Source organism: Fistularia commersonii, chromosome 14 (assembly GCF_037954325.1).
Source record: "Fistularia commersonii isolate RoL2024-O1a breed Wild chromosome 14, RoL_Fcom_v1.0, whole genome shotgun sequence".
NCBI classification, from domain to species: domain Eukaryota; kingdom Metazoa; phylum Chordata; class Actinopteri; order Syngnathiformes; family Fistulariidae; genus Fistularia; species Fistularia commersonii.
This window is the reverse complement of record NC_141297.1, coordinates 9,032,557-9,176,735: the sequence shown is the minus strand read 5'-3', so window position 1 is coordinate 9,176,735 and position 144,179 is coordinate 9,032,557. Positions and strand designations below refer to the sequence as shown.

Below are 144,179 nucleotides of genomic sequence, written 5' to 3'. Positions count from 1 at the left end.
CACCCAAATTTTAATATCTGTCTCTGACAACATCCAACAGATGGGTGGTTTTGTTCAAGTTTGTATTTGTATGAATCTTCCTACTGCCTTAGGGTCGTAAGACTTGTCAACAAAGCATTCGAAACCGCTGTCCTGAAACCGCTTATTAACCTCCCCTACTTTGATAGAAATTTTCACTGTGCCAAATCCCTGACTCACATCCATACTGTTAACTCCCTAGTGCCCCCTCACTATCTTGTCTGCCATAATAGACATTTTGACATTATTTCAGAAAGTATCTCTATGCAGTCTTATAAATTAGAGAAACACAACAATTTTTGCAACAGTAGCATACACAGCAGTAGCTGCTCTTAGTTCTAGATTGTGTCATGAAAAAGACCACAGGATTTCTTCCCATATTCAACTGTCAGTCAATGTCTTCTCTCAAATGGCTGCTGATCTCTTCAACCTAGAAGCTGAAGGTTTTATGTACGTGTGGACAACATACTTGCAACACATTTAGTGTGTCTCCATCCATTCATTCATTCATTATCTATATCACTTATCCTGCACACACGGTAATAGTAGGGTTATAGCCTATCCCAGGTGTCATTGGGCAAGAGGCAGGGTTCATCCTGGACTGGTCCCCAGTCAATCACAGGACTATCACTCTTTCATCCACACGTCATGCAGAGACAGACAACCATTCACTCTCTTATTCACATGAGTCATGTCTAGACATACATCCATTCAGCCCCTAAATTAAGATTGTGAATGCATCAAAAACTACTGCAAATAATCCCTGCTGCTATTTTTTTTTTTTTTTTCTCAAATATTTTATTTTAATTTTTTTTTTTTAATTTTCATCCATTGTCTGCCGCTTATCATGCACTCGGGGGATGCTGGAGCCTATCCTAGCTGTCATCGGCCAGGAGGCGAGGTACATCCTGGACTGGTTGCCAGTCTATCACAGAGACATTTATACAAACCGAATTCACTCCCTCACGCAGACACAGGGAAAACATGCAAACTCCACACAGAAAGGTTCCCTTGTCAGAATTGACAAGAGCTCCTTCGTGTAGTGAGGTCAAAGCGCGAACCATGCCATTTTTTTCTGGGCTGACCTGGAAGCCTTGTTGTTCTTTTGATGTATTCCATGTTCAGATATTCATTAAACTGTAAAGTCTGTGGGTGTTGAAAGATTGGTTTGTCTTATCGAGAACCCAGACGCTGACAACTTTGTTAAACTGTTCTTGTCACACTCTGATTTGTTAGTTACATAACAATATCACTTCAGAACCCTCAAATGAGCCAATCTGTGACTGGAACACTGCGGGTATTTACTATATATACCTTTTATCTATTAATACACGTCACACTGTAGAACCTGATCTGACACAAGGTATATTGGGATCAGAATAATTATAGGAATCTGCTGCATAAATCCTGATATTCCATCTTAACTGAGTGAGCATTTCAAGACTCATAATGGGAGAAGCAGCAAAATACCAAGAGACCTCTTGTAAAATCTCTCTGGCTGGGAATGGCCATGAGAGATATTTTTGGGTAATAAAGTTTCAAAGAAAAACAATTAGTGTTCTGAGCTTCAGTGTTCACCACAATGGATTATTGTGTTGCTCTAATGATGCCACCTAAAATCATAATCTGCACCTGGAGGATTTAGAGTGCGGATTGAGTTTCTGTTGATCTGCTGTATCACCAGAAGGAAAATACCATTCAGATTAGAAAGGAGTTGAGCGTAAGATGAATTAGAGCCTCTGCAAAATAAACACAAAAAAAAAAAAAACATCACTGCGCAGCACATGATTTTAGTGAACCCATTTGCACTTAATATGTGTGAATCTTATGTGTTGTGTACACGCATATGTGTTTGTGTATCCATTCGCGTGCACATGCGTGTGTGTCTGTGTGTGTTTGTGTGTGTGTGTGTGTGTGTGTGTGCATGCACACTTGAATGAATGCATGCACGCGAGTAGATGAGAAATGAAATGAGGGGAATAAATAATATCACTGCCAGCTGATAACAGAAAAAAAGTCTGTGTCACTTCTGCTAACTAAAGCCCTAACGGGAAGCTAGGAGCCCCAGCAGATGCAAAAAGCCACTCGGCTCATGCCCTTGCTCCCCCTCAAGTGACAAATGACAGATCCTGAATTTACATGAGCTTTACATATTAATAAAGCTGCCCTGAAGAGAAATATGCCTTCTCCATCAGTGTGTCTGGCATGGTTGCAAGGCCTCATCAAGTGATTGTTTCTTTCTTTCTTCTGTTTGAGACTCTTCCAATCTTGTTATTGCTCAGAAAGATTAGTGAGCTAACTTGAGAAATAGTGTTCATCTTATCAGCTGTTCCTGCTGCAAAACTGAAATGGAGCAGCAATCAAACAGGAGGAGTCCCTGTAGCCAAACATCACGCAAAGGTTTTATCTTGTGGTATTTGCAATGTGCGACCTGGAGCTCCTCCAGCGACTGAATTGGTTTGATTAATAGTTCTCACTTGATTGTCTGCTTGTTAGTTTGTTTTTCTTCTTTATAACAAATAAGCATTATCTCATACGGAGAAAATAGACCCATTATCCCCAGACCTCTCCAGTGGTGTTGTGAGAATTTCCTTTTCCATTTGTACTTTTTCACACTGACTGGAAGATCACCACTGGACCTTTTGTCTGCCATCATTACAGGTGGAGAGAGACATTTTTTCCCATAAATGTGCTTCAATCAAGCTTTCAAAAATCGCAGTACTGGGGGGATTTTTTAAATCACTCCTGGATCAATAGGTACTCAATAATCACATAGGCATATCAAACATACCATGAAATCAAGTTAGGCTGTTTTCCACAGCTCAGCATTTATCTGATTGAGAATTAGCACCTTGACATGCTCCAGTATGAATCAGTCACAAAACTGATTTTGATGGAATGAAGATTTTATTTATTATTTCTTTCTAAAAACTGCAATTATTGTTCAAATAGCAACTTACTGATTCCCGAATCTGAAGCATGGCAGTTCAGTCTCCAAATACCAGTGTACAAGACCATTAAGCACCATGTACCGAAACATCTCAATATAAAACATCTTTATTGTTATCAGTTTTGTTATGCGTTGACTGGACTCTAGTTTTCTTTCTAGTTTTCAAGCTTTCAAATTTTCTTTCCTGTTTAATTTGATCTTTTATATTCTCTTTTTATTCCTCAGCCTCTTGTTTGTTTCAGTCTATTTTTGCAACCTGTACAACACTGTGGGGTGTCCATTGCAGTAAAATGTGATTTATAAATACATTCACCTTATTTAACTCTGTTACTGAATCCATCCACTGATTCTTCCTACCAGCGATGTGCAGAAACATCAGAGGTCAATGTGACCTATTTGGCACCTCTCATTGTATCTTAGTGATTTTCTAAATGCAGCTTTGTGATCCACAAAGTCGATATTTTTTTTTTTGTCAGTGGCCCTGTCAATACACTTCTTATATAGAGCTTGGTGATAACAGGTGGATCAGTGCATGATGAATGCTAAGATGAATGAGATTTGAGTGAACAAGCACAATTACCAATACCCCTATTTGTGTCTCGCTGAACATTAAACAATGTCAAACTCTCCTGTAGAACATTGATTGCTAATGTATAAATGGTTGTTGGAAGGCCACTCAAACATTTTTTTTATTTTTTGTTTACAACAGACAACCAAGTCATTCATTAGACTATAGCTATGGTTTGGATTGATATCCCCTGCAGAATAATTAATGCTTGGGACGCTTTTAATGCAGGCTCGCCACAAATCATGTCACCCTTATCAAAAATATGAAGAAACCTGACAACAGTAAGTAATTTCAAAGCTAAGAAAGACTCTGATTATAGTTTTGAAAATGTAGATCAGACAACTAGATCAACTCTATAAATGGAGCAGAAAATGCAATGTATTTTTTCACACACTGGAGCAATGACCTGTATGATATCTTTGTGAGAAAGTAATTGTTTGGAATAACTTTTTGCATCAAGCGGGGAAGCGGTTTGCACTCTAGCCAGTTAAGAAAAGAGTGCGAGATATTCATAATCCATGTGGCTATTAAATGTAATGCACCTTGTCATGAACAGATGGGATTAATCGATTTCAAACGTATGGGTTTCATTACGACTTTTAAACTACATCTTCTGGTTGTTTGCACATACATACTGTATGTATGAATGTATGTATGTGTGTATGGATGGATGGATGGATGGATGGATGTACTGTGTGTATGCATGTGCACATATGTATGTTTGTAAGTATGTTTGTATTTGTTTTAAGGTGAATTGTTACTGTTGTTATAATCATGTCCACTTGGTCGTTATAAGATTATTGTGGTATTTATCACACAAACCTTGCACAGTAGAAAGTGCAAAATCCCACAAAACTGTAGAAAATGTGAGATGCTTGAAATGGAGTGTTAAAGATCCTCCGTCAACACACAACAGTCACAGAAGACCAACTACAGTGTAGTGGTCATTAAGCCAAATCTACTGAGCAAAAGGGCCATTCGACCTAACATCTTCACAGTACCATTGTTTAACCAATTAAAAAAAGGGACTTGAGATATTGTGGTGTTTGTAGCATCTCACATTGAAGCAGTTGATCATATTTAGAGAGAAAGCACAAAGAATATTTTATGTATAAAACTTTGATCAAAGAAGGAGAGGAGGAAGGCATGTTCGGAAGCAAAGAGAGAAGGGGAAAGGCAAGAGTCTGAGACTGAGAGTAGGGACTTTAAATATTGGGACTACGACAGGAAAAGGTAGAGTTGGTCGACATGATGGAGAGGAGGAAGGTGGATATACTGTGTGTCCAGAAGACCTGGTGGTAAGGTAATAAGGCGAGAAGCTTAGGAGCAGGCTTTAAGTTGTACTATCATGGTAGTGACAGAAAGAGAAATGGAGTAGGAGTTATCTTGAAGGAGAAGTTTTTTTAGGAATGTTCTAGATGTGAAAAGAATGTCAAATGGACTCATGAGTCTGAAACTGGAAATTGAAGGGGTGATTGTTGGCGGCTATGCCCCGCAGGTGGGATTTGGGTTTGAGGACAAGGACAAGTTCTGGCATCAGCTAGATGAAGTGATGCAGAATATTCCCAGACACTTTTTTCCAGAAAAGACAGGAACATGGGGTAACTTATGAAAGCAGAGGTACCAGGATGAACAGGATCAGCAATGAGTCTATCAGAGGAACAGCACGCTAGATGTTTTGGAGAGAGGGTCAGGGAAGCCAGACTGAGATAGTTTGGTCATGTACAGCGGAGGGATAGAGAATATATTGGTAGACGGATGCTGGAATTGGAGCTGCCAGGCAGGAGGTCTCAAGGAAGAAGGGCAGATGATTTATGGACGTAGTGAGAGAGGATATGAAGGTAGTTGGTGTGACAGAGGAGGATGCAGAGAAGAGGGTTAGATGGAGAAGGTTGATTCGTTGTGGCGACCCCTGAAGGGAAAAGCCAAAAGGAGAAGCAAAAGAAGGAGGCTTATTATCATTCAATTTTACATAGTATTCCACCAGGTATAGAGTAATCCTATTTCTATTTGTATTGATATTCATTATATTTGATTTTGGTATTTCCGAAAAGAACGGATGAATGCCGGCCTAATTATGTCACGCTGGTACTGTTCACATTTTTTATGATTATAGATTTTGCTTCCTGTTGTTACTTTCACAAGAATTGTTTGCGCTTTGTCTCAGTTCAACTCAGTTGGAGAAGTCCTGCTGGGAAAGGTAAGAATTAGAAAGAGAAAAACCATATTAATGTGAAATTTAGGTAATCTCACACTAGAATTTTATAGTCCTCTGAAGTCCTCAGTGACTGTTTAAGTAGAAGGAACTACAGTAAGACAAATTGTCCTCAACCTACAATCTGTTTGAGCGGCTATATTTGGTTTCTTCGCATCAGCACTTGCCATAATGGCAGACTAGAAATGCAGGATTCCAGCTGAAGTCTAAGCCTTTTTCTAGCAGCTGTCCAGTGATGCTGAAGCACACTGTGTAACACAATCCCCTCTACACATTTGGGCCTCATCTCTTTGCTAGGTTGGGGAGTAAAATTTTGGATGCAAGCCTATATTTAAAATGACTGTGCATAGTTGACTACACTCTTTAGGCAGCTGGGAGCACTGGTGTGTAGGCGGGCTAAAATCAAACAGAAATGTCCTACTGGGAAAAAAACAATGTCGACAATTACACGCATTTCATCACATGCTTTATAAGATTTTAATGGGTTACTATAAACTGCTTTTCATCTTCAGAAATATAGCAATTCCTTAATCTTAAGCATCCGAATCATAATGTAGGGTTTGTCAGTTGATCACTTCATGACTCCAGTCCAAAAAAAGGGATCATACAATCAGATGTAGATGAGACTTAATCGTCAGATTCATTTTCATTTCCTCAACCAGTTCAATTTAAATGTCAAGTTGTTCAGGATGGTGGCACTGTAGTTAGCCCTTCAACCACACAGCAAGAAGGTCTTTGGTTCCATTCCAACAGGGAGCCTTTCTTTGTGGAGTTTGCATGTTCTCCCCCATGTCTGCTTGGGTTTTCTGGTTTCCTCAAACAGTCCAAAAACATGCTGTACATTCATTGGAGACTCTAGATTTGGCCAGATGTGTGAATGACAAGGTGAATGGTTGCCTTCGTGGCCCTGTGATCAACAGTATCTGTATCAGAGCCCTGAGATCAACAGTATCAATAGAGTGATCTGTATTCAAACGTCCCAATAAAAAAAAATTACAAATAAATAAAGATTGAACATTTGATGTCTGACAAATTGTTTTCACTGTATGAAAATAGCCTTAACAAGTTTATCGTGATTCCCTCACCCCTTGTAATTACTAGTCGAATCTGTCATGTTTATATTTTTTGGTATAAGTTATGTTGATCTTGATGGTGGAGGGGAATGGACCCCCAGGCCTGTTTCAGCCCTGGCGCTGAAAGTGTCAAAAAGCCATGTCATCTTTCACAAGACAAACTGGTCAATTCATTTAGAGTGCAACAGATTCCGTCTGCAACTTGTGAAAGGCTGCTAACGGACCCATAATTCTCTTGCAAAATGACACCCCCATTCTTTAAGACCACAGAAATTTGGTGTGGAGGAATATCTCCCACTCTTGTATTTTATTCTGTTGCAGCAAATTCCAAAGCTATTTGTTTATGGCTTTGAAATTGTGTTGTGCTGGGAACAAACCCATTATGTGCTACCGTTACATAATCCGATATTAAGTATTTAGAATCTAAAAGAAATATGAGAAAACAGGGAATAAAAAGTGTCTGTTCTCTCCAGTTTTTAATCTTGCCTTTTCTTAAGTAGAGCTCTGAGAAAATTGAATGCAGTTTAGCTTTAGCATTTTAGAAGATCAACTTTTTATCGAAAGACACTGAACATTTCTTTGAAGCGAGAGGTCAGATGATCAAGTGTAAAAATTAAAGACAGGGTAAAAAGATGGCTTTATGTGTTTTTGAAAATTATCTTTCGTTACTGCGTGCATGCGTTATGGTAGACTTTCTTAGCATAGACTCAATGGTCTCAGGACTTGCACGGTCAGATGATCGGGGCTGGTGGTGGTGAGGATTAGCAGTAGGATGGCACTGTGGCTGGCCCTCCAGGCCCCACACTGTCTCAGCAGGGGAGGGATGGCACTCAAGCAAAAAGCCATTTATCTGTTAAACACGCCCTTTGGATAATTTATCTCTGTTGTACACAGCACCCATTCATTGGAATCTCGATGTCCTCCTCGTTGTCTGCACCACTCAGGTAAATCAAAGTGACTGTTTCACTGAATGGGGTATGTAAAGCCATTAGGACCAATCGCAGGAAGCAATAGGGCTTGTTGCTTCCTCACTTTCTGCCACAAAAGCTCTGGGTGCTGTGTATCACACAAGGTACATCAGCTTTGAAGGGGGGAGTTCATGCCGCTGAGGTCGCTTGTCACATAGCCAGCTTCATATATAAGTGAGAATTCTCCAGAGAGGCCTGACTAATGGCTCTATATTGATGTGCATCCACATGTCTCTTGTCTCTGTGCCCTTTAAGTGTTAATGCTATATGCCATGGTGGCTGATGCATCATGAATACTTAACTGCATTTATCTAAGGTGGACAGTCTTTCCGTGGGTGCGTTTTAGAGGAGTTTTCATCATAACGCCTGCCTCGAGCTTTACCTGCCCCGGTGTTGCTCCCTGAGCAGGTTGTTTCTGTTTTGAAGTTAAAAAAAATATTTAATACCCCAGTCAGACATGCCCGGTGAGGTGAGGCAGCGGTTTATCAGAATGAATCAAACCCTCCCTCAAACCCTTCTTCTCACCAGGGATGGATGCAGGTGAGATACTGCCTGTCTTTGCCAAGGGTGAAAGTCAGAGATAAGCCTGTGACAGATGTCATATATGACTGTTTCAAACACTGGTTAGTTGGACTGATGTGTGTATTCCTTGCACAAAAAAGGTACGGTATATGAAAGAGTGATATTGTTGTATTGTTGGTTTTAACAAAGGGGATATTGTCTTATGGTATCAAGTCTGAGCCGCAGGTGGAATTCTTGGTTTACCTGCACAGAGCACAAGTCACACTAACATTATCTCTGCATAGCCCACTCATAAAATGAAGCTGTTAATGCACTCAGGGTGTTAGCGCAGGGAAATGCAAAATTTCTGAAAAACTGTAATCTTGCAGTAACCTTTGCTGCCGAGCACCAAAACATCAACGCAAAACCTTTTATTTACAAGCTTAAGGCTGATATGTTCCAGTATAATATGAGAAAAAAGGAAATGTTTCGCCATTCTTGGCACATAGCATGGGAAAACATTATTTTTGGTGATTCACTTAATGGTCCAGAAGGAATCATTTTGTTTAGATAATGCCAAAAATGGACTAATTTCCTAATTTTCTTGATTTTATAGATCTAATAGCATTAAATATTATACAGCCAAATGCAAGAGGATATAGTAGGTGTAAAAGGCCATAATGGAAGCCTGTCATGGTAGACAACTCATGTTTGGGTTAGGTGGGCTTTTCTTTTCATCTTTTATTTTCTAGACCTAAACTTTAACCAACATATTTGGCCATTTAAGCTTAAATCTAAGTTTTGTCCTCACAATGCAAATATTGTTTTACATTATCAGCAGTTATCATTGCATGGACAGTAATTATTTCAAATACCACTAATTGATGTTGTTTTTTTCTGTCAGCCTCTTGGCATGTAACTAGATAAGGCATGTAACTAAATGTAGACTAATTTGACTTGTATTGATGGAGGTGAGATATATGTATGTTTGCCATGAAGAGTAAAAATTATGTGAGTTATGATGATGATAGTGGAAACTAAATGAATATCTGCAGAAAGACTGTAACTGTGAAACTCGATCTAAATGTCAGAGAAGGACAAGCGAGTAACCTTACTGAACTGTAAGAGTTGTACTGTTAAATTTAATATGTGCTACTTTCCAGTGTTAAGAAGTATTTGTGACAGATTTTACCCAGAAAAGTCAATTTTGATGCAAACCGCATCCGGCGGCCCTGAGAGTTAACATTGGGCTTTTGACAGGATGATAATGATGCATTGCTCCTGCAGGCCTCTCTTCTCTCCTCCACTCTCATCATCTTGAAGCACAGTATTTTTTTTGTTTTGTTTGTTTTGTTTTGTTTTCTGGAATACAAACAACAGTCTGGGATCACATCCATTGCCCAGCACACCTTGCAACCCTTTATAACATTCAAAGCTGCACCACGCAGGCCATTGAGCAGGATACCAGGGTAAGACCTGGTCTTAAAAAAATGGTCTTATGAAAATCATTTCATTGTTAGTGTAAGAATTTACAGTCTACTGCTTTATATCCGATTATACACATGATCTGAATGAAAGATGTGCTGGAAGTCACTCCACAAATATTGATGAAGGTTAAGAAGATTTAATACCATCCTATTGTGTAAATCTATATTATTACTTGCACTGAAACCAGTCAATACCATATAAACTATAATACTAGTTATATGTCAATTTTGATATTCCAAGTGATTCTACAGATCTATTGTATCGAGCAAATGTCTTTCTTCATTCTCTTCACTCACAGAGACTGTTTTGCTCAGTCAGGGTCAATGTTGGATATTACATTTACTTTTTGTCAGCCCATGTGGCTGCTTTTAACTGCTCCAGTTGCGTTGAGCAACACTCTTGACAAACAGTGTGGCTCTGTCCTATAAATGACCTCTCCTCTGAGAATCCTGTCTTCCTGTCACATCAGCTGATCTGCTCAAGTGAAAGTTAAAAGATCTAGATGAAGGAGTTTTAAAAGCAGCATATGGTATGGCGTTGGCAGCTAGGTGCTCATTGCCATGGTGAGGACATTAACTCATGACCAGATTAAGAATTTTTAAACGATGCAGTGTTACCTGTTCATGTCTTCAATTGTCTGAGCTTGTTTTTTTTTTTTTTCTGTTTTTTTTTTCCCACTTATTCTTATTCAAGCCTCATTTGGTCAAATAAGCAGAAGTAGGTTAATGAATAAGCCTTCAATAATTTACTCCATCATTTCTTCCTGCTTGTTCTTAACACCATTGTGAAATATCAGTGATATTGATGTCAAAAGGATGTGTTTACAAGGTTCATCCCACTCCAACTTGATAATTCACTTCGCTTCCTGGATCTACCAAAAAGAAATTACTCAATTACTCCTCCTTCCTGTTGGCTGAGCTCCAAAAAATAAATTAATTAATTAAGGCCGGGCAGAGGATTTCATTTCTGTAATTTCTGTTGTGCTTTGTTGCTTTTTTTTCTCATGACTACCTGTCACATTCACTTTAGTTGAAGCAAGGTGGGGTTGCATTCTGAACCAAAGTGCCCTTCAGTCTGTTTCAAGCAAGCTCTCCCTGGGAATAAAACCAAAACCACAGATTTCCACTCCATGAAACAATTCTCTCAGCCACTCCTTGGAGATCTGCCACTACAATCTATTGAATTTCAAAAAAGACTGGCAGTGAGACAGAACCTCAGGCCCTGATGCAATGCGTTCATTCTGTATAATAAAATCTAGATTGTGGAGAGGTCTTTGGCCATTTCATTAATCTTATAAGTGACCGTGTGAAGCTGTCTGCGCTTTGGGGTTCCTGTCATCGGTGTACAAACCCAGGGCAAGTGCTGACAATTAGAGAGCATGAGAGAACTGTTCTCATCTTGTTTAGTGCATTTAAGCCTTCTTGAGCTAACCTGGAAAGGAAAAATATGCAGAAATATGTGATGTGCCACAATCTAACAATGTAGATAAATGAGTCCCACATTATCTTACATTCACCTCTCCCTTTTTTGGACAAACTCCAAACACAAGGCTGCCGCTGTAAATGATATACTGGAGTACCCATGCATATCAGATCAGGTTAATTCACAATTATGAATGAGACATGAAGCTCTCTAACGAACATGGCATGAGCTGGCGGGCTGCAGAAGCCAAATCTAACCGGAGGAGATGATGGGATGAGTCCATACTGTGGTTTTCAGCGCTGCAGTGTGTCTCTGACTGCCTAATGAGGCCTTATTAATTCAGATCAGTGTGAATGATTACCTCATCATTTCCATTCTCCAGAGAGCTTCCTCTCCCTCTGTAGTCTGCACAGTAAATTTACAGCACGGTACGAGATTTAATATACTGCGTTTGGTGCAGGTGTTGAATGGACCTCTTATATGAATAAGTCGTGTACATCCTCCCGTGGGATTGAGTGATTACTCACAATTGTTTTAAGTCTGCATAAATGACTGGGATCTGTTTTATTGATCATGGAGAAAATAATTTCTATTCTATTTTGGAGGAGCTGCACTCCCCACTAGCAGCCTATCTCTGTCAGTAAACAGTGAACAACCCTCCCCATCTCCATGCAGAGACTAGTTGCCTAGCAATGAAGTCTGTGATTTTATGGTCTGTGAAGCTTACATATGGAAGAAAATACTGAAAAGAATCCATGAGGATTTGATTTTGTGTCTTGTAACAAACAGATAATGACTTTAATTTGCATATTTTTGCGTACAGAAGCAGGTAGGTGGTCCGCGGATATTAAGTGCCCACCAAGATCAGGTAAACAATGCTTCATGACTAAAGTTAGCGCTTGATCTTCAGTCAGTGTTGCAGCTCTCATTGATTCAGCTTCATGGGCGATACTGCCCTCTCTGTCGTTTGATAGAGTGGATAAAATATTAAACCTTTCTTTTTTTTTTTATCTCCAAGGCCAGTACAGGGTTTGCTGTTAATCACATTTGAATTGATTGAATTGAGAGCTTCAGTGAGATAAAAGAAAGCACGACTCTGTCTGCTATTCCCCCACCAGGATTTCATTTCCCACACCTATCAGAAGATGTTGAAATTTTTATGGTGCAGTTGTTAACAATAACAGCTGAATGTGTGATTCATTCAGTGGTTGATTGCAATGCCTTAGTATACTTCTACTTCTGAAAATCAATTATTAGCCGCTGCAAGACTCCATAAATGCCTGAAATATATTTATGTAATCTTACCTGTGAAAATAATTGTTGATAGTTTTGTTACCGGGAGGTGCAGGTAGACAGTGTAACAGCTGCTATCCTTAATTTCCCTTTATATACTGTATATCATATCAAGATTAGTTATTAGAAAAAATTTAACCTCAATTTAGTACCCATAAGCATGATATTTTGAACTTAATGGAAGCCTCCCTCTCAGTCAAAAGAAAGTTGTTACCGTCTCCATGGCAACATTGAAATGAAATTGAAGTCAGCCAAATAATTCTGATCAGCTGCTTAGACAGCTCATTTTGCTGTTCATGACATTTCTGCCATACTTGCGGTTTTCTCAAGTGAAAATTTATTTTCACTCATTTTTACATTTTGAACATATTGTTACATCATGTATTTATCTTAGTAGTGTGCAGGGGTACCTCATGTCTTGTTCACCTCACCAATGTACCTTAAGCATGGAATCATTACTGCACATGTCGGTCAATTGTAACATGTTTTTTTTTAATTGAAGCATTATTACACACACACACACACACACACACACACACACATATATATATATATATATATATATGTGTGTGTATAGGAATACAGTCAAAGGTTCTTAAAGTTTATCAAACACATGGTCTAGTCATGTATTTGAAGAATTACAAAAGAATTACAACATTTAAATGTTCTAGCTGCTGCTGCTTCTGCTGCTGCTGCTATTGTTCTGGTTGCTTCTTATTGTTGCTTTTTTTTTTTTTTTTTCCTTTGGGTGTTTTTGTGTTTTTGGAGGGGGGGCATTGTTTATGATATGGATGTCTGATTGCAAAAAATGGTTTTGACCAAGACATGTGTTTGTTAATTTGTTTTGGGACTGTAACCAATCACTAACTGGTTGATAAACCATTCATGTGAATGTTTGTCTAAGGAAATGACAAAGTTGAGTTCCAGAGCGATTCTACATCTCCATATCTAAAATGGAAAACATGGCTTGATAATGAGGTTGACAGAGATATAGATTACAATATAAGTCAGGCAACAGAGGTCCGTACTTTCATCAACAGTTAAATAGATAAAAAGGCACATTTCACATCTTGCTGTCAAGGAACATTACAAATATCTCTTTCTTCGTTCAATAAACCCCTTCCACCTTTCATCCATCACAAAACACAGATAAATGGAGAAAGATCTCTATTCTGATAGATGTGAAGATTCTTGGTCGCCCAGGTCATAGTCATCAAAGAGGGTTGAAACAAGGGGAACGAATGGCCTTTGATTCAACACTTTATGGATTTCTCTCCTGTTAACTGATATGACTTAATCTTTATTCAAATTAGAAATTAGAGTGACACTCCAAACCTAAATAAGGACTGTTAACATTAAGTGCATCACTGAAATGCATTTGATCAATTTAGCACTTAAATGGAATGATAAGCCTGTCTAAAAATGATTTACATTGCAGCATGCTCCCCTGCTTTGGAAGATGCCTATTTTCTTCAAAACAAACTATGCAAACAATTGGATTAAAAAATTAAATGCAGGGGTAAGGCATCTTTTCAGAATGATTATTCCCCTTAGTGCTATAGCTAAACTTAGCTAATAGCAGCTGTCATCTTATGTCAAATCAGACGTCTGCAACTGGTAGCCTTGATGCTCGAGGGAATGTGAGCTCAGCATAAAACAGAGAGAGAAACATTTTTAACTGCTTAATTTAAGCACAAAATGAAGACTCCTATCTTAGATTGTTCATGTGAGTGAGACATATGAACATGTAAGTAAATTTGGCTGTCCAACCATATCAGATAGCCCAAGTACATACATGGGTGAATATGAAAGGGGCATTTTTGCATGCCTAATGTGTCCATCTCAATAAAATTGGAGTTTGTTTCCCCTCCTGTTGCTTTGCATTAGAGTTGGGCTGAACAGTGATATCTTGGATTTGGACAAAAAAAACAAACAAACCAAGCAGGAAACATGAAGAAGTCCTGGACCAAAATCCAGGCTTCATCATGTTTCTTGTCATGTCCAACAGCCGGACTACTAAATCAAATTGCTTCAATGTGAACAATTGCAGCAGAGGTTACTTTTTCTTTGTGAGACATCAAAACCCTCCATGCACATAAGAATAAAAAAAATAGCTCATTCATGTAGAAGCAAGCAAAGATTATTCTGAAATTACTACATGTACTCAATCAAATGCATGTGAGGCAACACAACAGTTACCTAGGTTGTATGTTTCTTTATGGATCAATCCACTCAATATTATCATTAAAATGATCGATAAGTGCTGTCCAGATGCTTACAATGTTTGTGAAGAATTTGTGCCTGCAGGATTTTCCTGCTTATTACCTCATCTGGAAAATGCCACCTTGGCTAGATTGTCAAATACATCAAAACAAGGAATAAAAGGCCTCATTTCACTACCGGCTTAACTCACACATGTGACCAATGCACAGAGCACGGCTTTCACATGCCTTTTGTTAATATGTTTTGCTTCTCTTGAAACTATGCCTTTGTGAAACCGGACCAAACCAAAAGAGGCCACCCATTCTTTCACACTGCCATAAAAAAACACAATGAGGTCGACCTATATGTTGGTTTCAGAATGTCACAGAAACTGAGGATACTGACCTTGTGCTTTTATTCAACCAGTGGCAGTACATACATACACCAGTATGTAGATACAGTATAGATTAATATGATGGGATCTGTTAGCCTGTCAGCATTAATCTAATATTATTGTATAAATGGATTTGGGTCACTCCCAAGTGCTGGGAGAATTACACAAAATACTTAAGTGTTTTACAGCAAAGGGGAGGACATGTGGATGATATGCTCCCAAGCTTTGGAGTTTTGCTCCACAGAAGTGACGAGGTAGGAGTATTGCTCAGTCAGCTCTTTATATTGAACATACACGACGCTGAACAATGGCCGAAGCCCATTGAACTAGCTGTCAACTTCACTCTCTTCAACTCCGGTTTGACCAATCACATCCCAGACATAAGATGTATTGTGAGGATTTATCGAGGGGGAAACAAAATTGATGCATGGAAACGTATTTATTATTTCTATGTCTTTGAGATACTTGTCATTATGTATCAAGGGAAGGAGAGGATTCCAATATGTTTTCTTGAGCCACACTCAGTGACAGGACAGAACAGCATGACCTTCCCTCAAACATACAGAATCACAGTATATTATATTCATACTAAAAATAGGTAGCATTTGAGCAAATATACTGCTGAGGCTGACCTTTTAAAACCAATATGGTAATGGCAAGAGCATTAGCTTCATAGCGCCACAAAAGGGAAAAAAAATCCTTCTTAATGTGCACCTATAAAGTAAATAGCAATAGCTTAAACTTTAACTATTAAGAATGATGAAAAGTCAGGTCAAGTCAAATTTCATTCATAGAGCATCAAATTACAACAGAGTTGTCTCATGACACTTTTTCAGTGTAACATGTAGAGCAGGTCTGGGCCACACTGTTTAATATTACTTACAGAAACTGAACATTCCCCTATTAACAAACACTTGCAGTTTTCCCCTTGCAACAGAAAACCTTTTACCAGGCAGAGTCCTTGAACCAAGCTCAATGTAGGCAGCCTTCTGTCTTGTCTGGTTGGGGTAGACAGAGAAAGAGAGTGAGAAAATGTGATAGAAGGCAAGACTGTGATAGAGATAGTGAGGGTATTCAGCTTGGGAGTGTCAGGCACAAGTGATCTCAGACAAACAATTACAGAAATGTATGGGTTATATGGTATTAGATGACATGATACAGTAACTTTAATATTCATATAGGAAATAACAATTTTTGGTACCCAGCAAGTCTGTTGCAATAGATCTGGGGACTTGCAAAATGACAGTATTGACAAAATGACAATTATGTACCTCATAAGGAGGTTAAGAATTCGTAATTCATCAAATAAATAACGTACGAAAATATGATTAAATATTTGGGGGTAATCATAATTGCATGTAATTTGAAACCTCCTTTTTGGAAAAAAAAAAACAGAATTTGATGATTTAACTGGAAACCACAATGTGGTGTCATTTCAGGTCCAAATTATGTCTTGCTTTGTTTGTTTGCAGTTCTTGAAATAAAATGTTAAAATAATTGGATTCTTTTGTTTGACCATATCCAGTCAATACTTCTCCAAGGTGATTAAAAACACAGTTTTTTTTGTATTCCTCCAGCAGACTGTTGAGAAAATCATGATGTTACCTCAGCCTTATCTATCAGTGTGCCCTCCCTGACCCAGCTCTGGAGCTCTTTTAAAGTCAGCAGGGTGAAGCAACGCAGCTTGAGCCTGCAGCATTGTGGGATGCATGCCCCCAGAAAGTTGGTAGTGAACTCTCGGTCCCATCGTACAGCTGCAGACAGACCCCGCTGCACTTTTTGTTTTCTCTCTCCATCAGGTGATGTAGTTGATGTAAAGCGGCGTCTGGCGCAGCAGCGGTGCAAAGCTCGCCCTGCAAGCTGGCAAATGAAACAACAGCAACCCTCCGCAATCGGTGGAGGTTGGGACTGCAAGGTGAAGGCAGCAAGAAGACTTGATTTAGTTTTTTTTTTTTTTCCGTGGCTTGGTTATATTCAACTATTTGTGAAATGAAAGCTCTGTAGTTTTTGCAGCAGCCCTGCAATTGACTGGCGACCAGTCCAGGGTGTGCCCTGCCTTTCGCGCGATGACAGCAGGGATATGCTCCAGTATCCCCCGCGGCCCTGAGTGCAGGATAAGCGGCAGTAGATGGATGGATGGATACTTTTGCAGCGTAGTTGTACAGTCCAAAGGAGTAATATTATATTATAATGATATAAAACAAATATCCGTGAGATATCTTGATAGACCAGATGTCATACCTACCTCACAAAGCAAAAATCAAGGGTTAGTATTTTAAATTAGGATCCCAAGGGTGTTCTTAGTACCCTCAGATAAATCATTTTAAAACACATGAATACAAAATACCACCATTTGAAGTTGTAGGGCCGCCCACCAAGTTAGCATTAAAAGACAAATCCCTTCTTTAGTGAACAATAAACGATTTGATGTGCCTCCCCCAATTTTGCGCCACTGTCACCTCCACCCTCTTGTTTATACATCAAAAACAGGGTCTTAAACGTGACTACGGGACCAATTTTATTTTTAACCCAATACAATCCTTCTCAGGAAAAAAAAATTAGATGAAAATAGTCAAGAATATGAGTAAAGAGAGGTTATTCCTCAGGAGCTCAATTCAGAAGTTTTAAATAGATAAAAGCTCACACTGATGTTAAAAGGAGCTCACTGATGTCTCTTGAATTTCCATTCTCCTGGGTGATGGCGAGTAGTCCGCACTGGAGCCCACAGCTCACCAGAGGAATACCACAAACTTAGCTGGCAATCCTTAAGAAAAAGGCCTCTGAAGTTTTTTCCGACAACTTCTCATCTACATGCTTGCTGCTGCTGCGTCAGACGCAAAGCACAATGGGAAGAGTGGTCAACTTGTAATACCACAGGAACGCAGCGGTGATTTATTTGAAAATGCACTTTATATGACACGTACCAGAAGAGAGCGTGAGAGCGCCTTCTCAGAGAAAAGAGTCTGCTGATGTTCTCCTGCATTTTTAATTAATTTCATCCGTACACCTCACCCCCGCTGCATCTCCCAGTTGCCAAAGCTCTTTAACAAGGGAAGCTCTGGGAGAGATAGTCTACATCACATGGCTTCTAAAAAAGCTGCAGGATGACATATCCTCTTTTAACTTTTCCCTTTGAGGACCAAACTGATTCTCTTTTACAAAATTATGTTTGGGTGGTCTAAAATCCTGATAATCACTGACATTGTCTTAACACCTGGGTTTTTGTTTTGTTGATGTCGTTTGTTTGCTCATTTGCTCATCGCCCCACAGATATGTTTCATTTGCCCTTCAGAGCAATCCAAGGACCTCACGAGCAGTCATAGTTACTCATGAGATACAGCAGAACATCAACTGAAAGACAAATTGAATAAATTGAGTCAATGCCTTCACCAATGACATTAAAATGATACAAAAAATTGTTTATAAGGTTCTCAACATTGTAATGTAATGCTCATACTAAGTAGATCTACAGTATTAAAAGATATAAACTTGAGAACCTTTGTATGGACTGAGAAGTGCCCCAAAAAATGGTTTATCTAATATTTTCCTGTTTCATTTTGTCAGTACACCAGCTCTTAGCTTTGGATTAATTTCACAAAACTCCAGTAATAATCTGTCTAGAGAGAGGAACCTTATCTAGTCACAGCAAAACAAAACAACTCACATTAGCTGTCCATTCTATCGTGACTAATTTACAAAGGTAAACAAGCCCCACAACTTAACAATTTGGAAGAGCTGTGAAACAAAGATAAAATTTGGAAAATGTGCACTTGTTCCTAAGTTCTGCATCAATATCAGTTCAGGGTCTTGTGTCAGTGCAAGATGCTAGTATTCCAGACTCTCATGACAACTAACTGTAATGCACACGAAAGCTGACTTCTTCTTGCTGTCAATCAAATACAGACGCCCACACTCTCCAGCTGACACAATAAAGCTTTCTGCAGATACAATTTTCTGTTATTTGAACAAAAAGTGTTATTAACTGCTCATTTTATCATCACAGACCATTTCTACCAGAAAAAGGGTTTCTGCTGGACTTTTAAATGAGCAGTTTAAATGAGTATTTATGCCAAAAAGATTGAGATCATATCATGGTTGTTTCAAAAAAATGTAGAGATCTTCTCTTAGAACTTAACCATAGCCTTGGAAGGTCAAAAATCCATCAACTGCAAACTGTGAGTATGCTCAACACCACTGACCATTTACCAGAGCAATAAAATGAATGTCTAATGTCCTGGTAACAGTATGTTTACTAACAGAAAGATAGCCTATTTCTGTGCAAATTTGTAACTGCTACTTATTTTCCAAAGCCATCATTTTAGTATGCATTTTGTTCCTGCCTTCCTGATTTGAGACATCAGCACTTCACCCATCACCCTGTGATTCGGTTTTATGTTGTACACTGCCTATGTCAGTTCTCAGGGGAAAAAAACAGTTTGTAATTTTATCTTCTCTCCTGCTGGCGGCATCCCATCTTCAAAGGTATGTCCGTGCAGTCCATCTGGACTTTGGAGTTTGTGCTGAGTCTCTATCTCAAGCTGCACGTTAGGTCCCCTGCCACAGCCTATTAGCCGAGATCTCCAACCGTACTGTGAAAACGAGTCATTTGTTCAATTTTGAGTCTAAAATGAAATTTATTAAAACATTAAAATGAAGACAGAATGTCACTTCAAGAAATGTAATCTCAGGTCACAGAATTAGCAAGTCCTTTGACAACACATATTATACACGGAAAATGGGAGAGCTTCATCAAGACTTCTCTTGATAGAGCTTTTTTATTTTGCTATGCAGGCTATGAAAGACAGTCTGTTGTTCATTGTCTTAAAGGCATGTGTCCTTTATGCAGACACCCACACACACGCACAGGCATACACACAATCGCACACACACATACACAGACACACACACACACGCATAAAAAGCATTCTGGTTTCAAAGCAACTCTTCTACAACTCTCCTAAAACACTGACCCAAATCTTGTGAATAAATATCATACAGCTGCACTAGGATAACATTGCCTGCTTTTGCTGGATAACACTGTTGTCAGTGACAACCACAGATTGACAGCTTCAGAAAAATGGATGATGAAAATTAAGGATGAAAAATATCATATTTGACACAAATAACAAACAACTGGAAGAGCGGCTGTCCCTCTAATGGGAAGGCTGGCAGTTTGATCCCAGACTCCAATTGAACCACCAGCTGCTCCCAATGGCCTGGTTAGCCTCATGCACGGCAGGTCTGCCACAATCGTTGGTTTGTGTGTGTGTGTGTATGAATGGGTGAATTAAAATCTAGAGCAAAGTGCTTAGAAAAACGCAAGGTGTGAAAGGGTTATATGCATTGAGATCATTTACAAAAGATGACTTAAATTGAAATTCTTTATCAGCCTACAGCAAAAAAATTTGTTCTGGCGTCCTTTCACTTTTTAGAAGACGATAACCATTCATTTTTTGGTGCAACGATTGAGGCAATGATCAGTTTTGGAGTTGGTGTTCCTTATCTTATATTCATAGTTCATGATCAAAATTGTTCCAGAATTTTAGGCAAATGACAGTGAAGGAGACCGACCCAGAATCCTCTTCCACTCTTTGCCGATATTACCTGGCAGAGAGCATGCATTTACAGCACTTAGAGTGAACGTCAAGTTTGAAGAAGTTTGAGATTATCCTTGTCTCCACTGTGACAAGACGATTTTTGTTTGAGGAGTTGAAAAACAGGAGAAGGTAAGCCTGCAACTTTTTTTTTCCTCATTATCTTGAAGTTTCTGACACAAGAGACATGAACAAAAGTCCATTCCTTTTGACAAAAGGTACAAGGTACTTTTTGTCTCTGATGACAACTGATTGGCGGTTTACAGACTGTACACAGAAATGAAAGCAAGCCAATGCGCACTCTTGAATTTCTAGTTAAATTGGTGAGGAACCACTGCATTTTTGCTTTTGTGATCTTTGCTTTATATATATCACTAGTCTGACAATTCATTATAGGAACAAAATTAAAACGCTGAATGACCGACAACATCAACATGACCTGTAATAGATCACTGCCCTTTTCATCTTGCAATCCGTTTACTTAGCAGTTTCTTTTGTTTGTTTCGTTCTTTCTCTTTTCGTGCATTTCATTTTCATCAGCAACCTTGCCTCCTGCAGTTTACATTTATAGACCGCATCCCAATCATGTTGAGTGGAAACATAATTTTTTTCTGGGTGTATTTTTCAGTTAAATAAAGTGTTGTAATTATGTACCACAGCAGAGTCAAGGGGAGGAGGGGGATCAGGATAGATTGTGGCTGCTCAAAGCAGTGTCTTGTGCTTCAAGACACTGCAGACATTTTGTATATTAAACAAAGAGTCTGTGCTCTTCCCTAATCAAGCAAATGTGAAAATATGCCATGTTTCCAAGTTAATGAAGGAGCTTTACTTTCCGCAGGACTTACCACCGTGCTGGTAAGTTGCGCTGTAGACCTAACCTGATTGAGATCGAGATAACAGATAAAAACACAGGAAAACACTGCGTTCGGAGGGACGGATTTTCTCAGAAAAATCACTGCTATTGCCAGATAACAGTGCATGAATAGATCCAATTCGATCTCGCTTCCTGTAATCCTTGAATGTTTTTGTTTTTGTACATTTATTGCTATTTCCTTACTCTACATTTGCAGCAGAGAATGTATCATATAAAGCTTCCCAAAATATGGATATGATTAGATTCTTTATGTAGTCAGTGATACATTAAATACAACTGAAATCCATGAGGTGGTTGTTCACTTATTCATTCATTCATTCACTAACTATCAATAGTTAGTTGGCAATATTGGCAATAGCAGTCAAAAAGCTGTGTAACTATTTCCACCACCCTCTAATGGGAGTTTATAGTTTACTCAAATTAAAGCATATCTACAGTGAAATGGTCACAGAGGATTCCTCCCTTAAACATCTATACAGCTTATCCTGCAGCCAGAATAATAGTGGTGCTGTAGCCTATCCCAGCTATTATTGTCCGGGATACTGGGTATACCGTGGTTGCCAGGAGACTACAAGTCAACATACAGAGACCCACAACCATTTCCTGTCATTCATACATCTGCTGTGTTGATACTATGTCATTTTGTCATTTGTGTTTCACACCATGTATTATTAATTGATATTACGAAAGTTATGGGGGGATGATGTGTTTTTCGATGCTGTGATGTATCTAATTCTACATATTAATGTCATCTGGTTGAAAGTTCTGCCCCAAATCCAAACCATGCAGGTTAATTTTTTTTGATCTGGGATTTGGGAAAATATATTCTTGTACACTAAAGTTAATCAATCACAGTTCCAAGGCAATGAGGTGCAAGGCCATCTATCATTACATAAAAGTTTGTGCATCCATGTGCGTTCAAGAGACAATACTATTCCGTGTGAAAGAGGGTGGAAGTGCGTATCTGTTCTTCGCAATGGCGAAGATCTTCAAGTGAAGAAAGAATCTCATTTCCTCTAAGCAAAAAGGCTTAGGGTGAATTGCTGCCTGAACTAGCGGCCCGTGTAAAATTGACCATGAAAGTCGCTCAATTCAGATCAAAGTCAATACAGCCCCTCTTGCCTGTTCAATAGTTTCAGTGCATTAGAGGTTGCAAGACAGCTTAGATGGCTTCCCCCCACTCCCGACTCTAACCAGTGACACGTATAAGAGGACTCCTGTGTGTCTATAAATACAAATGAGGTGATGGATGGATGGTGAGGCAGTGTATGATCATAGATACATGTACATAGAACATAATCCCGATCCATTAGTCTGAATTTGTGAATATATTATTCAGCATGAGATATCATACACCATGTCTCTGTAAGGGGGATGGAGTGGGGAGTTACATCAAAAGAGCAGCATGTGGCCCACCCAATATATTAGAAAAGGATCCAGAGGGAATTCATCAATTCAACATCCAACATCCTTTAGTCCTCCTGTGTTTTCTCTCAACAAAATGCTTGTCTTTTCTTCCTCCTTTCCTGCAGCTTTACCAAGCCTTGATTATTTTTCAGAACAGAGTATGTTTCAGCTGCCATTCAACGATAAGAGAACCACCCTTTTACATGTTTTATCTTGAGGTGCTGTGATGCAAACAATAATCTCCTTTGAGTCAAGTGATATTTGTGTGGATTTCCGAACACATTTTTCATGTTAACTTTAGAAACACTTCTTTTTTTTTTTCAAAGAATAATGGTTTTAAGTGCAATAAGGGAATGGGAATATGCGTGAGGGGAATAAAGGGAAGTCATTTTCAAACAGAAGGCACTCTGGCCGAAAGGGCTATTAACAGGCATTTGGCAAATTGAGTTTTGCAACCTTCTCTTGTTGTTTACAATAATTAACAAGAAAATTGACTGGGAGTGAATTGAAGAATAGCAAAAGCAATACAAAACTAATATCCGCAGAGTATGTTTTATTGTGCAATAAAACAACATGTACTGAACAACATACTTCTCTGAAGCAATGCAAAATTTTTTTACAACAAAAACAAATAGTTTGGAAATTCACCTACTTGCAGTTTGTCTATAGTAAGCTTGAAAGAAAACTGTTTTCCCTTGCTTTGGGCAGAAGCACCCCCCTTTCCCAGCCTGTCTACTTTATCCGCCATTTAAAGGTCGATAATATTCTGTAGCCTAACAAAAAGTCATAAAATACAAATTTTAAAGACTTGTAGACCCATGTTATTATTTGTGAGTTCCCACATTAGAAGACAACAATGTAAAATTAGGAGTCACTTTAATGTTTAGACCAAAAATTTAGCCAAAACTGCTTTATCTGCAAAAGACCAGGGAGCAGAGATTCAACACTTTGGTGAGTAGACTCTTTGCTCATAAAAAACGTCAGTTTAATAGGGTTATATAAAGCCCCTCCAGACAGATTTAAAAATCAAAATTACCCTGTTATTGGATCCTCTATTTTAATCTTTCTCACAAAATTCTGCTTCCTGTGTAGTGTTCAAGTCGACAGGCTTTTTGGCTCTTATGGCTTAAGTGTGATGTTTCTTATTCAATCATTCCACAGCCGACGTGTTCCAATCACCTCAGCGAGGGAACAACAGAGCATTCAGGACTATTAAGTTTAACTGTTTACTTGAACAACATTGGTAAGTCAGACCCAGAGGAGCAGTAAAGACAACTGGTTTCAGAAAGAAAAAAGACAAAAAAAAAAGAGGAAAAAAAAAAAAACCAAGAAGTTGCTCTCTATTCATGATGGAGCTGAATGCCTTAGCCCACCTGTCATGCAGGTGATATGGATGCTTACAGTGTCTGCGATGAGCCAATGAGGTGGATGCAGTTAGTTGGCATTTGGCTTTCAGATGTTTAAAACACAGTGAAGTTTGCCGAGGCTTGGTTTCAGTCTAAGATTGTTAGAAAACGGTAAAAAAAAGTGTTGGAAAAGGGGAAACTAAAAGGACTTGGTGTGACTGATGGGTAAATTAGATTTATCCACCACACTGCACCTCATATGACTTTTGGAATAAGCACTAGATTGTACCTTTGAACTTAATGAAAGAGGCTTCAGTGAACTTGTGATTCTTTGGGTTCATTTGATAGCACTCTCACTTCAGGATGCATAAAAAAGGAATCTGTTTTACATGAATTATTCTTTTCTGTCTGTCTTGATGCTTTTGACATACCTGGAGGTCCTATGGCACCAGAGACAATTTAAATTCTAAGTAATGTGATCGAGTGGAAAACTTTAATGTCTCAAAAGGGTTTGGAACGTCCTAAAAGTTGAGGCTGAATGACATATTGAATAATTATGGTGAAACAAAGTAACTGCAATCAATTAAGAATTATTTGGAAGTCACATTTTTCTATATCAATATATTCTTTAAAATAGTGGGCTCCCGATTAAACTTAAGAGGGGGCATTTGCCTTTTAGTGTCAGATGGATGACAAAAATTTGAATTGAAATAAGAAAATAAAAGTATTTAAAAGGCTCCCTAACTGCATTATTTACCTTTATCTTTGGAAAATGGCATGGAAGTAGTCATGATAAATGAATGTCCTAACCGCTGAGTGGGAGCCGATGGTGTCATTTTTGAAAAAAGAATCATCAAGTTTGGTAATCTAGTGAATCCAAACTAAATCTTACCCCCTTTTAGTAGAATGAGGACCCTTCCAAGTGATACCAGAACAATGAAAATAAGTATTTTTCTCCTTTCAGCTTTTCTCTTCAGGGGTCAACCTTCAGCGAATCAACCCTCTCCATCTAAACCTATTCTCTATATCCTCCTCTCACACCAACTACCTTCATATCCTCTATCACTACATCCATAAATCTTTTCTTTGGTCTTCCTCTAGACCTCCTGCCTGGCAGCTCCAATTCCAGCATCTGTCCATCAATATATTCACTATCCCTCCTCTGTACATGACCGAATCACCTCAGTCTAGCTTCTCTGACCTTCTATCTAAAACATCTAACATGACATGTCCCTCTCATAGACTCATTCCTGATCCTATCTGTCCTGGTCACTCCCAAAGAGAACATTAGCATCTTCATCTCTGCGACCTCTAGCTCTGCCTCGCGTCTTTTCTTCATTGTTAGTGTTTCTAGGCCATACAGCATTGCTGGTCTCACCACTGTCTTGTACACCTTTCCTTTCATTCCGACTGAGGGTCTTCTATCGCATACTGCCTCTTCGGTACTCTTTCCATCTTCCCATCACTCTTCTACCACCTGTCAATACATTTCCCTCTCTATCCTTAATCACCCAGATCTGCTGTACATCCTTTCCATCTCTATCTCTCTGTTTCGCCAACCTGTGTAGATCATTCTCTCCTTTCTCACTGTCCAACAAAGCATACAAGTCATCATATGCCCTTTGTTTTGCCTTTGCTACCTCTATCTTTACCTTATGCTGTAGCTCCCTGTATTCCTGTCTGTTCTCTTCAGTCCCCTCAGTGTTAATCGCTTTTGTATATATTCCTGTACATTCCACCACCAAGTCTCCTTATCTACTTTCCTTACAGATGATACATCAAGTACTAGCCTACCTGTCTCCTGTTAACACTATCTCTAGCCGTTCAGTCATCAGAAAGCTCTCCCTGACCACCTAGAGCCTTTCTCAGCTCCTCCCTGAAAACCATACAGCACTCCTCCTTTTACAGCTTCCACCTGTCTGTCATCTGCTCTGCCTTTGTCCTCTTGATCTTCTTTGTCACCAGTCATCCTAAAAACCAACATCCTATGCTGTCTGGCTACACTCACACCTACAACTACTTTGCAGTCACTGATCTCTTTCAGGTTACCCCGTCTATACAAGATGTAGTCTACCTGGGTGCTCCTACCTCCGCTCTTAAAAGTTACCCTATGTGCCTGTCTTTTCTGGAAAAAAGTGTTCACGACAGCCATTTCCATCCTTTTTGCAAAGTCTTTTGCTGTCATAGTCCCAATATCCCAAAGTCCCTACTCTCAATCGCAGACTCTTGCCTTTCCTCTTCTCTCTTTGCTTCTGAACACGCCTTCCTCCTGTCCTTCTTTGACCCGCGGTAGCCCAATTTCCACTGGTACCCTTTAGGTCAGCAGTACCAATGGTGGCCGTTGTTAACCAGGGCCTCAATCAATCCGGTATGAGATTATTAGGTTTGATTCGCATTGTTTTGCATTGGCAAAAGTTTTACGCCAAATTCCCCTCCTGATGCAACCCTCTGCATTTATCAGGGCTTGGGACCGGCTCATGGAGACACTGGCCCGTGCTGTCCTGAGGCTGCATTTTAATATTTAAATCCATTACGAAGCAAAATTCACTCTCTAATCTCAATATAGAGAAAAAAGTATTTTATAGCGATACAACAAACTGAGCTTTGTGTCAGATTTTTATTACTTTCCATATAAGCAACACAACTACAACACAAGTATGTATCAATTATAGTGGTATGTGCAAACTTAATTTCTGCATCATTGACTCAATCAGCATTCATTTTGTTTCGGTTGTCCAGAACACTATACATGAGGCCAGATTGATTAATGGCATTTAATTTTTCCCAGCATGCAATGTGGGAAACCCTAGAGTCTTCTGATATATGTCCTCTAATTAGACTGAGCCAGCTAATGAGCCTCATTTGGGCTCGGAAAACTAATAAAGGAAATGTAACACAGAGGTGATGCCCTGTAGCAATTAGATAAGTTACAAGACAAGCATAATTTTTCTGAGCATTTCAGTGGGTGCTCAAACATCAGTTAGGTATCATCTCATTACCTGAGATAAATTTGCCCATTACAATCATCAATTGATTAAGTGAGTTTTCCCTGGGGATGAATGAAGCATCTATCTATCTATCTATCTATCTATCTATCTATCTATCTATCTATCTATCTATCTATCTATCTATCTATCTATCTATCTATCTATCTATCTATCTATCTATCTATCTATCTATTCATCTATTCATCTATTCATTCAATTATCTCTCCGATCAACAAGTTAACAGCACTGCTTAAATGTAAAAACAGTACTTTATCACAGTAGTTAAAATGTTTTTAGAAAAATCAACTCAATAAAAGTAAAAGTGATTGTTTCTGGCATTTAGAATTTAGGATATTTGCTTCACAGCAATGCAGCCATCTCACACCACCGGTTAATAGCTGCCACTAATAGTTTTTAAGTCTGAATATATTCTCCCTGGCATCACAATTGTACTGAAGCACCTTTAAGGTGATGATGCCTTTGCAAGGTGATGGCGACAGACTCGCTGATGTTTCACTTTGCTTTCAAATCCCAAACTTAATGTCACTTAAAGGTTATCATGTATATGCTTGGACTGTCTACCATGCATGCCGCATGGCAGACAGTCCTAATTAGTGTTTATGGTGAATGGTCTCCACTTATATAGCACTTTCACACCTTGCAGTTTCAAAGCACTTTACACTGGATGAGGTTCAACCATTCATGTACACATCGATGCAAGCAGAGCTGCCAGGCAAGGCACTAACCAGACAATTGGGAGCAACTCGAGATTCTGTGTCTTGCCTAAGTGCATTTGGAGACAGAGGGAGCACGGAATCAAATAGCAAACCTTGGGACTGGTAGAATACCCACTCTATCAACCAAGCCACAGCCGCCCCTTGTAAAAAAGCGAGTTACTCATTGGTTGTCAGACATGTGAATACATCAATATTGATTAATTCTCAATACTAGCTATTTTCACATGTAATAACCATGCATACAATGTAACATTTCCTTGTTGCATCAGTAAACTGGATTGCACCAAAGCTTTCCCACTTTTGTTGTTTTAGCATCACCGGCACATATATTTTCTGTGGCACATGTACTTTTTTTACCAATTCTATCACAGCTGAATATATTTTCCGAGGTCTTGGGTAATGTTATGGCTGTTGATAATTAATGGTTAAGTATTCCCATATCTAAGTAATCGCTTGTATTTCATTGTGGTGAAAAAGTTGGTGAAATTGAATATTTATACTTTGTGCCTTTAAACAGGGCTTACATTCAAAGTAAAGGTTGATTTGACAATAAAGCGGTCAAATTCTGCCTTTTGTTTCTGCTTGACCTATGTGGAGAAAACACTGCTGGTATGTCCATCACATAGTTTATATTTTCCTCCCCGATGCACATCTTGGTTGGATGGATTGTTTAGATGATTCAGCGGTGGCCAATGTTGATGCCTCACAGCAAGGTTCTCAGTTCCAAGCATTGTCTCTGCATTAAGTTTCTCTGGCTTCCTCTCCCGGAACAAAAGTGACCATTGCTCTTACGTATTCAAAGAGTTGTATGATTTATTGGTTCATACATTTTCTTTCATGTATCTTGTATTACTAAGAGCTCAAAAATTAATGATACATAGACAATCTTTACAACAAAGTAAGTGAATATCTGAGTCTCACAGTGCTTTTTTCATCTGTCTGTTTACCTCTCCACCGGCTAGGAAACTCAAACAATTCCTATGCATATTAAAGAACAGGTATGTTTTTTTTTTTCCTTTTGTGGCCAGTGTAATTATAAGACTGGACAGGGTAATTTGTCTTAGATTGATGTATTCCCTATTTGCTATCAGGGTCTTGCGTGACCTTCTGGAGGATATGAGGCTGTCTGAGCCGGTGTCTTCTCTCCACTTTATTGAAAACTTACTTTAAATTTGAAAGCCTCGACAAATTTGATCTTAGCTGCTGTTTATTCAAGTTCTTTAATTATCTTGATTGCTTTGGTTTTGCATTGCACTTGTTTATGGTTTTGGAAACCTACCTTATTCATTATATTTCTGTTTGAAACATGGTATATAAAGATTAGTGCTGTCAATATTATCAGACCTGTTTGCTCATCTGTAAGGATATTTAATGAGACACGGGGAGATCAGTAACCAACTCCATTTAATCCTGCCCATTGATTCATTTTCAAGGCTGAATTTGGCTAATAAATCTGTTCAATTGCAACCGGACCAAGATTCTGATCATGGTTTTGTAGCCCTTGGAGCACTTGTAATTGTCCATTCATGGCGTAAATGTAAACACAGATTGTTTTGAGTGCCTGACCTCATAATTAAAGGTGTCACCCCTCTGATATAACCAAATTCAGCAAACACAAGAGAAATGGAGGTGACATAAGCTGGCATGACCTGTAAATCTTTGAACGATCACTGTCACGGGATAGGCAGGTCTCTTTACGCTTTGCAGCAACCGCAGAAAGTCCAAGACGTCTTGCATTGAACCGGTGGCTGCAGGGCACACAGCCAACGGAAGCAAGGGAAAATATAATCCTGTTGAATGACTCAGTACATACTTCTAAATGTGTTTGAGTCATAAAAAATAATGGATTCAATGCACAGTCTTCTGTGGTGTTCCATTTCTATTGCTCCAGGGCACAATATTCTGAAGAAATGCTGACTTCTCCCAACACCATTTTGTTTTGTTCCTCCTCTGAGCAATCACAATAGTTTCATAATTTCTCCACATCTGTTCCTCGTGCTTCAAAACATTATGTATGAGGTTGGGGTGGGGGCTGCTTTCATGTTAGTGGTTATTAAAGAAGTATCTCACATTCAGAAAGATTGTCTTTTTATCACAGTGGTTAAATGTGCAGTGGAAAGTGAGATATAAGCTAAAAAGGTTAAAAACGCTACTGCTGACAGAATCCACCTTGTTCGCTGACCAGAAGGCTATTTTAAAGCTTATGCAGTATTAACAACAATGCTACAGAGCCTTGTTTAATGTAACAGTGCTTATTATCGCCACAGTTCCAATAATCGCACTTGGTTCATCCAAGATTAACCAATCCAACAGTATTTCATGCATGTATTTCATGTATTTCATGCTTTTTTCAATGTCAGCCCTACATTACAATGGGAGTTCTTCATATAGCTTACTCACTGACAATATAAACCATCATGATACTAGTAAGAAATGTGGTGGGGAAAAGTGACACTAAAACCATCAAACTGATCACAGGGCAGCAGATGAAGTGTTACTTGATTAACAAAAAAGCCTAATTTATATCCTTGAAAAACAGAGAATATAAATATTTGTAATTCCTGTACTCGTAATATACCCTGAGCATAAAATTAGATTTAAAAACATACAAACTAATTAAACAAGCGGGATGTTCATTGCTTCGAATGACATCAATATTAACATGTAATGTATTCATGTTTTACTAATAATGAGTTTCATTATAATTTAATAATGATGGCATTAGAGTGATTAGGGGTAATTACCATTAAAAGTAATCACTAAGGGTCTGGTGAATTCCCTCGTAAATCGCCCAAGATGTCATTGAATCTCAGTGACAGTCGCAATGTCAACAGATCAGGCACTGTGAGACATGCCAACCACTAAATGAAGCCAAAGAAAAAGGAATGATTAATGCAGTACTGCCTTTTTTGTTAAAAAAGGACAGAAAAAACTACTTTACCATCTATTGTCTGTGGAAAAAAAACCCTTCAATGTACAAATGTCGTGTTTTCATTTCCCTGTTGCCTGGCAACTGCATTGTGGCTTACAATCTGCTGTCAGTCAGACAGCATTTTTTTCAAATTTTCTTTTTAAATCATAGTGAGTTGATTTGATCAACACGAATGTTGCATAAAATGAGAGACTGCATAAAGAACCGCATTTATTCATTTGGTATAAATTTGGGCTGCGACCAGAAAAAAGACAAACAAAAACAACATGCTGAACTTGTTTCGACTCTCAGCGCTTAAGGCGCTCTTTCAAAAAATGCAAAGTGCCTAAAGCAGAGGGAGGCAACATGCCGCGCAGCCAGTAGCAAACACAGGATATTTGGGGCCAAAGGCACATATATATACACAAGGCCCTCCATATGCTTGGGTCTCACGCTTCAATTATGAGACCTTATTTGGATGCAAGTTTTTATCCAAGTCTGCTGTGCAGCAAAATCCTCCATTTTGACAAAAGGAATATGCTTTCAGTAAAACAGCATGATGAAAGTGTCCTCCACTGTCAGCAAGTGCAACGAATGCCAGTGTTTATCTTGTTTACCTCCATATTGACTTTAAATGCAGACGATGCAAAATGTGTTTTGAAAGGAGATCCACCATTGTCAGTATCTGCATTGTAGATAAAATGTGAATTTTAATTTTGTGCCGGCTGACTTTTTGTGCCCCTTTATCACGTTGGATGGCTGATTGGTCTAATCGTCTGTTGTTTCGAAAAAACATTTGTGATGAAGGCAAATGACACTGTATATCAGAGAAAATGTGGTTTGAGAATGCCTCTCAGAGCAAAGTGGCAGGTTTGAAAAGCAAGCTGCCCATATAAACCCAAGGTTGAGCAACAATACCCACCTTGAACGGTACATTATTTACTGTGCCTTGCAATTTATGGTATAACAAGTGTGAACAAATAGATGTTGTTTTCAACCTTTATTTCTAGCTTGGGATAATTCGAAAACTTTGTGTAACAATGTTGGGACTAAATAAGCAATGGCAAGCAATTATCTCATATCCTTGAACTTCTGCTTGGTACCGGCCTTTATGCTCTCTTGATATGAGAGAAAATATGGGTTAAACTTTTCATTTAAATTGGTGTTGGGAAGTGGTTTTTTTTTTTCTGAAGGGAGACTGTCAATAAATTTCATGGAAGCAATATGACAACAAAATGCATTGTTTATAACTTCTAACATAGTGAAGACACATGGAGATCTGATGGGTCATCGCATTTACATACAGTGTTGACGCCTTGCTCCGAACCTTGTATCCACTGGTAATGTGTGTACTTAGTTGTTCATCCTATGAGCTTCTTTTCCGACCATGATTTCAGTATACTTTACAATGGTTGTCTCGTTCTTTGTCCGAATGTCCACATGATATACGATTTACCTGCAGTTTAAACAGAAATTATACATTTTTGGTAATGCCATGACCATTACAAAATCAACCATTTTTCCTTTAATGTTACCTTTTTGTTACTATTCAAAATAAAGAAAATTTACACAATTTTCAGTTGAAGCCTCATTGATTGATCATTGGTAGTAATAGAGGGGTGGCTCATATTGAAAGGACAAGCCTCCAGAATATCATCCAACTCTCCAGTTTCCATCGGTTCTGCAAAGAATTTTTTTATCTTTCATCTCAATGTTTCAATGTCACTCCACATTTCACAGCCTGTAGCTGCGTCGGTTCCATCTCAGCTCTCTCATCCCAGCAGCAGCTGTTTTCGTGCAAAAAAAAAGTAAAACAACTCAAACTTCAGCACGCTACCTGCCTGGGTTGACAAGGTTAGGTACTAACTGATGAGCAAAGTGAAGCATTTAGCTTCACTTTGTCTTTTCATTAACTATAAAGAAACTGAATCCTGAGTGAAGCAAATGTGGAGAAATGACAGCCTTGTGTATGTTATTTTTTCATTCTATTTTTCTTTTCACGAGGGCATAAATTTAAATGAAAATGACATTTCTCTGAGCCTCCAGGCAGTTGTCCCTAAGTCTGCCTGTGTGTCACTCACATGATATACCAAAATGTCAGTCTCACTGGAAACAGCAGCTCCGTTGCCAGAAATGTCTTATATTATCAATCCACGCTGAGAACCTGCAGGCGAATACAAAGTAATGGCTATGAACTAAAAGGCTCCAGACCATTAGTGCCCAAAGAGGCACTTATCTGTTACTGCACACAAGCCTACATTGGGAAACTTTCACCTCGGCTCCAGGATGCATTGTAACACGCTGTACAATTTCACATTAAGCCATTAGTGCATGACAAAATGGTGCGAGTGTGGAGGCGTATCTTGCTGTGTCTTCTGTGAAAAAAAAACAACTTCACTCACACACTCCTGAAAAGGTTAACACATTTGCAAAATTCTTTTAAAAATTAGTTATCTTGATGTGAATTTTTTTTCCACCAATGACCTCAAAATTATAATGACCTACAGAAATAAGGTTAGCACCCAGTAGGAGGTGCTCCGTCTCTCAAATTGCCATTCATTTTACACTATTTTAAACCCGGGTTGTCAGCAGAAATATGCCGGAATATATCTGCTTTAGATATTGCTTGATGAATAATTAAAAGCCCAAGTTTCACATGTCAGGAGAGGGTGATGTGTACATCTCTTTGAACAAGCTGGGAAGGAAATGAATGAATACACAAATTGTGGTGAGAAAGTTTATGTGTATGTAAGTGTGTTGGCTGTGTGCCTGCATGTGCCTGCAAAACACACAAGCAAGAAAGCCACTGAATTGAAATTACACGGGGGGATGAAAGCGAGAAGTAATTTTAACATAAAGCATGAACTGTCAGAGAAGCTTTTTTAACTCTTCCGCAGCACGGCCTGCTTCGGTGGTGCATTTGTGAGAGATCCGGCCTTTCGCAGCAGAAAGCCCCACAGACAACTCTGGAGTTTGCTGATTTGCTTTGACAGCAACTCATATTACGCTTGCTGTTACATCACTAGCTGCATTAAGAGCACTATTTAAGATGATCATCAAAATATCTGCAAGTAGATACAATAGACTCAGTGGAGTGATTTTATTTTCCCCTCGCACGGTCAGTCTTTTTCAAGTTACTATTGTGTTGAGTTTTTATAGTCTGAATCGAAAAAAGAACTCTCTCCTCATGGATATCAAGGAAACAAGAGCTTTTGTCACACACTTTCAACCAGAATATGTGACGGTGTGCGTAAAACATGACTGCCGGTGTTTGGGAGTTGATGCATTTTATAGTAGTCATTAAACTGTGCGGCAGATAGCTCTGTTTGATTCTTCATGACAACATTACCTCTCTAATTGGTCACTTTACAATTTTATTATAGAATCCAGTCTGTTCACTCCATCAGCCGGTCAAAGTTCTACTGTTTCACAACAAAACTATAATGACAAAAGAAAAAGATTGCTTTCTTTCAACAGGGAAGCAAATTAAATCCACTTTCCCCACTCAATTTCTACACAAGCATCAAGACTGAAGCCTAAAGATAACCTAGAGGAGTTGATGTGTTTTGTATTCTGTATGAACACTTTCATTATAAATATTAGTTTCATCAACTGCCAGACGTCCAAATCAGCTCAGCGGTTCAATATCATCCGTTTTTGTTTTTTGAGTTCGCATTTCATTTCTTCATCCCACCTGAATTTGAATTAATTTTAATAGCGTGATTAATTTTAGTCACAGTGCATACATTTGAATGAAAAGATGTGCTGAATGACATCTAAGAGACAGTAGCCTCTGCTTCCAGAACAGAAACCAATAACAGAAGGTCATAGTGTTTATTCAACCACAATTTATACACATGGATTTGAAGCACCAAAAGGTACACAGAAAACTGATGAACATCGATCTATCCCTACTGACTTTGATGATTTATAATGCACGGGTGGTTAGCTTAACAATTGAATGTAACATTATTAATCTCATAATAAATCAACTTAGCTGCGAAAAGAGCAGAATAGCATCATACAATATGACCACAAACAGGTAAAACTGCTTTGTTTGGCTTATTCGTGTCATGACTGAAGCATGGGGTGTCACATTTGGTGAAAGATGCATATATTCATATATGAGTATGTGAAATATTTTATTTTTAAAAATCATTCTTTTTTTTTAATTTTCCTGCATTTTGCCATGAGTATTACACTCAAAATGATGGACATACATAGCTAGGTAGTCATATGTTCATAATAGAGTAAGATAAAATAATTGATCCCCATAGGGGAAATTCCTATGTCACAGCAGAATAACAATTATAATGTCAAAAAAGAGGGGGGACCTCTGGATAGATTGTTTGCATACTGCATTGCTTTGAAGGGCTGGAGCAGTGCTGAAGTCGTACTGTGGTCTGGGAAAAAATAGGATAAAAATCCCCAGCCCACCCAAATCTCTCCGATGAAGGATACGGTCTGAAATCATGTACATTGTGTATCCTATGAATAAATGATGCAAGTATCTAAGAGAACCAAACTAGGTGATTTTAACTAATATTGGAGAGCTGTTGTTTTTTAATGTTATTTGATATTTTACAAACTTTGTAGTAAAAAATGAGATGATTCAAAAACTAGCCCTTGGGTATCAGGGTGTGCTTACAATGTGCTAAACTCAACTATGGAACCATTTAAAGACATCAACAAACTGTAAACATCATGCAGTGCAAAGTAGCAGTGAGTCAGCAAGCCATAAAACACAACTGGATTTACAGGGAAGTTCACCAACATAAATGCTATTAACCTGAGCAGAAAGATGTAATAAACGGAGAGTAATCTTGTAAGCGTGTTGCTGACTTTATGGGTGGCTGCTCTACAACTATGGATCTTTTCCAGTTGAGAGGCTAAGATATCCCATTGAAATCATTAAATATGTGTGTGTGTGTGTGTGTGTGTGTGTGTGTGTGTGTGTGTGTGAGTGAGTGAGTGTACTTGATACACTTTTTGCTGCCCTAAGGACATTAACAAATACATTGGTCTCAGAGTACAAGGGTTCTAAGTATAATAGTTTTTGTTGGGTGATTGATTTGAATACATAGATGCTAAATACAGAGTCTTGGTGTGTAGAGTTATTGTTATCTTGGCTAACCAGCAGGGGGGGTTGAAACATGCTGATCAGTTGATTGAGTTCCTTATCCTAATTTCTTTTCTAGTTGTTGCCAAGTAACAAATGGACATGAAAGGAGTATTGCAGAGTGAAGTTATATTCAAAAATTAATGATTCATTTAATTAAAGTGCAGCTATAGCTATACCAAAAAAAAAAACAATCACAGGCTGGTATGGGTATTGCATTCCCAGGGTGTCCAGTGTGCTCAGTGGAGCTAAAGAAAACCAAAATAATTTGTTCTGCTTTTGTAACTCTTCCTGCAATGATAAACCTGCTAAACCAGATACACATCCACAAATTGATATACAGATGGATGCAACACACTTTTAGACTGTATTTGACAAAGTCACCTCATTTCAGTATCCTTATTTCAAAAGAAGAAGAAAAAAGAAAAAACTAGGAGAATATATGACCTCATAAAAAAACAACTTCTGCAAGAGACCAGCTGTTACTTTTGATTATTTTTATTCCACCTTGTTTAAGCTGCATCTCATGTACAGAAAAGTCAAGGCCAAGGGACTGCCACCGACAGCGTAGTAGGCCTGTCACTCACGGAGCATCTTTGTGGTTCCCTTCACCTCCTTTCATTAGGTGGGGTAAATGAGGTGCCAATCAGGCAGTTGGGGTTTTGGCTCCACACAGAGTGCAATAAGCACCCGTGTCTGTTGTCTGGTTATGGTGAAATGTTTTTGAAGGGAGGCAAGGGAAATACTTCACTCTTCACACATTGTCGAAGCAACAAACTTAAAACTCACACTGGTTGCAGGCTGGGATTTTGGCATGTCAGAATTTCAAGGTTGGAGGACTACAACACTGAGCGAGGAAGATAAAAATGAACAGTGAAAAAAGGGATTGCAACAACCATAGAGATCCTACACAAAGGATAGAGTACCCCTCAGGGTGTGCTTTTGTACAATAAATGCGTAGCATGCTTCTTTTGGATGTATATCTTGAGCTTGTGATGTGTGTTGCCCCAAACTCCTCAGTCTGATGTCACCATGCGTGTTTGTCTCTGCCGTCACGTGTCACATATATCTCTGCTCTGTTCAATACATTTATCACAAACTCTCGAAAGAAAGTAACACATTAATGAAATTGTTAATATACTGTATTCTGCTCTGCTCCATAACATGCAGCAAGTAGAATTGATTTCTATTTGATTTTCTATAGATTTCTATTTGATTTCTACTTCTGTTTTCTTTCTTGATTTTAAATTGATTTCTGGCAAAAGTACTCCAACATGTCAAAAACAGGAACCAAACTGGTTTTCTTGTGCCAAAGTTTCTATACTAGATTTCACATGATAAAAGTCCATATTGTTGATGATTTGGTCAAGCCCTCTCCTCTCCATTGAGAAACAAAAAGAAGAAGAGTTATTTTACACTTATACAAGATCATTAGGTCAAATGACCAAAGAAAATTATAAGGGATTACCTCTATCACTGAGGCGTATTATTGCAAGTAACTTAAATATCCTCAGTCTTCATATGAAGAATGGTATGGCCAACCCTTGTTAGACTGCAAGGCAAAACATTATAGCATGGTGACAGAAGGAAATCATGCAACACATTGTGGATGTGCTATTCGCCTCTGGCCTGTGTGGGTCTTAACTATGGAAAGCCCTTCTGAGCTCTTCCTCTCCACAAGTGATTGGGTCTGCTAGCCAAGCATACAGGAGCCAAAATGATTAATGTGGTTATAAAACCAGCTGGCCAACTTTTAAGTGTTACAGTAGATCATCAACTAAGGGAGCTCCAACATGAGCGCTGGAGCGACACGAGCCGTGGCACGTCGGAAACAAAACTCTCATGGAACTCTTATGCACTGTTACAAAAACCCTATTCTGTCATCCGACCTAACCCTGAAAATCTTTTTTTGGTTTATATTTCCCATTCATCATTCAATTGCACCGCAATATATTTGGTTTCCCGCTTAAGTTAAATCGATATTATCACTTTGAATTTACAGCGGTGGGACACAAATGGCCTTGTTATATTTTTCAGGGGGAGGAGTCTCTCTCTGAGTGAGTGATTATGGCAACCAAGACTGCCGGCCTTTACCTATCAATAGAAAAAAAGACACTCATGCAAGCAGGGTAAAATTGCAGATTATGAAACCAATAAAGCAAACACCTAAATTATTGAACACTTTATTGCAAATCTACATCATCTCTTCTTCTTTTCCTTTCGGCTTTTCCCTTCAGGGGTTGCCACAGCGAATCAATCTCCTCCAACTAACCCTATTCTCTGTATCCTCTTCTCTCACACCAACCGAGTTCATGTCGTCTTTTATGACCAACTAACCCCGTGTACTCTTACATAAGCTCTGCTTCCCTGAATTTGGCATCAACGATAATAGTGCCTGCTATCAAAGGTTGTCTTGGAATGGCCATATTTTTTTTATAATCATCTTGGATCTGACTCCTGTGACTCCCAGCCCTGAACAATTTCTCCCTCTCCCTTGCTAGTTTCTCCCTCTGGGCCCTCACAGGAAGACTCCAAGGAGGAGGATTCAGCTCCCCTTGCTGACCACCTGATTAACATATACAGTACACTGCTGGTAGTCAGCCAGCCTTTGTCTGTCCTCCAGTTTCGTGCTAAACTTTTAATATATAGTTTTGACTTCATTGAGTTTAATCTCCTTTCAAGTTCCATAAAGGAATCCTATTCCTTCCATTTTTGAGCCAGGTGTCTGTAACAATTAGTCAGCATAGACATTTAGCCATATTTTTCGTACACAATGATAATATATGCCAATTTGTATGCTGGGAGCAGTAAAATGAATTCAGCAGCTGAGAGGCTGACAAAAAGTCATGATATTCATCTCACCAACCACGTTGTCTGTATTTACATGGCATAATATTATATCAGAAGGCACACGTATAGTAAAGTCTATTATTATTGCCTAGATTTATAATTGAAAGTCAAATATCCCTTTGAAGTTGTAGGGCCACTAGTAATCAATATAAGCTGTTTATAGCCACATAAAGTTCACTGTGGAGATACATATTTAGGACTTCCAGTCACAGAGATGGGGATTATGCTTGGAAGTTAGTCCCTTCTGTGTTTTAGTGCAACAGCAGTGAATTAAAAGCAACAGGAAGTTGCTGCCTGTCCATACAGATCACAGCAGGTCCACAGGTTCCAATTAGTAGACACTGCATGGGAGCTATTGAGAAATACACAGAATGCTTAATAGCTGTTACAAACAAAACAAATTATTCTAGGCCACAGAGATTAATATATAGATTTTAAAGAGTAGTCTCATGGCATTATACATTTCCCATATTTTAAGGATAATGTTGGGGTAGTTGCTGTGTCTCCAAAACTGGGTCTCCCAAAGGTTGTAGCCAATGGAAATGGGTCTTGGGATATAGCTAAAAGCCAGACATAGTTTGTGTCTCCTCTCCAAATGAGAGGTTCAACTATGGAACATTTGTAGACTCTCCAGCAAAAACGTAATATAATATGATGTTACATTCACCGGGGATATGTGCCTGCAAATAATAGTAAAACAAATGAAAAGAAACCCAGTTGACTTACAACAGGATTTATGTGAGATTCTTGCAGTATTTGTTTCACATCATCTCAGAATAGAAAAGAACAGGAATTGATGAAGGCTCAGTGTGTCTGCATGGGTTCCCTCGAGGTCCTTCAGCTTTTTCCCACAGACCAAATACATAAAGGCCAGTTTAAGAGGAGACTCCTATTTTTCAATAGAATTTTAGAGCTCAGGGTCATCTGGCTCCATATTTAAATCCTGTGAGTGACTGAAAAAATGCTCAGGATGACCCCGTCTCTGTCCAATATCAGCCCGACTGGCTCAATTTTCATGCGCCTTTGCAGTGGGTAAGTGGAATTAATAATGTGGACACTGAGGCACAAGCATGTGCATATAGATATAGATATAGATATAGATATATTTGTTGTCTATACCACTTATCCTGCACTCTGGGTAGCAGTGGGGCTTGAGCAAATGTTAGTTCTCATGGGCTGAGAGGCAGGATTCACCCTGGTTGAATCCTGGTTGATCATGAACAGTATATGTTTTATTCTGACATATTTATCAAAATCAAATGTACTAAAGAAATCAGAAATATGTCATTCTAAAATCTGCTAAAAAATGCTGACCAAAACCCTTGGCAGCCCAATTGAAGACAATTAACCTTGGTGTCTATCTTAAACAATTCTTCTTCTCCTTTTGGCTTTCCCTTCAGGGGTCGCCACAGCAAATCAACCTTCTCCATCTAACCCTATTCTTTGTATCCTCCTCTCTCACACCAACTACCGTCATATCCCCTCTTACTACGTCCATAAATCTCCTCTTTGGTCTTCCTCTAGACCTCCTGCCCGGCAGCTCCAATTTCAGCATCCGTCTACCAATATATTCACTATCCCTCCTCTGTACATGAACGAATCATCTCAGTCTAGCTTCTCTGACCTTCTATCTAAAGCATCTAACATGACTTGTCCCTCTGATAGACTCATTCCTGATCCTATCTGTCCTGGTCACTCCCAAAGAGAACGTTAGCATCTTCATCTCTGCGACCTCTAGCTCTGCCTCCCGTCTTTTCTTCATTGTTAGTGTTTCTAGGCCATACAGCATTGTTGGTCTCACCACTGTCTTGTACACCTTTCCTTTCGTTCTGACTGATAGTCTTCTATCGCATACTGCCTCTTCAGTACTCTTTCCATCTTCCCATCACTCTTCTACCACCAGTCAATACATTTCCCTCTATCCTTAATCACCCAGATCTGCTGTACATCCTTTCTATCTCTATCTCTCTGTTTCGCCAACCTGTATAGATCATTCTCTCCTTTCTCACTGTCCAACCAAGCATACAAGTCATCATATGCCCTTTGTTTTGCCTTTGCTACCTCTATCTTTACCTTATGCTGTAGCTCTCTATATTCCTGTCTGTTCTCTTCAGTCCTCTCAGTGTCCCACTTCTTTGCTAATCACTTTTGTAGATATTCCTGTACATTCCATCACCAGGTCTCCTTATCTACTTTCCTTACAGATGATACATCAAGTACTAGCCTACCTGTCTCCTGTTAACACTATCTCTAGCCGTTCAGTCATCAGAAAGCTCTCCCTGACCACCCAGAGCCTTTCTCAGCTCCTCCCTGAAAACCATACAACACTCCTCCTTTTACAGCTTCCACCTCTCTGTCCTCTGCTCTGCCTTTGTCCTCTTGATCTTCCTTGTCACCAGAGTCATCCTACAAACCAACTTCCTATGCTGTCTGGCTACACTCACACCTACAACTACTTTGCAGTCACTGATCTCTCTCAGGTTACCCCGCTATACAAGATGTAGTCTACCTGGGTGCTCCTACCTCCGCTCTTATAAGTTACCCTACAATCCTGTCTTTTCTGGAATAAAGTGTTCACTACAACCTTTTCCATCCTTTTTGCAAAATCTACTACCATCTGTCCCTCTGCGTCCCTATCCTGTATACCAAATCAGACCACAACTTACCACCAATTACCACTCTCTCATGTCTGGGGATATTCTGCATCACTTCATCTAGCTCATTCCAGAATTTCTCCTTCTCCTCAGACTTACATCCCACCTGCGGGGCATAGCCTCTAACAACATTGAGCATCACACCTTCAATTTCCAATTTCAGACTCATAAATCTATCTGGCATTCTTTTCACCTCCAGAACATTCTTAACAAATTCCTCCTTCAAGATAACTCCTACTCCATTTCTCTTCTTGTCAGTATCATGATAGTGCAACTTAAAGCCTGCTCATAAGCTTCTAGTCTTTCCACCTGGTCTCCTGGACACGCATCATATCCACCTTCCTTCCCTGCGTCATGTCAAACAACTCTCTACCTTTTCCTGTCATAGTCCAAATATTCAAAGTCCCTTCTCTCAGTCCCAAACTCTAGCCTTTCCTCTTCTCTCTCTGCTTCTGAACACGCCTTCCTCTTCTCCTTCTTTGACTATCTTGAACACAAAATGATCAATTATATGCAAATAAATTAGGTAAAATGAGTGGGATGGACAATGAATACACTCAAGGATGAGCAATTGATTTTATACTAAGGATGTGACCTGAAGTCATTACTTTATTTCAGATCCATTGTGCTCAGTCAAGACAATGAGAAACACCCTGCACTGTAGATATTGAATTTAGAGCTCCAGTTGAGTTTTATGTAACTTGGCGTTCCTGATTAGAATGAGATTCCATTAATGAAAAGCTAATCCGTGCTCATTTCTTTTGTATGTCTATCCTCATGTGTGCGCTTCCGACTGAAAGTCTGTCTGAGACAAAACTAGCAGTGATGGTGATTTTGCTGTATCCTTTTATAGTCCCAATTATACTGATGTGGCTCCCCGTCTTCCTCGTCTCTCTTTCTTCTCTTTATCCCTGAGGCATGAGGTAAGTGAATGCAATTATTTGTTCAAAAACAACGGATCAGCAAAAAGGATTCTACTCCGGATTAAGCAATCTTTAAGTTAGCTGTGGGCGACACATTGCTTCTTTGAGGAAATTATTTACTTTGTTGGTCAGGATGCTGTCTCTCTGATCCATATCGTACAGACCGTATATTCTCATGATCGTTGCATGTTGTGTGATTGATTCTTCACGCAAAAGAGCAGTGACGACACCTGTTTGCACACATAGTACATTCTAAGCCTCGTTGCTTGTTATCCAGTGCCAAATAATGTATTTGAAGAAAGTCTCATTGCTGGCGATATGCCGGATTCACATAGGTCAGTAGTGAGAACTGTTTAGTTTTGTGGAGGGCCACTGCTGAAGCAGGGGTTGATGGGAGGTGATTTTTGATCTATGCCACTACCTCACTCTGTGCTTCTCTCAGCAAATACAATGGGAGAATACTGCAGAATCTACCTTCAAAGGTTTGTTTTAGTATCTACCTGCAACTCAGAGTGAAAGCCCATTAATTATAATTCCAATAACAGATTTGAATCTGTGGTAACCATAGCAGAGCAGTAAGCCCTAATGGTTTACAATGGATTTGTGTACACCTGCATGTGATGTCATGTTAAAGAAATATGGGCATGGAACCAGAGTCCCTCAAATCCATTAGCTTGTCAAATTGTTTTTGACTGGCTTTCATTTTTCTTTTATCCTGGTCTGTCGCTCAGTAAGAGTGAAGCAAAGCTGTTATTATGCAATGGAAATGGAAATCAGGTCTTAGCCCAGGGTACAAATGCACGGAGGCCCCTTTGAGTGGGGCATAAAAAAGAATATGCTTTATCACTTCACAGTAAGTGGGTTTCAAGGACACGTCCAATAATACTTCAGTGGCACATTAAGAATGCTATGATTAAATTAATGCAGACAGATTATTTCCATTTTACATCATAAGAACTTCAATCTAGATGTAATTATAGTTCACTTTGATGATTACTTGATTCAACTATTTGCCAAGTTTTCTAAATTTTAGCATAAGAGAACACATCCTGTACAGATAATATTCTTTATTCATGTTTATTGTAAGTTGTCAGTGGTTTATCCTTGGTGTGGCACTGAAACTCTTAGTCAACTCACCTTCGAGTCCATCCCAGCTGTGCATTTGTGTTTGTGGTGCTAGGCAGACCAACTGGGATGTAAACTAGCTTCCCCTTTTATACCAATAGCTTGAATAAGGGCATAGTTTGATCAGATTTGTTTTCAAAAAATTGTATTGAAACCTCATAAAGACTAAAAGTTTAGCCTTGCAGGAAGAGTTATTAAAGGTGCATTGCAGGTGAAGACTTGGAACTGAAAATTTCAATTACATTTTCCATTGCCAATGGTCATCTGCTGCTAAGGGATTAACACAATAGTTAGTATTCTGTGTCACCACTAATAAATTACAAACCTACCAAATTAATGAAAGAGTCATTCAAAATTGTTAATTCTCAATTTCAGCATTAGCTTGCTCAGTTGCAATCTACTGTTATGCTTTGGATGGATGGACTACACAATGTTTTCACAAAAATGAGCCCAGGGCAGGGCAAGATAACTCATAAACTTTTTATTAAACTCTTTGTGCCCGTCTTTTCTATGCTTCAGGAAAAGTCACAGATCATTGGAAAAGATTGATACGAAATTTGAATAGGACTACATATCCAGCTTTCTATAGCCCCTGGTTTTGATGCACTCCAGTGTAATATGGGCTGGTCATATCTGAAAAGACTTATCCCAGACAGTTTCCAAGAAGGAAATTCACTCATCTGCAATCATTTTCTCATCCTCTTCATAGTAAAGTATGTATTCTTTTTTTTTTTCACTGCAGCTTGAATATGTTTTTATGTCAGTTTACTTTGTTGACTCTCCTGTCTGACAGATAGTGAAGAGGCAGGTTCATCCAAATGTTTTACCATTGTGAATTCCTTCAATGTGGCAAGAATCCTGTGGACTTGTAAAACTGAAGAAAACTTATTGTGGTGGTAAATTCATATTTTCATAAATTTCATATTTGTCTTATAAATTACGCAATGTTTTTCTTTCAGCTTTTAAGTTTTCAGTGCCATATAATGGATGAGCCCTTCAGCAATAGCCATGGCAGTCTAAATTAGTCTGAAGGATAGTGTTAAAATTTTATAAAATGCATTTATTTGCTTTCTTTGAGAGAAAATTATCAAAATACAAATGTAATCTCTTTTTTGGGCAAGATCTTTCTAGACAACCACAAGTAACACTATTATTTCTGTTTTCTTGTACATCTTTTAACATGAATCCACTGTTTACACCAAAGTAACCCCAGAGAACACAACATAGGTACAGATAATTCTATACAAATAGGAATTAAATTGAATTGCTGGTCCATTTTGAAGTATTAAATGTGTCTTTTCTATATCTAGTGCTGTAATTTTCCCAATAATTCCGCCCATAGTCATAGGTCTTGTCAGCAGTAGTTTCATTATGTAAAGCATTATTCAATATCTATCAGCTTCAACTCCAACGCAGTTGTCTCAGTTTCAGCTGTCATAGTTTGAACTACAATAAGCTGGTATTTCCGTTGCAGAATTGCAGAATGACTCTGCCGCCCCACCACACAACTACAAAACCCACAACCCTTGCAATAGCTACAGTGTTGAGGTTGCATTGAACCGGCATGGGGGTATAAATCGAGCTTAACTCCTACATGAGTTGTTATATGGTTTAACATTATGCACATCCGTTAACAGTCTTATCCAAGCTGAAATGCGCCTGATATGGCTAATCTCACCATCTGACATGAGAAGACCAGGGGGTGTATGGTTCAATAACAAATATCATAATGTGTAAAATATGTGTTTATTCTCTGAATTAAGCCTCTTCCCCTCACCACTAACCCACTTCCTGAAATAGATCTGCGCCATTCACTCTCTGAAGTGTTCCAAAGAGAAAAAGTGCTTCTGGCTGCCCATGTCCTACATAATGTAATTATTTAAACCAAACCAAGAGAAAGAACTCGAACACCATACAATCTACCACGCAGTCAATGGCTGCTAAGACTGCACATCACTGCACTGAAGCATATCATGGTTATGGTTGAATATGGTGCCGTTGAGCTTATCCGAAGGCCACTTGAGTGTTTTACAAACCGCTTCACCATTTATAGTTTATCCATATTGGGGTTTCAACACACTAAAATTTTTAAAGGCACATTCACATTAAAGTTATCTGGTCACAGCAGGACTTTTGTTAAAAAAAATTCTGGATGTTTGACAAAATCACTTGTCAACTTCCTTTTAAAAGATTGTGTGTATGGCTGGCTTTAAACGTGCCACTTATATGCTAAAACATATGCATACATATACACACACAGACACACAGATAAATATGCACACACACACACTCTTCACAGGTAGCCTACTAATGCTTTTATAGTAAAATGTGCATGTGAATTTTCAAATGTAAAAGCTTATGAAAATCAAAAGTTGGGACGAAGATGACAGACACTGGAAAACACTGAACGAGAGGAACCAACAATACTTTGGCTTGAGAGAGAAGCTCTGCAAATCTTATCTATATTGCAGCATGTTTGTAACACAGCTCATTGGTCAAGCCATTAAGAGGAAAAGCCTCTCCTCTCTCCATCTGGGGTGCATCCATTGATTATATTGGCTCATTGAAGACAACTTGTGCCATTACTGTGTCTCAATCTGCAAATGGTTACCACTGTTGTTCAATGTACTAGGTGACACACGATCGAAAAAACATGCACACTCTGAGAAGAACCACAGCATTTAACCATAATCAAAGCCTAGGAGAGTTTCTTCAGTGCCCTTGGTTTCTGACACCAGTCTAGCAAGTGCATTAAGGACACACATTAAGTAAAGCAGTGGGCAAATATTGAATTCTAACATTCAACGTCCACCAGACAAATAATGTCAGCACAAGAGCCGTAGCAATAAATGTTACTCCATTAAGTTTGTTTGTTTTTCACAGGATGTCAACCTAAGGATGAAGGAATGAATCCAAATGTTGTTTATGACTGAGATGAGTAAAACTAAGAGGAAAAAATGAGACTTAAAACAAGGCAGCTCAAAAGTCAGCAAGTTTCTCTAAAACATAGTGATAGTATTTGACCACACTACTTTCTAAAGGATGATTCTTTCAAGAACAACTTAATAACTGCAGAGATTTATAACACCACAAGCTGAACTTTCATTGACATCAACATCACCCAGCAGACAGCAGACACATTAGGGCCTAATGTTGGGGTACAGATGCAGCCCAAATGGAAAGACATGGGCGTTACTTAAGCCACGTATTGGTCTAATAGTGTAGCTCCTTGGCTCTTTAACTGCCAGACACCTTCTCTCAAGGCCAGATGGATCTCTTGAGAATAGTTGGATGACACATTTTAAAAGAGAATGTTCTTCATGTTGTGCCTTTGCAATAAATTTGGCTATGGGGCCCCTGGTTGAAAAACCCTGGAAGAACTCACTGTTCCTGTTTATGTAAATAAAGTACTTTTTGTTTTATCTTTGTGATCGGTCTCTGATAATTTAGATACCTTGGTAAAAAAACATAATTTTATTTCACCAAACTTCTTTTTAATAGGAAAATGTTTCATGTTTTTTACGAAAATTTGAATTCATTACTTTATTTTGACTGATTGATAACTTGGTTTTCGTGATTTTTAACTTTTTTTTTTTCTCATATTCCAGCCCAGAGAGCCCCACTGGAGGGGGACAGATTTGGGATGTCAGCATTCACTGTGGGGATATTGCAAGGCATACGGCTCAAACAAAACATGAACTAAATTCTAAAACGTGTTTGTACATCGAGTTCTCTCAACTGTCCTAATTATGTCGTCCAGTCAGACTGCCGACCATATTTCCTCATTAGAGCTTGTGTCCCGACGTGGCCTTGGCCTCTATGACCAGAGGCCATGTTGTAGGAAATGAGTAAAGTGGCAGCTCTCCCAGCTCGGAGGAACTGGGGGATGGCAAAATATATTAATATTTCAACAATACATCCTCTGCGGCCTGAGATTGACTGACTAAACTGCTGGCTGTTAGAGCGGTTATCTCCAAAACTGCCATGTGGGTCAGAATTCAGAACGCTCTGTTTGGAACGGGATTTCATATTAGTCTCTCACTTTTGCATTCTGTGCAAAATTGGTTACAGTGGCAATTAACACTGGAGAAAAATGAAATGAATATAATAAGCCTGGGATGCGACAAGGCAAATTTATCAAAAACCTGAGGAGCTGATAGTCTTCTATGAGTTTGGCTTTTCTTGCGATCACGTTTTGACGGGAAGTTAAAACAAGAATTAAGCATTACAACAATTACGTCTCAGCGAGAAAAATGGGCGGATAAAAGCACACAAAAGTTAAGTTGGGTACTACTGAGACATAATATTGAGGGTGACAGAGTGTATATGAAAATGATATATAGTTGAGTATATGACCTGACATTCTGGATGTGTGGAATGAATGTTAGAGTACCTTCTGTAAATATTTATTCAATACTGCTTATCTTGCAGTCTGGGTCACAGTGGGCCATTAGCAAATCCCCCCAATGATAAGCATTAATATTAAAATTCCTCTTTGCAGTGAAATATACCATGTATAACCGTAGAATAAAGCATCTATGCAAACACGTTGGAGACAGCAGTGTATTTGCCTATATAGAGACCAACAGAGTTAGTAGAGTCAATCTCCGACAAGTTTGCAGCAGAGCTGAAGTTGTCACCTGAAACAAGAAAGAAGTGAACAAGATACCTCCTGTGCACATTGTTCACAAAAAATGTGGCAAGCAGTCATAAAGAAAAGAAGAAAAGTAGAACAACAGAGCAATAAATTAACCTTTTCTGCATCATGAGCACATGTTTTGGACCACCTTGATAACACAGAGACATTAATTTGTTGCCATGGCCTACTGGGTTTGTCAACCTTAAAAGTCAAAATCAGAATTTTCTTTGGCAAGTCTTGACTAAACTTAAAAAGCAGTGGTTCCCAACCTTTTTGTAACCGCGTACTGGTCAACGCTTGATAATTTTACTGCGGACTGGGGGGGTGGGGGTCCATTGTTATAACATGATAATAAACATGAATCAACTGTGTACTTGTATGGAACTTTATTAGCAGCTTCCTCGTAACATTGCGCCAACAACATAGCATGAGTATAACATCAAAGTCTCTGGTAACATCATCTCTGCCCATTAAATAAATAATAAAAAAAAAAAAAAAAAAAAACTCAGGTGGAAAAATAAATAAATGACAAGAACCAGCAATTCCACATTTCTTTCTCAATTTAAATATACTTGCACACCACTTTTATTATTATTATTAAACACTGGTCTCTAAGTGGCGAAGCACTTTTGAAGGCTTCATTGCCTCATTAGAGAGCCGGTCACCGCATATTATGCAGAGCGGGCTTGGTGCGTGGGAATCACCTGTCGCGATAAATCCATATTTCAAATAGGACTCCTGGTATTGTCTGTTAAAAGCCTTCTTTTTCTTCGAAGTCGTAGGTTGTTCTTCTCTTCAATGTTCCTCTTTCCCTTCGCAAATAACGTTCCATAGATGTCTGTTTCTTACTCATATTGCTAGCTGGGTTAAGTTTTCCCGCTCAAGTGACCGAGATGTAACTGAGAGAATCCGATCATTTTTCAAAATAAAAAGATTTTTCAAAAAAATATTTTTCGGATTCAGATAATAAATAAAACGGAAAAAATTAATTGTTTTTTGTGCAGCCCGGTACCAATTGATTGCGGCCCACGGGTTGGGGACCACTGCTTTAAAGCATTCTGGTTTGCCTTGTAGGCAGCTGAAGCCTTGACTGCACCTGAAATAAACTCATCATAAATTAGCATTTCCCTCCTTCCTTCATGTCCTGCCAGTCAAAGGCCTGTTTTTCCATGTCTAAAAATAACAGGAAAATAATCTACACATTTTGGAGCGAGAGCTACCATTTAACCATCAAATCATTTCACTACTTGTTTATTTTGTGCATTGTATTTACAGTGGCTGCTAACATTGTACACAAAGAAAACACAGCACAAAGGGATACCTCCAGAGTGAGATTCCATATGTCTCAGGGCTTTCACGGTGATTTTACTTTCCTATCAGGATTTCTGGGCTTTGCTATGGTTGAAATGTTTCGATAATATTTTTTTTCATCATTTGGAACTTGTGCCATTTGAAGATATGATATACAAGGACATTCAAACCAGTCTATAAATGCATTGGGTGAACATTAGCCTGAACTGATGCAGATAAGCATCTAATTATATGCACTGCACATAATGTTAAGAGATAAAATAATAGATTAAAAAATACAATATCCATGAAGATATGGTCAAAATACATAGTCATATTTAATGGTAACTTAAATCTAATCATGAAAACTAATTATTTCATGAATTTTTGTCTTGACTGTCCGACCCCTTGCAGCACCTGGACTGGAATAAATGGTGCACTGTTATAAGAAGCCTACAGATTTTAGCATTGAGGAGCAAATATTTAAGATGATTTGAACACATTCTAATGTGGTGAGCTTCTCAAAACTTTGATTACTCAGTCCACCTTCCACCAGTGATGCTGTTAGAAGAACTTCACAGGCTGCACACCCATATTACCTCCTCAGAAGGAAACGTGTCAGATAATATGGCTTGTTATGCATTACCAAGGAGCAAGTCATGAGTTGCTAGATCTTTAATTTTAAAGCAATAGAGAAATAAACAAATGATATAGGAAAATAGAGTTAAAATTCCAATAACATAAAAAGAGCACATTTCCTAAGTCAACAGCATGTTAAACACATTTAACAATTTCGTGCACAAAGGCGCTGAGGAGGATCATATTTTGTTTCTTTGATCCAATAAAATCATAAAATAAGATTTAATATACCGTATTTTTTGACCTATAAGACGCACCTTCAATGTATGGCCTGTTTTAAAACGGTTTTCATATATAGGCCCCACCACATTAGAAGTCAGTCAAACTTCATTAACAGACTACAAATCAACGTTCTGACAACTCCGTTCACTCTCATAACAAGTTAGTGTATTTACAATACGGTACTCTACGTACCGGTGGTTCTTACCGGTATTTGCGCCGCCTTCGTTGAAAACAATGTTTTTCCAACTCCATTTGTCACAGTTCAATTATGTCGCTAGCTGGCGCTGTTGCCTTCATTCGAATAGCGACTATAGAGACGCTTCTACTTGCTGCTCTCTGTTCAACAAGTCACTGTTCGAGTTTGTCCTCCAACTGTAGCCATCTCGCTTTGTTTCCTCGGAAACTCTGTTTAGTCTTCTTTACTTGGCGCAGGTGATCTTGTCGCTCCTCCACTTCCGTACCATTGCATCATTAATGTTGAATTCTCTCGCCGCTGCCCTATTCCCGTGTTCTACTGCGTGACTGATCGCCTTGAGTTCAAACTCTGGGTTGTAAGCTTGTCTCTTGAAAGGTGCCGTTTTGGGGTCTTTAAACACATACAAGTGGTGTGGGACTGTAATTTCCCTTTACCGTTTTTACCGCTGCTACTTGGGCAACACCACCTGACTACGGTAGCCATGATTAACCAATATTGATCCATATATGAAGTGCATCGGATTATGAGGCGCAATGTCGGTTTTTGAGAGAATTAAAGGCTTTTAAGTGCGCCCTATAGTGTGGAAAATACGGTACTTTGAATGAAGACAACTGTGACATAATCACCTTTAAGCAACTGTTGACTGCGACAAATTAGGAAATTATATCTATGTATTTGATAGTGCTTTTTCCATATGATTCAGAATAGAACTCACTCTTCTTACTGTATTTTTTGTCCCACATATCCAATTACCAATTGAGTGGTGATCTAAATCACTGTAAACTGTAGTCAATGTCATCAAGGTCTTGCCCTCTCGGTGAAGATAACCTTTTCCCAGCACTCAACCCTGAACCCAACCATTTCTAAATGTCTGGTACCGTATACTAACAAGCACCCCTGCCTCATCATGCCAGTTCCACAGATTAAGCAAAAAAAAAATAATGACCAAAGTCATCTCTTTTAGTATAACGCTCTGTCAGTATATCCCTGGATAACTGGTGACTGAAAATAAAAAGGGAAAATAATGATGACTTTTGTTTATGAAACAGAAAACTGGGCTTTAGATTGTAATATGTGCAAGTGAAGTTAAACCATGATAAATGTGTTAAAAAGTTATTTTAAACAAAGATTATGCATTTTACTATTTGCACATTCATATGCAATGTTCACATTAGAATATTTATGGCAAGGTTAGAAAACAGCTGAAATAATTTAGCGCATCTGCCTTTGTGATTTTCACACTTGTTTCCCTTGGTGTGAGCGCTTCTACTTCTGACTGGTCAGTTGATGGATATGTGTTTTGTAACAAGCAAGTAAGGGTTGTTGTAAAGCTGTGGAAACGTGAACCTTCAAATGAAGTACTGCTTAAGAAATGGACCCGCCTTCTGTCTCTCCAACATAAGAGAAGTCTAACAACCACACATGAACTTTTATTTACATGTATTTGCATACTATATTTATAAAATTTTGAAGACAGTGGAGGATACAATCAGATCTTATACACGGAAGTTTTGGAATGACTGGCATAACAGCGTTTAAAAGTTTTTATTTTTATTTTTATTTTTATTTTTATTTTTATTTTTATTTTTTATTTTTTATTTATTTATTTATTTATTTTAATTTTAAATTTAAAGTTTTATTTTTCCGACCTGGAAAAATGCATAATGTGACAAGCCTGCAGAAAAATTCCAACATAAAATGTCAAAAATGTTAAGCATATCATAAACTTTGCTTTGAGATTAATTTTATTTTGAACTTAAATAGGTCCAGATCCATGATATTCTAAAATAAACCTGACTTTACATTTTGACTCATACATTCCAGCCAGTTCAGGCTTAAAATGGAAGTCTGTATGAGGTGCAGTTACTTACCCCCTGAGATCTCTCAGATTTTGTATTCTCAACATTTCGATTCCGATGTCATATTGTGACCTTGACCACGGTATTGTGATTACCAAAGCCCAATCTGCATTTATTTTTATATCCAAGTGGAGTTTCCTACTAAATTGGAAGAAATGTTCCGATTGGCATTTATGTGATTTTTTGTTTTTGTGAAATACCTGAATATACAATGGCAAGGGTCATGGCCTTCTCCTGCAGTGGTATAAAAATTCCTCTTCTCCATTTCTCCATGTCGCCAGTTGAGAGGCAAGGATATATTAAAATTCAATATTTAAAGATTGTTGAATTTATCAAGCTCTGATCCGTCTGTTACTGGGAGTGAATTATATTAGGATTTCATGAATGACACATGAACCCTTCCACTGAATAATTTTCACAATGAACATTTGACATAAGAATGAGGGTCAGTTTGACCTGAAATGGTCCTGCAAAGTCATATTGTTTTAAACCATATATTTGACCAAAATCAGAACAATTTTTCTCAATTTTAGGGCGCACAGATCAATCGTGATTCTCCCTGATTCAACAGACACGTTCTGCCCAAAGGCACATATATATTTAACACAGTACCACTCAAGTTGCTACGGCATCAGTAGCACTCCGCTCTTCTCTCGTGTGCATTATTGCAGGCAACAAAATAACGTTAAATGGCCTCCACTAATTTAGTACTCTCACACCTTGCAATTTTCAAGCGCTTTACGCAAGGTTGTGTTCCCCTATTCATGTAATGCACTAACCTGAACGTCCGTAACAGCTTGGGGTTCTTGCAAAAGGACACTTCTGCATGCAGGCAGGAGGAGCCAGGAATCTTTCTGAATGGAGGGATGCCCACTCAACCAACTGAGCAGCAGCCGCCCCAAAGTGTGACAACATCAGAACAAATTGACCAGCTGGAAAGTGTGTTACTACGACTAGATTCTTGGCCAAAGAGCTTTCCCTCGCGCATGAATTGCACAACTGGTTTAGTGGCATTTCTTCCGACTTAGAGGAGACCACATGGCAGACGAGACCACGGCATCACTTGGCTTCATCAACTTGAACATCCAGCCCTCCCTCTCTCTCTCTCTCTCTCTCTCTCTCTATCTGCCATTTGAAAATAAAACAACCACACAGTATCCTCAATCCACAGTCAGCAAGTGAAGCTCATTATTTTGCCATACACACTGTATCCTCAGCTGGTTGTCAGAAAATTTCATTGTCCAGCTGAGCACCTTTGTTCACTCTAGCGCTCTTGCTGTAACAATTCAGTGGCATGTTGACAGTTCATCTGAAGGGCTGGACGCTGATGAGACAAACCTCAGGGTGTTTGGAGTTTCTGATTAGTTGACACAAAATAGGGAAATTGTGGCATGTAGAGAAAACACCCCATGCTGTCACGGGGAAATGCACCTGCATGGGTTGAGTGCTTTTCACTCACTCTCTGCTTCTCACTAATTGTGTATATCTTTCTTACCTGATTACAACTTCACCCAGCCTCAGGTTCTGTTTTAACAACAACACATTGTAGTGATTTATGGGGTTATGCTCTTTAGTAATGGCAAGACAGGAATAATGCTCAGTCAGCTTTTTATTTTGAGCACAACACCAATGGACGACAGCTGAACTTGTCTTGTAGTTTCAACTGGGGTTTTCAAGGACGTCCCAGAGGACCCCCTCCCATAATATATTATTATATTATAATTTGCCATAATATATCAAGAGATGATGAACAAACCCCTTTTTCCAGATAGCTGTTTTGTTTGTTTTTTTGTTTTGTTTTGTTTTGTTTTGTTTTGTTTTGTTTTGTTTTGTTTTGTTTTGCATTTTTTCTTGTCTTTTCGTTTCTTTTCTGTCCTTTTCGTTTATTTTCTTTTGTTTTCTGTTGCTTTAGCAGCTTATTTCCCTCCCAGTGGGGAAGTTGATTCTATCTGACACTTTGTTCCACTAAAAGACTGAGAAGTAGGACACAGAGAAGGGGACAAAACCTGCCTGCTGAAGCCCCTCTGTCAAAATGCCAAGGCATGGCATGTGGAGAGCACATAGGGGCACCACAGGAGCATGGATACAGGTTGCTAAAATGAATAAAAAGAAGAAAGAGAGAAACATGTCCGCCTGCCCACTGTTAATATTAGATATTTCATGAGGAATATATATTACTCAACTGAATAAGAAATGTCAGCAGCAAAGTGAAAACTTTTCTAGTGAGAACAAATTAATTTATCTGTAATGTCAGATTTGTCAGAAATGCAGACTACTTATTGATTTCTCTTTTTTTGCCCCCTCTGTTGTGTCAGTTATTGGAGTAACTGAAAATTATTAACACGCTTTATTAACACTTGCAGCTACACTTTAATTTGGTGACTTGTGCAACGGATTTATGCGGGTTGACTGTCGGTAAAATGCGTTCGTTGGTGTTTGAGCCCCACAACGCTGGATGTCAACTTGTGTTCAGATGAACTGAAGAAGCCTCTTGGATGAGAGGTGAAACGTGTTCAAGGGAAGAAATGCGAGTCAAAAAATTTCAACAAGAATTATATATAATATGTTTTTACCAAGGACGACATGGTGGCACAGCAGATAGCTCTGGCATCATAGCATAAAGGGTCCATTTCCAGTGAGAACCTTTCTGTTTTGAGTTCGCATGTTGTCTGTTTTTTCGGTTTCCTCCCACACTCCAAAAACATGCAGCAGGTTATGAGGCACTATGATTGTCCAGTCCAGAGTGTACCCCACCTTTCAATAGCAGTTGGGATAGGCTCCAGCACCCCCCTCAGCCTCGCGTAAGATAAACAGGAAAAATGGATGGATGCTTTCACCATAATTGATTTCCCCTGATGCCTTATGGGTTCCGATTCTGTTATTTCGGCCATGTCTAATATTAATCGTTTCAAATTCACTTTATTCATTCATTGTCTATACCACTTATCCTGCACACAGAGTCGCAGGTGGGTTCAACCCTGTCTTGGCTGTCATTGGAAGAGAGGTGGGATTCACCCTGGGCTGGTTTCCAGCTGATCACAGGGCCACATATAGAGACATACAATAACTTACTCTCTCATTCACACACCGGGGCAGTTTAGGGTCAAATGAACCTGCTGCATGTTTTTGAACTGGGTGGGTGGAGACCGGAGAACCCGGAGGAAACCTACGCAGACATGGGGAGGATATGGAAACTCCACACAGAAAAGAGCAATCAAACCATGGTCCACCATGCTGTGCGGCGGAAGCACTTACCCCGGCGCCTAAATTCACTATAATCATCACTTGATTTCACACTTGATGTGGCTCAAAATTACCCTGAGATGTTTTTGCTGTTTCTGTCATTAGAAGACTTCTCAGTTCTGAATCCACAACTGTACAGTGCTAGTTCTCCTTCCCAACGGTCTCCATCAACCCCAAGACAGACGCTCTGTGCTCAATCATGCCCCACTTGGTTTGCACCTGAATATTTGTCCTCTTTTCTGGAAAACAGATGCAAAATTCACTACAGAAGAAAGAGTCCTACTTTCATCACAACCTTATGACCTTTTATCCGGCCTCTAGATGAAAATGTGGGCCTGTAAATTTCACTTGCAGAAAAAACTGTCATTATCAAATCCCCCCCTCACCCGAAGAAATATCAGCTTCATATACCATCTTGTTGTTCACTGCTCTCAGGGGTTTCGAGAGATCGCTCTCGCCATCAATATCGCACTGGCCACCCCATGCCTGAAATCACTACATAATTTCAACAATATTACCAAACATTACTCATGACTTTTTATTAGAGTGGAATTGGACTTGTTAGTAACTCTCCTGACATCTCACTCAGCCAGAGACTTAAAGCTTTCTTCCAGCGTTTGTTGCTAAACCAAGTTGAAAATAATTACAGTTTACAAAAAAAATAGATGCGTTTTAGAACCCCAACCTAAAGGGCAGCTCTTTGTTCTGAGGTGGCGACATGACATGTTTTTCAAGATTAAGGATAGACATTTTAAAAAAGCGCTTTCTCTCTCTTTCTCCCTGTCACAAAGTGGTTCACTCTGCTTCCAGTTTGTTTCACTCAAAGAACCTAAAGGGAGGTTTCACTTCAGAGGAGAAAAGCTTTGCATCTGATAAGGCATGTACTGTGGCAGGAGAAAGTAGGAAACATACCTTTGATCTCCGATCATCTGGTATCGCAAGAATACAGTGAAATGACACGGCATGAATAAACATTCATAACCTTAACATGAATACAACTTTGATTATTACCCTATCCGTGAGTGTTTTCTCTGGCGATTCCTTTCAAATGTATCATCAGGGAGGGTTGCTTAACTGTGAAAACAAAAAACTCTGGGCCTCTTTCTGACACTATCAAACTACATCTACATCATATTTATTGTTCTAATCCAGAGAGTGCTCGTGGCGGAAATGAGATCCTGTGCATTTAAATTCTTGATCGTCCTCATCCTGCTTTGCAGAAGTGTTTCTCTGTCATTTGGGGGAAGGCTCATTACTTGAGTTGACTTCTTTCTTTCCTCCTTTTTAGTTTTTATTTTGGGCAGGGGTAAATTGAGATGGGAAATGGGGAAAGTGTGTGTCAAATGTGTTTTTCTGTGCTGTGTTTACTAAAATGGGGCCGATATCCACAATATATTTTGTGAACCAGCAGAGCACGAATGTGGCTGTTTATTGAAAAAACGTGAAAATGGCCTGATGGTATATAAACCTGGAAATGGGAGTTTGATGAGGAATTACCGGCATTTGTTGCCCGTCTGCATGTTTTTAGACCGTTGGGGGAAAACCGGAGAACCTTGAAATAATACATACAGACATAAGGAAAACACGCAAATTCCTCACAGTCACAGACAGGTCCCCTGCTGGGATCAAACCGGAGTTGCCTTGCTTTGAGGCAGAAGCGTTAATTACTGGACCAGTATATTTCATATTATATTCAATTTCAACACAGATTAATCTGCTACAAATTGCATGATTTTTTCATCTGCTACAGGAAGTTGCTCAAATTGACTGAAATAGTATTGTCAAAGTACATCATTTGATGCAGCGGGTTGGGAAAGCGTACTTGTCTCCAGGTTTCATTTTTTTACCAAACTATATTGCACAAGATGCTGTGTTTCATTATAAACATGTCGACAATTTTCACTGAGCTGCTTTATTTTAAATAGAATTCCTCTGAATTTAATTACACCAAATGAAATTCAAACAAATACTTAGTGGACTGAATCAAGCTGAAATGACTGCTGGTTTGGTATATTTTATGTACAACAGCATCAGTACTTCAAGAGAAAAATAGTCTTGGAAGCTTTTGAAAGATATATTGGGTATAAGTATATGATATGCAAAAGCTTGTGAGTCTGTGGGGTTTAATTAATTGATGTGATCAGAGATGTACATGTAGGAGCTTTTAGGAAGCAAGTGACAGCGGCATCACTCTTCATGTGAACAGACAGTCAAGGGCTGGCAAGGGTGTATTTTTGTTTCATCTATGTGCACTTTAGTTGCAGGGTTTCAGTTTCCATACTCTCTTCCTCTCACTTGCTCTATGTAGGGCAGCCCATGGATCAGCTGACATCCCCATCTTCCCACATGCCCACACAATCTTGTTAAAGCATGCAGTTAATCTGAAGAGGAAAAGGACTCTCTTCACAAGCAAGCGGCTCTTTCATCAATTGTATTGCCTACATCACGTTGTCACACAAATGTTGGATTGTGCCCGAACTCAGGTGCTGAGAAGAAGCCGTGCCTCCACATTGGCTATGTGATGTCATATTCTTGGGAGTGACTGTGAGGATTGGATATATTCAAGCACTTTCAAAATACAAGCAGCCTCCCGTTTCTGGTGGAATTAAAACATTGGTGTAGACCATCTGCTATTCCATTATCTTCTTTGTCTTAAAGTTGGCTGATACATCAATAAGTTCGACCTAGCGAACAGGAAAGAGGCGTACACTCCAGAAAACCCTCTGAATGCAGCCTGCAGTCATCGATTCTTATACTTTGTAAATCACACAAAACAAAAGAAGGGACACAGTCTCCTCTCTGGCCCCCCTTTCCCTTTCATGGAGAACTTATTGAAAACAAAGTTTTCCACCTCATTCAAAATATCAGTAGCAATGCTATACCAAGTGCCAAGTGAAGAGCACCAATTTGCTCCTTGTAGCACACCAAAGGCCTCTGATTGGATCACTCCTTACTGCCGATGCGGTTCTTCTCTCCCAACTTATCCAATGTAGTGTCAGAGACACGGGGCAAGAGTGTCGTCAATGAGTGCGTGAGGGCTGCATCCCAGTCGTCATTTGACTGGAGAGGTATTGCCTGAACTGAGAGGTGATTGTGCTCTAACCATTTGTATGGACACTGAAGTGGCTCAAAGCCCTTTAGGCCCCCCGGCCTCAGCTCAAACACTTATCTGTTCTTGTAGACTCTCAAAGCTTCTTTCTCTTTTACAGGCTGTGGAGGATTCTCTTCGAAGCGCCTTCTACCCCTCTAAGGACAAACACAGAGAGCAAATCATGTTGAACTTGAAACTCCCACGTATTCACAATTGAGCTTCTCCAGACAAAATTTAAAAAAAGTGCACCCGGCTCTGAAACAGTCGTCTATAGGCTGATTGTACTCAAAAGGAAAATTAACCTTGAAAATGTAGCAAACCACTCTACTCTCCTCCTACTTGTTCCCGACTAAAATTTCTCTAGATATCTGAGAATTGATTATACATACCCATACCCTGAAATGAATTTGTCACGCGAATCTCTTCACTTGGGTCTTTACTGGGAAACCCAGTGGCAGATTTTCATATCAAAACACTCAAGTTTAATGACGCCAATGTGCCACAGTCTTGCAGTCTCGGTTTTATTTTCACATATCTGCCGTGCATGTTCTAGACAAATAAACACAGTAGACTGTGTTTATGTGTCGCTTTGGTTGACTTGGCAACACTGCCATCTCATGGTGATCAGAATAAGAAAACCGTGCAATAGCTCTCCCATGCATCTTTATTAAAAAAAAAAATTGTTAACGTGATTGCCATTTTGTACTGGTTCAGTTTATACGCTTTCATCAAAGCCGTCGTCATCTTCATATCATGGTAACACATGAGAAAGAACACAACATATTTTATCAAAAGTTATTTGTGATTAAAAGGAAACATGTTGATATGATTTACATAGCATTGCTAGTTCACGCACATGTGAAATTAAAAGCTACTGGATGCATTTTCTTCATAGGAGGAATCCCTATTTGATGGAAATCCTGTTTTTTGTTATTTTTTTTCCAAAGATTTTTATCAAACAAGCTACATGAATTCCCTCATCTTTTCAGTGGGGACCTCCTCTTCTCTCTTGTGGTCTATTTCTAGTCCCTGAGCACCCCAGAGAGCTGAGAATTTCTCTGAACCAAGTTAAATGCGAGAGACGGCAGATAGATCCCGTTTTACTCTTGCTGTGTAAAATCCCTCCCCCGCATGGGCTCAGGTCAAGCCTCGTAGCATTTTAAGCCTTTCTATAGCTGGACACATTTCTCAACCCGCTCCCTCTCTGCATCTGTATGACAGGTCCGGTCTGCACGATGTTCCTTGCTGTCCACATGCTCCTGATTTTCCTTCTTTTCGTTGCCTCTGTGGGTTCCGCACCGGGACACCAGGGCAGCATATTTTTCAAGCTCCAGGTCCCCTACCTGCTGATCACACTGCACAACAACAATTCGATAGAGCTCCAAGAGCACAATTACAATGTTCTTGCAGGTGAAGAAAATCATCAGCTGGTTGAGCACACGCTCTTGCACCATGAGATAAAGTCGGTAAATAAGAAATGGGCCGTCTTGGAGTCCCACTGTGAGAAGCAAACTCCAGACTTCACTGGAACAGCAGTAGACCAAAGAGGAGGGGGCGGTGGGACAACAGAGGAGACTTCCTGCTCCCCTCCGAGGTGGCTCACATTTTAGGGGCCGAGTCTGGGTGAGCACCAGAGGGAACTGCATGAGTGCCCAAGAGAAGAGGGTCAAGCCAGTGATGACAACGACAGAGTTAGTTTTGACCTCAGGTTCTCTGAATGTGTCGAAGATGTCCAGAATGTCGGCCCCCAGTCCCACGTAGACCATGAGGAGCTGGGAGAGCTGGTCGCGGGACATGTCCCCCTTAGGCATTAGCCAGCGACCCAGAACTAACACTATAAGCATAGTCTGCTCTAGGCCAACCACCCAATTCTCTGGGTCCAGCTCCACAATGCCCTAGGTGAAGGAGACAGCGTTGCTTGTTCAAAGCACACAATGAAAGCATAAAACACACTTTGGTTTTATTGCAGTGATCCCTTGATTCTCTCGCTATTTCAAATTTTAGAACATATGTGCACAAAGGACATTCATAGCCATTACGCTGCAAAAAAAAAATATGTCTTTATTCTCAAGAGGTAACTGTTATAAAAGCCACTTAATTCTGATGTCTTGTGAGTCAGTGGTTTATTGTGTCAGGGTTCATCGAGTTTATCCTCACAACACCCCTTGACATTTCACAATGTTCCAGAAAACACTACGTCTTCACGTTTCAAAAGCTGCCACCCAGCCTCAAGCACAGCCACGGGCAAAAAAGTTCCTAAATCCTACATGAAAGAAACTGTACTAAAACCACCCCAGCAGGGGAGAGATCAGAGGTTTTTTTTTTTGTTTGTTTGTTTGTTTTTTTCTTTTTTAAACAAGAGTCTGTCTCTACTTGATTTCAATGTGACAGATTTCGTGCGAATAATATCTACCTCCTTGCTCGATTTAAAATCGTATCGGATATCAGGTGCTGCTCTAATGTGGCTGTGTGGAGGCTGAGGCAGGGAGGACAGTTTTGTGGTGGGATGCCTACCGCTGTGATTGGGATGTGAGCCAACAAATGCAGCTCAGGACCTGAGGAATTGTTGACGGGCAGCTTGGACTGCAGCAGGCTCAACTCCAGAAACCAAATGGATGGGATGACAGTACTGAGGTAAAGGAAAACCATGGGGGAGAACCTGAAAGAGTACCGCCAAAGGAGAGGGAGGGGTGGGTGGTTATTTTTAGATGCAAGCTTTCCATTTTTTTTTGCCACCAACTACACAAGAAAGAGGCCCCTGTTTTGTTTAGGTTTTTTTTTTTTTTTTTTTTTTGTTTTAGGTTGTTGTTTTTTTTTCTCTCCAAAAGAAGCGTCGAATTTCAGTAGCGCAATTATTCTCATCATAAATGCAAATCCCACTTGACAGTGCAAAGCCTTCTCCATGAGGAGAGAACTTCAAAGTAAGGCTCTGAGAGACAGAGAGAGGCCTGGAGAAAGCGTGCGTCTGTGAGTGTTCTATGTGAATGTGCTAGAGAGACACAGCATGGAGTTGAATTAGGTGTGCGACTAAATGCTTATGTCCTTTTGAAGCTTGCATAATGGAGGTCGACCTCAGTTTATCTTTACTCAAGACAAATACGCCACTCAAACACACACAAAAAAAACCTAGCCGGTCAGAGTTGACTTAAGTGAGGAGAGTAAATTTTCTGCCAGACAGGATGGAGGGGGCTGTGGCAGAGACATGATAGAAGGCTCAAAACATCAGCTCAGTGAAAGACACAGCAATAATGCTGTGGAGGAATAGATTTGTTTTTGATAGACAGCGAACGAGAGAAGGAGCTGCTGAGGAATGGCAGGGAATTTAGTGGCAGAGAATATTATGGGCCATATACAAGCTGCCTCTCAATGCCTTGGGCAGATGGATCATAAAGTTTTCACAGTTACAATTTCAGGAGTTTTATCCTCTGCTAAAAACTGTTGTTACAAGCAGGTTTTGCATTTTGTTTTGCATGTCTTCTATGTGAGAATCTGGGTAACTGCAAATCTATCCAATTACAATGTATATTATTGTCTAACCATCCCATAACACATTTAATCTTTAAAATGTTACCATTTCCACTCTGCGTTGAGGGTGCATTTCAGAGTGACAGCCATTTCCAAACCCAGCAGAGCCACACCCGCCAATAGCAGCCAGTACAGTGGTTCTTCTTTGACAGCCACCACACGCCACACAGTCACCACCCCGTGGACTGCGAACAGGAAGCGACTCAGCAACGCCAGCAGAATGTTCAGTAGACGACACATTCTTTACTTATACTAAACCTGCAAAGAAGGTCATTTTATTTAAGATGGTGAAAATACTCGGTTTAATTTTTGTCTAGCGGAGAGCAACACCGAAGTGATTCCTTCCTACAACCGACAAGACTGACATTAGAATTTAAGCGGAAAAAAAAAAAAAATTATTTGCTGCTTTGAGTGAAAGTTGCTTTTTAAATGATTTAATGTTATCCTTCAGGAAACAGTTCTGTTCAAACAGCATACATGACCTAAATTCTGTGTCCAAGAACTCAATCTTATTTAAAGAGTGAAATAAATTTTTCAGTTTATACCAGAAATGAAGCCTATTTTGGTCAAAGAAAAACAGTAAGGTATTTTTCCAAGCAATCTCTACTTGGATTTTTCTTCTAAACAAATTAGTTTGTATGCAGCAAATTGACTTGTCTGATGTTCCCTGAAAGACAAGTGAGTGACTCCATTGAATATCAAGGAAAATAATATTTCTGGAGCTGAATCAGAGTTTTGACAGATGTAATCCAAACTTTGAAAAAAAGTATCAAATCAAATTGAAATTCATTTATCAAGCTGCTTTCATGCAAAACTGCAATTCAAGCTTTGAAGTTAAATAAAACCACACCAATACAAAAAAACATTAAGGGAAATATACAGGGACCTATACATGTCACTAAAAAAATCTAAAACATAAATGGAACCACTGGAATAGTGCTAACCTGAAAATATATCTTTTAATATTACCTACTAAGATAGAGATTTCTGGGGCTCCCTTGGTAACCACTCGTAGATACTAATTGCTTCTTCCTTGAATTTCAAAAGAAAGTAGCGGTCTGAGTTGCCAAGTCAATTACCAAGGATACATTGATCTTTGGACCATGAGTGGTAATTACCTCTGAGCCGGCCCACTGACATGTTGAAAAAAATCTATAGAGCTCATAATAATAAGAAACCGAGTTGCTCTGGAGTGGACCGTATTGTTCACATATAGATTAACTGTACGTCGTAACTCACTACGCGTAACCATAATGAGAGCAGGAAAAACAACATGTCAGTGGATCAAGAGTTTGAGTCTGGGGTCTACAGTATATTTTCAACGAGCAGGGGATTTGAAATCTAAAAGTGTACCATTTTCTGGCAAAGATGTTCAAAAGAAGATAAATAATCCAAAGTAATAATTTCATGATATCACAGGAATTAATATAAATCTGTATCTTTTAAAAAAGGGGGGTAGCAATAAAAAAAAAAAAATGATGCTGAACATTTTAAAGAAAATGTCATTTAGATTCGAAAGAGAAAGTAACTGAAACTGATTGTTCTGAATTTGCCGGAATAAAGGGCTTTGCAGAGTACTAGCCATTACAATTTTCCAATTTAACTTCTGCACTGAACTTAATGTCCTCCAGTAAAATCCCTCATGCAGTGAAGAACGGACACATGCCAATGGCTGCTTCCATTTGACTAAGTTTTGTAGTGCATTTAAGGACCAAACAGAGTGATCAGCCACAGACAGGCAAAAGTTAACCAAAGCTGAAAAATCAAACAAAAAAAAAAAACATACTCACTATCTTACCAATGGCCTCGTCACCAATTGCTGGTGTACGATGGCAGTGCACAAGCAGCACTTGGTGTTAAATATAGAACAGGATTAGTGCCTGTGAGCTTTGGGGGAAATTCAAAATGAGCAGTGATTAGAAAGCAAAATTGGGAGGAACTGATCTGTAGTCAATATTTATAAAGGACTCTAGAAAGCTTTAAATTAAATTGCTTACGATTCTCGGTGGATATTTATGTCTTCATTAAGAGAGCGCCAATAAGATATCAATGTAAATGAACTACAAGTAACTATAAGTATGGTGGAAGGCCAATCACAAAAACAGGTCATCACAGTATGTTCTAGCAAAAAATACCACCTGGATTTATTAATCCCATATCAAAGAATGCAACGAGATATTGGCAGGCTACTCCATGAGAGCTTTTGTTAAACTGTGTCCTCATCATTATTTTTCAAATGATCCATAAAGCTTGAGCAAAATATTTGTTACCCCTTAAACTCTCTCTGAAAATTGTAATTATCTGTTTTTAAAATGGAATTAGACATTAATTCCTTGTATCTCCCAAACTGTTTTTTCTCTCTCAAAAGCCCTGGTTTTGTTGAAATGCCAATGCTTGAACAAAGCCTTGAAAGGGATCCATGCAATATGAATGGCGCAGTGGCATGCTGTACAAACCTACGGAGCAAATCAGACCTCACGCTGAGATCGCCTCAGATCGGTTTCTTCAGTGTATTTCCAAAAGGTCCTTTAAATCTGTGCTGCCAAAAGTTGCAAAATCAAAGCATTTAGAAGGAAAGACTCAGCCTGCATCTGCCCGATTTTCCCTTTTAAATGACAGGAGCCTCCTAAAATACAATTGATGACAAGGCATATCAGCCTTGAGAGTACTTCCCATTTGTGCATGCATATGTTCAGTAAGGACTGATTACACTTTAACTGCACTGGAGGAGAGTATCAGTGAACCATATTGTGTTTTACATGTGGGTGTCCCCATCCCCTCGGAACCCGATATGGCTTCCTGGCCCCTGCGCCTACATCTTCATTGTCATCTGTCATGATGTCATCTCTCCTGGTGTAGAACAAAGTTATCTCCCTGGGAGAAGCCGGCTTGTCACGCTTCCTGTCAAGGAAGCAACCAGTACTGCCCTTCTTTCAGCCATGTCTGCACTGTCTTCACACCGCTGGCTCTGATAACGGCCCTTGTGCCTGGTCAGGGGACGAGTATAAACACATCCAATCCATACCTTCCTGTGAGGATATTATGTCATCTAGCTACAGCAAAATAAGGATCCTAACTTGGAAAGAAAAATATACGAAAACTGTTCACCGAAGACAATGATAAAATGTATTATATGTTTCCTTAAAACTTTGAAAAATGTTTTAAAGCAATGAGACTATGGCAATCTGAAAGAAAATGGGTTGGGAACCAACAAAAGGATAGTGTAACACAGAGTATCAACAGCAGAGGAAAAAGTTGAGTGAGTTATCAGCCATGCTGAATAGCAGTTCGCCTCATCTTTCTCTACTCTTTGGGTAAAGCCAAGCATTCTTTGCTTTTGTGTGTGTGTGTGTGTGTGTGTGCGTGTGTGTGTGTGTTGGTTCGCTTGATATGAGTTTGAGGTCAGGACAACCTATGGTAGGCCTGTAAACAGGATTAATTTTTTTGATTTGCTGTAGTTTGCTGTGTTTATTTGCTGTCAATTACAAATAAATCCAAAAGTATTATCATGTGAGTTTAAACCATTTTTTGTCCTTCCTGGGTGCATACGCCTCACCACCTCAAGACCTTTTCTAAAAACTCCACAAGGTGTTGACTTTTTTAAGAGACTGATCTACTGTCAGTTGACTTCCAGTAGATACTGGAAGTCTTATGTTGATACAAATAACAGAGGCAATGCACAGTATAGCCTCTGTTATTTGTCTCAGTGTCATAGAAGGGATGAGCCTTTCATTCCCAATGCACTGAAACCTAGAATGATCAGACTCGGTTCTTTGGGAAAAGCCACTGAAGACTATCCCTCCAGATAGTTTTCCAGCGCTTTTATCACGGTCAAGTGGTCAGGCAATGCCTCATTTTCTTCTGCGAGTGTTTACCGGCATTACTGCTCCTCAATAAATTCTCAGCTGTGACATAAAAATGGTGCGGTGGCATGAAAAAGTGATATGACTCTCAAGTCTCAGCTCAAATGGCTCTGTGCCGTTGTACCTCTGCAAATAAGTCTGCATCTATATACACTGGATGCTTTATATCCCATAAGCTTTGTTTGGCTCCAGTCTGCTGAATGTGTTTGACTCACTCGCCTGGCTTCTTGAAATGTACAGATAACTGCAAAGCCACTGTTCTCACTACCTCTCACACCTTTCATATTCTTGGGGTTGTTTACAAAAGTCAAAATCATAAAACTTACAACAAAAAATACTAATCATAGATCAATGTACAAGGGCATTTGGGGGGGGGTTATCTGAATTTGTGCTCCAATGCGTAGTAATCTGCTGCAGATTGAGAGACTTGCAGTTTCAGGACTAAGAACCTAAGGACACATTTCACAGATCATGATTTTCCTTCATTCTTCTTTCATCACTGGTTGGCAATGCCTTGAGAAATAAAACTGCGCTGTGGAAATTTGATGTTCCAAAGAGTTGTGCGGTGAGCCACAAACTGTGGAAGTGGCTCCGGCTCAATCCGGGCACAACATCTGAGGTCTCTGTCCAGAACTGTCCAGCTGCTGAGAACCATAACTCGATCTCTATCTGCTTAACTGTCCTGTGTGATCACCATCTTATTTGACAGCATTCATGTGACTCAAGTCCTTCTGCTGCAAGATTCACAATATAATAGCATTCTTCAGCCATTTCCAGAGCCACCTTTAATTTGTTTTGTGTTTTTCACAAAACTATAAAATTGAGGATGTTAAGACTATGCAAACCAAGTATATCAGACCTACTGTTTTTTGAAGATGATACCACTTTTTAGATAGGAAATATTTTGTCTTTCAACTTGAATGTGGATTTGCAGCAAATTCGTATATCTGACATTAAAGTGGTTTGTAGAAGACCGGCATTTTAACATTAAGTGAACATATCTGTGTTCTCTGGAGGATTCATCTTTGGTATTTTAGCAGTGCTCCTGTTCATGGTTGTGTAATTATTTGGTTTTCTTGCCCGCTGTCAAAGTGGCTATGAGGAGTCATGACTCTTGTACATTTTTATCACACTTGTTTCCATTAAACAAAACTTATCTTTCTTTATTTAAAGATACTGGATATCTGTTGGTTTACTCCAATATGTTGACAATCATTTCAGTGTCAGTGGTGGTTTTATTGTTGGTCTGTTCTGGGTTTTTTGCATTCAATCCAATAGCTGTTTGGATTTTACTTTCTAGTGACAATTTGAAGTTAGGCAACTGACACACATACACACACCAGTAGTGGGAGAAGTCTTTTAATGGTGAGGAAACAGGCAGAACTGGAGGAGGAAGATAAGACACCCCAGACAGTGTCTAAGACGAAAATGGGTTGAAAGAAAATGGGTGGGGGACCAAAAGAGAGGGGACGGCAGCGGCAGAGAGGAAGAGGTTGAGTGAGTTATCAGCCATGCAGAATAGTATTTCACCCCTTGCACTGCTTTTGTTAGGTGGTGCCTTTGCTTCTTAAGATAATGGACGATTTTCTCCAGATTGCGGCTTTCAGTTTCGTACATATAGAATTTTTTTGGAGGGCTGACAATATCTTTTCACACAATATAATTTCTCTTGTGTTGAGCTAGTTGAACTATCAGGGTGAGTTATAGATTTCTTGATTGACGGTTAAATGGATTTCATATAGGTGAACCTCAAACATTCTCTGATCTTTATACAATGAATTAGTGCATCGGTATATGAAGATAAAAAGTCCAGCTCACACCTTTGAAACTCATGACCTCCTCTATTGATAATCAAATTTCCATATTAACAGGCCAAAACATTTGTCTTTATTATTTTCTGTATCTAATGAGTTCTGCAGTACTTTCTGCAGCACCAGTCTGCCAGCATTCAGGTGGCGCAGCTCCAGCAGTTTCTTATATACAGCCCTGGATAGAAGCCTTGCACACAAACATGCTGCCTCCTTCTCACATGGTATACGCCACCCAATAGATCACATTCACCACGGCGAAAGTGAACGGGAACACGGCCCTGGCATAGATGTCGATGGTGTCGGCATCAATGGGCTTGCAGACACACTTGGAACAGCATTTCTTCTCTTCCTCACTGTCTTCTACCTGCCTGGACCTTCTCCTTCTGGGCTCCGTCTCCTGGGAGCCCCCCTCCCCCGGGATTTCACTGCTTGAGCGTTGGGTCCGGCCATGGCGGTTTGAAATCATTACTCCCTGATTCATGCCAGTGACAGAGAGGGAAAACAGAACCATAGCCTGTTTGCCATTCTTCACAATGGACTGCAGGGAAACACAGAAAGTAGCTTATAAACATTTTCTACAGCTTTTATCAGAGGGAGATGATTATCAAGCTGGATAGGCAAAAATGACAGCCTTTTTCTGCTTCAAAAATGTATATAAAAAAATAGCTGTCACAATGACCTCTGATAATTTCATTTTCAATTTTTGCGATTGTCTCGCTTATCAGAATGTGGCCTTTTTTGCGTATTTCTCTTAAAGAAACGCTTGGCATTTTAATTGCTATCATTTTCCAATAAAAACAGTCACGAGTGCTTATATATTGACAGGAACACATTACTCTTGCATAGAGGCAGCCCATGATGACTGTGTGATATCCTATATTACTGTAGATCATATTAAAATAAATGAAGGCTGCAGTTTATGATGAGTTTTATGTTGAAACATTTTCTTTTTTGATAATGCTGTCATCACACAGAAAATGCAAGATTTCAGATTGGGAAGAGAATGTAATACGGTAAAGTCATTGCAGTTTCTCATCAGAAAAATGTGTTTGTGATTTTTCTTACCAGTTATTTACCACTTCACAAAGCCACTGAAACAATTTATCTTATTGTGAACGTATAAATCAGTAAGATGTGCCTCACCAGCAAATTGAACAGACAGTAAGATAAGATCGCTACAACTCCCTGAAGGGAAATTCATAGTCTCACTGAAGGTCAATGGTATGAACGCTTGTCAGACGCAGGATATGAAGCCCACCCAGGTCCATGTTTGAAAGACATGCTCATTACTCAGAATAACCCCTGAAGCTCAACGTGGTTATCAGTTGATAGGAGGACATAATGGTAATGAAGGTCTCACCTCTGAGCTGAGCTTGTTGGCCTTGACCTTGGCCTTCTCTTTGAGTCTGTAGTCTGCATTGTAATGAGCAAAGGCATACTCAATGAGTGCTGCGAAAACAAAAACATAACAGATCCAGAAGTAGACGTCCAAAGCCTTAATTGCAGAGGCGCGCGGCAGGGAGGAGCGGGCGCTCACCATCAGCGTGGTCATGGTGAGAACAGTTGTGATCCCTGTTGAGAGAAAATATGAAGGGTTGTTCCCTAATGTGGAAACGTTGCAGGGAATACACCGAAATACAGCTTCATGTAAGAACTATGAAGGGTGTGAGAAATCTTGATCTTCTCCTTTCTTAAATCAGGTGGAAGCAACCCAGCTAATTATATTTTGGCGACCAAATGTCAAAGTTGCTCTGGCCTCACATCTATCTTATTTGCTTGAATGGCATCCTTTTTAAATGCTCTAAGTCATTTCTTTAAAATTGACAAAACCACTAACTTGGATGACATTGCTCTTTTTCTAGTTATGTTGACAGGATATTAATCTCTGAAATATAACTTATCACTGTAGTATCTTTTGCAAGTGAAACTACATCATACAATAGGTGTTTTTATCTATTTCCTGCTGGAGGCCTATATGAAAATCAGTTCTACAACAACGGTAAGCTTCAAAGCAAAAAGAAAAATCAACGTCTTTACACAAATCAACATTGGTATGGTGATAGTAATGATTTGATTTTTATTCAACAGATTGGATGGCAACCTCTTTACAGATTCGATCGGGTTGTTTTTTTGTATCAGGTTGTCACAAAACGAGGGACAATATTTTTAATCAATATTTAAATCAATTTCGGTAATTTGAGATAGTGTATGTCGTGCAGTGCAATTGGGAGAAATTCCAGTACATTATACTGTGCAGTGATTAGCGCTTCCGCCTCTTAGCAAGAAAGTTCCTGGTTCGATTTCCACAGGGACTCTTTCTGTGTTGAGTTTGCATGTTCTCCCTTTGTTTGCATGGGTTTCCTCCAGATATTTCGGTCTCCCAACACATTGCGAAAACACATTGTAGATTGATTGTAAGCTTCTAGCCCCATCATGTCCCCCACTCCAGGATAGGCGGAATAAATGAATGGATGTAAGATTTTTTTTTCATGTGCATCCTACTCTTATCTCTTCTCATTTGTACAGCACTTTGACAGAAATTTAATACAAACCTAAGGATACACGGGCAGGTACTGCTGATTGGCTGATCCAAAAGGACACCCAGGACATGGCAACGAGTAATATTGAAGGCATGTAAGACTGAATGATGTAGACACCTCTGTTGCGTCTCAGCTGGAAGCGAAGACTTAGCCTTGGAAATCGTCCCGCTGTCCAAAATAATAAATAATTTAAAAAAATAATAAAAGATAATTATCAGTCACTTTTTATATATTGTGCACAACAATTCCCATGTTTTGTCCAAAAGCACTAACAGATGCAAATGTCTGTCTATTTGCCTTTAGAGAAATAGGCTTTGATATATAAGGCATAAAGCAGGGTATCAGTCTATATTTTAGTTTCCAGCTCCTACCCCTATCATCTTCTAATCCCCCAGACTTCATCCATTCTTTCTATGCATAGAATATAACCGCAGAAGTAACTGGAGTTAAAAGACTATGTGGCTTCAAAAAGATACTGAGTTTTCCAACACGAGACGCAAAGCCAGCCCCAAAAAATGTAAATACACAATGCATAAAACACTCAAGACTCAAGCTTTCATGCAGCTGTGCAGGCACCCAGCCTTGACAAGAGAAAAAAAAGATAGGAAAACAAGATGGATGTTCACCAGATTTGAAATTCATCATCTCAGTGACAAAGCGATAGTCTGTGATGGTGAACTGAGAAAGCTCCAGTTTGTCTAGGCCGTGGATGTGCCTCTGACTCTCCGACCAGTGGTATACTATATCTTCTGAGGAGTAACCATCTATAAAATAGTCAGACACAAAGAGAATGAGAGCCATGCCAAGATTGTGAGCTATTTGTCTTAAAACTGAAACATGGAAAAAGACAGTGTGTTGTAACCATTTCACGCTGTTCATGCATATCGTTTTACTTATGAGTACTCTCGATTTTGGGGGAAATTCACCCATTTGCCTTCTTCTGTGTAACAAGACAAGAAGATAGATGAACTATTTTTGGTGTGCATTGCAGGGAGCAAGAAACACATCTCATGCTAATTAGCTTAGCAAAATGAACGTTGGCCTCTAATATAGACTTTTCCTGGCAGACAGACGAAACCGTCAAGTTCAAGCGTCATTTCACTCTGCAAATCCCTCTGGAATAAAAAAGCAGCCATGGAAAAATAGAAATTCCTATAAAAATTGGCATCACTAGTGCGGTATATTTCTCATCAATTTACCTTAAGATCTGGTATAGTCAGGAAGGTATTGCTGTTTAATGGATTACTTTAAAATACATACATACATTCTACATATATTATGAATTATACTTTCATAATGAATTCAATGAATTAGTCCCAGCATAAATGTTTTTTAGAGATGTTGTAATGTAAAATGTATTTGATGTATTGAGGTCTATTGATACCTTCATCCATCATTTATTGTGCTAATTTAACTAGCAAGAGTCTGCGCAAGGAGGACACGCAAATTTGTGAAGCGTTCCTTATTAAAAAAAAAAAAAAAACGGCAAGAGTTGTGCTTTCTAGCTCCCTTCCGCACATGCACAATCTAAATTCTAATTCTAATCTTTGTTTCAGAATAGGTGCATCCCAATAAATACATCTTAATACTCACAGCTCTCCAGATCAAGCATACACTCCTGTTCATCCATGGGGTACTTGGTCAGGTCCATGTCACAAGCCACTGTCGAAGTAATTCTGGCAACAGAACAGCCCAATTCATCAAATTTTAGACACTTTTAGAGATTTTTATGATTCCTCACTTTCCAACAAAATACATGATAAAAATATATGAAAATAATCTCATCCTCTTTCACAATTCAAATTGGTCTTCCCACACCTGAAATTATCTCAATGGCTGATAAATGTCTGAAAAGGTAGGTTTAATAGGGGTCAGATAATTGATGTACAAACACCTGTTTCACTTCATGTTATCATTTATATATCAAAATCAGCTTTATGGTTTGTTCACACAAACAAGAAATATAGCTCTGGTTCATTAATTTATGTGTTTGATTGTTTAGTTATTTTTTCATTAGAATCTGTTTTTTATTTATTTATTTATTTATCAGCTTTATTTATCAGCTTTATTGACCAAGATTGTTCACACATACAAAGTATTTGGCTCCTTTTAATTAATTCATTTATTTAACCGTTTATTTTGTATTAATTTATTTATGTCACAAAGGCATCATATACAACATATGACAGAACAAGGCAAAGAAAAATTCAAGGCTGCCTGTTTATCGCTCACACATTTCCCTTGGTCTTTTGTTCTTTACGAGCTGAAGTCATTCTCCTGTGATCACCAGCTGGTCGCTTACTTCGTCTGTGAGCTGTTTGGTGGTGGGTAACGCCAAAAACAGCCTGTCTTGTCTAGAAACTATGCTAATGAGAGCGGCAAGACCAAACCAAAACAGTAAAGTTGCAAGCCATAAAAGCACAACTGTGAGTGCAACGAGGCTATGAGACTCAGCGGAACCGAGACGCTATCTTCCTCTCAAGGAGCGCTTCCTGTGTTACCCATAGTCACCTAATCATAGTCACCTAATCATGAAATTAATAAATTATATGAAATTATTGACAAGACCATCTTTAAGGAAATTGTAAAACGCCAATGTTGGACCACAAAAGTACAGGTTCTCTCTTCATTCAGCCTCACTGGGAATCCCAGAACTTTTACAAATAAACAGCTAAAATCAAATGGATCTCTCCTTGAAGTTTTATTTAATTTCCCTCTGGATATTATTTAATCAGCTTATGCTCTACTTTAAAAAAGATAGCCTGTCAACACCTGAATATCCCCTATGCCACACCTGAATTTCCCCTACGGGGATTAATAAAGTAGTATCTTATTTTATCTTATCGTATAGAAACTATATTTATAGTAGAAAAGAAAAACACATTACTGACACAGTAAACACAATTACTCTGCTGACAAAAAGTGTCCTTCCTCGGTAGAAACATAAAATGATTTATAGAGTGTTCTAAAATCTTTCCAAATACAGGTTTATTTGTCTTAATATAGACATCATTCCGTCCAGGATGAAAATTGAAAATATCTGTTTTATGCTGTAAAGGGTATTTGGCTGGGATTAAGGTGCAGTATTTTAGAAAAACAGATCCATTAATATTCTCTCATTTTCATGATAAACACATCTCGCGGGACATGAACCATTTTAGACTTATGAATAATGAAGACTTTTATTGGAATTGCTTTTGAGGAAAACATCTCATATTTCGGTCCGACATCCTTCCCCACAATACATTTTCTGCACAAGCAAACTAAAAAAAAAATAGATAAAAAAATGTCACCAAATTGCATTTGCCAGTAATGCAGTATGGGACCACTCTTCATATTATAGATACTGATAAAACAATCAGGTCATGAATTTTCTTTTAGCCTCTATAATGGATAGTCATTATTTAGCAATCGTATCCTGCTAATAATCTCTCTTGCCCGCCTCATTCTAACCATTTTCTTGAATTAACTTTATTTCACCGACCGTGTTTTTACTTTAAACATCTAGTGGGTGTCCTCCTTATCAGACTGAGGCTCAATTGTTTTCCCGATTTTTTGCAGAGCAATCCAAATCTAATTTGATTGAATTCGTAATTAATTGCTTTTCACAGATATTACTTTTAGAAAAGTGTAAATAAATCACCCCAAAGGATCTTTCTGGTCAGGGTGTTAAGAGTCTGAGTGTGGCAGAAAACAATCTGTTAGTTCGTACCGGCTGCTGTACAAAATGACTCCATTGGGCTGCAGGCGGATCAGTTTGTTCTCCACAGTAACGTCGTGGAACCAAGCAGATTTGGCATTGACAATGAAGGTGTCAGGCAGCCACAGTTTGTCCACAAATCTACTGTCCAATCCCAATGTCTTGTTGGTGTGGTTGTAGGACAAGCGATCGTCGTGCCAGCTCTGCCGCAGGAACACAGTCATGGTGTACTCCTGCCAGGAACAACACAACACAACACACACACACACACACACAAAGGAGTGAGTCATGTTCATGCTAGGAGACAAAAATAACACCAGTAAAAACATAAAGAAAATGGGATCAGATTTTTTTTTTTACCCTATATTGTGTCAGAAATATAAAAAAACTGAAAAAAATGGAAAATCTGTGGGAATTATTTACCGCATACAAATGAGTGCTGAATGCATTCTGTATTTGAAGGAAGCAAAAATACGTCAAATGTAAATGTTACCGCCAGATTTGGTTGACACCATACAGAGTCCATGAATGTTTCAAATTGCCTAACAACTCAGCCAGTGTGTCAAACATGTTCATACTGAGTGCTTTCAAATCTTCGACTGGGATAAATCAGAATTATGCAAATCTTAAATCTTTGATCATTGCTGCACAAGTGAATTTATGGGATCATGGAAGGCCTCATTTGAGATTGTGACAGCAAAGTACCATGTTGGCTTCAGAGATGTGGTCAATGCTTGCAACTTCAATCGCCATGGCCACGTTTACCGGTGGACCTGCAGGAAAATTGGGGAAAAGACAGCAAACATGCGCACTCAACACACACACACACACACACCAGAGGCACGCACCATCTCCCTTCACTCTGAATCCATCAGTTCCTTCCACCTCACTCCATCACCCATCTGTTTCCCTCCCACCTACCACGTTCCCACATTTCAGACAATCCTACAGTGCAAAGAGATTAGGCATCATCCAGTTTAACCATGGAAAGTGGCGCGTCACGCTGCGGGCCCTCATAAACTGCACTGGGCTTCCATGGATTCACACACGGAGAGCTTCTGCCAAAATTTATACACACACTGTAGCCTCTCACTCTACAGATTGCCATATGATTAGTATGGAGTGTGTCTGTGTGCTCAGATGCTAGATAGCAGGAAGTGCGGGAGAGCTCACTGATGCAGAACAGAAAGGCTATTTGTGCTGAACATTAAGGAACCGTACACAACCATTTCCCCACCATTCAACAACTTTCCATAATCATTTATGGCAAATCATGGTCTATTGGCAATACACTGGATGTATTGTGCAAGATGATTTTCAATGGCATGTTTATTGTATAGCAAGGTCAGACAAACAGGTAGAGGTGATGCAACATAAAGCAAGGATTTCATATCATATTTTCCAGTAAAGCCGCAAGGTTCAATATAACAGATATATTTTGTTCTTTGTTAGCTTGTCTGGATTTAAATGTACTAATAGTATTTTACTATGATTCTGATAGCAGATAGTGAATTTACAAAATATAAAATAATTAGCAAATTAGTAGAGAAAAAAACTGAAAATGAATATCAAATTTAAAAAATTGTAAATTAAGAAAAATGAATGCATGATATAAAACCAGTTTGCCCAGTCCTATAATCAAACACCAAAATGAACAACACCAATTACACACAAATGTCATCACATTCACCAAAATTAAGTGCACTGTAAAAGTGCAATAATATTCTTTAAAATGACACTCATAAATATGTTAGGGATCACACTACAACTGGGGTCCAGAAAACCACAATTTGGCAGCATTAGTACTATGGTAGATTCTTTCTGCATCATGTTGGGTCTATGTTTTGGCATACTATCAGTGACATCAAGCATTTATGAATGTCATTTTATGTTCAATTGGCAAAACATATTAATGCATCTAATTTTGTATTAATTGGATATTTTCTTACAGAGACTCCATTTTAATGGTTATGGTGCATGAGTTGAAAATGGGGAATTACTCACATTAATAGATGTGATTCCTGAATGGTCACAACAGCCATTCAATTTAACTTTCATTTTTTCAGAGAGCAATAATGATCCATAAAGGGGGATGAGGATGGCGTGTGTGTGTGTGTGTGTGTGTGTGTGTGTGTGTGTGTGTGTGTGTGTGTGTGTGTGTGTGTGTGTGTGTGTGTGTGTGTGTGTGTGTGTGCATGAGGGCGGGCAGGTGGTCGGGCATGTGTGCTTGCATGCGTGCGTGCTTGCTTGCTTGCGTGCGTGTCAAAGCAACACCCTTGTTTCACATTTTCACCTTTGCTCAGCTGAGTTAAGCTGTGAGATTGAGAAATCTATTGCTGTGGTCATTGGATGTTTCACATCTTGCAGCCATGCTTAGCACAGTTTCCACCAGTGATTATTGTTTGCACACCCCCCCATTATCTCCCTGTCCTTAAAGGGCAGCATCTCCAATAATCCCTTCAGCAAAGCTTCTCTTTGTCCTTAGAAAGTACTTGCGAGGTAAATACCAATGTTGTTATGTCTAACAAAAAAACAGATATCCTCCTCAGTAATGAAACTGAAAAATGAAATGTAAACAACTGCGGGACCTGAGCTGGATTATACTAAGAATGGCTGTAAATGTGAGGAGGTGAAATGCAACCCAATGTCACGAGCAGTAGATCTCATACTCACCTCCTATCCCAGGGCGAAAATTTCTTGCATAGCCCTTCATTAAATCATCCAGATTAGGTAACCAGGATATTTCAATGTCTGTACCTACATAGTCCCCAATGTCACTCAGCATGGCCCTAAAGGAGACAACAAACACAGCAGCCTTTAGTGTCAAAACTTCATCGTGAAAGAGATAAACCTGGGTATGGAAAGTGGTGGTCAAACAAAGTTTCTCACATCTTTGAGAATATTCTAACAACTAAACCTTTTAAGATTGGGACCTCTTGTAGTACCTAAAGAATTTATCACAACCCTTATCAGTTGTCCTTTAAGCTGTAAAAAAGTGAGAGAGAAAAAAAGGAAAAACAATCACCAGATAGTCACAACCTCCATTTGTCAAATGTTCCTTACAGGTGAGTGTTTTTTGAAGATGCAGATTCCTTGATTTATGCAAGCAATCTAATTAAAAGCTTCCTTTTTTAAGAGAAACCCCTGAAAATATAAGGTATTCAATAAAACGGACAGCTAAACAGTCATCAGCATATATTGTGTCAAAGTCTGGATTTTATGTGCAATGTTTATGAACTTCAATTTGTTTCATTTATCCTATAAATTATGTATATTGTAGATTCTCTGGTCCTGCAGTACATTAGCAAAGCACAACGTACATTCAGCTTTGTGGTTATTTCGGTCCAGTATCCTACCATCAACGTAACACAATTCTTTATTTCATGTCTTCTCATTGTCTTCAGGAGCCATCGCTTCTTTATGTTTCCCTCTTATCTGCCCTAATTGTGAAACATTTCTTCTCAAAAGTAATTTGTTGCAGATGTGCTTCTCTTTTTTTCTATAAATTCCCTCAATCCTCAAGTCCTGTCACAACAACGGGCAGCGAAGCACTTCATTCAGTTTGGACAAATGTAGATAATTTTCAAAAAATGCAAATTGTCTGAGAACACCTAAAAAGGTAACGACACTTCGAATGAGATGCAACATTCCTCCAATGGGATAAAAGAGGGGAATCTTGGAGAGGGCACTAAAACACTGAAACATAAATAAGAAACTGAAAGTATAATCAACTTATAAATATTTTGGGATTTTTGTTTAGAAAAGAAAAGAAAAAATACACACATTACATTGGGTTTTCTAAACTGTTCATCCATCTTTTTATTCATTTCTAAAATCGTTATTTATAAGTGATTGAATTAAATTAAATATTTAAAGGCATTTTCTTTTTGACCTCATTGTTTCCATTAACATATTCGATGGAAGATGAGTTTCTCATTCAAGGCAGGATATTTAGTCGGGTGTGTCTAAATCGTATTTAATTTGCACCATTTCAAATGTATTCCTCATAAATCCATGTGGCAAAGCCAACAGCACACTGCCTGAAACTTCAAAGAATTAGTAGATTTATATTTACCGTTTTATTCAGAAATACATGCATGTAAAGGTAAGAAACTCCCTAAATCTTGCGGGTTGCAGGAGATTTTTTTTAATAAAAATGATTATAAATTCCAAGTTATCAGCTGCACACTTAAAAAAAAAGAAAAGGAAGCCTATTCTGACTGGCATGTTCTTTAGTAGTAGCTTCAAGGGGAGGCTGACAGCAGATCCTGCATATCATACAGCCACCACACCTTTTTAACAGTCATAATTATTCTTTGTTAGACTACAAAGGTCATTTTGATTGAGATCAGTTAAGCATCATTTCACAGTTTCCAGTTTTGGCTGGAGTGACAACTCAGGTCAGATAATTCCCATGCCTTTTCTGCTCTGCTAACCTCATCTGAGAGTAATTGAAATCAAAGATATTCCTCAGTAGGAAAGGAGATGCCTGCAGCTCTCAGGGAAGCTGCCGGAGCAAAACCATGACAACCTGCTGCCGCGCCGTTGGATCTCAAGAGCAGCATGGTTCAGATACCACAAGGTGGCAGCTTTGCATTTTCAAACAGGGAGGCTGTAAACAGATGCCATCTCCCCCTCCATACACACATAATCCGAGTCTTACTGTGTTCGCGGAAATGTCAGTGTCACGCTCCGTCACGACAGGGATACTCTTAATACTGTGCTTTCATTTTTGCACAGAGACCCTTATCGATACAACGACTGTGACACAGGCCCACATTTAAGAGGCATCTCTCTCATCCAGTGTCTGAGCGATGAATGGCCTGCAAGAAAAATACAAATTGGCTGGAATAAAAGGTTTCACTGACATTCAGAGTCACAACAGCCGGCAGAGGCATTGACAGGGGAATAGATACATGAGAGCTTAGTCAAAGGCGTTGTAATTGGCCGGCAATGAAAAGCTACTGAGTGACCTTTGAAATACAGCTGACATTTGACGACAGTTGATTTTGTCGAGAGCAAACAATCTCAGCCACAGTTACATGAAAATCATCCACAACAAAACCACAGTAATAGTAGCTCTGTAAAATAAAATGTATATCTTGCGTATATGAATCTACTGTATGTATAGGCAACATCTGTCTTTTTAAATTGTGGGCAAAGGCAGCATTTTACCACAGCATTAACATTTCCTCAGCAAATCCATTTTGTCGTGGAGTGGTATTTTTAGTCTGGCAATCACTATCATGTCAGAAACAAATGGGACCACTGAGCGAATTAATTAATCACTATGTGACTCCTGGATTTTCTTCCCTAATTGGCAGTTTCTAAAAGTGGTAGCGAGGAGCTTCTTCTGCCAGGAAATGGTCAAACAGGATTCCTGACAGAGTGTAAGGAAAATCCAAGCATGTAATCACTCCATATTCTTCATTCCCCTGGTATTATTATTCCTCCGATTTATGAGCTGACTTTTAGGCAAGCCACCGAATCAATATGAACTGAGAATTGTTTTTTTCTGTAACGTTATATGATTAATTTCAACTGAACTATAAGGAACTAAAATCTATCTGTTGAGGAAAGGCATATCAGTGCTGTGATGTATGAATGTATTGATGCTTTTACTAAACACTGCAATCTAAAGCAAAGCTTGCCCAACATCCGCACCCAAAACTCAAGATTAACCGGCCAGATGTTTGCAGTCCCTGTTCATCTGAAGACATTTGATCTTTGCAAATGAGAAGCCAAACGTCTTCAAAAAATGTAACCAGTAATTTTTTCAAGCACCATGACCTGGATGTCTTCTTTCTTTTTTTCGCTTCCCATTATACTTATATATCTATATATCTATATATATAGATATAAATATATCTATATATATACATATATCATCCACTGATCCACACATTTTAAGGTATTTTTACATTTGTTTAATGTTAGCTCATAAATATCTTTTGCAATTTATCATTTTAAATCTTTCCTGAACATGCCATTTATTTTGATAACAATCAGGAAAAGACATAGGTAATTGGAAAATAAGCAGATGTGTCTTGATTACTGATTATTTGTACGCTTTGTTTTCTGATGATTGTTGTAGTTAAATTCTTTTGATTTGATTCAATTTCTGATAATTGTCTTGTGACCTCTTGTTATTAAGGTTCTGAAAATGATTATTTCACGATTTACTCAAGTGAATTAGTACATTAAAGACTACAAACCTGCCAGCAAAAGCCAGGTCAAATGCATCGCTCAGAGGAAAAGGCAATTTTGCCGTACGCTGTTAAAAGACATGCACAGGGTTGAACATCTGATTGCTCCTCTGGGAGATTCATTTAACATTCGCACCCTTCCATCCATGACAAACAGTTCAGAGTGGATTTCCAGACACTTCTCTTCCCTCTATATTTCACTTTCATTAAATGTCTCTCTCGAGACCTGGATCAACACCCGACTGTTTATGAGCTAACATTAAACAGATGGGGAGAAGAGACTGAGGAAAGATAAAGAGCAGCAGCCTCTCTCAAATTTATGACATCTTTTTGTGAACACGATGTGCTACGCACACTTACAAGCCTAATTAGTTTTATATAGAAACACTGCGAGTTACATGAACATGAACAGAGAATTGGTGCCCGGATCCTCACTATGAGACTTTAACATGTTTTATTGGCAACAGGGTGACTTGAGCGGCATGGCGAAAGCATTAAAATCCAATTGAATCACTCGTAATAAAGCATAAACGAGAAGTGCATGTTATTGAAAGGCTATTTTCGTGTGCGTATGTGTGTGTGTGTGCGAGCCTGCATGACAGCATGTGTTGGCTGGTAGGTAAGCGACATACAGGATTTCAGTATTTGGACTTCTTTAAATTGTTTATCCATGTTTCTCACATGGATATATTTCTCTTTTTCACAGATATTAAAAAAAAAAATTTAGTGGGCAGCATAGCGGTTAGCGTTCGGCCTCACAACCAGGACAATGGTTCGATTCTGACAGGGCCCTTTCTATGTGGAGTTTGCATGTTCTCGCCGTGTTTGTTTGCGCTCATGCAACAGTTAAATTGGGAAAATTACCCAGATGTGTGAATGAGAGACTGAATGGCCGGCTGTATATACAGTATATGTGGCCCTGCGATTGACTGGTGACCTCTTGCCTGATGGCAGCTGGGAAACGCTCCAGCAGCCCCGGCAACCCTGAGTAGGATAAGCGGCAGAAAATGGATGAACGGATGAAAAATTAGCTATTACTCCCAATTGCTTTTGGTCCTTTTGAGTTTTTTTTCCTCGAAGCATTACTGTATATGCAGAAAATGTATACATTTATATACAAAATATATATTTGTGTATTTATGTATACAAATTTACTTGTAGGTCGAGCAATCGCTTTGGAACCGAACATTCCTGGTTAGATTCCTGACTCCTCCTTGTGTGTTGTTAAGCAAGACACTGAACCCCTAAACACTCCCCTGATACAGATGGACAGCTCCAACTGCTCATGATTCATCCATGGGTTAAATGCAGAGAAGGAATTTCCCCATGAGGGATTAATAAAGTATAAAAAAGATTATAAAAAACTGAACTGCTTTTTTGCACTTTACCTGATGCTGGATAGCAAATGATCCCCCTGCAATCATTGCTTACTTTTACCAGTTAGTTGTGCAGCTTAAAATGTATATTATATTTCTGATTATTAACTTATGACTATGATAAAAAGCCCTCAACATCCCTCAACTCGTAATAAGTCCAAAGTTATCCAATAAAGCTTTTGCTTTTTGGGACCCCGAGCCCTCAGGAAGGTGAGTCTAATGCCTTCTTTTCAATATTTTCTCATTTCCTTTTCAAGTGATAATTTCTCAAACAATTTAGCCATTTTGCTGATTTTAAATATGATAATATTACATTGGTTAATTTTTCAGGTTTTCAGTCTCAGAATACTAACCTCCCAAAACTGCCAGATCCTCTGTTGCCCACATTTGTTTCAAAGCAACAATAAATGATAAAATGTTTAAACAGAATAATGATAATAATGTTGTTAGATTGGTATTTGGGAGCTTCCACTTTTGGAATAATAAAACTGACAAAATAAGCAGATATTGGTGTACTTCAAAATAAGGGTATGCAGTGATTTGGATTAAAATGTTCACTCAATTATCTGTTCTATCTATTTCAAACTCCTTTCAAACCTTGCTGAAGTAAATGATATGTTTTTGCAGTTTACCTGTTGTGTGTCACCTTGAATTCAATACAAGAGGCTTTTAGTGTAAAAGCACTAAAATGTCCCTGCAGCACCTCTTTCTGCAGCCACAGCAGAGTCATGCTTTTGGGCCAGTTCATGTCAGCTAAAGGAACATGATAAAATCCCAGTGCTATTGAGAGTATGTACTCTTTCGACATTGAAAGGGATTTATCCGCTGACTCAGCCTTTCATGGAGGTTAGTTTACAGCTCTGTGTTAACTGAGTGTATTTAAGGACAAATACAGCGCACCGGAAAGACCATGAAATATTTGTATTACAATGCTTGTGCAGTTTCAGTCTAAATTTTGATAAACTACAATGCGGAATACAAACTAAATGTCGAGAGATGAAGATTTTTTCAGACTCTTGTTAAAGTGCATTTTCCACCTTAATTGATATTGTGAGAATAACTGTTATTTGCTTGTAGTCTTTTTGGGTTAAATATTACGGAATCAATTACATCGTCAAACCTCCCATGAATGATTAATATAGCTGGATTTTTCAATATCATAAGGATATTTTTGCCTGCATCCACAACTTAAAATATCTTGTATGCATTTGATGTCTATTCAAATATCTGGCTCTATGGCTATTTGAAAATCAAAGGATCAAAGCCTTAAGTTTTAGACTTAAAAAAATGATATTACAGGGAGCTTTAGGTTATAGGAAAAGATGTCATTTTCTATTCTGAGCAAGATAAAAAAAGGAAATATATACACAAGTCTAATTTTCATATTGCGCACGTCCTCAATACCCTGCAGTTTTCAAAAGGACTGCAGCTGCAATGCTGACTGATCTTCCGCATATACCTGTATATGTATAGTTCAATACAATACTGATGTTAGTGACAGAAACTGGCTACATTTTAAAAAGATGATGATAGTCGTTAAAGGTTGTGTAATCTACCCTAAATCTATCCAGAGTCTACAGGAGGTGAGTTCTGAAAGGTCACACTTCTTATTCCTTGACCGACGGGAAAAAATTGTTTTGAGTAAAGTAATTTGCCCTTGCTCAATATTAAGGACTATAGCACCCTTGGGCAAAGACTTTAACTGCTCCCCGGTCTGCGGCACCTGCTCACTACTGCAATGTGTCTACTTAGTAATGGGCAAAGTGGCCAACATTGCCCTCAAGGATTCATTAAGTGTCATAGTCTCTTTCTCTCTCTCTCTCTCTCTCTCTCTCTCTCTCTCACTTACTCCCTCTCTCTTTTTCTCTTTGGATGTGTGTGTGTGGGTGTTTTTACCTTGATTATGCTCACATATGGTAACATGAGGTGACATGGTATGTCAGTACATTATCCTCTGCTAAGAATAAAATGGTTGTTGATGTCAAAGCTGCTAAATATGTCAGTGTTGAAGTAAAATGGTTATTATCAGGTGTTCTCAAATCTCCAATTGTTTTCAACTTGAGAGTAAAATTATTATGAGGAAAGGGATTTATGGAGTGAAGAGATAATCTTTGCACAACAAAAATCAAACAATTCAAATTGAGCCTTTCAAAATGTTGTTTGATTGCATAATTTTCATGTTGGTCCAAAGTAACATGATTACAAATCAGATATTTGGGGGTAGCCTCTTAAAAACCAAGACATTCTTCAACACACCCATTAAAATGAGTTATTAGCATCTTGAGTAGGTGTTTTGATCACCTGCTCAGGGTGTTCAGGGGTTTGAATGGGGGTCATTATGGTGATCTGTGTGTCACCAACCCTCATCAAGCAAGTCATACAGTCATGTAATTCTAAGGTTAAGTCCCTGTTAACTTGCCTCAGTAGTGAACTCACAACTGGACTGCATCTGGCTGAAATCTTAGGTTAGAGATCACCCCCTCTGTTGAGTGATGATATTTTCATTTTGAAAACGATGTCATGTTTTTAACCCCAAATGGTCCCTCAAATGGTCTGCCTTTCCTGACAGGGGAGAAAACTTCAAGAAGTTAAGCAAATCCATTTAATTCTTTCAGTGATGTTATAATCTGTTAGGATTTGTTAGGAATGCAGCCTAAGAGCGGCAGGGGCCAGTGTCACCCTGAGCAAGCCTTTTGGGGGGGTGGGGTGTCACAGGCCAATGTCACCCTGAGCCAGTTCCTAGCCCTGACAAATGCAGATGGTTGCATCAGGAAGGGCATCCAGCGTAAAACTTTTGCCAAAGCCAAACATGCAAATCAAACCTAATAATCTCATACTGGATTGGTCGTGGCCCAGGCTAACAATAACTCCAATAGGTACTGATAAGTTACTGGGTACCAGGGGATTTTGGGCCACTGTGGGTCAAAGGAGAGGAGAAAGGCATGTTTGGAAGCAGAAAGAGCCAAGAGTCTGGGACTGAGATTAGGGACTTTGAATATCGGGATGATAACAGGAACAGGTCGGGAGTTGGTTGACATGATGCAGAGAAGGAGGGTGGATAAACTGTGTGTCTTAGAAGCTTAGGAGCAGGCTTTAAGTTGTACTATTATCATACTGACAGGAAGAGAAATGGAGTAGGAATTATCTTGAATTATCTTGAAGGAGTTTGTTAAGAATGTTCTGGAGGTGAAAAGAATGTCAGATAGACTTATGAATCTGAAACTGGAAATTGAATGTGTGATGCTAAATATTGTTAGTGGCTATATGCCCTGCAGGTGGGATGTGCGTTAGAGGGGAAGGAGAAGTTCTGAATGAGTTAGATGAAGTAATGCAGAATAGCCCAAGAGATGAGAGTGGAAATGAGTGCAGGCAATAGGGGGGATGAAGACGTGATGGGCAGATTTGGTATACAGGATAGCAACGCAGAGGGACAGATGGTGGTAGACTTTGCAAAAAGGATGGAAATGGCTGTAGTGAAAACTTTTTTCCAGAAAAGACTGTAACATAGGGTAACTTTTAAGAGCGGAAGTAGGAGCACGCAGTTAGACTACGTCTTGTATAGACGAGGTAACCTGAAAGAGATCAGTAACTGCAAAGGAGTTGCAGGTGAGAGTGTTGCCAGACAGCATAGGCTTGTGGTTTGTAGGATGATTCTGGTGACAAGGAAGATCAAGAGGACAGAGGCAGCGAAGAGGACAAAGTGATGGAAGCCGAAAAGGGAGGAATGTTGTATCGTTTTCAGAGAGAACTTGAGAAGACTCTGGGTGGTCAGGGAGAGCTTCCAGATGACTGGACAAGTACAACTAATGTTATCAGGGAGACAGGTAGGAAAGTACTTGGTGTATCATCTGGAAGGGAAGTAGATAAGGAGACTTGGTGGTGGAATGAGGAAACACAGGAGTATATGCAAAGAAAGCGATTAGCAGAGATGTGGGACACTGAGGGGACTGAAGAGAACAGACAGGAGTACAAGGAGATACAGTGTGACAGGGAGATACAGTGTAACACCAGTCTAACTTCTTGTTAGACTGGTGCAGGACATGTACGCTAGCAGTGAGACAGTGTTGAGGAGTGCTTTGGGGGTAACAGAGAAGTTCAAGGTGGAGGTGGGACTCCATCAGGGATCAGCTCTGAGCCCCTTCTTGTTTGCAGTGGTGATGGGCAGGCTGACAGATGAGGTTAGACAGGAATCTCCATGGACCATGATGCTTGCAGATGGCATTGTGATCTATACTCTATAGTCGCAGCAAGACAGAGTATATGTGTGTGAATGAGAGGAACCCTGGAGGAATGGTGAGGCTACATGGAGTGGAGATCAAGAATTTGGAGGATTTCAGGAACTTGGGGTCAACAGTCCAGAGCAGCGGAGAGTGTGGAAAAGAGGTGAAGAGATGGGTTCAAGCAGGTTGGAATGGGTGGAGAAAAGTGTCAGGCGTACTATGCGATAGAAGACAATCTGTCAGAATGAAAGGACAGGTGTACAAGACAGTGGTGAGACCAATGATGCTGTGAGGCCCAGAAATGATCAAAAGACAGGAGGCAGAGCTAGAGGTCGCAGAGATGAAGATGCTAAGTCTCTCTTTGGGAGTGACCAAAAGGACCAGGAATGAGTCTATCAGAGGAACAACACATGTTAGATGTTTTGGAGAGAAAGTCAGAGAAGCCAGACTGAGATGGTTCGTTCATGTACAGAAGAGGTAGTAAATATTAAATATGAATATTTATATATAATTGAAGTCTGTTTATCATGAGGCGATATGTCATGGCTTGCCATTAACCTACCTTGTCATCAACAGTTTAAGTGCTCACACACACACACGCGCGCGTAGATAGATAGATAGATAGATAGATAGATAGATAGATAGATAGATAGATAGATAGATAGATAGATAGATAGATAGATAGATAGATAGATAGATAGATAGATAGATAGATAGATAGATAGATAGATAGATAGATAGATAGATAGATAGATAGATAGATAGATAGATAGATAGATAGATAGACATCAAGACAGAGATAAAGAGATGTATAAGACCTTTAAAAATTCATGCATAATTAATTGGGTAAAGAATTTTAATCCAATTAACGCATCCACAGAGCCGACAACTCAAATCCCACAATCCCACCCACTGTTGCAGATTGTTGCGCCAACGCTAACCAACTCGAACCAAGTTGATCAAGAGGGACCGCCATAAGCAACACATCGGCCCTCTCTGTGGGAAGTTTGAGAACAAAATAAACTCAAGACAGGACAGTCCCACATGGAGAAGCCATCACACTCTGCAGGAAGGAGTTTCTGTTTTAGAGAAGCACTTCCAGCTTAAAGTATGTAATTAATTCTAAGCATACAATTGTCAGGAATTGCACTGCAAGTACTTGGGTGAATGCAATGCTCGGCTTGCATAAAACCCTCAAGGAGCATTGGTGATTCAGATAATGTAAACAGAGTGCCATATTCATATGGATGTTTCTTTGATTTTAAAAAAAGAGGCAGAAGAATATGACATAATATGGTGTGGTTGGAATGTTTGCTGTTTTTTTTACACCATTTATGTTAATAAAATAAGTTGATTTTGTGTGAATATATATACATACATATATAACCCCCTGAAATTAGTCCTTTTGCCCCTGAAAGCGTAACACAATTAATGAAGAATGGGTATTGATTTCAATAGATCTATTTTAGTTTTAGTAATGTGACAGCCCTAATATAGTGTATCCATCTTCTGCCACTTATCCTGCGAGAGCCTATCCCAGCTGTCATCGGGCAAGAGGACAGCTCACCCTGGGCTGGTCGCCAGTCAATCATAGGGCCACATACAAAGACAGACAACATTCATTCTTTTTCCAATTTTTTTCCCATGAATCTGCTGCATGTTTTTGGAAGGAGGAAACCGGAGAATCCACGCAGATGTCATGCAAACTACACAGAAAGGTCCCCTTGCTGAAAACAAACCAGGGTCCTTCATGCTGTGAGGCAGAAGCGCTAACCACTGTTCTGCCCTGATATAGCATATGTAAATGATAAATGATTGAATATTATATATATATGAAATGGATATGAAGTTAGTTGGTGTGAAAGAGGAGGCTAGAGAAAATAGGGTTGGAGAAAATTGATTCACTGTGGCGACCCCTGAAGGGAAAAGCCGAAAGGAGAAGAAGATATGATATATATAAAATATACACTTATACCCGTAAGATATTGCCATTCGGTTGTCCTGTGAAGATTGACATAACGTGTACCTTTTAATCTTTATATACAGTAGAGTGTAAATGTGATATTTATACAAATTTATACAACACTCTTTTACTATTATTTATTATTGTTATATTTTTCTTGTAACTCTGGCACAGCAATTTCCTTTGGGATAAATAAAGTTGTTCTTATTCTTAAATAGATTTCAACAGCAGTTAATAAATGGTTAAGAGAATGACAATGAAGACTATGAAATTAACATAGCAAACATAAGCCATCTTCACATCCACTGTCATCAGGATGTCTGTTTATCTACAATTGGCAGTCTGTTCTTGAGTGTTCTTAATACACGCTCTACTAACTTTCATGTCCTCGTGCATCAGGATTATCTTCCTTTACTTGTCTTTTATGATTGGGCATCTCATTGTTACCGGTTTACCGCCATACCTGCCATAGTGTTCTGCATTTGGTAAAAATGAAAAAATATAAATGAAAAAAAAAATATATAGATATCATTAAGGATTGATTGGTTTCATTTAAGAACTGCAGTTGCCATACAGTTTCCATTAGATGACAAGCGTCGAGAAATTGTCCACTTAGTGCCATGTCCATCGAAGTTTGAAGCTGATATGAAATAACTGTTAGTTAATAAAATGCAGATACCAAACTGACACTGACTTAATGTTTGGGACAGGGTCATTAACTCAGGAGTAAATACAAGAGCTGGATCTTCGAACTGGAGGTTGATTCTGGATTTTCTTTGAAGAACCTGAATAACATCGCTACAATAATCCAGTACCTCATTGCGATTGTTGAACCGCCGTTCATCGAGAAACCAATGGAAGAGATGTTTTAATATATTCATCAAAATAGTCTCCTGCTCATAGTAAAACATTGGCAGCACAGCACCAGCTATGATGGTCAAATCCCAATATGTTGGACATGACTTCACATTCTCTATCAATTAAGGAGATACTTCTGTCAAAAATATTTAAATTACCAGCAAAAGGTAAATTGTTATTGTGTGTTCAGGTTTTGGCCATTGTATAATGGTCTTCAACTCAACTCAGGGACATGGAAATAAATATGTTGATACATTCCTATATTCCTGACACCAGCAAAGCTGTTCTAACACCCACGGTCCTTCACATCAGAGAGCTATTTGTAGAGGTGACACCATCTATTACATGCAGATTTTGTTGAGTGAATTGAAGGTGAGTGACACCTCAGCTGGTGCGAAGAGCTTGAAAAAACAAATAACACCAAAGGTGCCTTGCAGATCTTAGCTAAGCAACATTTTTTGAAAGCAGAAATATCCAGCTAAAAAGAGAATCAGAGTAGTTTCCCTGTTTTTCTCCCAGGAGGGGAGGAGAGGGAAGGCAGTTAGCAACTTTTCAACTGCCAACGACAAAACCCATTTGTGTATGTATTCACTGGATTGCATGTGAGAGAACAAGAGAGCTGACAAATAATGAGGCACAAGAAAATGCCTACACTTTGCATTGTACTGTCTGTGCTGGGAACAAAATAATAGCAGGGACTAGGGAGGGAAAATCCATTTACAATGAAGAGACAAGAGGGACAATAGAAGCGATTTGCCTGAAATTCCAACAAAAGCTTAAGCGTCTTCAACCTTTGCCTTTTTTAGCGGAGGCACATCCCAGCATGTATTTGGGTTTTAAAATTGTGTCTCCATATGCTTATAAAATTATGTGGATATAAAATCAAGTCTATTTTAACAGCACAATAAGGGCTTTATCGTAGACGTCTCGTACAAGTCATATACTATATTTGAATTTTCTATCCTTAAGAATTATGGAAAAAGGCCAAAGAAAAACAACACATATGACTCATTGAGTGCATTACAGGAATCCACAAAAACATCATGCATTTGTCCTGGAGAACATAATAATCAAGGGTTGATGGGCCTCCCACAGCATGAAATCTCTAGCTGCACCACTGCTCAGTGGGCAAGCACATATGGTTGAGAAGGGCATTTACAATCAAGAGGATGATCACATGACTTAAATCTACAGTATGCTCCTGAGTCGAACTACAGCTGTTGTTTCCTATTGACTAAAATATGAAAAACGATAAAAGGTGCAATCAGCTTCACATTAAGTCCTGCACGGGGAGGGAAGGCCTCCTCCGATCCTTCACCACCTGATATTTTACCTCTCAGAACAGGCCTGCAGGTGGGTGACATTATCTGTCACACAGGGTCACACCTGCCCACTCGGTGTTTATTTCCATTAAAAAAAAAAACACCTTCTAAACACACGCATTATGCAAATGTTGTCGGCAGGTCCACGTGCTGAAGAGATGAGGAGGCTGACTCCAGGTTGAGGACTTTTATGTAAGCATGAAGATGGTAAACGCACAACGTGATACCGCACAGTACATTCATTAGGCAAAGACGTGGGAGGTGATTCAACACACTTTAAACAGAGAGCATCATCTCTTCTTTAGAAATGAAGCCTGTTTTTTCTGTTTTTGTTGCAAACGGATTTGCATCCACATAAAGGCAAAGAATATGTTGCATCTATAGCATCCGATCCATGATCTCGATCCAACTTTTTGCCATTTTTTATACTCTATCTTGGGGAGCTTCATAAACAACAAACATATAGGAAGCAAAATGATGTCTGATCTCACCTGGTGAAAATGTTCCCTGCAACAAAAAGAAGAGTGACACTCGCCCAAAAGAAAGTTGGAATCTCCATCCCACTCCTGTTTATGACAAAAACAATTTTGTGCGGGGAAAAAAAAGGAAAGTTTCCCAGAGTAGAGGAGTGGGGGTAGGAGGGGGGGCGACGACGTCAAAGCCACCGAGTTTTATTTTAGTGCGCTCCTCTTGTGATCCGGCGCAGCAGAGGAGAAAGTAAAGTGCGCTTCCGACGCTGCAGAAGATGCCAAGGACGACAGCGAAAAAGATCCCATGGTCAGCTTCCACGTTCCTCCGCGCCCGAAAGCGCACGGGCAGACCGGAGAACGCACCGGGTCGGGAGGATTGGGAGGAGGGAGGAGAAAAAAACAGGGGGAAAACTCTCGATCAGACCGAGACGCAGAGCCGCTTTACCGCTGCAGCCGCGCGTCCTCGAGCATCAGCGCAGAGAGGGGGAGGGATGGAGGGATGGAGAGAGAGAAACGCGCACAGAAAAAGGGAAGGGAGGGGGTGTATGTGTGTGTGAGAGAGAGAGGGAGAGACTAATAATCTGTCGATCCTCTCATGTCTGGCCTCTGAACATCAGATTCAATCTGGCCACGGTGTGACTGGAAAGCGGGTCACGGATGTGGGACTTCAGAATATTATGTAATGTTTGCGAATCATTTGGTAATGGTGCGTTGTTGTGTGTCCTCACCAACTGTTGCAGGTTTCCCAGGTGTGTTTGGTTTTGACATCTGTGTGACAGGTGAAAGAAGAAGAGATCACTTTGGTTTCCAAGTGCGCTCTCATTTTCACTTCCATAAGTGGACATGGGTCAGAACATAACTATGAGGCAATTATGAGGAACTAAGTGGACAATATGAGGAAATTTTAGATGATTTTCTGGGTCACAAAAAGCCTTTCTGGGCATTTTTATTACATCCTATGTGTTTTTACATGACTGGAAAATCTGTTTTCATGACAACTGAATCCACACATTCGTCCCTGCCTATATGTTCATATTGATTTATCCTTCATATTCAAAAATATGTCAAATACCCTTTAGGGTCACGCTCATTTAAGGTCAGGCAATGTCTAAAGCATTAAAATAACATTGGGCAAATTAAGCCGTCACTGACATAGCACACATTTTTACACACATTTTTAAAGAATACAGTCTTGCACTACCTGATCAAATTAATTCCATGAAATGAGGCAGCAGATGTGCTTAGCCCCATCAACAATCTATTGCAATTATAATAATAGGTATTCTGTAGGGTGCCCGCAGAAAATAATAATCACTGACGTAGTTAGCTTAGAATAGAAAGTAAGGAAAATTGCAAGTGATTTACAATATAGCTATGAGAAAGGTTTTGTTTTGTGATTGGTCAAGCTCTAAAACAATTGGATATAACATAAGTGTGATATATCTTATGAACTAGGTGATTTTTATTTTCAGGAATACTTAACGTTCCCAGATCCCAACCACATTCACTGTGTTTAAATAATAATGTCAAATGCATCTATTGTCAATTTGTCAAGATATTATAAATGTCCCAAAACATACACAGTTAATACTGTAAGAACAATATCATGAAACTTGCACATAAATGGCATCACACCAATTTATTATCTGACAAGGGATTTGCTGCAGATAGATTAAGTAGTCGGCCATTGGCAAAGGGTATTGATATCTCCTTTTAGTCTGATTAAAAAGAACAAGAATGAAAATGGTATAAATAGTCAAACAAATTATCCAAGCCCATCCATCCCCAACCCTGTTAAGCACAAAGTGCTGTGGAGGTTTTGTGGAGGTTTGGGGTGTAAAAGTGGAGAAGGCCTTCGTTGGACTGGCCCTGGTTCCTCCTGTCTGAGCCAGAGGAGTCGAATCAGGTCTGGATTAATTGACTGTCATTTCTAACAGTGCGTCCCACTGTATCTGGATTTTCACTGCAGTGTCTTTAGATATGAGGATGGGGCACTCTGCAATCTATTCGATTAAATTCTCTGTTAAATGTTCATTTTCATGCTCTGTGGATTTTTCATGCTTTTCCCGTTTTACCCTTTTGGTTTATTTTCCCTTTTTCTTTGAATGTACTGGTTATCTGTTCTCAGTGTGAGCGGTTTCTTTTCTTTTCCTCGATCGACATCCTTTTTCCTCTGCCTGTCTAATCTTCATGCCACACACAAACACACACACACACACATATACATATACACTCCCACAATTTGTCAATCTCCCCAAGCTAATACAATAACTGTTCTGCTATGACATTTATATGCAGTTTTTCAACTGCTACTTTCCTAAAATCTTTCAGATGAATTTACAGAAAGCTTTACAAATCTAAATGAGAGGGAGGCTTTCTGGCAAAAACAATGTGACAGCACTGTGCCCATCAACTCGAATGTGAAGTCTTTTTTCCAGTGTAGCTACATCAGATAGGGTAGGCCTATCTTTCACGCATGACAAAAGATTTTGCACAACCCACAGATTGAACACTGTCTGCGTAACTTCATGCTTTTTCTGCTGAGCATGGCTTGAAGAATATCACACAATCCAATAAAAAGGTATTGCTAAAGAAAATGTGTCTATATCATGAAAGGTAGTCTTCCACAGACTGAAATAAGTTGCCAAAAGAGGAAGGTATTTTATTGTTTATAAATAGCAGTGATAAATGGAAGAGGAAAGTATGAGTGGATGTACATAGCATGGTTTTGAAGCACAAAGTGGAGATAAAGAAGGTTTTAAGTGGGTCCTAAGAGAGGTTTTATAGTGGCTGACCCCCAAGGAGTTATATTTCTTCCACCTTCAACGTATCTTTTCTTTAGTTCTCATTACTTTCCAATCCACCCTTCAAGTCTGGTTCTCCTTGGAAAACATATTCTACATCTAATTCCCTCAGTTATGTCTTTGTGACCCAAGAAACTATATTTTTCACAACCCACCATTTTCTACACAAAGGACTATGTTGATTTTTTTTTTTATGTGGCAGCTGGGCTTGAATTTTTTCTTTGGAAGACATTTCAGCTCTCCTGTGAGAGACTTCTTCAGTTCGCATTTCTGAACAGTTTTGGGGGACTTGAGAAAGAAAGATATGATGTCAGGAAGAGCCAAACTGTGATCCATCCTTTTCCAAATAGGAGTTACTGTATTTAACTGTAAAGTACTGAAATAGTATGTGTGTTTATCTGTCCATCCATTGCTGTCCATATCATGTTTTCTTACACAAACCAATTGCTTCTTTTTTCCAGGCAAAACCAAGGTAACTGCTGTGCTGTACATATTAAAATCTAACATAACCTGTCGGAATAATGGATTTTGACTGTGGTCCCAAAACTGTTGGTACCCTGATCTGCCAGAATCAAGTGTATTGTTAAAAAGAAACACTGGTGGAGCACATAGACAAAGTCAATTTTAGTAGCAGAAGTAGTAATAATAACAGTAGTACTAGTAGTGGATGTTGTAGTGGTGAAGTCTGCAATGTCACAAGAGGGGCCGTATCATGGACCTGTGATATCACCCAGGGGAAGAGTAAAGTGTACATCACACACACACACACACACACACATACACACACACACACACACACACATACACACACATACAGAGAGTGAGATACAGGAAGAATACTGGGGTGATAGTAAGATATACATCAAGGACTGGATGGATGCCAACCACCAAAAAACCTAAGGAAAAACAGAAAAAGAACATAAGTAAGAGTAAGAGGGGAAGAGGGGAGCAGTTGCAAGAAAGAAGGCAAGCTGTGATGTCACAAGGAAGTCTGTAGTGTCCATTGGGGACTGCCAAAAGCCTACTTGGTTAACAATTAGATCAAGCAGAAACCAGGAAACTGAGCAGATCTTGAAAATGGCTGTTGTTATTTTATCAGTATGCATTTTTTGTCAGGGGAGGCGCCGCAGCTATAAACTGATTTTTCCCTTATTTAACGTCTTAATCGCTCATCATCTCGTAGAATACACAGACAGTTCACACAAACAACCCCGAATTGTAAATGGGTTGAATATGATAGAGATACATATATCATTTTATGCTTTTGCTCTCTATTCAGTGCAACCTCACTGGCCGGTGTCTACTCTAGCCAACCTCGGGGGGACGCAGAGCAGTGTCTCCCTGAGCCGGTTCCAAGCCCGGATAAATGCAGAGGGTTGCATCAGGAAGGGAATCCGGCGTAAAACTTTTGCCAAAACCAAACATGCGAATCAACCATAATAACCACATCATACCCGATCAGTTGAGGCCCAGGTTCACAACAATCGCCATGGGCACCGATGACCTACAGGGAACCAATGGAAACTGGGCTACTATAGGTCAAAGGAGTGGAAAGGCAAGAGCCTGGGACTGAGAGTAGGGATTTTGAATATTGGGATTATGACAGGAAAAGGGAGAGAGTTGATCAACATGATTCAGAGAAGGAAAATGGGCATACTGTGTGTCCAGGAAACCTGGTGGAAAGGTAGTAAGGCTAGAAGCTTAGGAGCAGGTTTCAAGTTGTACTATCCTGGTACTGACAAGAAGAGAAATTGAGTAGGAGTTATCTTGAAGGAGGAGTTTGTACGAGGGGATGAAGAAATGATGGGCAGATTTGGTATATAGGATAGGAATGCAGAGGGACAGGTGGTGGTAGATTTTGCAAAAATGATGGAAATGGCTGTAGTGAACACCTTTTTCAGAAGACCCTCTCTATTCAGTGCTTCCGTGCTATATGACGTCACGGTGCCGTCTCCTTGGCAACCTGTACAAACATGGATTATTCCCCACGCTGACTTGACAGGAAAGCACAACCGAGTTTAAGAAGGTAAACAAACTGCCTTTATTTATTTTGTTGTTTGTTTGTTGGTTTTATTTTGTTTTGTAAATAATAAATCCTTCCGGTGTTTTTTTTTCCTACATGACGCATAACTCAGTCTCGCTCAAACATGCTAAACATCGTGTAGAAGCTAACCTTAAAACGATTATTTAACGTCTCCATGTACTAGATACACGTCGATTATGTTTTTAATTATAGATGATAAATCTTTCAAATAAAGGTTGTTAATTAACTTTTTTTCAACGCCATAACTTCGGGGTTTTTACTATTTGGTATAACGCAGACCAGAACTACAAAAAGTCAAACTAACAATCTAGCAGGAATGACTTTCATTTTTCTAACACTTTCTAAACCACTAGCAGTGACTCGCAAAGGGAATATTTAAAGCGTAGTCTGCAGCTAATATTACAGTTGAGTCTAATTTATGTTGTTTATTTGAAGGGGAAATGGAGGAAGACCAAGACCAAGGGCATGTGTCAGACACAGGTGGGCTGCCAAGTGATGACAACAACAATGGTAAGTAATGAATCCTTCATTTAATGTATGAACTGTATACCACATTCTTACCTGATATTTGCTAGACTGGGATTTCCTCCCTCTTTAATATTGCTATGCTTTATCTGAAGGTGAAGACCAGGAGGCCTTTACAGATGAAGATGCATCCCACTCTCCTGAACTAGAGTGGCTGGAAGAGTTGTATGAGTGGGTATTTTATACTTTTCTCTCATATTACCCTGAAACATTTACACCCTTGCTTTTGCTAATTTATCAACTTGCATTTGCATTGCTTATTCTACTCACTATTCATCTGTAGTGCATTTTTAACACAGCATATAGCAGTCTTGATAGTATTCTATTTTACCAGAGGTAGTTTCGAATGTACATTGCTGATAGTCACATCTTGCATTTAACTATTCCTAAATGCCCTTTCACACCCTCAGAGAGGATGATAGTGAAGATGACCTTCCGGTTGAAGCCAGCAGTGATAAGAAGAGTTTTGCCGAGACAGCACGGATGTTCAAGCTGAGACGAAACCTGGACCAGCTGGACTATTTTCACCGACAGAAGGAGGACGACGTGCTGAAAGCCAGGTTTGGACCAGATGACTAACAGACATCTAGAGTCACTGTATGTGTTTAACCCCGGATAGTGTCCTCTGTGTTCATCTAGCCTCTACGGAGAGGTTTTTATAGGCCTTCAGTTTTTCAAAAACATTCATTCTTGGTGACATTTGACTTTTGCAGGTTTCTCCTCTTTTGCCCTCCTCCCACTGGGCTGGTCATTTGTATACCAATTGATTCACCAACTTGGCAGACATCATTTCAGCTGCAGAGACTATTTCCTCGCTTTTCCCAATTTTCCTCCTTTTTCTCGCCTGTGATGCAAGCCATTAGGCACCCAATGGCTTGTGAGGCAGTTCTCAACGTCTTTAGCACAAACATCAAAGGTCACCATGGCGCTGTTCCCTTCTCTGATCAAACCAGAGTTGAATGGGATCAGACTGTTAACCAATGCACATCATTTACCGCTGACCTAGTGCAATAATTTACTTTTAATGAAAGTCTCTTCTCACAGTCCCAGATTGTTGTGTTGCACATCATTAAACTGTGAAATGAATATTGCACAATTTAGAGGTTGAGGTGTGTATGTGTGTTCACTGTCAGCCTCTTAAGAACTATAGGTACATTGTTGGCTTGCAGGATTATGTTCCTTTTGTCCCAGTGGCCACATGAAAATCTGTTCATCTAATTTTCCAAACATATAACAGTCGATAAAATGTCCATGTGATAGCTCTTATATTGGATCTTTTTCTATTTCAAAACTGTATTTTACCTCCTTCTCAGAGAGGAACTTACACTCTTGCAGCGGAATATTGAAAGCCTGCTGGAACAGAGGAATAACTTGGAGAAAGAAATAGAGCAACAGAAAGTGGCAGAGAACAGGTCAGTTCAAAATGAACAATGACCGCTCCGTGGTGTTAGATGATGTTTTGTTTGTCCAAACACTAATTTGTGAATATTTTGTTCTGTAGTGTGGCAGTGTTTCGACTGCGAAACCAGCATAAAAATGTGTGTCAGCAGCTGCAGAGTGAAGAGGAGATGGAGGCGCACATCAACACTCAACTGAGGCAACAGCAGTGAGTCTCAAGGGAAAATAGGTGTTCTGACAAGAAGTAACACTTTTGAAAAAAATTCAGCCCCCTCATATATTTCCATGAAACAGTGTTTTGACACAGTAGGTGGGTACAGTCGCAGACAGTTTCGCAAAGAAAGTATCAGCAAAGTTTCCGAGGCATTATTCTACAAATTGTGCCGGGTAGATTACGTTATTCTTTATGCAGGATTTTTTAAACATGGACCTATTTACATTGATGAGATTTTGGGTTTGCCTTTGTGCTTGTGCTCCAATGCAACCGCTTGGGTTCGTTCAAACAATGTGCTGACCCTTGCTCCCACCACACATCCAGCAGTTGCTTCACAGCAATAGCTGTTCAAGTTCATCTTAGTTTGAAAACCTTTACTGTTTTGCAAGGAAGTACATCAAGTCATTTCTTTGACCAGGTCAACAATTGGAGTCCAGAGTTGTTTTGTCAAATTCATTACTCAATTCAATTCATTAGTCACTCAATTCATTACACAATTCAATACTCAAATTCATTGAGTATTGCTAATGGTCTGTTAGCAACCTAATTAAACAAAATAACATGTGTTGTCGTCACATATTGCTGATGGTAGACAAAACTGCAAAGGTTATTAGATATGTTGTTGAGTTTCTAAGTACTACACTAGACCTTTTTTTTAGGTGAATATTCAGTGATGTTGATGTGGCAATGTTTGTCCATCAATTTGCGACATGTAAAAAAAAATCAAAGAGAGGGTCTTGTCTGCTAAACTGCTGCGTTTAAATATCAACCAGCTTGTGTTATCATTCAATTCACTTTACATTCACATTGCACATTTCAATAGTAATCAATAGTTTTTTGAGCAGCTCCAGAACTGCTTAGGTGATTCTTCTCATTTGTCAGCATTCTCATTTTATTTTGAGCCGGAGATGCATTCTCTCGTAGCAAATCAACATCTTCCCGTTATGGTCTTCTTTGTAAAAGATAAATTGCCCCGTACTCCCAAGTATTTTTCTTACAGATGTGAGCTTTTAAGCGGTCAATAAACCAATAGAGGATGCAAGCCAACAATATGATATGCTACAAAGATGGTTAGCCTGGGCTCAATTTTATCATAAAATATATTCTTGTTTTGTAGTGTTTGATCGTTTTCCATTCTGCTTTCTAAGATTAATTATACCAATCTCCCATTTTATTAGGTTAAGTTACAATAATCCAATTCAGGTTTGTCCAGGTGCCCTGCAGTATGTCCTCCTTTATCCAAATTATTTAATATTTGATATTATTGTTATTTAATCAGTTTTGGATAAGTGCCAATTCTTCTTGATATGTTGGACCATTAAATAAATCCAGCAATAAAATCCCAGTGAGCATTCTTTGCAGGGATATTGTATTATTTTGCAAACCTTTTTCTTTAAGTTTTCCTTATAATTTAACAACTGGGTTATCTTTTTATGGATTGAAATCAAAGGGCATTTTGAACATTTAACAGTAGAAAACATCACCCTTTTTAACCAGATGCTGATTGTGTTGCAATTATTTTCAATTACACTATAATTGTATATTTGCCAAAAAAAAATGAAGCATTTTGAAACTCATCCAAGAGGAATGACATTATTAATCATACTGACCATAACACAAGTTATTAGCTGTTACTGCAGCTCCGAGACCTGGTTGAACATACTGCTGCTCAAACTATTGTTTGAGAGTTTCTTCCAGAGAGGGACTTTTACTTGCAACTTGTATGTCTCACTCTATTCAGATACAACTGATGCTCTTTATTTTGCTTTTCAGACATGGGTTGAATAAGATTGAGCTAGAACTACAAAGGTTTTCCCCACTGCGGCAACAGGTACATGAGGAGGAGCAGGCTTTCCAACAACTCAAGGCCCAGAAAGTAGTAACAAGGATGAAGCAGCAAAGAACTGCCAGCCAGAACCTGCAGCTCAAGATTAAGCATCTAAGAGAGTATGTCTGTGAAGCCAACCAGGTCACTGTCAATCGTTTTCAAATCTCATTGTGGCAACTGGACACGGTTTCTCCCTTTGACGATGGTTTGTTTCAATGAGGGGAATACCTCAAGGAGAGACACAAAGCCCAGTTGCCACAAAAGATTGGACAACCATCTCATAATAAAGGTCAGATAGCTGAAAATGTTATATAATGTCATGGATATACCATGCTGCATGCTAATGAGACTCATCATTTATAAGAATAAGTTTTGTACATAAAAATGATACATACACTTAATACATTGTAAGTTATCTTAACAATCTTTGATGTATAAAAACTCCTTCACTGTGCATATATTTTTTGATAGTAAACATGAAATTGTGAACCAGGAAGAGGAAGCTGTAAGTCAGAAGAATACTGAAGAGGAACGGGCAAGTCGCAAGCTAACTGCTAAGTACTTGAGTGAGACCATTAAAAGGTAATAAGCTTACAAACCAATTGAATGGCTTATAGTAATACAAGAGTATGAAGATCTCAGAGGACTAATTGGAATGTTGACATCTCCTACTGAACATAGACAGAGCAGTCTTATTAGAAAACTTGAGCAATTTAGATTTGAGAAGAAAGTAATTCAAATACTTCCTCTTTATTTTACCTAATTTACAAATAAACTAAAAAAGGTTGGATTTGATGGAAGAAAACTTACATGGACAATGAAAGAAAAAGAAATATGCTCCAGAATATCTATAGTTGTCCTGAAACATTATTTTCAATTTCCAATATCCTTCTTTTCCCACTCTCATGCTCACATCTGAAAGCTTTGTTCCGTGACTCAGATAAACATTGCAAACAGCATTTTGGTTAGTGTGATGAATATGTTGATTTGTCTAAAGGGAAGCCAAAGTGAAAGGGATTGTATGTGTCATCTTCTGTTGGAAGAATGTAAGAAAATCTAGTTATAAAACGTTAAAAGTTAAAGTACATTCACAGGGAGGAATATATCAGTTTGGGGTAAAAAAATCTATTTCTATCCTACAACCTATATTGTCATGCTTTCTGGAAAATTCATTATACAAAAGGGTGAAATACCTGATTGTTAAATTATATCAGTAAACTGATGTATACTTTCGATGTCACCCTTGACTTCAGTATCTTCCCACTTTCCAGTATTTCCTTGTCAGAAAATTTTAATGCTAATAATACAATACAACACAATACAATATAATGTAACAATTATGAGTGTGTTATGTAGTACTAGTCACGTCAGAGGTTTCCCTAAAAGCCCTGAACACAAAGCAGTATTTTCCTTCAAAATAGCATTTTTACCAATTCTTCTGTAATTCTTTACCATTTAACTCCCCTTTTTATATAGGATACATCAACAAGAGGCCGAGGAGATGCAGCACAGGGGGGTGTTAATTGAAAAGAGAGTACAAGCTGTCAAGTCACTGAAAAATAACATTGCAGCAAGTCAAGTAAGTACCAGGATTCTATAGAATTATGTTTTAATGGAGGTGACACAAATTTCTGGCTATATATATTATTAATGTATCTGCCGTATATTAAGTGCGTTTTACTACTGATGAGTCTAACAAGGGCAGACTGTCTAACAAGGGCATACCACTAAAGCATTTAAGACATAATATTTTGCAAGGTTTTTTTTCTATTCAGCAATCAAATTTTGACAATACTAAAACATCAGATTTACATTGTTTTGTGGGAATAATGAAACATATAATGTAATGAACTGTCGAGCACCATCAAACAGTATTGCTTGACATATAATTACACATCTATTGCCTAACTATTAAGCAAGAATATTACAAAAAGGCCCAAAGGGTGGCATGAGATTGCATGTGAGCACAAAATTCTTGATTTAGTTTTTTGAAAAATTGAAGCTGTTTAAAAAGTATAAAAAGGGAATACTTTATTATTTTTTCAATAGCACCTCTTCTGAGATTTTCAGATTGTAAGACAAATAGAGGACTGCAACAATCATTTTCCCAGCATATTTTAAGACTACATATGGTCAAAAATATCATCAATAATCTCATGTTGGTTCTCTAGGAGACATTACGAGCCCAGCAAAACAGAGCCAGAGAAAATGCCCTAAAGAAAGAGCAACAACAGAGTAAACTAAAAGCATCCCTGCAGGCCCAAGGCATCAACAGTATCAAGCTCATGCACCAACAGAAACAACTGGATGAGAAAAAACAAAAACAAGAGTATGTCCTTTCCTCCCCTCTCCTCTTCTCCTCTTTCCTTTTTCCTTCTCTCTTCTCCTCTCCTCCATACCTCTCCACTCCTCTCTTCTCCCACATGGATGTCCTGCACTCCTACTCCATGCTGCATCGCGTGGGTGTTTTGCGCTCCTTGTATGCCGAGGACTACATGACCCCATTTCAATGTAATGCTGTGTTGTCGATCTGTCCTTCTCAGTGAATTCAAGGCAAAGCAGAGGTCAAAAAGAGTGGAGATTGTTGAAAAAATCCTTCTGGAGGAACAGCTAGCAAAGAGGAGGAACAAGCAGCGGTTTCTACTGCCTCAACCCTCAAACACTCAAAACGTGCAATTTCTGAGATCGAGAGAAAGGCTCTCTTATTACATGGCTCCCAGCCCCCCAACACCCGTGGATGAAAGAGTCACAACTGTGAGTAAATATGGTTTCTGAGTTGCCATTTATGAGGTAAAATATACAATGACTGCATATTATATTATTATCATGCCCTTTTGTGTATGTGTGTATTTTCTAGCAGAGAAAACAGTTCAGTGACACAAGCAGCTCGACATCATTTTCCTCTACTTCAGAGGACATTGAGGAAACCATGCGCCAGGAGATGGACCAGCACGGCTTTGCTAACGGCCTGGCTGAGCCAGAGTTTTCCGGGCTTTGGGACCAGAACTACAAGGTGCACCACTACAAATACAGCCCCAGCCAGATAAACAAGTCCCCTTAAGATGCTAAAATTAAACTCAAATTATGTTCCATTCACAGCAAACGCAGCCTTTTTCTATGGATGTGCTAAGTGCACTTTTACCACAGATAATTTCCCCACTTCCAAATTGAACAATGTTGTATAAACATTTAAAAAACAATACAGATTTTCTTTAATTTTTTTTTAGTTTGGCTGAAAACTGAACTGTATGAAGGAATGAGAACACAGTATTGTCCCAATACCTGGTAATTTAAGCCTGTGAGTAACTTCAGACAAACAAATTTGTCAATTCATGCACCTGAGTCCTTGCAATACAGACTTGCATGTACATCTAGAGTGGGTATTATCTCAAGGGGTTGTTGCTAACACCTCTATATCCTCACTCTTGATGTTTAGTGGTTAACTATGCCTCATTGCCTCAACAATAAGGGGTTGAGGTTTGAGGGTTGCTGGACTGAAATTTTGAAATTTACAGTATTTGAAACATATAAAAACTTACTCTACTTATGATAAGTTTAAGTGCTTGAGTCAGTTAAATTATCACGTACTTAATACAATTAATAAGAGAACCATACCAGGGATTCAGTGGTCTCAGCTTGTATGCTTTTTATACTTTTGTAATTTCTAGATAGGAGAAGGACGAGCCATAGAGCTGTTATTTTCTGCAAGGCTAATATCAATCCATGTTTCATCAATACTTTTTAAAATAATTTCCCCTCTACAGCTGAATGAAAGGATGAAAGATTAAAAGATATTCAAGTCATTTTAGTAAACTAGTGCCTTGGCAAGCAAAGATTTGTATTCTTTTATATCATTACTAAGCACCATAGTTAATGCTCATAAACAACAAGGGCAGGATTATGAAGTCAGTAAGCTTTGCAGACCTTTTTGAAAATCAACAGCTGTTGTTACCATATTAGCATTAATTTCCAGTGATACCCAACTAAGTGACCACTTACTTGAGCAACAATATGACGCACTTGGATTTGGTTAGACTGCATCAGCTGAGCTGTTTGGCGATGGAATGTAAATAAACACTGAAGGATTCCATGTTGAATTTGGATCCAAGTACACTGAATGTCATTTTATTAGGGTGGTGTGACTGTCAACAGCATCAACTGCTAGTGAGAGATTTCCACAGTTGTGCTGGCAAAATCTGAGTGATGGAGGGGAGGATTAATATTGACTTCAGGTGAAGCTATGAGCTGAGTGCCAGAAAGTCTTAAAGAAACCAAAAGGAACACACTGTTGAATAGGAGTGTATGAGAACTATGAAAGAGCACTGGTTTCATGACAGGATACTTGGTTTACAATTCACCCATTCTGAACAGGTTTTCTGAAGGACTTATCCAATGTAGAGGCTGATCGTGAGAGTAGTGTTTATCGCTAATTGCCATGGAGGTGTGTTGGCACTGTCTTATCGAGCACCACAAACACGAGATGTAGGGTGACAGGCATCACTTCACATTGTGCTGGTGCCTTTGAGGCCTCAGAGCGAGCGAGGTTGGCACAAAGCTCAGAGCAAGTGACAAGTGGTGTGGAAGTGATCGCTTCCTAACATAACAGTGACATCCATGCCCTAGTCAAAGGTTACATTTAAGCAGAGTAATGGCTTGTATCATAGATGAGAAGAGAAATGTATATAACATGGAATTGAAATAAATCAGTGCATTCACGGGGACAGGGTTGGTATAAAAAATTAATATCATTCCATCGCCATGTTACAAATGCGTTCCTCTGTGGGAACAAAGTCGATGAGGAAATTTCTCTTTTGAACAGTGAATCTTCTAAGATGGCATACACTTCTTCTACTATCTTTATTTCAGTTTTGGTATTTTACTTTTACATTGCCCCAGTTATTCTGCTGCCTAGAGAAATTGTGATATTATGTCATTATTGTCATTCACCTCATCCATTGCTCATTCCTTGTGTACTTACAGATAACCACAAATGAGATGACAGTATCTATTGAAATAGATGAAAAAGAAGACAAACCGATAACAACCAGTGGAAAGGCCACATCAAGTAAAAAAATCTGTGGGAAAGAGTTGAAGAGTGCCCCGTTCATCAGTAAACCAGAGGTCATCATATTCAAGGTACCTCACCACTGGGGTTAGGGTTAGGTTTATATGGTTATATGCTTTTATCAAGGGGGATACATGTATTTTTGATACACAGTATAAATGCATTTTTTGTATACATAAGTTCACATTCTAAAACCCTTTACAAGTTTTGTATTGAGTTGTGCAACTGTTGTTCTGTATTTTTAGGATTTTGAAGTTGGAGAAACATATAAGAAGAAAATAATCCTGACTAACAGCAGCTTTGTAACCAATTACTGCAGGGTCCTAGGAGTTTCATCTCATTTAAAGGACTGCATCTCAACCAAGTAAGATTTTTACATTTTCAGAGAGCAGGCAATGTTAAATGCCCAGTGTTAATGCAAATGGGAAGTCAGGTCCTACATTCTTGAATGATGTCCAATATCATCTTTATCCAAGTAACTGCCAAGTTCAAAAGTCGTATTCCAGGGGGAAAAAATAGTTCCAAGTATGTAACGTATATTACACATTTCTGAAAAACCCAAATCCTAATTTATTTGGGACAAATAGCAACAGCAACCAAAAATGACACAGCTTTGACTATATTGGAATTCCCTCCTCAGCGGACCCACCAAAGTAGTTCTTGAGTTTCAAGAAAGTGTCACGAAGACCATGACAAGATGGAGTGGTTGCAGCTATAGCTTTTGTAAATAAGATCACCCGAACAAGATTTCTGAAAATACAGCAAATGAAGTAATAGCTATGCAATAGATCACCTTTCAACCTCTATAGGGACCAGTATGTCTAGGTTTTAATGAATCTGGTTAGGACTGCTGTTCGTTCATTATAATTGTCCCTTCTGTGGCTGTAATATGTTGTGCTTTTGAAACGGCACATGGTCACATTTTGGGCTTTTCTGGACTTACAAGTTTCATTTATTTGAGCTAGGCAGTCATGTAATATAACAGCTACCTCATGTGCTGTTTAACCTCAGATAACTTAGCGAACCTATGATAAACAGGTTGCACAGATGTCGTCTGACTCAAGCAGACCTTGATCTTTTTTCGTCAAAGCAAACTATATGACAGCCATAGTATTAATCATAAACCATAAGTTTAATACATTATAAATGGCTGAGGCATGGCATGGTTTGCCATTTATTGCATTATCTATCATGTAAATAGTGGTCTTATTTCAAATCTATGTTAAATACTCCAGTTAGATATATTTCATCAGGGTATGTTGGTAATAAAATCTGCTTAGAAAAGTCTGGTACACTATACACCGAATATATTGTGTTTCAAAAATGGATGGAAAGCAGTGCACCACAAAGTGCTGTCCAACCTCAATAAGTATTCTTCATCAATCACACACTATAAACTTACTAGTATTTCATAACAAAAATTATTTCTTTTTCAATTGTAGGTTTTTTTTCCCATGTTCATTAGAGTCAATCCATTTCTGGCCAAGGTCTTAACATCTAAGATCTCGCGTCACATTTTTTAAGTGACTTTATCATGTTCTACAGAATTTCAGACTAAGTGTGCCATATATTGACATAATTTTTCTCAAAAACTACATAATATCAAAAGACGACGCTTGGTTTTTATACATACCAGGTCAAAATAAGCCAGTGTAGGAAAGAGAAATTAAAAATGTTTACCACGCAAGTCTTTGGGTTTGAGGAAGTGAAAACTTGAGTTATATGACAGTATGGTTGTGAAAACACAAAAGCCACAGGTGTTCACGACTGCAAACTTCAAAGTTTTGATTAATATTCTGTCAACTTACATGCTATGGTTATCAGTCTGAAGGAATTTAATGCAGCCATATGTCATAGTTTTAAAGATGATGGTTTAGATATGGAAGAAAAGCCAATCCTCCCACATATGGACACCATCTTGGATTACCACGCTCGTAGCTCCTCTCATGAGACCCAGCTGAGTGAGTCAGGCTCGTCCTGTCTCAGCCTGCCAGCAGCCCACAGGCCATCAGAGATGCATTCTTTCCGCAGGTCACTCACTATATCACTTTCCTATCAGCTCCCCCGTGATGTGATGTGGTTACTTTGGCTCTCCTCTTTCTGCCTGACTGCTGTCTCTCAGACTAGAGAGTGGTACTTTTTTTGACTCTTTGCAGTAGATCACTTGTCTGACCTTACAACCTCTGACTTCTTTTTCCTCATATGAAGCAAACACACACTTTAACACCAAATGCATGAATGCCTACCTACTGTATACTATACCTTATACACCCTTGTCGTGTTGTAACGATGTTCCAGAGCTACTTCTGAAACACAAAAGGGCAGTCATGAAGTTAATTGTTTGTTGTATAGTTGTTTGAAACAAAACTAAAATCAGACATGAATAGAACTATAAAACAAAAATCAGGTCCTGATCTGTTGAGTCCAACAGTCAAACAGTTTAGTAAGATTATCACTTAATCACATGTACGCAAATGTAATACATATATATATATATATATATTCTGGAAGACAATCAGAAAATGAAATACCGGTACTATAGAGCAGGATTATTGACACCAGTTCCACAGTTACACTGAAAAGTGAAAAGAACTGATAGAATATGATTTTGAATTTTAATAAAAACTAAAACAGGGAAGATTACTATTAGTTTCCAAGTCAGCATATTTAAGCAGTTAAATTTTCGTAATTGTTAGCCTGCTGTCTTGTCAAAGATCCTTCAAAATTCAAAGCTGTAGCTCCAAAACTGTGAATTTAAGATTGATTTAACAGACAATTATATGAAGAACATATACCAACATTCATGTTTCTCTATCTTGTAATCCCATAATTCACTGACACAGTTGTTGGGGAATTTATAGTTTGATTTCCATTCTGTCAAGATGTGTCTTACTGACGTGTTGCCATTGCTTTGCTTATTTCTCACACCATCTACTATCTGGTTACTGTTGGTTGTAACTCGTGCTTTTGTTCCCACACTTAAACTCACAATCTCGTGATAAGTCGTGATAACTGCAGGTTTTGTATGGCTGACTACAATAAATGTGAGCAAAACAAGAGAGCGAGAATTGTGGACCAGAAACACACTGGGTGTCTTCACACCAGCCCACGGTTCTCTAGACGCCTACAGAATTTCTAAAAATTGCTTCACAATTTCCCCCCTCCCCCAGCCAGCGTAGGAGCATTGATGCCAGAACACATGGCTGTACTGTACTTCTTGACTGGGAGTAAAAAAAGCACATCCCCATCGTCAAAAATATGTATAAAAGCCAACCCTTATCAGTTTTTGTGTTTTGTTTTCTTTTTATTATTGTCACTCTGTGGTATGCATAATAAATGGTTTCCTAAGACAGATACACCCCTCTGAACTGTGTAATCCAGATCTACTGCTTAAAAAGCACTGTAGTAAACAAAGATGGTACTTGATTAAATCCAAAGGTGCATCACAGCTAAGAACAAGGTGCAAATCACGCCAGGGTGAGAACCATACTCTTAAGTTAAATGAGGTATTTAAGTATGTGTTAAAACATACAATTATTCAGTGGATGGAAGACAGAACCTTTAACGCCAGATTTTGACCCCACACTTGCTGAATGTGTAGCAGTAGCTCTTGAAAAAAGGATAAATTCACGCAGTGTTTCTGTAAACCTTAAAAAAAAAATCTGTTCGTTATGATGAAGCAGTAAATCATTATGACTAATTGTGATTCTTGTGAGATCCTCTTGTATATTAGTCAAATGCCAGAAACCATAAAACAACCAGACTGCTCAGACTGGATTGATGAGTTTCTTGTTTATTTGTGGTTGAGTATATACTGTATATATGTGATACTGTGATCGCATGGTGGGCGTCATTGGGCGTCTCCTGCCCAGCTGAGACAGCTGAGATATGCGCGGTACAGATAAATAATGAGAATTGGTTGTTGTTTGAACATGCTATATGGTTTTGTAAACAAATTCATATTATTGGAATTTATTATTGTAGATATATATATATATATATATATATATATATATTAGTTATGGTACGTACTCAATGTAAGAGGGTTGACAATCAATCCACTGAATAGTTCCCTGACTCAGCCATTGCTTGTGAATACAGTAACGTCAGAGTATATGCAATAACTTTTGCATATAAAATATTTTGATAATACTGGAGGGAATAAGTGTGTACATCAGAGCTTCCCTTGCCTATTTTATTTTGCCAGTTATCATCAGATTTGGTTGTCTGAAAACCTTGGTTGAAATGTCCAGCAGAGAACGTTAGAAAATCCCACAGGATTTCTTTGAAAGCACTTGACCAATCAAAGTGCTCCAAACATCTCATCCATCCGAAAGTGTCTGTGACTGATATAGAACCTTGAAAGCTATATCCTCTCTCAAGTTTATGTTCTAATGGAGCCAGCAAGCTCAAAAATCGCCAAAGATCTTTTCTTTATTCCCAAGTGTCTACGATCTGTCAAAGAAATGTTTCTTCCTACCTGTTATCAAAACATGAGACCAGTTACTGAGCTGCCTTTTAAGTCATCTTCTGTGGCAGTCAGACTGAAAATTCAAAATAATTAATTTGATATGACATTTGGTCAAAACATTTTATTATGATATACCTTTTTTTTTCTTTAAGATCCTTTCTTATGAAAAGCTGTACACATTTTAAATGCATTCGTCTTTCTTGCGAATTTGACATCTATGTTACTTTATATATCATCATTCTGACTTGTTAAGCAAACAAAGGAAAATAACATAATCTCTTGGACTTGTATAAATAGAACTTTAAAGAAAGAGAATTTCACTGCTGTGAAATAACTATGGCAGCAAGATTTGAAGTTATATTCACACATCATGAGAGTCTTAATGCGTCCTTGTCGATTGCGGTCAGAAAGGGTTATGTGTGAGTTTGTTTTAGCTCTGTTGAACTGAATAATAAAGTGAGAGTGTTTATTGATTTACTGTAGGAGGAGCCAATGGGAAGTATTCAGAATGTATGTTAAATCACATGGCAAAGTCAGTGACACAGCAGCGGTTTCCGTCGCTTAGCATCAGACGCACTGTATGGCCTCGTTTGCAGCCCTTTATATAGGGCTCTCCCTGGATTTTTCAAACATCGTCTCATTCAGCGTTCATTCCCCAGTGAACTGTTCTATTTTGCTTTATGTGTCTTCTCATATCACCTACTGTATTGTGGAAGTAGAACAGAAGTATGGTACCAGTAAGGATGGGATTTGCCAAAAGGGGGGATGAGGGAGATGGAGAGTGATTCTAATGAAATTGCAAACCAAGTGGAATCTTTTCATACACTTCCAGGTCACAGCAGTGAGCCTGATGATGGCAGGTACAAGTACACTTGAGAGCTTGGCCTGCAATTTCATAGAACTGGCCCAAATCAAAATTCCTATCTCATCAATGTTGAGAACAATTTTAACAGGTCAGTTATGTTGAAATTTCCCTGCAGTCACCAGTGCATTATTTTACATGCACAATGTTCTCAGACAGACTGTGATGGAATGATGTACTGTATATTAATAGATGCAAGCAATGATTTGCTAGTGCAACTCAACCTTCTGGCAATCGCTCACCATGGCAACAAATTTACTTTCAGCTGTAGACATACTGTAAAATGCCATCAGTTTTTAATGTTCATATAGTTGTTGCTACATGAAAAAAAATCCAAGATCTTGAAACTGTTTGCAATTCATATCAGTCTGCTGTTGCAGTGCTTCCTAATTATGCCCATAGCCAAGTGTTTCAGTTATTTTGTTCAACCACTTAGTTTCTCAAATCCACCCTGCTCCTTTGGCTGACTGCCTGCCTATATTCATATTGATTTGCCCTGTGTCTGAGGGGGCACAAAGTTTTGTAGCTCCTCAGGCAGCTCTGGGTTTGATATAAACATGTGCTTTGAGATTCACATGGTGCTCAGCCCTCATGTATTTTTCCTTATCTAGTGATAAACGTATGGCTATTTTTATGGTTAACGATTCATCAAATAGTTATAATATAAACATTTCCTTGCTGTTCCGTTCCAAGCCCATGTTGGCATGGAACAAAGGCTTTACTCGTGTTTGTTTTCTTCCCTGTAGGAAGTGAGCAGCAGATTGACTTTGGACCTGAGTCTTTGTTTGTGTACTCTAAGGAAATCTATCATACTTCAGGAGCTCTGAAGCTGTGGGTCTGTTGTTGAGCAGAGTATATTAATAGTGTGTAGACATCAACATACCCATGTTTGAATTCAACTTTATTACTTTGGATATATGTGAATATACTGTATATGTATGCGTATTAAAGACTGAAATTGTATGGACCTTCAAACTATTTTAAAGCTGTGTCATCAGCACTACATTTATCTTTATCACCATCATTACTCATTGTTAAATTATGTTTCAGCTTTGAGGCCCCTGGTTCTTTATGTGCTGGGATGTCCTGTGACATGCAGGTCACATTCCGTCCTGCAGTAAGTAACAACACTCATGGATTTTACATGTATTGGATAAATAATGCATCAAGAAACTGCTACATTATGGGATTTTTAATGTATTGTATTCATAGCGACTATGTCACCACACTTGGGAGTTTGGTCTCAAAGAATTAAAAGGCTCAGTCAAGTACAAACCATAGCAATTAGGTAGAAATGTGGGACATTCTACTTTTCTTATGAACAGCAACTTTTTGTAATCTAATTATGGCAGCAAAGATGTATAAACAATATGTTGTTTTTGTTTGTTTCCAGTACATTTTGTCTGTTTTTGTTTTCTTAAAACATTTTGTTATGGTAAATGTGTATGTTTGCCAAGTTAATCATGTTTTGGCCAGCAAAAACAGGAGCAGCATGTTTATGCAATGTTGAACTATTCTTTGGCGAGCACAGAGAAACCGTCTCCAAGAAAATTAAGACAACTGCAAATGAGCTAGAAATGAGCATACACACAAAACTAATGTAATCATAGAATTTTGACCACTGCATTTTGGTCAATGATACTGTTTGATTTTTTTAAATGCTTATATAATCTTTGATCTTTGCAGATCAATGAGGACCTGGCAGGAGAGGTCAAGTTTGCATCAGCATTAGGTCCCTTTTCTGTACCCATCAGATGCACCATCAAGAAGTGTCACGTAAGTAGTAAGCCATGGTAGTACTTGTTGTACATTCTCGTTACATAAATTACAAACAAGCACAGCCAAACAACGTTATTCCTTTCCATTCTCATGCCCTAGTTTATTTCTCACATTATCTTAAATCTGTCCATTTTAGAAGGACTCATTTTGGATTTCTTGTCAGAAAATCTAATCTAAGAAAGCAAGTCTAAACGGATTTTGTCTGAGATATACAATCGTTTCTTCGATACACCTTGTTACTGTAATGCATCAGAAACCCTTTAATAATCATTACAATCAATCACAGTACACTATATACTGTAAGTATCTGTACTGGCTATTCGACTACCCCATTTATATTCTCCAGCTAGTCATTCCAGATATATAATTCTAATAATGTAATTCTCATGAGAGGATGCACTCCAAATGGCAGGTGTTTGTATCTGATGCTGATTTCTGTGTGCGAACAAATTTTTTCTCCAGCTGGAGGTCAACAGCCAATTTATTGACTTTGGGTCGCATACAGTGGGCCAGACTATTTCACGGACTATCACCTTGACTAACAAGGGTGCACTGGCCACTCTCTTCAGCTTGGACACATCCACACATCTCAGTCCAGAAAATCACCATATTCAGATCCCTTCCAAAGTCCAAAGCCAGGTCAGACTGACAATATGAGTTGTAAGAGACCCACCATCTTTGATTGCATAATGAAGTAAATGTGTTGTATTTTAATAATAGTGTATTTGTTCAATTTGTTCAATAACAGTTTTACTTGTGTAACTTCTGATGTTTTTAAGTTGTATATTTGGCAACACGTTGCAATACTTAAACTACTGTTTGAAAGTTGAATTAGCAAGTGATGACAGATAAGGATAGCATCAAATGAATATCGAATGAATCATTTCATTGTTGTGGATTAGCATTATCAGCTCAAAACCCTTTCACACATCAATCAAACTTGTATGAATATTTGCAGGAAGAAAGAGATCAAAATACAGCATCTGCATCAACAGGCACTGGAGGAATCCATCTGGAGAAGAATCTGTCTGAAGCGATGAACCAAAAACAACCAGGTAAATACTGTTTGTTGTATACAGACAGTAATTCATACATGGGTACTTTTCTCTTTACCTAATTGATACATTGTATTTCTTTTTCATTACCATCTCTCGGTGTGTAATGACATTTGACAAAGTCAGCATGAGATTTTTTTTCAAATATAACATTACATTTGGAACTAATCTCAACAAACTGACTTTGATCCTGTGGTGGAATTCTACTCTTAACAACAAGTCTGGAGCCATAATCTACTGTGTATTTTATTGGCCAAGATCAGTAGTCGGCATTAACTGACTGAATTAGCATTACCCCTGGAAATCTAAGGCTGGTAAGAGGTTAAGGGGATCTAGGGTAAAAAGCAGCTACCTGATGTTATTGTAGTTTTTATATTTAAGACTTTTCAATTTCTTCAACTTGAACATTGTTTGGTGTCACACAGAAATGTTAGGTTCCCTGTGTTTCTTCAAGTAACCCAATATGGACCTCAGTGGAAAAGGTTAAAGCACCCCTATTGAAGTCTGTAATAGGACAGAATATTAAAAAGTTACAAACAATGTCCGATATTTTGTGGAAGCCTTTACCGTCTATGGACAATATATACATTTTATTTGTAATTACAACTGGGAGCATGATTTAAAGGAGAAAAGAATCTAGCTTTTTCACTTATGCCTTCTATTTTAAAATAAATATTTGGTATTGTGTTATTTTTGGGTGAAAAAAGACTGAACAGGCTTTTGAATTTTCTGCATAGATAAGTAAACAAAGATACACAAAAGGCTGAAGGCTCACCTAGCACTCCCAGCAGGTAGCACAAAGGTATTGTCTGTATAATGTTTTTAAGATTGGAAGTCTGCATCGCTGCACTTGGTACTTTCTTCGTCTGATGCTTTGATAAGTAGTTCAAGCAGTTCATTCTTTGGTCTCTGCTTGGTTGGTTTTGGAAGGGTCTCCATTGAAGTGGCACAGTTTTTTTTCCTGCATTATGGGGTAAAGCTGTCTTATCTTTGGCACATGTTTAGATAACTGGTGTTGCTTTTTGGACTGAAGCTGACAGCAGTTGACATTTAATCCTTGTGCTTCTCCCTAAAGGCATTGATCACTTGTTAGCAGTACACTCTTGAAATTGCCTTAATAAATATTGCCATTAAATAGCTGTTCATGCTCCTAATCCCCAGAATTCCCTTTTTGCTTTCACTGAGTGCCACCATGAGGCCAACACTTTCAACTTTTGTAAAACTGTGGTGTGCTTCTTTAGTATAGTTTAGCTTCGTTAAGTTTAAAATTTCATGTGGAGTGTCTTAACGATCAGGAGATATCACAAATAAACTAAACTAAACTTACAGGTGCAGAAGCTGTCACTTTGGAGTGTTCCTTTTCCAATGAGGATGCTAAAATGGATGAGAGCCAGTTTTACTCCAGTGACATAAGACTTGGAAATGTAAGTATTTAAGTAAGTATAGTACATGCATTAATTAGCATTACAAATTAACATTAATCATGTATTCGTCTAACTAACAATGACAGTAATGTCCTCGCAATAACCAAGATTATGTCTGCATGATGCTGGCAAGTAGTCAACTATGATGTATGTAATGCAGTTAAATTTCTTTATTTATATTATAATGCAATCGTTATTTATTTGAAATCCCTCTGCCCCGTGTCATTCTACTTCAACATTATATATTGTTTTGATAGAATATTGAAAAAGATTTGAGTATTCCTAAAGAGAGAGAATGTTTCCTGGTGAGAGTGCCAGAGTATAAAAAGGCAGCAGGAATTCTATAATTTTAATTAAATTTAATTCATTATGCAAAATTCCTAGTGCATGCTGGCATTTTGTCACAGAACAAAAGGTCAGTAATTGTTCATTCCCAAGAGAAAATGTCAGAGGTCACCATTATCATTAAGTAATCATGATCTCACTGTCATGAATTGCAAATTTCCACTTTGTCTTTAAAAATATGTTATTCATTCACTGATTGCCCTGTAAGATAGAACTTTATTAATTCCTTGGGAGACCATTAGGGAAATTATGGATACATATTTGCTGTATAGTATTTGTCTGCACTTATTAGGGGATATAGACTTGATCAGTGCTTTTGCTTGATTTTTTTTTCATCAGTGTAATAAGCTCTTTAGTATTCGTCCTGTCCTGGTCTTCGTATCTGCAGATTTTAGCATCATGCATGCTCTGTGTCTGAAAAAACAGGCTACTATCTGTCTCTCTTGTCTGAATCTCTGCCTGCCTTGTGGCCTATCCTAAGTTCTCGAGTTGTTAAGGGTTCATTACATCTCTCTGGTGGGAGCCTAATGGTGCATTACCTCTCCCTCTGTGCCTGTTACGGCTGTGCATTGTGTGTGTGCAAGAATCCCTGTGGCTGGATCATTGTTATTCTGACTGATACTTTCACATTTGTGTCTAGAGACTAGTACGTTGAATGTTGAGTATCAGACTTGTATGGGCTTGTAACACATCTGTATTGTTTTTATTGTTGTTCTTGACTCTTGGTGTTATATTAAGGTTGCCTATCTGATTGGTATATGTATAGAAACAGTGGTCTAATTGTGGTAAAAATTGTATCACTGTGCCTGATTTTGCAAATCCAGCCCTGGTATAGTTTGTCTCGACATAAAGGCGGATAATTTCATAAGAAATGCAAACCAGGAGCAGGCAACCTTGGCAACATGTTGTTTTTTGTTTTGTTTCAGGGTTTTTTTCAAAGATCAAATTGATTTAATATGTCACAGAATTACTGTATTTTGATTTTTCCAAACATATAAATGAATTTGTGAGGGTTAAAAAATGGCAGAAATATATCCTACATTCAGATTCAAAACTACCTAAATGGTGATAACAGCTTAAAGTATATGTATGGATTTAATCAATCTGATACAGCATTGGGTTAGAGTTACAGTTAGGGTTAGGGTTAGTATACTTTGGCACTTTCCCCTACAGGACCTTGTACAGGGAGTGCAATAGTGCTGTAGCATTGGGGGCAAGGTGGTGGCAAAAGTGTCCCGTTCCCAGGAACTCCTGCAGGGTCCTCACCGTGAATTTAACAACCTTGGGGATTTTATGACCACGTCTACCTCAGATGGGAATGACACAGCCCAATCCTAGGTCACTCAATGTCCCAGAAAGTCAGTAGTAGTTAACCCGGACTGGAACTTAGCTGGGTTGATGATCAGTCCATGCAGGCTCAGACAGTTCCACATTGTGAGGCTTACTATTATTCTCAGGAACTCAAAAAGTCTGAAAGGGGTAATCACTAACATTTTTGGGACACCTCTTGGGTGGACAGGCACTTGGTGGTATCCACAGACAAGGCACACATTCAATAAAATTGTTGTGTCATCTAGGCATTAAAACAGGTGGGCAAAAGGTGGCATTGTGGTGTTCCTCTCTGTCCTCGCTTTACGGTACAATATAAAAATAGTAGGCTGCTTGTGCAGCGGAAAGTCAACAAGCAGGACGTCAACTTTGCCAGCCTGGGAGAGCACAGTAGAGAGTCTGATAATGTTCATTCTGTACTACTGAGAGAGGAGGTATGTGAACAAAAAGTTGTGGCATCACGCAGGCAGTTTTTCCACATCCAGCAGCAGTCCGTTGAATTAAAAAAGCACACCCAGTAGCAGGATGGCTGTAATAAATTCACAGCTAAGCCGTTGACTGCTGAAACACTTGACAGTTTATACCCTCCTTCAGATGAGAGAAGGGGAAATTGGACCATTTGAAAGCGTCAAACTGGTTATCATCTTCAGTCCGACTATTCCAGGAGAAGCCAAGCTGAACTTCTGTATAAGATTCTCTGAATCAACCAGCAAACCAGTAAGATTCAAAATATTTATCAATTAGTGAACATCTTAGTAACATTCATTATTATTATTCACTGTGTGTACATTTTGATCCAAATAGATACCCATTCAGGTCAGGGGTGTAGCTGTCAGCCTCCCTGTATCAATGGTTAACCCCGACATTGACATGAAGATCTGCATGTTTGACCACCTCTATAAAGACACTATAACAGTTCATAGCAGGTAGGTATGCTTACTTTTAATGGCTATTAATGTTAGGAAGTGTGAATGTTGTGTTTTGGCAATCAAATATGAATGTATAATTGATTAAACAATTTTTTTCTGTACTGTTCTCCTTTCCTATAATCCTTCAAATCCCTTCCTTAATTAATGACGTAGTCATTAAATTAAACATTTATTATTTGTCATAAGTTATTTGCCAATGACCCCTGGCATTCAACATGAATCAAAAATCAAATCAGATATAGCAAGGAATTATACTATACAGTATCTTTTCTCTTCTCCTGAACACCTCAGATAGTTGTTGTTGTTTTCTTCATACATGCATAAGAATTAAATTAATAAATGTCTGTATTTGCTTTGTGATTTATGAATTATTGCAACCCCATTTGAATGGAACATAGCTAAGATCATTTGTTTTTGCTGGATTAATATGCCTAATTGCCTAAGTCATTTTAAATAGTAGATTATGAAATTATATCATCAAAGAAGATTTTGAAACCCTGAGTATATTTACATTTTAGTTTGAGATATTCCAATTTTATTTTTTTTCATACTTAACTCTGTTCCAATAACCTTGGAACTGAGTGTGGAATATACAATGAACTTGTTATTAATCATGCTTGCTTTCATAAGCATACATTACTAAAACTCCCTCACATTATCAGCAGCTGCCAAAACATTTTCCATTAAAAAGATGGTAAATAGAAAGCTCTGAAAAATGACAGGACCCTCTTACTTTTTGAATTATACAACGTAAAACTAATGGGCTATCTCTAATTGGGATAATAAAACATGCCAGCATAATTAAAAATGCATGAGATAAATATGCATTAGCTTCTAAATGTGCCAAAACAAAGGATGATTCAAGGGACCAAGCACTAAGCTGAAATCATCGTAATCCTCTCTGGGCCTTACAATGACACGGAACTGAAGTAAATCCTTTTTTACCGAAGATTCAATACATTATCATACACACTGGAGGTTAAGAGCATACTGGGGTCCTTAACATTTGCAGGCGTGCAGTTCTCCACCTAGCCAATCACTTTGTCACATCATGTGTGGGAGGGAGTCCGTGTGTGGGGGTGGAGGATTTGTCACAACTGCCATCTGGTGTGCACATGTGACAACAAGACGATGACAGCATCAGTGTCAATACCAGAAGGGGAAAAAAAAAAAGTTAATACTAGCACGAGCAAACTGTGAAAAATGTCACTCTGCTTCCAAGGCAATAATTTGGACACAGAATAGTTTGGCAGGTTTGTGGTGGGGTGGACAAAAAGCTGCTGCTTTCATCATACAATTTGTCACTTTTTCCCTCAAGTTGATAAGTTCCGAAGTCCACCATAGTTATTTTCTTTCTCCAAAAGTACAAAGCCCAATTGAAAATGTCACTATGTTCTGTTGGCCAGTGATTTGAATAGTTGTATGTGTCAAAAGAATTTTGAAGAGGCATTCAATTGTGCAAAGACTGCCTTTTGCTTGTCACAAGAACCCAAAGGGGTATTGTTACATTATGCGCTTTCTCACACCTGATCAGGGTCACTAAAACAGAACCAACCAGTTGTTTTACACCATCTCAATGCCTTCTGCACTTTAGAACTTCTGTTCACTCAAATTATGGCCCGTACGTTTGAGTCATGAATAATGCAAGACAATGAATTTCGGAAAGACAATATGTGCCAATCAGTTCCACCTTGGTTATCTGTAAATTTTTGAATTAAATTTAGACTGTACAGCGGACACCTGCGTTATGGGAACGGTTGCCTTAGATAGTCACAATTGGATATCTCTTTAGGTTTCAGAGCCTCTGAAGAGGCAAACACAACCACCTGGCTGTTGTTATTGATAAAGGCACCGCTGTGAAAGCTTTATATTTTGTATGCTTATTCAGAAATCTGTCACCACTCTCACTTTAGCTTCAGAGTCGCTAAACAAAAGATTGCTTTGTTTTGCTTTGTCAGACTTTTGGCATGAAAGATAATATTTCTTTTAGATTAAGGAATCTTGTTTGATTTCATTTCTCTAATTTTTCTCAATTTCTCTCTTCCCCATCACATTCCCAATTCCCATTTGCCAAAAATGTTGATTTTTCAGGGCAAAGGACAATGACCACTTTAACCCAGTGTGTCATCAATTGCATCTGCATGAACGGTTTCTTATTATTTGAATTACTAAACTCGTGTACTGAAACATAAATAAAGTTCATTTGGAAGCAAATTATCCGTGCATGTTAAGTCGCCTTTCAAATCATTAAATTAGTCACAGTCAGTCATTTGTTCGAAAAAGACAAGATCAGCTCAATTCCCTCTTTAATTAAAATGCCTAATTGCCTTAAAGGATATATCCATGAACATTCCTCTTGAGAGAGAGAGAGCTCTGAAGGTTATCATTTGGACAGAATGAAGATAGCCACATAATATCCCTGAGTGTCCCAGAGAGTCCTTGCCTCGAGGAAACAACCATCTGGTTGACCTCACTGCTCAAAGTGGGTCATTTCATTTTTGAGGGGGATCAAAAAAATGAAGGTTGCCTCAGTCTATCTGCCCAAAGCTCTTATTGTTACATGTTGCTTTTAGGATCAAAACAGACACAAAACATATGCCATCACTGTATTCCCTTTTTTGCAAGCAGAATATAATTTTTCAACATGTTTGTACCGTCATCATTTTAGAAAGGTGCAAAAGTGTGGGCTGGTGTTGGATGCGTTTGAGAATTCCCAAGGTGAAGAGCCATTTATATCTCGAGCTTCAGCTATAAGTGAGGCTTGTAGCCTCAGGCAACAACCGTCTGTTGAAGTTCCTGGAAACTGGGTCACCTGAATTTTATGGATCTTTACTGTACATCATTCAATAGAAGGCAATTTATACAGGTGTCATGCAACAAAAGGTTGTTTTATCAACCTTACTTATGAAATGTGCACTGCGATGCATCCTCAACAAAACTCTTGTCATATGTACATCAAGGATCGAGAACCTTTATTGTCCTTATTCATATGCATAATGAAATTTTGATTGGTCACGTTTGGCTGGCAGGCAGACACCTTACAATAAGCCACAACACTTAAATAGCAGATAACACATTGCAATAGACGGACCACCATAAATAGTTAATATTATAAATGGAGATAAAGCCATTGTAGCATAAATAGGCAAATATTAGAGTAGCAAGAATCAACAAAAAGTCTTGGGCCTTAGTCCATTAAACTAGGAATTTTTCACTTTTGCAACCTCAACAGGGCTCAAACCTGGTAAAGATAAAAAGATATTTAAAAAAAAAAACACATGAAGCCGCATCAAGCCATTGCGTATGTACATCCCGCCATGTTGATAGCTGTCAAGTTTTTTGCTAACATTTGTCGAAGCAGTTTGTACCAAAGTTACAAGTACAACATGACATGTTGTTTGAAGTTTCATTGTTATGAAGTCAAATCTATAAAATTGTCTGTCATCAAATAACAATCATGGGTTACGTTATAGGGTATGTTATCTTGGAGAATCCCTGCGCAAGTCGATCAGCACCCTATAACACAGTGGCATCTCATTTACATCAAACATTATTATAAACCTCTCATTAACCTGATGTCAAATGGTACAGATCATTGTGGTCAGAAAATATTAGTGCTCGAACTATTTTTCCCTCAATATACCATTTAAGGTAATATATTTTGGTGTAAATTTGTTTTATATATGTTTTCCATAGCTGCACAAATCACATTCAGCTGGCTCGTTTCTGGAGAAAAGCATTCAAGATTCACGATTTGAAGATTCAAAGTGTACTGTCACATGCTCAGTGTAGAAATGTATTTCCCTGTGCAGTGAAATCCCTCCTTTGCTGCCTGCAGTGCATTCGGATATGAACTGATGAGAAATAATGATAGTAAACATTATTATAAATAATATGAATGTGACTAGTTCGGCAATGCGATAAGGCATTTGAGTTCAATGTTTGTGTATCGAAATTAAGCCATATCTCTTTTTAATGACAGTACCAGTATAGCCTTGAAGCTGACCTTTGAGGTTTGCCTGGAAATGAAGAAACACATGGAGATTCAGCCAAGGTCAGGCTATATCCAGCCTCAATCAAGCTTTACTGCTCAGCTCAAGTTCCTGCCAAGGTAAGAAAGGACACACAGAGAATGCAATGATAATGGAATCAGTGGAGCATTTATAATCTTATTTTGGACTGTAAGCTTGTTAAGATTTTATCAAGCCTTTAATGAAAGATCAAAAAACTTCTCACCAAGGGAAATATGAAATGTCTTTTGGAACTGCAGTCTAGACTTCTATCCGTCAAAACAGGAGATGACTGTTGGATTGCTAAAACAAACTGAAATAGGTTTAAGTAAGTATACCATGCAGAGAATCCCCCTGTCCCCCCTATTTTCCCCCTTCTGGAAAATAAACATATTGGTTGCAGTACATATTAACCCTATTTTAAAACAATGATTGCACTCACCTAGTTAACTGCTCATATCTATAAATTCTTCACTGATGTTAAAGGAGTTAAGCACACCCTGAAACACTATCATTGGTTTGTAAATAGATGCATACTTAACCTGATTTATTGGTGGAAGCAAGTGAAAGTGCAGTGAAAATTTATCAAAGAAGAGCAAATCAGAGATTACACAGTTGCTTCCTGTTGGACCCTTCACAGGAGTTAAAGCCGTGTAGTTGACTTTGGGTGCCGTGTTTTCTTGCTAAGCTGAACTCACAAATAAAGAGGATGAAGTAATGTGATGAAGGTTTGACAATTTTCATGGTAGACTGCATTCCAATCAAAGTTGTAAATCCATATATTTGTGTTAGCTCTTCAGACTTTGGATCTAAATGCATCTAAATGCAACACATATGACGCATGGATCATATAATATAATCATACGGATCATATGGGTGATGTAATCATAGTGCTGCTGCAAATAGCTGCTGTTTCAAAAATTACACTTTGTTCACAATTGAACAGAAAGCAAATGTGTTATTGAGATACTGATCAAGGTAGGAGGGGCAGCCTTCACAATTGTTTTGTCTGTATCATACCAAAAAAGCAAAAACCGCATCCAGTTGAGTAAGTAAAGTAGAAATCTAATCAGAACAGTGTCTGCTAGATAAAGCAAATCTGTTGCTGTCTTTTTACATTTTCGAATGTCTGTTTTAAAAAGAAAGATGAAGGGCAAGTAACAGGCAGCTACATGAAGCACTGCTTCGGCATACCTGCACGCACACATGAAGGCCTCTAATTGTGCTTTCTAATGATTTTGAAGGACAAGGTAATTCTTTCTACAACAATACAGGTTCTATATTTAGATGGAGAGGCAGGAGTTGAACTGCAGATTGAATGCCAGCAGAGCGGACAAGGGACCCCTGGGGCGAATCTGAGAGGCGTTCAATATGTAAAAACTCAGCGTGGGTGCTAGTATGTTACTGCTACTCACCCTTTTTTTCCCTTCACAGTTCTGCAGCTATATGTATTGATAGCTGTGAAGATATGCCTTGAGAGTAAAGAGATGTTTTCTTTGTACGTGGCACAGTAAGGGACACACAGTCATCGTTCAACAGCAGGGCAGGAGGGGAAAGTTGGAAAATGGCAGTAATCTGCTTTAGTGAATCAGCAGAGCTTTAATGCGAGGATTAAAGTGCAACATTACTTGTGCTGCTGCTGAGACGATCCAGCATTCACTAACAGCCACAGCTTCCACCCCCTCCCCACTCCTTCTGTATCATAACCCCCCCTCGCCTTTTTTTTTCCTGTCTTCTCCCACTCTCACACATACTTTTCGTTTTCTTGGCCTTTCGCCTCTCTGCTTAACTACACTTTCTTGGTCTTTACAGTCCTTTCTCTATGCACGCCTTCATATCCCACTCTAACTTCACATCTATTCTGTCGCTTTCTGTTATTTTCAAACTCCTCTCATCCCTCTATGCATCCATCATCCACCACTGCTTATACACTGGCCCTGATTTTTTGCTTACATAACCTAAGTGACCAGACCCAGTTCCCTGTGCTCTCACTGACAACAATGAGTTATGGAGTATTATGGAGGGTAGTTCTGGCTGTAAATGGGTGTGTTTGTACCCTCAGCAAGTCTTCTGTACACTTGTTTGACTAAAGCGCATACTAAATGAAACAACGATTTCAGCAGAAAATTTGGAATGCCCTGGCCACCTTGTGTGTAAAACATGTAATCAGCATTGTTATTCTGAATCACTTAGTATCTGTCAGCCATTTTAGGCTCTGTTAATGGTGTTCTTGCATCTCCCCACCAGTTTAAGACTAGAATAGAAAATTCCTTTAATCATCCCACAGCGGGGAAATTTAAATTCAATTTCAATTAACCACTATAAGTGTTGTGCAACATGGAGTTGTTTCTTTAAATCATCAACTATTGTTTTCTCAACTAAAATATCCATGTGATTATCTTAGTTATCTGTTCGAGTTTGTGAGTCTACATAAACATTAAGCTGATTTTGTCTCAATATTTTCACCTATAAGCCTTATACTTGCCTCCGTTCGCAATGGGTCAGTAGTTGTCAAGAACAATTTCTTCCTCACTATTTGCCTCAATAAGTTTAATGTTATTACATTTGAAGTGTTTGTTCCTGGACCTTTAAGGTGCACGATTTTATTGAAAAATTATTATTAAGACAAAATTGGCCTTTTTTGATTAGTTAAAGTTGTTTATAAGTCTTTGTGACCCTTGTGTTACATCTCTGACCTTACAGTTACCTCACATCAATCGAACTAACAGCAAGTAACACAAACAAGCGTTCATTGTGGTTGACAACGCAATGGCCACTCAATGCCATGTCACAACAAATCACTGCAAGCTATGAAGTTTCATGCTGTGCAGCCACTTGTGAAAATAGACAGCCTCACCCACAGGACAACCATTATGTGCGCTTGCGGTTTTAAAATTGCTGTCTTGCAAACAAAACAATTAGTAAAGGCATTTTAGCTGAGGCCAAAACTAGAGACAATTGCATATGGGGGCTGTCCTTACTAGTCCTCATGCAACAAGCAGATTCCTCTAATGACCACAACAAGAAGGTAAAGTGTGTGTCACATAATGTACATGGTGAGATAAATCACACTAGGAATTGCACAAATGTATGTATCCAGCAAATCAGTGAGCTGTGTTCATGTATGTGGCTTCTCCGTCACACTTGGATATCACCTTTCAGTCTATTGATGTTTGTAGGTTTGTTTTTGTGTGATGTTGTGGCAGTGTGTCATTTAAAATGGTATTGCCAAGACCAGCTAGCCAGATTCTATGATTGGATTTTCAGATCCTCATTAGCAGCATTGCTGTCACTCCCTGTCTCATCCACACACTCAGATGTTGTTACATCGTGATTCTGAAATGACTCATAGCTTTTATCCCTTACATAGGTGTCAGCTTCCTGTTTTCTCTGGCATTCAGGAGAAGATGAACATATTGTTACTTTCTGCTCTGACAGATTATACTCAACCAGCCCACACCTCTACCGGCCTTTCTTCACCTCATCCCTTTCACTGTCTTCCTCCCATTTTCAGTGTCACCATTCAACCCACACTTCAACCCATATATCTAGACAATCGTTTTCTATACCACATAATCCCCCATCTACAATATCAAGGCCAATGGTTCACAGTATGTGATCCTGTTCAGCTAAGAGGACTGTGGGACATTTTTACACATGACCCACTTATACTTTAATACATTTCTTGATTTGGCACTTAAACTCTTCAGTATGTCATGCCAGAGCCCATCATCCTTACATGTGGTGGCCAAATTAAATTGTTCAAGTCAATGAAAAAATTGAGATTTTAACAATGCTGAAACTCATGATAGATGTTCTGTTAACTTCACCTTGTAAAGGTCCTGGATTTAAATCTAACTGACGCAAAAATAGGGAGATAGTGGCATATTGAAATTAACAGGGTAAACAACACAACCAAACCCTGTGACCTGGGTATGGAACTGGTTGTATTTCGTCCTCAAATAGACAGGAAAAAAGTAACTTTTGAAATAATTCTAGTAATTCAGAATTGTGAAGAACAAGAAAAAAATTGGATTCCCTATTTTTCATGCAAACCTGATGTCACAACTATTCGAAAAGGATCCCTTGTATGAGGGGTTTTAGGTATAATCTCTGGAGAGCGTGGCAGCATGTCCCGCCGTGGCAGTGCCGGCTGATAAAAGGGAGATTACAAGGATGATTTTCGACACACTTGCTACAGATTACACAGAGCAGCTCAATTGGTACTTTGCCTGCAAATTCTGCCACTCCTACCAGTATATACAACTTTAATTGTGGGGTGAGTTGCAAAACATTAACAAACATAATAATGTGGTCAACACCACTTTGCAGGTTGATTTTGAGATCACTGCAATATTTACCCATCCATTTCTCCATAGTGAAATATCTCTAAGCTTCTTAATCCTTTTTGTAATCCTTTTCATAATCACTTTTTTAATGGTAAAGTGAAATCCAAGCAAGGGTTCATATTGAAACTGACTTTTTCTATCTGGCAAACAATTTTTGCTCCCATCAGCTGAAATATGGCCTCCACATGTCTACTTTCTACCAACCATTACAGCGAAAAGTCCTACCATATGATTTTTGAGGTGTCCCTCCGGATAATCACGTTTGAGTATTTAGGAGTATTAGGAAACTTAAATGAGGATGATTCATATGATCAAATGCATGGCGTTCTCCCAAGCTGATATAGCAATTCAAACTGAAATATGTCCAGATATGTGTTGAGGCACTACACTTCCACACATGTGTTACATCAGTGTGTTGTCATCTGCTAATCTCAGAATGATCTTGAAAGACTATAGACGGGAATTACTTTTGGTTGAGACAGTGGATAATCTGGCTGCAGACAAGAGGAACACACAAATAAATCTGCAGGACACTGACAAATCTAAAACCGCATCCATCCACAAAATTCACAGAGCATATGGGCCTGGCGACATCCCACCAGGCTTTTCCACTCTGCCCTGCCAAGCTAATTCAAGAGTGACTCTCCAGCAGCGATTCTATTAGAAGGCAGAATAAGAGTGCTTCCTTAAATACACACTCTGCTGTCATTGGCTGGTCTTATTTTCATTATTGACCTTTATAAATGCAGATATTTAATTCTGACATTTTAAAAAGTGACTTTTTAATCCGTCTTACTGGGTGCCGTGGTAGAAACCGTATATTTTACAACTGCACAGCGCAGCAATAACGCCTTTGGAATTTAAAACACACATGTGTCCTCAAACCTGAATATGACAGATTTGTTTAAGGCAAGTCTGTCTTCTGGTGCTTTCAAAAAAACATACTGACATCTGCACAGCCTTAAAACCACTGACATTTACAGCATTAGCTCTCAAGCCTTCATCCAGCATTAAGAGCGTGAGAGGGAAAGACAGAGAAGACAGCAGGAGGAGAGAAATCAGAGGGATAGTAAGAGAGAAGTTAGAGAAGGAAAATGAGAGGTTGAGAGAAGTGGCTAAGCCGCAAACTGTATTTGACCTTTGACCACTGCTGATATGATAATGAGCAATTCATGCATGCGTAGTTCCATGGTATGGATGAATGTATGTTTTAATCAGGAAAGCAGCGCTGAAGGATGTTGAGGGACTGGAGTTTTACATAAGCCTGTGCATGACTACTGGGCCTCTTTGAATCATACTTACGTCTCCCATCACCATGGCTACAACCTACAATAGTGTGGAGGCGCACTCTACATCTCTCTTCTGCTTACCCTGGCGAGCTGATCCTGGAGTTTTGGGTTAAAGCAAAGCAATGGGTCTTCAGGGTCTGAATCTTTGTCTCTCTCTGAAAGGCTTGATTGTAGCGTATGCCATTTGATAGCATTGGATAAGCTAAAATAGAAACGAGAACGATTCCAAATCCTGCTTTTGTCGAGGTATTTCATTCAAAATCTCGAATGGTGTCCTTCCTTTCACAATGTCGTGAATAAGATGTGGAGGGAAATATTTTTAGGATAAAGTTCCAATTTTAATTTGCTTTTTTTATCTCCCCCATAGACATTCCTTATCCAAAGATGCTGGGAAGTATTTTGACCAAGACACTGGAGTCCTAGAAGTTCCAATGACAGTGCAAGTAGCAGACAAGGCTTGTATTTACATTTTTTAAGAACAGTCAATTAATTCCAACCACCCCATGATCCTGGACTCATTCTGAAATCCAATACAAAGCTCATGTCCTACTTTATCACTAACAGAGGCAGAACACTGAAGGTTGTAACCTATTTTGCTGGTAACAAACTAAAATTATCCTGCACCCCCAAGGCCCAATTACTCCATGAGTTTTTAATAAGGCATGCATAAAGGTTATTCAACATTGTGTAATGGAAACTCTAGAAACTCAAAAAGAAAATTCTTTACAGTGCATGTCTCAATCTTTCTATCTATCAACCTATCTGTCTGTCTGTCTGGCTGTCTAGCTGGCTGTCTCGCCATCTATCTATCTATCTCATAAACATAATGTTGCAAATTCAAACAGGAGACATTTTAGTGTACATTTATACCATGTTCATCTATATAATATGTATGCAGCAAGCTCAGCTAGTTACATGTCACATCATCATTTCTCTTAAGGCACATAATATTTGCTATGTATACAAAATATAAACATCCAGTAATATATACATACATATATTTACAAAATGTATTCTTCTGCATCTTTAAATATGGACCCAAGTCTTTCTGAGATAAATGCAAGGAAAAATTGCCAAGCAGGTGAATTCCTTCAACCAGTCTGCAGCAGCACTCGATAAAAATACAGAGCAGCTGCTTAAACATTTGTGTTGCATTGATGCCAGTCCTCTTTCTCACCAACTCTAAATCTGGCCAGACTTCATGCCAAATTGTCACCTTCCTCTTCCTCCCTTTCTAGCCCCTATTCCCTGTCTCTACATGGACAAGGAGAGGGGAAGCAGAGCTCTGTCTTGCAGCCAAACTCAGGATGCTCCTGTGGAGCATCAAAGCTGTTGCCCTCAGGCTGTGAGCTCCTGGCAGTAAAGCAGAAATGCACACAAACACACACACACACACACACACACACACACACACACACACACACACACACACACACACACACACACACACACACACACACGCGCACACACACACACACGCACACACGCGCGCACACACAGTTTTATGGTCACAAGAAAACACCGCAGCCTGGAAAGCAGTGGCGTAAAGATCAATAAACAAGGTACAAGGTTATCCTCTGAACATTTGGTGTTCAGTGCTGAAGTTTCAGTTCCTAACTGTCACACTCAAATAGAGTGTGCCTGCACTTTCTCACGCAACAACACACACACACAAAGCAGTGGTTAGCTCAAGCATATTACTGTTATCGACATTTCAAAGCATGTTTTCGTCTATGGCATAAACCAACCATAAATTTAGCTCCTAACGCTACTAGAACACCAATACTATAACAAAGTCTCCCTCTAAAAATTGTAGGGCCTGGAATTTTGGCTCCATCTCATCTATTCAATCATTCAGGTGGATAAATCCTCCATTTCACCTCTGAAGATTTCAGGGGCCCATCCCTTAAGATGACTTTGATATCTTAGATATTTTAAGCACATGTATTCATCTTAATGAACTCTCAAACATTTTAAATAATGGGTCAGTCTATCTTAGTCCCCGCTTTTCTTGGTCTCCTCGGTTTGCTCTTGTTATTCTTTTAATTGTTATAAGAATTTCATCACCAGGATTTGAAAGGCCATGCCTCGGGAGAAAACATCTCTGCTACAATTGTTACATATTTTGTAATTCAAAATCTACTAATGTTTCAGAGACAAAGTAACCACAATATGATCAGAGTAGGAGATAATGGTACCACAGAAGAAATGTTTTTGTCAAAAGCACATGGTCAGAAGTTCATCAGGATGTAATGTGTTGGTGTGTTCAGGTACAGACTGTACATTTCACAGTCCAAGCAGTTGTGACCTCATCAGACTTGAAGTTTGACATCACTGAGGTGGATTTTGGCTACTGTTCCATCTACCAATCAGTCAGGAGCAGTGTTCGCCTCACCAACCGGTCCCTTTTGCCGCAGGACTTTGGCTTCTTGGGTATTCCAGAGGTATTAATCTAAAGGTTGGGTTAACAGAGTTGATCAGGGGATATAAGGAATCCTCAGAGTAACATAATCCATTTGTTTTTACATCAGTTATGCTTGTAACTAATTAAATCTTTTGGAAATATCTTCAGCTCGATCTGTTTCTTTGATACTGCTTATATTTTTGTCAAATGCTGCTTCTGCTCAACCCCCAAGACACTAGAAAATCAGTCATTTTGTGTTGTATCTTGTTAATTCCCCTCCAACTGCAGTTCATTGATGTCCAACCCAATGATGGCTTTGGCACTCTTCTTCCTCAAGAGATCCTGGAGATTGATCTGATTTTCAGTCCAAAAGAAGCTAAGGAATACAATTTCCAGCTCAACTGCAAATCTGGAATTAACAGGTTAACTTGTAATCCTTTAACATTTAAATCAGATATTTTCAAACCAAACTAAAGCCCACGTTTCCTTCTCATGCAGAGTTTTCCCTCTATGTTGCAAAGCAGTGGCTGTCCACCCTCCATTAGAACTCTCCTACTCTTTGGTGCAGTTTAGAGCAACCGCAGTTGGTGATCAATCGACTGCTTTGCTGTACCTGATCTACAATCACACTGCATGTGTACCATCCTCAACTGTTCCTTTTGAAAGCAGGGCAGTGCCAGCTCCTGTTACCCCCAGGCTGTTCTCTTTCACCCCACCCCAGGACTCAGACATCAACATCTCTCCCTCTGCAGGACGCCTTCTGCCTGGAGAGGTGCAGTTGAATCTATTAACACAGACATTAAAATGCCAGCCCAAGCATTGCAAGCCACTTAATTTGCATTTTTAGTTACCTTTGTCCAAGATGCAGACAAGGCAGAGGAACGACAGAGTTGACTCTTAGATTAGAGTAAGATGCAAAATACTTAACACTATTGTTTAGAGCCTCTTTGAAATAAAAGTTAATATCTATTTTTTTAGGGCTAAAAAAAAACATTTGTTCCAGGTGATTGAAAGGTTGTGGTCCAAGTCAAAGTTGCCTGCCAGCTTTGAAACTAATGAAGGATAATCTTCCCTCCTTTTGTAAATGAATGCTAAAAGCACAAAACTACATGTTGGGCAAAAATAGAAAGTGTCACGTTTTTGAATTCTGCCTGCAGTCATCCTACAGCTGCATGAAGAAAGGTGTCAGTAAAAACAAACTTCTTGAATTGACAAAAGAAAGGCAAAAAATGTATTTTGATAGCATGTTTAATTACCTCACCGATGCCGCTCTATTCATATGCCGTCTTCAACATCAGGCTTTGTCTTAAGTTATCAACAAAAATAAGAAATAAATAAGACTTATTGGGTAAGGATTTTAGTGTCTAATTATGATACATAAAGTTTTTATATAAAGTAAAACTATGTGAAAAAAAAAGTTAAAATTCATAACATGACTTTGTGAGACACAAATTGTGCACACTAGTCAACACAACCTGTCATTACTGGTATGTACTGCATGTAGTTAAACACATGAAATTGTGTTTAGAGGATATAAAAGACAGGCATTTTCCACTTTTGAATGTAAACCACACAGTTAGGAAATTATTTGACATTCGAAAAAACTTTGCTGCTGGTCTTTTGGACTTCCATGAGTGCAAATTGGAACTGTTCAGCAGAGATATTTTTGTCTAAGATTTACAAATGTGAAGTTCCACACAGATGTATTTGGTTAGTTTATGTGACATCTAGGCCTGAAAAGTCCATGTTAAAGGGACTAAAGTCAGGACCGATAGGGTCTGTGCCAATATATGTTTGCATCAGATATTGACACCACATCCATTGTCAACAGAGCCAAACCCCCTGAAATGACATCCACTTAATATTGAATGGACTCAAAATAAATTCAAATTTCAGCTTCTTGGCTATGTATTACTCTTATTTCCATGATAAAATCTTTATTTTAACTTGAAGCATTCACTTGTTTATCTTTTTTTTCAACCAAGAAATGAAAAGTAGTAGAAGCTGGTGTAGCAGCATTCTTCTGCAGTTCTTCTGTATGTGTATAATTTTTTCTGACAGTATAAGTAGGTATAAACGTTATGATCACAGTTAGATAACAGACCTTTCAAACCTCTCCCAGGCCGCACTGCTCTACCGACTGAATCAAATGCCTGTAAAGTGTTATGAGGCCATCTACTGGACATATTTATTGAAATGAACACAAAGTGCTCCACAAAGTATTCAAGGATATGTTGACGTGCTGAATGAACATGGGCAAAATTATGGAACCAAACACAATGACTGTTAAACTGAATTATTCTAAAGACAGTTGATGCAATATCATGTCAAAGAACATGGATTTTGGAATTGACGATAGCTGACATCTTGAAAGTCCCTCTTTCTGTCAGTCACCAGTGCAGACTTGCACTCACCTTTTAACTGTATTGCCAAGACGGGTTGAGAAATCCAGGGAATATTCAGCTGTTGAAAAACAGAGATTAATTTCATTTTGCACTGATCCATTACTAGAAAATCCAGAAAAGAAACCGTATCTAAACTAATCTAAACCTCAATGTATCTTTATTTGTCCCAGGCTGGAGAATGAATTTCTAAAACAATTTTATTTAAATTAAAAATCAGTAGTGTGCACAAACTGTATAACCTCAATGCCATTAACAGTTTCCTGAGAACATATCCAGTTCACAGTAATTGTAACTGTTTCATCCTTCAAAACTGTTGTCCCTCTGTTCCAGAGATGTTTAATCCAGGTGGTGTTCAGACCCAGACTGACAGACCAGGACATCAAAGAAGAGTTGCAGCGTCTCCAACTAGTTAAGACGCCCCAGAAGGAGATAGAGAGGGACAGAAATGCTGAACATGAGGTATGACACCCCCCATACACACGCACAACCCTCGACACACACCTACACACACAGCGCCACCAACACCACCATGCAGATACTGCAGTGACCTCTTAGATTTATTGAAAAAAATATATGAAGCAGTCCATATTTTAAAACATCTGCAATATAAAGGGGCTTGTTGCGGACAAAAAACTTTTCTTTTTTTCAACTGGATGTTGCTGTTTTTTTATTTGCACGTAATTTAAATTTGAATAAAATGAACATTATTACATCCAGAGAGTGAAACCACAACACCCTAAAATTGTCCTCCCCAAATGTTTTGTAATTACTGCTATGCATACATATATAGGCAGCATGTTGGTTTAAATTTTGTATTAATACACCACTAATTCTCCTCCGTTTCATAAGATCCCAGCAGAGACCAATAAAGGAAAGAAGCCATCCACTTCTCAAAGGTGCAGCAGAATGTCAATCCCCTCCAAGAATGCTACCATACGACCAGGGTAGGAATTATCATCTCTTGATAACATGTCAGTGTTACTGCCAGCCTCTGTGCAGGGAAAACAAAGCCAGTCTTCTGAAGTAAAATTTATTCAGAAAAATATCTATTTAGAAAAATATTTCTAAATAAATCACTGCAAAGACAGAATAACTTGCTCTTGACGAAAAATCTTCAACATCCATCCTGAAAGCATCACTGAATAATAAAGTAGGCTAAACCCAATTAATAACTCAGACAAAAGTCCAGGCTCCCAACAACATTAAATAAAAATTATGCGCAAAGCTTTTTCTTGTTCACTGCACTCTCAGTGCTTAACTGATTTCCTCGCCATTCTCATCCCTTCTCATTTGCAGTGATCATATCATAAATAATATGATCTAAGCTAAAAAACGGGCTACTCAGTGTGAGATGACTTTGCAAATGAGAGCATATTTTACTGAGTCTTTTCCTCCAAGGTCAAAGCTGTACGAGGAGGCTAGAGCCTCTCTGCTCTTCTCTTTCCGAAAGCGCTTCAGTGAGTACACTGTCCCCTGCTTTGTGTCAAATGGAGACCCTCCAGAGGAAGACCGACAGGTCCAGCCAGCATGGAGGTACAGCACTGCTTTTTCACATCATCTGATGTCTTTTTACCTTTACAGAGATGTACTTATTTACCGTAAAATAAACAGGCTAAATATTCCCGTATTCCTTATTAATTCCCAAGTAAGTAATTTACGTAACATTGGACAGAAATAGATTTTCTGGCAACAAGAAGGAACAGATTACATTTCTACAAATACACTTTTATGGCCATTATTCTACTCTTTCATAGAGACATGTACATGGAGATGTTTTTCCAGTTGTATACTTTTTTATTTGTATAGGTGTTTATTCTATAAATAAAAAAACAATCAAGACGAAAAAGACGAACCAAAAGAATACAAAAAATGAATGAGGAAAAATGACAAGGGTTGTTAGCCTTTCATACCACATGATTGACTTTGTGTTTATTATATACTCACAGACAGACACACACAGGTGTTGCATTCACATGGATATTTCTGTGGATGAATGCGTCAGAAATCGTAATTTTGTAAGCCCTCAACTAAAAACTATTATGAATGCTAAGGTTCATATTGCCATTAAAGACTCATAAATGGGTGGATTTTTAACATTTCAGCTAATATTCGAAATAAAATGGGACCATTAGTTAAATAATTTATTAGTAAATCGACATTCTGTCAACCTGATCCTGACCATCTGGAAAGATTCCCAGGACTGGATCTCAACAAGGAAGTCTAGCTCTGCTCATGCACTGTTGTGACGACCTTCTATAAAAGGGCTGTGTGAAGGTCAAATGTTTCTACTTTAAATTGCTTGAGAAATGTTTCTATGCACCTTCATCTCTGAAACATGAGTATTAAATATACAAACATAAGTACTTTTAAGGAACCTCACAGGTTTTTAGTGCTGTACCTTTTCCTGTTTTTCTATTTCATTCATAGTCTGATATATATTTTACCACCTCATCTGGCATCACTTGGCCTTATCAAAATATGGAATGAACAACTTTACCTTAAAATATTATTTCAAAAAGCAGGCATATTTATCAGCAATTAAAATATTGATCTAAATATTAAAGAATACTTTTGTTACATTTCTTACTACATAGCTTGTTATGCCTCATGTTTCCACAGTCCCTTCAATACTGTCTATCTCAAGCTCCAGTGTACTGCTGTACAGCCTCCTCTGGTGGTTGTATCCAACAAAAATCAAAACATAATAGATTTTGAGCAGGTGGCAATAGGTGAGTTATTACATTGATGTTAGTTACTTGAGTGTTTATCTCTAAAACACATGCATTAGTACTCAAGGTTGACTATTTTTGACTGTATGCTGTCTTTCTCAGGAGATAGAGTGGTCAAAAGATTTGCAGTTCAGAACATTTCAAAAGAATATTTGGAGGTATTGTGTATTTCAACATTTCTAATTCATAATTAAGTATTCATACAGTAAAGTACATACTGTAGTCAGAATGTGGTAGTGTAAATATCCTAACTTCTTCACTAAACACACTTTTATTTGACCATAAGTGAGTCCTGGTATGCTTTAATGTTTTCTATTACGGTATAAGATTTCCATTGATCTGTGACACTTTAAAATCGGCCCCTGAGGAATAAATGCAATCAACTTTCAATTTCTATTGAATGTGAATATCAAATGACCAATTGATCCTAAAAATGTTGTTTATATCAAAAGCTAAACCATTAAAACTTAACAATTCAATGACACTGGAATAAGACAAGTGGAAAAATTTGATTTTCCATTCTAACATTCCCATGAACTATTAAATTATCTTGTACAATTTAGATATCTTAACTAGTTGTCTTCAACTTTTTTCAATCTTTTTTAAGCTCAAGTCATCAGTGCTGGATATATATGGCCCTTTTACCCTCATCAGTTCTCTGAGAGGCATAAGGCCTGGTGAAAAACACACTCTGGTACTGGCCTTCAGCCCAACCTTGGAGAAAAAGGTGCGGTAATATCCTAATAATTACTGAACAGGTCTTAAATTTCTTCCAACAAACATGACCCATTCATAAATGTGTCACACTTTTCTTGAATAACCACTGCAGACAGGAGTTAAATTTAATAACATAGTTTATTTTTCATTCAATTCTTTTAATTAGCCAATGTCAATTTTCCTAGATGGTTTCTCAGTAGAGCATTATTCAGACGCCATTTACGACATCACCAATTTGAGCTTTCCTTTCTATTTTTAGTTACGAAAAGTGCAAAAAGGTTATGAAACCTTTTTGCACTTTTTATATTGTCTGTATACATACAGAAATATATGTATGTGTGTTTGTATGTATATATGACATGTGCATACACATGTAGTTTATATGTGTATATATAAACAGATTTTTGAAACCAAGCTAATTTACCATGAGAAAAGTTACCTGTGTTTGTTGATATGCACATGCATATGTGTAATATTTTTAACAATCAACATGAATATTGTTTAGCATTTCAGCATTTATTGTTTAGCAAAATCTCACAACTCCTATTTCTCACCAGTACTGTGAGCCACTGAGGGTGTGTTGCAAGAAAATGACATTGGAGGTGACAATGCAGGGGGAGGGTGTGGTGCAAGCTATCACCTCCTCCCTTTCTGGACGTATGCTGGACTTCGGCTATGTGCTGCAGAAGGAGAGCACCTCACAAGTGGTAAAGGTGTGTCAAATTTGGAGAGGGAAAATAATGTGAAATATTAGAATGACATTACATCTTGTTAGTTTTTAAGAAAAAAAATATGCATTTATCATGAAAATCAAGGCACTGGATGAAAAATGCAAGATGTGTGTTGATTATTTTTCCTGCATTTGCATTCTGAGGCTAAATCTTTTTCTTATTCTTTGTTATGTTGATGTTCCTGTTTTGGAACTGATTTTTAATTCTGTTCTCTCTGCAGTTCCAGAACAACTCTGCCGTAACTGTTGGTTTCAGGATGCTGTTGTCCAGCCTCTCACCCTCCAGGCCTCAGGGCAGAGCAGACATGCTGGCCTTCGTGCTGAGAAATGACAAAGAGTCTCGGATCCAGCCTGTTGTGGGTAAGATTGAATTAAAGCTGCGCAGGTTACCGGGGAAACTGAAAACTTAAGACTGCTAGCCCTTTAAAAACAAAGAGATGAAAAGCTGTTTCATGTCTGAAACATTTTGCTCTCATGCTGTAGCTCTTGACTTGGCCCTTCTTCTTCTATCCTCCACAAGGCCTTCTGGTCAATTTTATTGAAACAATCAAAGCACTTAAAATATTTTCATCAGCTAGTCACATTTTAAGTGTCTGAACAAACACAATGAAGTGCTTTTTTTACAGAGTTAATCAGGAGGCAGGTATTTATTCCTGCAAGAAGAGAAATAACAGAAATCCAAAAAGTTATTTCATCTTAATACATTTTCAATTTTTATTGAATTGTCCTTGGATATGATGGAATTCTGTCTGACAATGGTTCACTTTTTTCCACCCCTTTTATCTTATAAACTTTGTGAAGCCTCCACTTCTGGTCATACTTCTGTGTAATTTATAGGGACACAGAATTACAGTGGGATGAGTGTTTTCACTGTGGAGCCAGTAGAGGGAAGCATCGCTCCAGGACACCATCAGGATGTCACTGTCACCTTTCAGCCCGATCATCCCTCTGACAACTATGCAGACAGAATCACCTTTGAGCTTGCAAATAAGGTCCACCAGCAACCACCCAAGCTTAGTATTGCACATACTTTAGGCCTTGAATACTTTGATTTTCACCCTATAATATTAATGATTTATTGAAATGGTCACCACACAGTAAAAATTCATCTATGCTGCACCCTAATGCTTTCTAGTACAGCACAAGTCACAGAAGAAAACAATGCTCTGTTTGTTTTCGATAGAGTAAAGTCTGTGTGATTGATCTGAGAGGAGCGGCATCATCACATAATATGTATCTGCGTGGTGGAGACCCCCTTTCCGGGCCTATCGAGTCCCTCCTTCCCCCAAAAATAATCAGTCCAGCTCATCCTGCAGGTACTTATTGCATCAAGCTCCTGTCTTCTCTAAATTTTCCATCAGCCTATCAAAATAACCAAGATGAAATGAGAATAAGGCAGCACGGTGGCGCTTTGGCTAGCACTCTTACCCCACAGCCAGAAGGTCCCTGGTTCAACTCAGATGTAGAGTTTCCATGTTTTCCCCATATCTGTGTGAGTTTCCTCCAGATTCTCTGGTTCTCTCCCACACCCCAAAAAGATGCAGTAGGTTCATCGAAGACTCTAAAGTTGTAACCCACTCCTGGACAGCTGGGATAGGCTCCAGTCCCCCTGCAGCCCTAACTGAATAGATAATGAATGAATGAATATATGAATATTGTTTTCCCCAGATACTAAGCCTTCACATGTAACTTATCTGCTGTAACACAGCAAAGTGACAGAGAGTCAACATACTGTATATGTGTTGATGCTGTTTCCAACTCACAGACTCGGACTCAGCGGTAAAGCACAGCACTCCTGTGCTGGTGACCCTTCGGGCAAGTTTTTCCAGGGAGGCCATTAGGCCTGCAGTCAGAGAGCTGCAGGTGGGCTGCATTCCATCTTCTATGTCCAGTAAAAAGGTAGAGTAAATTGTCACTGTCAAGCCCTTGGAAGAATATGAACTTTTCTTTTCTTTTCTTTTCTTTTCTTTTCTTTTCTTTTCTTTTCTTTTCGTGTCGTCTCTCCACTTTTTCGTTTCTTTTTGACTTTTTTTCTTTTCTCCTTTTTTCTTTTTTCTTTTGTTGTATTTAAACAATATTTGATTTCATTTTATTTCATCTTTCAATGATACATAAAGGCTCACAACAAATGAATTTTTAAAGATGCATATGGTTTACTTTTATATTGTATTGTATTGTTTTATGATGCATCATATGTAAGAAACAAATTTTCTCTCATTTCGCAAAGACAATGATTCTCATTGTTGACTATTTGGTTGGTTACAAAATCTGTTTTACACAAACAGTCCCCAAGGCTTTAGAACACAAGCTGCAAATGTTAAATACTGTTTTTAGTTGTCTTAAATGGGTTATCATTAACTGAGGAAAGGTCCTCACTGACACATTTGCTATATATTAATCATACAGTTCATTTTACGAGATGAATCTCTAATAATTGTGCTTTTTAATTAATAAAGTCACCATATTCATTAAGTGCTTTATTTCTTTACATAGGACTGCTGTATTTATACCATCTTACTGTAAAGACAGTGTGTAATTGGCACATGCAGATGACATTGTATAATATCCATCACAAAAAGAGAAGTGTTGAAAAGACAGTAGTCTATTATTTTGATATTGTGGTAGATACGCTTCAGCTTATCTGTGTTTTCCAGAGCGGTGAGTTTTATTGGGATCAAATTGCTGGTCTTCAGCAGCAGGGCTTCAATGTAGAGCCCAGCAAAGGCAGCGTGGAACAAGGAACCACACGGACCATCACTCTGACATGGACCCCACAGAGGGGGCACAAGGTCAGAGGGTGACAATTTAAATCTATTTGAAGGCTAAATTTAAGCTTATTTTACTGAAAAAAGCCCCTCTTTCATTGGAGATTTTGAAACGTAAGATTCCATTACCGATAACGTAAAATCATGTCATTTTCTCTGTCCATATTTAATAACAGATGCAGTGTCTGCTTTCTGAAAAGTTATAACACAGTGTGTTTTTGATAAAAAAGTATGATACCAAGTCACATTTAGTCTTAGTCAAAGACAGCCTTGACACAAAGACTATTCAGTACATCTAGAATAGAGTGAGTGGTTATATTACCTCTCAGTTATGAAATCTAAGTTTAAAAAATGGTATTACAGAATATAGTGGTTGAGTCTGTTGCAGTCTGCCACAGCATGATGCCTCTATTCTCATAGAGATTGTATGTATTTGAAATGCTCAGGCTTAGATTGGCAAATATTTTCTTTGGAGAGAACTACCTTAAAACTGTTACATGTAGTTGTATTCGGTTGCTATTTTCTTACATTAAGTTACAGGTTTAAAATTGTCCTTCATGTAGATGAAAATCATTCTATGAATAGCGATGTAGCCATATTTTACAGCATATGAAACCAGCTTATTTTAGCTTTGTTAATAGTGAAAGTAATAATTTCTTATCAGTGATTGAAATCAATGTGTGTGTGTTTCAGCCCTACGATGTCGTGGAGGTGTGTGTGTCTCTTACACTAAAAGGAGATACAACAGATGTTTATAGTGTCACCCTGATGGCTCTGGTCTCAAACCCTGCTGACTGATCACTACTTTGACATCTGCAAGTAATATCTGCATGTTTTGCTGGAAATAGGACTTAAAAATATAGATGAAATAAATGTAAAAAATAAATACTTGGGAGTGCAGGAGTGAAATAAAACTTTTTAAAATATTTTTTAGAAGGGATGGATATACATTCCCCATTATTGCGGATTAGCATGCATACAATTAACAAATATACAGGGATTATCAAATAATGTTCCCAAAAAATTGATGCTATGTTATATACAATTGTCTTGTAGATCCATGACTACATTTAACAAATAAATTAAAGAAAAACAAAAGCCTTTGAAATTCAGTTCTCTAATTGTCAGAGAGCATGAATAACAGTAAAGGATTGTTTGGGGCCGTGACCTTGATAAAGGCTAAAAAGATTATACGTATAAAGTTTAAATATAGGATTTACATTATTGTCCTATGGTGTTAATAAATGTAATAATGGCTTAATGATGCGATTTCTTGTTTTTCACATTACTTCTAATTTCTGTCTGCTGTTGGCTTGATAAATAGGCTTCCAAAAGCTCCATAGTCTCTATCCTTTAATTATGTTCTTGATTAAACTAAATTGGGGTATAAAACTATAAATCAAATCATACTTGAGAGACAAATTTTAAAATTTACTGGTTAAATTCCAGTTAAAACACACCTACTGGCACAGCCAAGACACATCATCGATGATGTAACCTGGGGTCATTGGGTGTTTTCGGGTATGTCAGCATCACACAACCTCGCCCAGGTGACCTAGCTGGGGTGATCCCCAGCTTGTGACCAGGTAGCTCATGTGGCCTACGGATCCCCCCCCCTCTTTATTCACAGCCATTGTCAGTGATATTTTTTATGGCTTTCTTTACTCCCAACACCCTAAGGGCCTGCAAAGTGACTGGCCTGCGAGTCATCGGCATCCAACCTTGAATGGGTTGCACCGAGTCTTCCACCCGTTACTGGCCCTCTACCTCTTAGTTGCCTCCTCCATCCAATCTTTCCAAGCCACAGACAACTCCAGCAGTACTACCTGCCTTGTTGATTCTGATATGAGGACCATGTTCAGTCTGAGTGTGGTCACTGTGATTGTATCTGGAAATTTAAGCTGCCTGACCAGGTCCACCTTCAGCTGCCAGTCCCTAGCTGTGGTCAGGAGCTTGGCTTGAGTGATGCTGTGGCTTCTCTCCAGCTTTAACTCCAGCTTTAAGGCCATGGTATGCCTGGCTGTTGCTTCTTGGAAAACAATATGTAATAAAGTAGTTTCCCTTTGAACTGTAAAGTTAATAAATGGTAATTATTAAGTTATTTTGTCATTCATATTTTTTTTACTGGCCATTTAGATAGACAAAAAAACTGAATATGCAAGTAACAGCAAGGAAAATACAGTTTAAAATGTATTACTGACATGTAACACGTGTGTAATACTTACAAGTCTTTTTCTACTTGGGAACAGGGGATTTTCTTAACTTTACTGAAAACCAGAGAAGCTATACCCTCAATGGAAATGAAAATATATACTGTTCCATCATATTTCAGCAGAAAGCAACTCATCACAGATCAGTCTTGACAGGCAAAGAGGAAAATGATTAAAGTTAACCATTACTAATAACTATCAATAAACTATTTCAACATATTTGACCACAATTTTTAAACCAGCCATATTCAGAGCAATATAACCCTGCTGACCTTTTGTACCTCATGTGTAATTTAGCAGCTGACTGTAAGAACTAAATCTCACCTGCAGAGGGAGTGTGTGAGACTGTTATATCAGGACTGGGTGTGTCTGCTGATGTAAGACAGCAGATGTATACAGTACCTAGTACTGTATGCATGATGTCAGATGAGACAGTTCATCCTACGGCCAGACAAGGTGAAGTCTGTGGAATACCACAGAGAACTCGGAGATTAAAAGTAGAAAAGAAAGGGAAAACTAGTCTGGTTCAATAATGCCGGTCTTGCATAAACTCACAGCTAATCTCAGGCTGTGGAGCAGGAGGCTTGATTGGTGAAATGGAAAGGGTGGCATTGTCATGCAGTGATAGCTGCCCAGCTTATTATATATAAATAACACCATTATTGATATTAGTTAACATGCTGATTTCCACTATAACAGTATATTATTAAAACACTCTAGAGTGCTGAAAGAGGTTTTCCTCAGGAAACCCTGTTCCACCCTTTGAGCCTGGTAGTGTGGATAGATTATCATTTGAAATACTGATATCACTCAGGCCCGTCCATAAATTAAACCTCAAATTCAGATCATCTGAGCCTTCATCATAAAATATGATTGCACTTGCAAGAAACTGCCACTAGGAGGACCCCATTGTCCCAACTGGTTTTGTAATGGTTCTGGAAAAGACAAATAGATAGAATCAACTTTATTGTCACTGACACAGTACAGTACTGGAATGCCTGCAATGTTGGGAATTTTGCTTACTGCATTTAAAATAGAGGTCTTGTAAATCTGACGAAATAGGTGAAGACAATCTATTGGTTTTGCACAACCATTTCTTGAGACTTCAGCTATTTTTGGTTATTAATTTTAAAAATGTAAGCTTTTTTTGTTTTGTTTGTTCATCGTTTTTCAAAAAGTTATTAATTGCTTTTCAGGCAAATCCCTGTGAAAAAAAATGTAGACTACTTGATACATTATTAGATCATATCTTCTTTGCAAAGTATAAATGCGCTTTATTTGAATTAAAACACAAATCAGCTTTTCCAATGTTGTAGCACATTCTATTATTCAAATTCATGAAGTGTGCAGCATAGATGACAAATATTCCGGTTAGTAACCCTCCACTCAAAAAATGTCTTTTTCCTTCCGCAGTTAAATATTTGAGCTTCTCGTCTGGAATCCTACCACAAATATTTTTAAGCCAGTCCTGGACCCTTATTCATCGTAACACAAACTCATACTGTAATTTGAAGCCTTCAGTCTCTTAACGCTGAGAACACTATAGACTATAACGTGGCACTGTTGCATTCAAAAGCTCATCAGGAATTTTTAAATGAGGAATGAATGTTAGAAGGTATTTAATGGGATTTGGGGGAAAATAAACAAGTTATTTCAGACATGTTATGGAATTAAATGGTCATTTCTTGTCAAAGTCTCCAGAATAAAGGTGCAACAACCCCAGCTATTCTGGTTTCAGGTTCTTATAACAGTAGTTTCTTTCTGATTTTCAGACTTTTCATTGATAATTTGAAACCATGGGTGAATACTCTAATTTACTCATGGCATTTACTCATAATTTTGAAAACAATAACATGAATTTGCACAAAAAAGAACCTTAAAATTAGTCAAACGTGTTTGAAAAATAACCAATAAAAGTAATTGTCTAAAAAGGTCTCAGTGACGAAGATGTTGAGGTTCCCCTTGGGAGTGACAAGGATAGAATCAGGAATTAGTCCATCAGAGGGACAGCACACATTAGATGTTTTGGAGAGAAGATCCACCGTAGATGTTTCGGAGAGAAGGTCAGAGAAGCCAGACTGAGATAGTTTGGTCAAATACGGAGGAGGGATAGTGAATATATTGGTAGACGGATGCTGGAATTGGAGTTGACAAGCAGGAGGTCTCGAGGAAGACCAAAGAGAAGATTTATGGATGTAGTGTGAGAGGATATGGAGGTAGTTGGTGTGTGAGAGAACACAGAGAATAGGGTTAGATGGCGAAGGTTGATTCGCTGTGGCAAAAAGCTGAAAGGAAGAGAAAAAGAAAAGCAATTGTCCAAAAAGTACCAGTGGGTAGAGTAATTTACTGATTTTAATCTTTTCATGCTTTATAATTCATATGTGAGGGGCATTTTGCCAGATAAATTCTTAAAAAAACAAAAGTGATGGGTGCCTGTTCATGTACAGTAAGTGAACTCAGCTCTATGTGAACAGCAGATGTCAGTAATGCCTCAAAACGGACCAATCAGAGCTGACCTCTCAGAGATACATGCCGTAAGCATTTATCTGAGATTGTGAGAGATTATGCTAAATCAGATTACTGTACCCCCAACCTGCCTATAAAAAGCAAGGTCATTATGGGCTTAGCTTCATGTAATGTCACTGGTTTTATGAAATGTATCAGATCATATTAGACAATATTTGTGCTGTCATTTTGCCACTTTTTCTAATCTGATTTCTCCTCTGATCTCTCGCTAATACTCTGAGATAGTGCTACTTACAGCCTTGCTCTGCTGACAGGGATGTGTCTGTGTCTCTATGAAAGCCCACTGGGTTAGTGAGCATGAATTTAAAAAAGAACTCACTGCCAGGAGCTGAAGAAGTTCATATATGTGATATGTTTGCATCACTGCTCCCTTCCTTTTTGCTAATCCTCATGGTTATTGTCATCACTGTTTTGTTATGGTTGGTTCTCTTGTTAGTTATCTCAATTACTGTATGTTGTAAACTCAACGGTGAAGTACAGAAAGCCTATCATAGTGATGACTGTTATGGTTCTACTCAGTTCACCAAAAGGTTATATCCAGACAATAAGCTTCTCCCCTGGGTGGTCTGAAGCTTGACTAAAGCAGCTTCACAACGCATGTATGCAGACAGGCAGGGGTGTATCCAGGGGCAACAAAACCTCTCCAGCAATAACCTGGGCAGATGAGTCCCAGTGGAAACTCACACCCAAAACTCCGCCTGGCAAGTATACACACAGGCAGTGTTTTTCTTCATTTAGTATGTTTTTTTTTTTCCAATTACATCAGTCAAAAAATAATTCAAAAAGTCAGTAAGGCAGCATGTTTAAATGACCCAAATGGTCCAAATAAAGAGTTGAAAAAAATATATTCTTTCAAAGAATTGTCTGCTAATTCTTTAGGCAAATACCTCCCTGTGAGTGTTTATGTGAATAGCAGAAAACAGACGCATCGACTTGCAAACATCCAGATCAAGAGAAGGAGTGGAGAAACCAAAAGTAATGGCTCATTTAAAATGGTATAAATGCAAAACTACATCTTAATGCTATAATCTCCGTTTCACGTTCACAGAAATTTAATATTTAATTGAAATGAAGTGACCAAATTGTAGATTTATCACTGTAATGCTACCACTCTGGCAACCAAGAGTACACACCTGAATTCTGGACAAAACTAGAAAAACATCAGCACTATCTCAAGATTGTTCTTAATGCAAACGATAGCAGAGTGTCTTTTGTCTTCCCCCACCGGACAAAGGCCGTACACACTTTGTTTTCCTACGAGACAACAAAGTGTTCCATGTCTCTAAGTAACGCCTTAACCCCATTGAGTATTAACCCCTCC

The 144,179-nt window shown here is 38.7% G+C and overlaps 3 protein-coding genes across 7 annotated transcripts; 1 reads left to right on the top strand and 2 right to left on the bottom strand.

Moving 5' to 3' along the window:
- Positions 1–59,475: 59,475 nt before the first annotated feature.
- On the bottom strand, positions 59,476–64,912 carry LOC147227213 (transmembrane protein 26). 2 transcript variants are annotated; one of them, XM_086159539.1, is made up of 4 exons: positions 64,780–64,912; positions 62,370–62,581; positions 61,313–61,457; positions 59,476–60,693 (listed from the first exon to the last, which is right to left on the bottom strand). In XM_086159539.1, exons 2-4 carry the CDS (start codon positions 62,561–62,563, stop codon positions 59,968–59,970), a joined length of 1,065 nt encoding a protein of 354 aa, XP_086015665.1. In that variant the 5' UTR covers positions 62,564–62,581; positions 64,780–64,912; the 3' UTR covers positions 59,476–59,967. The 2 variants fall into 2 exon arrangements, with proteins under 2 accessions (XP_086015665.1, XP_086015666.1); XM_086159540.1 differs by having other exon boundaries at positions 62,370–62,508; positions 64,780–64,875.
- Positions 64,913–67,529: 2,617 nt separating this feature from the next.
- Positions 67,530–91,137, bottom strand: gabrd (gamma-aminobutyric acid type A receptor subunit delta). Of its 4 annotated transcripts, none has more exons than XM_086159186.1 (9): positions 90,674–91,137; positions 76,911–77,026; positions 74,943–75,010; positions 74,250–74,470; positions 72,131–72,213; positions 71,164–71,301; positions 70,550–70,705; positions 69,358–69,569; positions 67,530–68,469 (listed from the first exon to the last, which is right to left on the bottom strand). In XM_086159186.1, exons 1-9 carry the CDS (start codon positions 90,739–90,741, stop codon positions 68,212–68,214), a joined length of 1,320 nt encoding a protein of 439 aa, XP_086015312.1. In that variant the 5' UTR covers positions 90,742–91,137; the 3' UTR covers positions 67,530–68,211. The 4 variants fall into 4 exon arrangements, with proteins under 4 accessions (XP_086015312.1, XP_086015311.1, XP_086015313.1 ...); XM_086159185.1 differs by having other exon boundaries at positions 67,530–68,535; positions 90,674–91,136; XM_086159187.1 differs by lacking the exon at positions 90,674–91,137 and having other exon boundaries at positions 67,530–68,535; positions 76,999–77,026.
- Positions 91,138–95,432: 4,295 nt separating this feature from the next.
- On the top strand, positions 95,433–140,155 carry cfap74 (cilia and flagella associated protein 74). Its single transcript, XM_086159184.1, has 39 exons — positions 95,433–95,482; positions 95,936–96,010; positions 96,121–96,196; positions 96,436–96,585; positions 97,339–97,437; positions 97,527–97,631; positions 99,411–99,584; positions 99,937–100,047; positions 100,942–101,044; positions 101,637–101,794; positions 102,009–102,219; positions 102,323–102,478; positions 104,446–104,601; positions 104,776–104,894; positions 110,914–110,980; positions 111,550–111,639; positions 112,105–112,281; positions 112,601–112,697; positions 114,027–114,121; positions 116,390–116,512; positions 116,600–116,721; positions 120,707–120,835; positions 126,740–126,827; positions 128,643–128,816; positions 129,065–129,198; positions 129,275–129,548; positions 131,512–131,640; positions 132,031–132,125; positions 132,580–132,714; positions 133,801–133,910; positions 134,013–134,068; positions 134,518–134,637; positions 135,185–135,340; positions 135,579–135,717; positions 136,195–136,349; positions 136,541–136,673; positions 137,123–137,256; positions 138,012–138,146; positions 138,816–140,155. The coding sequence occupies exons 2-39, from the start codon at positions 95,941–95,943 to the stop codon at positions 138,918–138,920; spliced, it is 4,860 nt and encodes a 1,619-aa protein (XP_086015310.1). The 5' UTR covers positions 95,433–95,482; positions 95,936–95,940; the 3' UTR covers positions 138,921–140,155.
- The last annotated feature ends 4,024 nt before the right edge of the window (positions 140,156–144,179 follow it).

What these genes read in the sequence shown, in the direction of transcription:
- cfap74 (XM_086159184.1), top strand. Translation starts at nt 95,941, where the DNA reads ATGGAGGAAGACCAAGACCAAGGGCATGTGTCAGACACAGGTGGGCTG. An exon ending in TTGAGTGAGACCATTAAAAG is followed by an intron (nt 100,048 to 100,941) that starts GTAATAAGCTTA and finishes CTTTTTATATAG; the next exon opens with GATACATCAACAAGAGGCCG. An exon ending in CTTCCAAAGTCCAAAGCCAG is followed by an intron (nt 112,282 to 112,600) that starts GTCAGACTGACA and finishes GAATATTTGCAG; the next exon opens with GAAGAAAGAGATCAAAATAC.
- gabrd (XM_086159185.1), bottom strand. Translation starts at nt 90,741, where the DNA reads ATGGAGATTCCAACTTTCTTTTGGGCGAGTGTCACTCTTCTTTTTGTT. An exon ending in ACATCTCTGAAGCCAACATG is followed by an intron (nt 74,471 to 74,942) that starts GTACTTTGCTGT and finishes TGTTCCTGGCAG; the next exon opens with GAGTACACCATGACTGTGTT. An exon ending in CCAACAAGCTCAGCTCAGAG is followed by an intron (nt 68,536 to 69,357) that starts GTGAGACCTTCA and finishes GTTTCCCTGCAG; the next exon opens with TCCATTGTGAAGAATGGCAA.
- LOC147227213 (XM_086159539.1), bottom strand. Translation starts at nt 62,563, where the DNA reads ATGTGTCGTCTACTGAACATTCTGCTGGCGTTGCTGAGTCGCTTCCTG. An exon ending in CTCAACGCAGAGTGGAAATG is followed by an intron (nt 61,458 to 62,369) that starts GTAACATTTTAA and finishes GTACTCTTTCAG; the next exon opens with GTTCTCCCCCATGGTTTTCC. An exon ending in CTCACATCCCAATCACAGCG is followed by an intron (nt 60,694 to 61,312) that starts GTAGGCATCCCA and finishes TCCTTCACCTAG; the next exon opens with GGCATTGTGGAGCTGGACCC.